Raw genomic sequence first — 113424 nt, forward strand, 5'->3', positions numbered from 1 at the left:
AATGAGCGGAATCTGGTGCACTGATGGTATTTAGGAGACAGGTGTATGGAGACGAAGAATTTTTAAATCAATACAACGCTTAATTCCAGACGAGAAGAACTGGGCTGGGGGATAGCCGCGAAAACTCCAAGGTGTTCCTTGCAAATCACTGATAAATTATGTATCTAATTTATTGGTAATCCGCTTGGAAGTTACCTAAGTTCCCTATCTGTGAAAGAAGCAACAGTAGTAAATAATAAACAGATTGGATGGGCATTTCTTTTGAAGTTCTCGCAACAACCAAACTCCCGCTTTGACAATAAAAACTTTAATGAGAAAATCTACATATTGCTCAACATCACTACAATAAGAATAGAATTGCTTTTTGACAGTCGTAAATTTTGTACCGCCATTGATTGCTTCTAAATAACATGGATAAATTTTGATTCATCTTTTTTGTTCCGAACTTGTATATGAATATATGTGAGCTTTCTGCATCTTTCTTATGATATCCTAAGATTCTTCTCCTCTTCCTTTCCTTACAAATATGTCTACATTTATAAACTTTGTAACCTTCCGTTGAAGGAGGACAATGACAAATATGGATACTTTGTGGCTGCTTTAAATCTGGTTGAAATCTGTTCATGCATTTCGAATTCGTAATTATTATCTTATGGTCTTTTGCTGTAAAAATATCAACCCAATTGTAACTCGTGAGCGGTTTGTAAATATGTAGATGAGTGATGAAACGTTTCATATTAAAAATTGTCAACACTCCAATCTATCGGATAACGCTGGGTAGAATATTTTGGCACGCTTAATATTACTGTAGAATCATTTGTTTAACCTGCATCCACACTTCATAGTGCAGTAGAGGAGGGCAGTATTTAAAACAAACTCCTCCATTCGCTTACTGTAGCGCATTTTCATTACGTCCTCTCATTCTTAGCAGTCTATTTAAACGACATACGCCGAGTTTACGAGCTTCCCGGAGGGAAGCGATAGCCAAATTTAGCAATAAGCAGCTTACTTAAAACTAACAGACCTGGCAAAACACAATCAAACTTTTCGTTTATCACAATCTTAAAACTCACAATAAAACATTACAAACTATGAGCGCAGTATACAATACGAAACATTCAAAAATCATGACTTTTGATAGTTTTGAAGATTGATTCGAAATTCACTAGTGATTGCTTCTCATTTTTTGCTACAAGATCGTAGAAGGTAAGGAAAATAGGATGAGCAAACCCGCACTTACTTGATGTTCAGTTGATGCTCTGGAATCTTACTGGTGGCGGCATTGTTGCACTCCTGATCGCTAGTTGACGGGGACGACCCCTCGGAGGACATTTTAACGTACAAGTTGCTGCTATCCGTACCAGTGGTACAGAGCGGGGGAGGTATCGGGGACGAGTTGGACGAGGATGAACCGTAATCGGTTGCACCGGTTGCTACCGTGGCACCCATCCCGGTAGAAACCAATGGTTGCCGACTGCTCAGACCCGGGGAGGACAGATTGTTGATCGTACCGTTGTCACGAAGGACATTGATCTCCTTCGGCGAGTTGGTTAGTGGATTAGTCATTCGGAAGTAGTGCGTCTTGTGCGAACTTCCCGGCCGGGAGTAGTCCAGGTGGTCGTATTCAGTGTCTGGAATGGAACGAATACATTGAAGGTCGATTGCTGGTGGGACAGTCTTGATGAACGATTCTCAAGACTTACAACTGATTTCTGATCACATCTGAGAGCATGCATTGTAACATATTTGTAAAACTTGTAATAATCTTAAACTATTGCAATACATTTTGTTTTACTTACCGAGGTCTTTGTAACCATCTTTGTGTTTGATTTCATCGTATACATGATCCTTGACGTCATAATTGGGATTCGTCATGTCGGCGTCGAAGTTCTTTTGGCTTTCCGACAAAAATTGGATGGAATAAGCTAAAAAGATTCACAGATTAGATTCCAACCCACCTGAGAGAATCAAACAATTCTTACATCGATCGGTTCCAACCGATTCGTTTTCCGGATAGCGATACTTGTCCAGATTGGACTTAGGATCTCTCAAATTATTTCGAATCAATGAACCATTCGCTACTCCGTTATGCTGTGCGCCAATAGCGCTGCCATTCGGTCCTGCACCTGGTTGGTTTGGGTACGCCGAATAGACGGGATTGTCGAAATGACCCGGTTGCTCCTGGATCATAAAATTGACGACGTGATTGACTTCGGCTTTCAGATTGGCGACCCGCCGACGATAGTATAGAACCAGGGCGACGATGACGCCCACGAACATCACTGCCAGTACGAGACCCCATGCAAGGCCGGCATTGGATGCTGGTGAATTGATTGAAAGATTAAATTGATGTTAGCCGTGTTGAAAATTGGGATATTCTATCAAACATTTTATATGCTATTTTACACTGTGAAATATACTTTATGGCTGAGGGTCATGTGAGTTTCAGGTAGTGTTCTTTTGAGGTCAAACAGGAGAGGTCAGTCATGTCGTATCTGTCGTTCCGCCAAATGTCTAAATACAGTGAGAGGCAAAATAAAGTGCCCACCTTACCAGTTTTCGAATTTCTCTCATTGATTTGGTTCAAATTAAAGTTAACACACTTAAATCTTTTGTGATATTTTATTTTTGATGTTCTTTTAAAGTTGCACTTACGAAATTTTGATAAAAAAAAGAATTTTACTTAAAGAAAAAGAAAATCAATTTGTATTGAAAAAAAAGTAGTGACAAAAATAAGTGCCCACTTCCTTCTTGGCCCCAGAAAAGATGATTTAAGAAAAATAAAAAGCAATTTAATAGTTAATGTGTCCTCCTTTGGCCTTAAGGACTTGCTGGAGGCTCTTCGGCATGCTTTTCACCAGGTTTTGTAGGTGTTGTGGATCTAGTTCTTCCCAGGCGCGCTCCAAGGCTTCAAAATAATTATTTTTGTTGGTAACACCAGTTTTTTCAACCCTGGCATCGAGAATCGCCCACAAATTCTCGATGGGGTTGAGGTCTGGGCTTTGTGGAGGCCATTCCAGCGGTTTAATCCGACAAGACCGGAAAAAAGACTTGGTCTTCTTTCCAGTATGCTTCGGGTCGTTGTTCTAGAGAAATATGAATTTCTCTTCAAGGCCCGTCTGGATCAGCGTAACCTCCAGATTTTCCAGCAAGATGTTAATGTAGGAATCTGCCATCATTATTCCGTCGATTTTCACGAGGTTTTCTACTCCACTCCATGAAAAACACCCCCAGACCATCACATTTCCTCCTCCATGCTTCACCGTTCCTTGGATGTGGTGCTCTGCATCACACACGAGCCCGCCGCTCTCGGTTAGACAGCTCGAGCTTCAGGAGCGCCACATCCAAGGAACGGTGACGCATGGAAGTGTGATGTGATGAAATGTGATGGTCTGGGGGTGTTTTTCATGGAGTGGAGTAGGAAGCGTCGTGAAAATCGACGGAATAATGACGGCAGATTCCTACATTAACATCTTGCTGGAAAATCTGGAGGTTTCGCTGATCCAGACGGGCCTTGAAGAGAAATTCATATTTCTCTAGAACAACGACCCGAAGCATACTGGAAAGAAGACCAAGTCTTTCTTCCGGTCTTGTCGGATTAAACCGCTGGAATGGCCTCCACAAAGCCCAGACCTCAACCCCATCGAGAATTTGTGGGCGATTCTCGATGCTAGGGTTGAAAAAACTGGTGTTACCAACAAAAATAATTATTTTGAAGCCTTGGAGCGCGCCTGGGAAGAACTAGATCCACAACACCTACAAAACCTGGTGAAAAGCATGCCGAAGAGCCTCCAGCAAGTCCTTAAGGCCAAAGGAGGACACATTAACTATTAAATTGCTTTTTATTTTTCTTAAATCATCTTTTCTGGGGCCAAGAAGGAAGTGGGCACTTATTTTTGTCACTACTTTTTTTTCAATACAAATTGATTTTCTTTTTCTTTAAGTAAAATTCTTTTTTTAATCAAAATTTCGTAAGTGCAACTTTAAAAGAACATCAAAAATAAAATATCACAAAAGATTTAGGTGTGTTAACTTTAATTTGAACCAAATCAATGAGAGAAATTCGAAAACTGGTAAGGTGGGCACTTTATTTTGCCTCTCACTGTATAATGAGGGCTAGATACTTGCTATCACCGATTTGCTTCGTTTGTATAAAATATAACAAAATCAAACTGTACAATTCTTACCATTATTGTCATTATTCCAATTATTATTACCCCAATTTCCTGTTAGTATTGCCATTCCATCATTATTGTTACAATTATCAAGTTTCTAATTGGAATTCTTTAGGAATCTTCAAAGCTTAGCTTAGCTTAGCTTAGCTTAGACTGACTACACATATCAATGGTTGCTATTCCGTGATTGACCGAAGTCAGTGAAAATGCACAAAGAATCAACTAGAAGTTCGGCTGGGATTGGCCATAATCTTCTTCAGTGTGCATAATTCAGTGCCTCTATTTATATAGGGTCAATAACGGCGCCGGCCACGTCCTTGCAGTCAGGTGGGATTGGGGGAAGGAATGTTAGTGTGTAACCTTTGCTTTTTGGAGACCGTGTTTGCCTCTGCATCTCCACAAAGGTTACTGGGAGGGATGTTTGTTAATGGGGAGGATCGTTGGGTCATAGGATTCACTTTGATAAGCGATTAGACCATGATAAACAATGATTTGTGAGATATATACATGCTTATACGTAAATATAATATTTTCATTTGATATGAACAATTTCTATGTAGAGGAAAATTATGCCGACACTTGAGGTGACGAACCATTCAAAGTTTGTTGAACAAATACCTAAATTAACATTCCTGATGTCAGGACGAAAGCATGTGTTATTATATTTTACTCATTTGAAAAGAAAAACAAAAAACTCGATTGGTTGGGACATCATAGAACACTGTTATTCTTATGCCGACACTTACAGTGGCGAACCATCCAAAGTTTGTTGAATAAAGTGAACCTTTCGCAAGTCTACACTTGTAATGTCGAACCATTCAAAGTTTTTTTAATTACAAAAATTAAGGTATATAAGAGGTGTTCTGAAAAAAAAATGTTAAACATAAATAAATCATGAATCAGAGTTTGTGTCGACACTCACAGTGACGAACCATCCATAGTTTGTTGAAAAATCATATTTACATCCCACCATTGTAACGATTGAATATGCAGTCATACATATTTTATAGATTAGAAATAGTAGCATGAAACGAGCTCACCAATTGATCCGTTATCCTTGACTGAGCAGCCACAATCCACTTTAGGCTTCACTCGTTTGCTCGGCTATAAAAAAGCACTCAGGAAAAAAAATAGGCGCGCGACCCGAAAAGGAAAAAAAAACTGCTAAGGCTTTCTTGACGCACTGCTTAGGAGCAAGCGTCAAGGTCGAAGGGTCAAACAGAACTCTGGAATTCGTTAGGAATCTTCAAAGTCCTCAAAAATAAATTAGTCAAAAAATTTGTAATCTATATTCTACGGATCCAGGGCAAAGCACGCCAAGAAACTACCGAATATCGTCAGGAATACACTAAACATTCAAACATTATTGTCATATATCAATACGAAGACATGAATCAGGTATAGTCGGCTATCCATTCTCAAAGTATCGCATCGAGAAGTTTGCAAGGTTTCCATTAGGAAAAAGGACAAAATTATAAGAGCTATGTACTAGACCTGTTCATACTTGAAAAAATGTCTGGAAATCTTCCGGTCAAGCTACTGCTACTGCTCCGAATTCTCATGCCAAGAACAATGTCTGGTCAAATTTTCAGCTCATTTGATAGAGCTTTCACTATGCTTCAAGTTGAAAATGTGTTTTTATGCTCATTTTAAGGTTTGAAAAATCATAACTCAATACTCATACATCAAAATCACTTGCTATTACCACCAATTGAGAGCTAATTTTATTCTGTTAAAGTTTGTCGAACACGCCAATAAGATTAAATTAAGTTTAAACATCGTTTGATCGACATTTGTTCTCCACAATACCCAGAAATCACGGTTTTCTGAACATGTATGCTCTAAAAAACATACATTGGCATTATTTTTCCAGGCCCGGGAAACAAACATAATAAATCTATGAAATCATTAACCATTAACAGCTTACATGTTGCTTTAGGAAATAAATTACAAAAAATGTCCAAATATCGAACAACAAATCCCAACCTGATAGTCAAATCGTGCACCGTCGAATGAATGAATTGAACAAGTTAGCATTGCTTTTTGTTTCCGAGTAATGATTGTTTCGATCATATTTCACTGAGTGTTCAGAACGATTTGAAAACAATCATTATCATCGACTGTGAAAATGCAGTGCTAACGTGTTCATTTTTTACATTCCTTGAAGCTCACGATTTTGTTCTTGACTCACACACAGCGGATTTACGAATATGCTTCCTAATTACCTATTTTTTACAATTTATCTTCGTAAGATAAAAGGTATCTTTAAACGAAATTGAGTTTTAGAAAAACATAGTCATCATGTTCTGGAAATTCAAAATTCAAAAGTTTCATACAGGTATGTTTTTTAGAGAGAACACTCCCTAAAAATAGTGATTTTCAAGAACCTTGAAGCACAAACCTCAACCAAACTATGTTTAAACTTGCTCCAATCATAAAACCGTGTTCGACAAAAGTTTATAGAATTAAATAAACTACTATGTAGAGGTATTTTCAATAAGTTTTAATGTTCCGTTCAGTAGTTATGAATTTTCAAAGCTTGAAAATAGTCCAAAAACACATAATTGATTTGAAGCACATCTAAATTTTCTCCAAATTGATTGAAATTTTGACCAGAAGTTCATTTTGACATGAAAAATCGAAATGTTGGTTGACTGAGGAACTTCCAGACATTTGAATAGTATGTACCGAATTAATATATCTGGCAGCATTGGCAATTACTGGGCCTAGATAGAATCCCGGTGGAATTTCCGACAATTTTTTGTACGAACAATGTATGTTGATCAAAAAAGCTGTAATTTCTTAATCATAAAGAAGAAACATAGGGAAGTTATGGTAACTAGTTGCTGTGCTGCTAAATCCTACAAAAATACCTCAAACAAGTGCTATAATAATAAAAACAGTATAAATAAATCATTTGCCACCAAATAATAAAAGACATCTCTACAAATCGAAGGGTGCCTTACTCAAATCACACAAACACTCAAGACTGGTAACACGGTGCCAACAGTGATCGTCAATGTACAATTTCGACTTGAATTTACCGAAAGCTCTTCCAGTATCCTCGGATCCGGAGAAGTTACCCCCAAGTTGAGCCACATCATTTTCCGCAATCGAATCCGTATAGTTTTCAAAGTAGTCTTGACTATTCCCAGTATCCCCGGGCTTCTCAACATGATCGTCGTAATATTCAGGCCCGAGTGTTGTTGTCCTTGTGGTCGGTTTCGATTTGCGGGGTGGATCGTCCATCGTATAACCGAAATCATATTTGGGCCTTTGTGTTGTGGAATTTGGATTCGATTGCGGTTCGTCTGGGAGGTGTATGTAATCGTCCAATGGGTGGCCAAAATCTTCTCCGGCTGGGGATGGTTTCGAAGGTCGAAAACTGTCGTCTTCGGACTGAAGCTTCCAATCGAAACCAGGTGTTGTGTTGACCTGATGTGTGTGCGGTTCATCCGGTAGATGAATATAATCATCCAACGGGTCACCAAAATTTTCTCCACCAGCTTGCGAATCGGTACCCGGAAAATGATCTTCTATTGGAATTTTCCAATCGAATGTTACCGTTGTAGAACGATTAGAGGTTCCTTCGTTAAATTGAGGAGAAATCACAGTTGTCAAAATGAAAATTGATTCCGATTCATTATGAGGTTCATCCTGCAGATGGATGTAATCGTCTATCGGATGACCGAAATTTTCACCTTCGGATTGCGATTCTGTGATCAGAAAACTATCATCTTCAGATTGCATCTTCCAATTAAATTGTTCAGTAGTAGTAGTTTGAGCGATAGACGGACTGGTTGATATTATCTGTATTGATTCTGATTCATTGTGAGGTTCATCCTGCAAGTGAATGTAATCGTCTAAATGATGCCCAAAATCCTCTCCTTCGGATTGTGATTCGGTGATTACATAACTATAATCTTCAGACTGCATTTTCCAATCCAACTCTTCTACAGTTGTATGTTGAGCGATGGACGGACTTGTCGATATTATAAGTATTGATTCTGATTCATTGTGAGGTTCATCCTGCAGGTGAATGTAATCGTCTAACGGATGACCGAAATTTTCGCCTTCGGATTGCGATTCGGTGATCAGTAATTTATCATCTTCAGACTGCATTTTCCAATCAAATTCTTTGGTAGTAGTGGTTTGGGCGATAGTTGTGGCTATTAAAATTGATTCTGATTCATTGTGAGGTTCATCTTGCAAATGAATGTAATCGTCCAACGGATGACCAAAGTTTTCTCCCTCAGATTCAGTGGTCAAGAAAATGCCATCTTGAGATTGCATTTTCCAATTGAATTCTTCGGTAGTAATAGGTTGAACTGAACTAGTTGTAGTTAAGAAAAATGATTCAGATTCGTTGTGAGGTTCATCTTGCAAGTGAATGTAATCGTCTGATGGGTGACCAAAATTTTCACCGTCAGATTGAGATTCGGTGGTCAGAAAACTATCATCTTCTAATTGCATTTTCCAATTGAATTGTTGTGTAGTTGTACGTGGAGCGATAGTTGAGCTAGTTGTCAATATAAAAATTGATTCAGATTCGTTGTGAGGTTCATCCTGAAGATGAATATAATCATCTAACGGGTGGCCAAAATCTTCCCCATTGGGAGTGGTTTCCGAGCCTAGGAAATTACTATTTTCTGATAGCATCTTCCAATCGAAGTCTACCGTAGTAACATGTGGTGGCTTCGCCGTGGTGCTTGTAGTATATGGGGCATCTTGAACCTTATTTAACGGTTCATTTACATAATCGTCCAACGGTTGATCAAAGTTATCCACTGTCTGAGTCGTTTGCAATTCCAGAAAAGCATCATCGTTTGATTGTGCCTTCCAATTGCTGTCAAGCGTAGTTATGTCTGGAGTAACTTCTTCATCGTCAATCAAAAATGTTTCGGTAGTCAGAATGCTATCAGATGGGATCTGAACTGTAGTCACGTGTTGAGCAACTTCTAACTGTACAGTGTTGGCAGAGCTGGTTGTAAGAATAGTGTTAGATTTTGAGCTTTGAGGATCGCCGTGCTGTGTAGAGTATTCGTGAATTTCGTCTGTACTATTTTGGTTATGTGGTTCATCTGACAAGTGTATGTAATCATCCAGCGGAATGCCTAGGTCTTCTACAGTTGAAGTTGGATCTGCATGCAAGAGATCATCATCTTCTGATTCTAGCTTCCAATCGATGTACAAAGTAGTAGTATCAAAATCATTAACACTGTCGTGGTGTGTACTATTGTCGTTAAGTTTGACCCTTCCTAAATATTTACTAAAGGTTAGGAAATGATTTACCATTTATATGAGTACTTACCCTCTTCTGTCGGTTGCACCTTCGCCTCTGCGCGAGATTTATCGCACTTGTCTCCATAAAACCCAACGCTGCACACGCACCCTCTAGCAGCATGGCAAGCAAAGTTGCCCGGAGGACAATTACACGATTCCATACAGTGGTTTCCGTAGAAGCCCTCCGGACAAACTTCGTCGCATCGATTGCCCATCCAGCCGGGATCACATATGCACTGGCCATCGTTCTTCCGGCACTTGGCCTTGTTCTTGCAGTTACACTTTTGATTGCAGTTCACTCCGTAGAATCCATTCGGGCAAACTTCTTCGCAATTGGCACCGGTCCATCCTGGCGGACACTGACACGTTCCGGTTTCATGAGAGCACTCTCCTCCGTTCTTGCAGGTGCAAGTGTGACGACACTCGTTTCCATACGTTCCAGATGGACACGGATGTTCGCAGGTAGTTCCAATATAACCCGGTCTGCAGGAATACTTTCCTGTAATGTGATCGCAAGTTGTATTGGAAACTGGGCACCGTTCCTTGCATCCATGGCCAAAGAATCCATCCGGACAAGGTTCGTTACACGTAGGGCCGGTCCAACCTCGCGAGCAGATGCAATCACCGGTGATCGGATCACAGGACGAGTTGTTGTGGCAGGTGCAGATTTCGTTACACGATTCTCCGTAGTAACCTAGCGGGCAGCGGCTTTCGCAACGAACACCTAGACAAAAGAAAAGATTGTATTAGCGGTGGAGAATTTACAGTCAACGAGCAATGATTCGATGTTTGACCATTAGTGATGTGCATTTTATGATACATGTGTGATTATAATGAAAATGTGCTTCAACCGGAAATGCTTATACCAGATGATTCTTCGTAGACCAAATCCAAACCCCGATTGTTGTTAGTAAAGCGACAGGTGATGGAAAATCGAAGGAAAAGACTCTGGTTAGTAAAAGGGTTCGACAAACACCTGGGAAGACTAGTTCATAAAACCTCAACTCACCGCCCCACTCCGCATTGCAGATACATTTTCCCGTGGTTGCATTACAAGCCAGGGTGTGCTCCAAATTGCAATCACAGGTTTGTGAGCAGTTCTGTCCAAACCGACCCGAATCACACTTCTTATCACACCGCTCTCCGGTCCAACCAGCAGGGCAAGTACACTGACCGTTAACAGGATTACAAACACCATTATTCGAGCAGTTACATCGCTCGGTGCAATCCTTTCCATACCGGTGCGTGTCACAAGGACGGTCACAACGAATTCCTTGCCATCCAGGTGCGCAGAAACATTGACCAGTTTCAGGAGCACACATGGCTCCGTTCATACATTCACATTTTTGACTGCAATTTTGACCATAGGTTCCATTGCTGCACTGCTCTTCGCAGTTCTCTCCGTGATAACCAGCAATACAATTGCAAGTTCCTAGTGAGGAAAAAAGCGATCGGATGTCAAAACTAAATCGATACCGAAACCCACAAAAGCCAGACAAAACAAACAGAAAGAAAGAGTAATAGGAAACTTTCATACCATCGATATGATTGCAAGGCGAGTTGTTCTTGCAGTTGCAGTGAATCAAACAATCCTGTCCATAGCGCAAAAACGGACATGGTCTGTCGCAGAGCGTACTACTCCAACCGGGATTACAGTGACATTTCCCCGTCCATGGATGGCACCTTTTCGATTCAATAAGTAAAACAAATAGAAACACAAAATAAAATCGAACAAAAGCTCTAAACCAAACTGAACCTACATCTTGGTGTTATTCACAGCGCACTCGCACTGCCCCGTGCAGTTCTCTCCGAACCGATCATCTGGACATATCCTCAACCCACAGTCCGCTCCCATCCAACCAGCCGAACATGAGCATTTTCCGGTTGCCGAATCGCACACGGCACCATTCAAGCACCGGCACTCTTCCGAACAGTTGTATCCGTAGGTATTGTGCGGGCACGAATCCAAGCACTTTGCCCCCATAAATCCAGGTGCACAGATACACTCACCGGTCACGTGATTGCAATCCGCACCGTTGAAGCATTCACACCTTTGCTCGCACCGCAGACCGTATCTTTGGCCCTGGCAACGATTAGCACATACCGATCCGGTATAACCGGCCGGACAAATACACTCACCCGTCTGAGAATCGCAGCTTCCACCATTCTGACACCGACAATCGGATCTGCACTGCTCGCCATGCTTACCCTCCGGACACCTCTGAGCACACCTGAAACAAAGAACACACCGTTCCAATTAACACCCAAATCCAACCGAATTAACACCAAAAACCCAAAGTCTAGTCAAACACTTACAATGGTCCAGTGAAGCCGGGTGCGCAATAACATTCTCCGGAAACTGGATCGCACTTGCCCCCGTTCTCACATTGGCACACCTCGGCACAGTCCTGTCCGAAGCGATCCGATGGGCACTGGTACTCGCAGTGGTCCCCTCGGTAACCCTTCTGGCAAGCGCAGCTTCCGTCCTGAGCGTTACACGTTGAGTTGTTCTTGCACTGACACAACTGGTTGCAGTCGGATCCCCAGCGATTCGGAGGACAATCTGGAAGTGTGGAATAATAGTTTCATTATTTGTATGGAATGGTACAATCTTAGTTGACTTTTTGAGCAACGCGACGATATCTTTAGAGATATTTATAAAACAATCATTTTTTTTATGTTGAAAGACTTTTCGTAAAAATCGATACAACAAATCCGCGGGAAAATTCCTGGAAGAATCCTTCGACGAGATGATGGGAATTGGGGTTTCCAAACCCGGGAAGAATTTCTCGGGAAAAAGCTTTCTGTTTCCCGTGAAGTTCTATTTCATCAAAAAAATGAATCAATGTTCTCACTAGATCACTAGTTATATTTCAATGTACATTTATTGTTTTAAGTAATCAATAGTTATTGATGAAATGCACATCTTTACGTCGATGTGTTTCCAAGAAAGATTTTATTCAATATAAATCTCACGAGAGGCTTATAGAAATTGTTCGTTATGCATAGGGTTTGCAATCATCGGATTATCGTTCTTATCCAGGGTCCCGGAATCGGCTCCAGAACATCCCGGGTGTACTTGGTTAATGGCACTTTGTTCAAAAAAATAACTCAATATGTTTCACATCATACTCAGGGCTTGTGATTGATGGGCCGCATGATAGGGTTTGCAATCATAGGATAGATGTCCTTTTCAAGGATCCTGGAATCGACTCCAGAACATCCCGTGAATACTTGGCCTTATGTTACATACAATTAAACAATATGCATTGTATCATCCTTCCGTTGTAAAATCTTGAAGACTGATGTGTCGCATGATATGGTTTGTGCTGATCAAATTCCAAATGGTTCCAAATGAGGTGAAAGAGCCGGAACATACTGATGGTTTATGATCCAATTACAAACAGTGTAGTTTTGTTTGATCCGTTCAAAATAATTATGGAAATGTCTCAAATGACCGTCGGACAGACCCCATGGGACCTCCGTATAAATCCGAAACTGACCGTTTAACTAGTTTGGATTTTTCAAAGCTGGTTTTCAGCATTCGTAATATTGCGTAATGATAAACTTTTTGGATAATTCTTGGACTCCAATCAGACTTCTGCCAAAGATCTTTCCAGTAATCAATCATAGAATTCGACGGCGTCGTTCCTTCATCGTCGATGAAATTTTTCGCAACGGAAATTGATCTTGTGTCTGAATTTCTGAAAATATTTATTCAAAAATTGCGTCCTGATTGATTTTATTCGAGAAATTTTGGAGTTTACTAAAGCACAATTGTCTGCGAAAAATCTTACGAGAAATCATTTGAAGATTTCATCAGCAGTCCAAAATATATGTTATAAGAAATCTGTTAAAATCAATTATGGTTTTTGCCTAAGCTGCCCATATTTACATGGTCTTGATATTTTTAACAATTTCGATGAAATAATCTGTGCATTTGCTGAAGATTGAAACTCAAAAATTAACTGCGAGAGACTTTTTGATTAATTTCATACTTTTGTCATCTGCAAACACATACAACATTTTATCCGAAGAAACAGTGAGTTTGATGAACGATTAAATGGATGAATTGACGTAAACGCCAGGCCTAATAAATAGTAGGCAAAGCGGGTGTTTTTTCGGATAAGTTGGTGTATGTGCTCATACCAATCCATCATTTTCAGAACAAAAAGAAACTTTTTGCATGTGTGTTATCAAGTAAAGAATGCATACCAATGAAAAAGTGCATTTCGGTCATATTGGCGCTTACGTCGACTATGAAAACATGGGCAGTAAGTTCTTCCAAGTAATTTTAAAACGAATTTATCCAGGACTAAGATTATCGTTGATTTTTTCAAGGATTCAACCAGCAGTTTTACTAATTAAATATATCTGCATAAGCCAGGGTTTCTCCAAGAAATACATTTTGGATACTACAAAAAAAAATCTTTTGAAATACCTTTTGAGCTTCTCCAAAAATATGCGAAATACCCCCGGTAACTGGAATTTGTGTAAAAATCTCCCCTGTTTTTTGTGCATTACTTCTCGGATTATTCTATAAATCACTCTAGGTATTGTACAGGGTGTCGACTCAATTGTGAAAATAAAATTCTCACACTTTCCCTGACCTTCCAGTCGTTTTCCAGAAAAAAAATCCAGACCAATGAGTACAATGTACAAAAAGATGAATATTCGCCGATTTGCATAATTTTTATGTCATAGGTCGTATGAATAAACTGGAGTTGTGTTTGATCTTTCGATATTGACGCTTGCTCCTGCGGGGCGGGTGACGAGGGCAGGCAAAAATTGTGCGCGTCGGTCGAGTGAAGTGAAAAACTGCGCGATCGGTTAGTTGTGTTTGATCTTTTGACCTTGACGCTTGCTCCTGCGGGGGCGAGTGACGAGGACAGAATCAAACGTGTCGCGCGTCGGCCGAGTAGTGAAATGAAAAAGCGCCGCGGATCGTTAGTGATGTTTGATCTATTGATCGAGTCGCTTGCTCTTGCGTGGGCGAGTGATGAACACTTTTTCGGGGTGCAATGCGTTTTTCGAGTTATGTCGCGAATCCGATTAGGCGTGATCATATCATGGATCGCATCACCAACCATTGGTGACTCCCAGATCTTTACCTTATCCCACTAACCCAATATCCTATCCATGACAACTGTGGAGATGCAGAGGTATACTCGGTCTCTAGTAACAACGGTTGTCTAACTAACATTCCTGCCCTTCCCCGATGACCGTAAGGACGTGGCCGGCGCCGTTATTGACTTTTAAAATTTGAGCTCTCGATTTGTGCACATTGAAGAATGGTAAGCTAATCCCAAGCCCCATTCATAAATTCCCTGTGCAACTTCGATTGTTCTGGTCAATCACGGAGTAGCAACTACGAATTGTACGGTCATCTATGCTCATGCTCATGCTCATAGGTCGTATGAATAAACTGAGCAAAAGCTGAGATATATGTACCTGTCAGATAACATCGTGGAGCGTTTATTCAAGATGATATGGTAAAACTGAGCAATTGAAAACCTATTTACTTTTCAAACTTGCAAATCCATATGAAAAAAATGTTCTCGGCAAGTAAATTACCTCAAATCTAATTTCACAAATTCCACACATAAACGACAATTTTGGACTCCTTCCTGATCAGTGTTCGGGTTGCTACGGATACATTCTTACTGCAGCCATGAATGTATCACCTGGCATGGATAAGAGTAGCGTGAACGTTATGCTGTCGTGCATGACAGGAGTGCAAAATGAATGTAAAAACAATCACGACGCAGCTTTAATCGCAGCAAGCACTCTTCTCGCGTTTGTTTCTGATCCAAGTTGTCACTTGATCACACACGCTAAAAAAAGTTGCAGTCAAAATTACTATTTTAGGGGGTTAAATTAAGCGCAATGCACCGGCAATTTTCAGCAGACAGTACAATGATGTTACTATAACCACATAGGCTGTCATTTTTACTATTTCAAAATGCTTGTGGTTTTCTGTAGGTTTAACCATGTTTCGGGTATTTTAGTCACCTCACATCGTCATCGACAAGTTTTACTATGAAAGTAGTGAAATCAACAGCTGTCTTGTATTCCTTCATAGTATCTATGATCTCATTTCTGATATTTTCAACAAGAAACTATATTACCAATATGTACACCAAATAAACATATACGCTTTATTTTATCATTAATTGTTTTCATTTTTATGTTTAAATTTTGCATTACATACACTAAAGAATTTGCATAGCCTTCAACGATATAACCCCACAAGAACCGGTCCATTTCCGGTGATTCCGAAACGAAGGATCCCAATGCTGGAGGATTGAACGACCGGTGATACGGAACTGTTCGGCCATGTGACGTTGATTGCCGGTCAGCTGGGGAAACAGCGAGCACCGCAAGGATTTCGCCTCGTGGTCAACAACGGAGAACACGGATGCCAGTCGGTGTCCCACTTGCATTTGAATTTGCGAATTCCTCCGTTGATTTGATTTCCTCACTGATGGGAAATGAGGGATTACCGGCTGGTGCTTCTAAATACAGAAGATTAATCGATCCATTTGGAGTTTGTGGTTGTAGCCCATGTTATTCATATTCTGACGCTTTCTGCAAAAATCACTTGAATTTAAATTTGGCTTTTAATTTCAATTAAAAAGCTTACCGCAAACAGCCGAGGAGCAAAAACGTCGTTCAGCAATCAATCCTTGTAGTAATTACGGATGCGTGGATTTCCTTTAGTGGGTGGTATAGAACAAGCTGTAATATAGTTTTATTTGCAGCTTATATTATTTCACAACTCACCTTGCGTTCGGATATTAAAATATGACACCCAAACAACATTGAAATTAGTTTTATTCTTCACTTTTCACACATAAAATTGACTAAACTCATCAAGAGTCTAAAATTTCTCGAAAACTTATTCATACAGACTCAAGTCAAAAAAGTATACAAACTTACTTTATCGATCCTACGTGTTAAGCAGGCGAAATTCTACACGTACCGCTCTGTACCAACTCAATTTTTCACTTTTAGAACGTTTAATTTCCGGATTTACAAAACGACGAAAGTAACATTTTCAACTTTCGCAACCTAACCACTACTTTCGCCGCCCCGCTGTATGGAGTGACAAAGTGACTTAACCACGAATCAAAACAAAACACTACTTGAGCCGATTTTACACTTGTAGAAAAACGTCGAAAGTAACTGAATGAAACGGCTTATCATTTTATTATAATTATTTTTGTGGGAAATAATAGAAACTACCTAGTTTGTGAACGTGAGCTGAGTGTATGCAAAATTTGAGCGAAGTACACGGCAAAAAAAATGTTAAAAAGGTGTTTCATTTTAAAACAGTTTTAGAAGATAGATTGTGATTTTTCCTAATTAATTTTCTCAAAACCGTATAAAAGTTACTTACGTCGATTTGAAAAAGTAATCGAGATTTGATTTAAACAAAATGGCGCATTGTTATTGCAATGCTGATTGAAAATTACTATGCTTGTAGTATTTTCCATCGCAACAAGTAGTTAGCTGAAAATTGTCGGTTCAACACGCTTGATTTGACCATGTACATGGTAAACATTACGGAATATCTGGTTGGTTTGAGAAACCTAAGCATAGAATGATTAATCAGAGTAAATAGTTAATCTTACTATTAGGTTTCTCCAAGGGACGTAGGGGAGGTTGCATGGCATCACTGTTGAGCAGTCGTGGGCTTGTATCGTGTCCGATTATTTATTAAATTTAACGTGTTTTTGCCATAGTTTAATCACGATTTTCAGTGTTTGTGTTCTCCATGAGTGTTTATTTACGGAAATATGTTGAAAATGAAGCACACGAAGTGATAAAACCACAAAAAAGTGATTTCAAAAGTGATTTGTTTTTCATTCCACCGTGGATGTTTTTTTCTTTTCATGTTGCGTGCGTCGGGTGGTGAAGAGTGTTACATGCATCATTGTGGTGGTGCAGCTGTACTGGTTGACAGTGAACGCATCCATTACGAACACATGATACAAAGCTGAATTTTTCCAAGCGTTTGTTCAAGTGATGGTGTGTCCCGTGAGACAGGGCAGACATGTCAACACAGTGCGAAGGTGTCGCCGAAACCGAAGCTAAGTACCGTTTTCTTCATTTTGCGAGGTTGTAGGTAGCTAGATTATTTTGTGGATTTCGATTTAAGGCCGTGATGCAACTGTATTTATTACACACGTACACGGTTAACTTCGGTTACGCGTTGGATGTGTGGGTCTCTTGCGGCGCCCGGGGGTTTCTTTGCTTTTTGCGTGGTTCTGTGTAGTGGTGGATCGACACATCATCAATGTGTAGATGTACCATTGCGTAGTTCCGTGGGGGGACGTGGGAATTTTCGGGCGTCGTGGCAGGCTTGCTTGTTTGATGCGTGGCCGGGGTTGACAATGTGGGTGTAAAATTTCACTCGCTTGAATGTAGAGCGATATCGTGAGTGTGTAGTACATGAGTTCATTTTTAGTAGGCGCGTTTTGTTTAGTTTTTTACGTATCTTCGGTGCGCGATGAATTGCTTCTATGTGAACGATTTGACAGATTATTCACTAGAGAAACGCGTAAATTTGTTGCTCTCTGCACACGTAGTGTGTGAGCGGTAAATGATTACACATTTTATCGTCAAAACGATGGGACGTAAATTGAGTAGTGTTTGATCCTTCGACCTTGACGCTTGCTTCTGCGGGGGCGGGCGATGGGGGCAGGATCGAACATGTCGCGCGTAGGTAGTACAGTAGTGAAAAAGTGCGCGGTCCGTTAGTAGTGTTTGATCTATTGATCGTGTCGCTTGCTCCTGCGTGGCGAGTGACGAACACTTGTTCGGCGTACAATGCGATTATTGAATTATTTCGCGAATCCGGTTAGGCGTGATTACATCATGGATCGCATCACCAAACATTGGTGACTCCCAGATCTCTACCTTATCCCACTAACCCAATATCCTTTCCATGACAACTGTGGAGACGCAGAGGTGATCTCGGTCTCTAGTAACAACGGTTGTCGAACTTACATTCCTTCCCTTCCCCGATGACCGTAAGGACGTGGCCGGCGCCGTTATTGACTTAAAAAAATTTGAGCTCTCGATTTGTGCACATTGAGAATGGTAAGCTAATCCCAAGCCCCATTCAATAAATCTCTGTGCAACTTCGATTGTTCTAGTCAATCACGGAGTAGCAACTACGAATTGTACGGTCATCTATGCTTATGCTTATGCTTATGCTTATTAGGTTTCTCCAAGGGACGTAGTAATTTTAACTATAATTGAGTTGAATAGATTGTCATTTCAGTCATTTCCAATGTATGCAGCCATGGTAAATTTTAAAATAAGTTTCTTGTAATTTGAACTACAAAATTATTTTGTGTGCAGCTTTGAACTCACATACGCAGCCATTAGGGATCGTTCAAATATTACGGGACGCATCAGAGGTGGGTAGAAGTCTTCCGTAGTATTACGAACCATATAAAAATTTAAAATTTTCCAAACAAAAGCTGTTACGAGCGATCACGATTAACACAATTTTTTGGGATGGACAAAACACCACGAAGGGGATGGATCAAAAAATGAAAAAATAGCCCGTAGGTTATGAACTGCTCTTAAGCTAGTACGGCTGGCTAACACAAGGATAAAAAAAAACATTGTGAGTGGCACATTATGAAAATAAATTTAATAAGAGCAAGATTTATTGGACGATTTTCATGAGAAATTTTTGAACAATTTGCGAAGCTCGTAAAATTACGAAATAAAATCTAAAAAACTTCCCTGATACATTTATACGAGAGGCCAATAATAGAGTTAATTGATGAATACCGATAATATTCCTGAATAACTCTATGATTCATTCGAAGGTTTCTTAAAAGAATCTCTAGAGGAATCCTGGAAACATTACAAGAATAATCATTAAAAATTGTCTGAAAGTCGATTTGAAATAGTATTTTGAAGTTATGGAAAGTTTGTGAAATATTCCATTCGAAGAATTTATAGAGATATTCTTTGAAGAATATCAAGTGGAAACTTTTGGTGGGTATTTTGAAACATGTCATTATCGCAGGTTTATCAACCCGTCCATATTTTAAATCTTCTATATTGAGTCATTTAAGTTATAACCTCATAAACCTCAAAATTATTAAACACAACTAAGTCGTCGTTTTTGGAAAATCTCCGTCAAAATGCGGGCGAAACCTGGAATGCAAATCATTGGAATTATAGACAAACTTACACGAAAACCCACTGAAGGAACGCAGCATTATCAGAATTTTTGAATGAATTAATTTATGAACATTTGGAGTGCATACTTGGAATATTTGATAATTATTATTAAAATTTCTTTTTACCAAAATTCCTGGTAGAATTCTAGTGGGAATTTTTAGCAACAATCACAAGCAAGTTTTGGTGGAACAATTTCTAAAGAATCAAAATTTATAGTATATAAAAAAATTCTGATAGATTTTAGATTAGATAGACGTATGTACCTATTGGAATGTCCGCTATATTAGGCAATAATAATCAGTCATCATGATAAATGTGATACTATCTGGCAAAACAATATTTTAGAGTTTGTTGAAGAGTGATTGTCAGAGTCCAGAAAGAGTTTCATTAGAAATACTGAATGAACATATTGGTAAACATTTTGGATAGATTTCTATGGAATTTATAAAGAAATCTTTGGCAGATTTCATAGAATTAATTACGGAAATCCTCAAAGAATTTCTAAAGATTTTTTTTGCGATGATTCTATAAACTTCCAGAAATTTGGCTCTTCTGATTTTCAGACTTTCTTTTAAAAACTTCGCAATGAATTGCATCACAATTTTTCCATAAATTCCTCCGGAAATTCTTTCAGTGAGGCTACTACAGTCAACTCACCTTTACTTGATATTAAAGGGACTATCGAGTTAGGGAGGTATCGATTTGAAGAACACAAAACCAGTGTAATGCGATCCAAGAAAACATCGAAGAAGCTATAAGAATCAACTTTTAATATGGTTCTCTAGCTCGATATCGAGATACGGAATATCGAGTAAGGGAGAGTTCAATGTAGTTTTTTTATATAAAATACTTTAAACTCTTTGGGATTTTTGTCCGGGTTTCTTTAAAAATTTCCCTACAAATTCCTTGGGAATGTTCACATGGATCCCTATCAGCGACAACAATTTCTGCAATAAATTATTCTTTTTTTCTTGATTGAAGATATTTTTTGAAATTCTTTGAAAGATTAATCCTAAAAATGTCTTTACGTTTTCTATTGGGTCTTATTAATTTGTCTTTGGTCTTATGGCCACCGATCAATTATTTAATTTTAGATTCAGCCCTGCCTCCAAAATTTTCGTTTAAAAAGTATCCTAAAATAGTCGTATTTTAAATCATTATAAGAAATATCAAAGAAGTAATTCAAAATCCTCTCAGTGTTCTGAAAAGAGTTCTCTTAGGATTCAATTCTGAAGAGAATCCTCTTAGGATTCTGAAAAGAATCCTCTTAGGATTCTGGGGAGAATCATCTCAGGTTCTGATAAGAATTCTCTTAGGATTCTGAAGAGAATCCTCTTAGGATTTTATGGGGAAGCCTCGCAGGATTCTTAGGAGATTTTTGTTTGTACCATCATCTACGTCCGCGCCAATAAATAGTACTGATAGAAACTCTTTCTGTGTATTCAAAAGAAAAAAACGGCGTAAACTAGGACAAATATCAGTGAATCAAATTGTGATTGAAAGAGACGCGAAACAAACAACAAAGCAAGCGCGCTCAAAATCGTTTGTCCCAACTTTTGCGGATTGAGATACAATCTAAAGAAAAATTGTCATGACAAACACAGGGGTCAACGTAGTTGCAATCCTTTCAACTAGTTCAACTAAAAAAAGCTACGCGCATTGTGAGCAATCATTGTCACATTCAGTGTTGTGAAAAACTCAAATTATTTCTCATAGCTCACGCTTGAGATTTTTCATGCGTGAGTTGTCAATCACGCAACTCAGCAGGCAGTGTTTTAACTCATTGTCTCGTTTTTCCACGGTTTACTAACACATGGCAATAATTTCTTGTTAGTCTGGTAAAATTATAGTAATCCTTTCTAACGTAAACAACAATATTCGGGTTTCACGAGTTTGTGACGGGTTTTGCGACTGAATCATTTTTAACGGTTTGAGTTGATTGAGTGATTTTGCTTCAAAATCTCCAGCGTGAGATTTGCGAAGCAGATCTCTAATGAGTTCGATTGGTTGAGATTTGAGAGTGAGTCTATCAACACTGGTCACAGTCTGTTCAGGTTGTGACAAACTGCTGTTGCGGAATAAGAATACTGCAACAAAAATAGGTTAGAACAATGTCTTTGTTGCAGCGTGTTGGTTGACAATTCATTCACTGGCAAACATAAAATTCCTGCACACGCATCCTGAATGACCAGCTGGATGCTAAGAGGAGACAGACCAGATAGTCTTGGATAGTAAAGCTGCAGATACACCGAATTCAATTGAACAGAAATTTGAAATTGCGTTCAATATCTCCATTGCAAGAATAATACTCAACAACTTTCAAAGCTCTTCCATTTATACCAGGGGTATTCAGCCTTTTTGGCTCGCGGGGCACTTTTTGAAATGAAATTGTTGCGCGGAGCACCTGGGCGTTTTGCTGGGCAGTGTTTCGGAAAGCCCAAGCAAGACAGTTTGTTCTCGGGACGCCGGGGTTTGTGTTTCGTTTTCGCGCGTTTTGCTGGGGAGTTCTGTTTGATCTTTCGACCTTGACGCTTGCTTTTGCCGGAGCGAGCGACGAGGGCAGGATCAAACATGTCGCGCGTCGATCTCGTAAGTGAAAAAGTGGCGTGATCGGGGAGTTCGGTTGGAGTAAGTTAAAAAGTGCCGCGATCGGTTCGTTCATTTTGATCTTTCGACGACCTTGACGCTTGCTCCTGGGCAGTGCGTCAAGAAAGCCCGAGCTGTCGTCCGTGTTTTTTTTCGGGTCACGCGCCTATTTTTTTTATTTTTTTTTTTCTGAGTGCTAGCCGAGCAAACGAGTGAAGCTGAAAGTGGATTGTGGCTGCTCAGTCAAGGATAACGGATCAATTGGTGAGCTCGTTTCATGCTACTATTTCTAATCTATAAAATGTATGACTGCACATTTAATCGTTACAATGGTGGGATGTAAATATGATGTTTCAACAAACTATGGATGGTTCGTCACTGTGAGTGTCGACACAAACTCTGATTCATGATTTATTTATGTTTAACATTTTTTTGTCAGAACACCCCTTATATACCTTTATTTTTGTAATTAAAAAAACTTTGAATGGTTCGACACTACAAGTGTAGACTTGCGAAAGTTTCACTTTATTCACAAATCTCCCAACTGGTGGGGAACGTGCCTTTGGAGCCGGCCTTCTGATGATGTCCCACCCAATCAAGTTTTTTGTTTCTTTTCAAATGAGTAAAATATAATAACACATGCTTTCGTACTGACAGCTGTAGCAATGTTACATTTAGGTATTTGTCCAACAAACTTTGAATGGTTCGTCACCTCAAGTGTCGGCATAATTTTCCTCTACATAGAAATTATATGAACAATTATATTTACGTATAAGCATGTATATATCTCACAAATCATTGTTTATCATGGTCTAATCGCTTATCAAAGTGAATCCTTTGACCCAACGATCCTCCCCATTGACAAACATCCCTCCCAGTAACCTTTGTGGAGATGCAGAGGCAAACACGGTCTCCAAATAGCAAAGGTTACACACTAACATTCCTTCCCTCAATCCCACCTGACTGCAAGGACGTGGCCGGCGCCGTTATTGACCTTGTATAAATAGAGGCACTGAATTATGCACACTGAAGAAGATTATGGCCAATCCCAGCTGAACTTCTAGTTGATTCTTTGTGCATTTTCACTGACTTCGGTCAATCACGGAATAGCAACCATTGATATGTGTAGTCAGTCTAAGCTAAGCTAAGCTAAGCTGAAATTGTTGCGCGGAGCACCTGATCTTCATCATCATTCCGTTGGAAATCAGGACTTTTTACTTGCCTAAATTGACCCTATAAACCCTTAGAAAATCGTGAGGTAAGGTTTATGTTGGTCAATCTTTTATTAAGGTGAAGAAGGATTGAAGCAGAAGTCTGGGGAACCAAATATTCGTTAAAGGGTTTTTTTTTTCGATTCTTGTTCACCTTGATTATTTCGAAATTCGTGGCTTAGAAACGTCACAATTTCTTTAGCTTGGATATTTTCGATCTTTTGTTTTTTATTTCAAACAAATTAACCAGTTTCTGTAGCGAAATATTTCATTATGAGACCTTTATTAATGTGTTTGGGGCCCTTCCTTAACCGAGTGGTTAGAGTCCACGGCTTCAAAGCAAAGCCATGCTGAAGGTGTCTGGTCTGGGTTCGATTCCTGGTCGGTCCAGGATCTTTTCGTAATGGAAATTTTTTTTGACTTCCCTGGGCATAAAGTATAACCGTACCTGCCACACGATATACGAATGCGAAAATGGCAACTTTGGCAAAGAAAGCTCTCAGTTAATAAATATGGAAGTGCTCATTGAACACTAAGCTGAAAAGCAGGCTCTGTCCTGTCCTCACTGGGACGTAATGTAATGCCAATAAGAAAAGAAAAGAAAAAAATAATGTGTTTAAGTGGAATAACAACAAGTTCAGCACTATCGGATATATTCATAATTTTGATAAAACTCGTGATATCTCAAGTAACATTGGTGATTGAATAACAGCTTATTCTGCTAAAATGCTGCTTATACAGCTTCTTTTCTGCTGAATATACTGTTATCCATCTACCAATGTTACCTGGGATATTCTTAATTTTGTATCTAAGTATGAAAATGTGCGTGAAATTTCATGTTTTCAGTTTTTTTCGACAAGGATAAGTATTCCGACAAAAACTTCATACCCTTAAATTTCCAAAATATTCTATTGGGGGAAATTGGGTTTCTTCAACTTTGAGATATGTTTTTCGTACTAGATTCAAGAAAACCCAATATTTGTAGTTGAAACTGTCCCATAAAAAATACATGGAAAAATTTTCCCCAAGGAATATTTTTAATTTTTCAATTACAAAACCTTTGCCCAAAATGTTGAACGTTTTCGTAAATATATCCAAGGAACAGGGAAGTTCAATAATGATAGAGATTTTGACATCGTGTGTATAAGCCTCGTAAAAACGGTATTTCGTCATCCACCATACGGTCGAAAACATCACAAAGTGAAGATGATTTGAAGCCGACACTAAATTTTCAAGAGCAAAAACCTCTCAAATGCGCATACATTGTTAAACGAAAATTCAATCGAAAGACCGCAACCAACGAGTTACTAATCGATGAAATTTTCAGCGAAGTCTATTTTCTTGTTTTTCTAAATTAGTACTTTTGAAAATTCTAGGTATGACTTGGTTTGGTATAACTAAGAGCATATTTCAATGCAAAAAGTTGAGATATTTCAAGGCATTGGTACAAAGTTTCATAACTGTCGCGGAGCACCTGCAAAGGCTTCGCGGAGCACGATATGAAAACCGCTGATTTATACCATAAAATCATACTCACTTATATTACAAATCTTCCCTGCGTATCCCTCGTTGCACTTGCAGGTCTCCGGTGCGATACACACTCCATGTTTGCACCCGTTACTGCACGCTGGAATGCACCGATCTCCCTGCTGATTCTTCTCGTACCCGGTGCAACACTTTTTCAGTATTCGCTCCTTGGTTACGCTCGAAGTTTCGTTCACGATCTTTGTTTTCACCCGATATGCCGAGCACCGAGGTGGCACCGCAACGCACCACTTTTGATATCGCTCCTGATAGGTCACCTCACGAGGTGCCGTCACAAAGAGTTGATACTGTTCCACCTCCTTGCACACATTGGGACCATCCAGCTGATCGTCAACCACCACTTCGTCCACTTGCACTGCGGCCGTTAACGAGCTGGCCCATAGTATTAATACACTTAAACCTAGTGTCCTAACATCTAGCATCAGTCGTAGCGGTTTCATTTTCACTATTTGATTCGTTTCAATTGAACTCCCGCTGTTGGCGCGCAAAACACTCACAGGGTCAACTGGATTATGTGTTGATATACTTCGTTATTGCTTTAAATTAAATTGGCGAATACTTTTGTTTTACTGGCATTTAAATGCGACTTCATTTGAACTGTAAGTTGATCACTGCTGCAATGTGTAAATAGTGCACACTTCCACTTGAGTCACACTTGCTGCTTCCTTCGTGCTGCATTCCACAGTTTTCCACTGTCCCGGCGATCGTTGCACAATCTCATTCATAGATTTATTACAGGCGCAGGTCGGATTGGCACGGTATAGGCTGTTACGTTTCGCGATGTGAGAACCTGCGTCGATCTGATTGCGTACGATGAATCACTTAGCACTGTTCAAACCGATCAGCAGCAGCGCGCCACTGTAAAACGCCTTTCACGCTTCGTAATCGATCACCGACTGATGATGATCGCTCCTAGCTACAACTGTTACTGTACGATTCGTTGATCGTTCTCTGTTATGAGTCTGATACGGGTTTCCAAGCGAAAGTGAAGCAGGAAGAAGGAACTCCGCCGGACGATGCGTATGGGGTACAAAACAAACCGAGATATCTCGTCATACAACCATACAGCATACCATCAGCGTTGACTGAAGTGGCCACAATTGTTCAATTTGTTTTGCCTCTGCTGCACTTAGAATCACTGCGCTTCCTCGAGAGCTTGTGATAACGGATAACGAGCCAACTCTCACAGATTGGATGGGTATGTGGCGTTTTGCTGTGGTAGTGATTTTACACTGAAAGAACAACTCTAAGGAATGATCACTCAGCAGTAGAGGGGTTCAGAGGCAATTCACTTTCAATATCTCGTCTTCTGCTGAACTGGAGAACTGGGTAATCGCTGGCATTTGTTGAGTTCTCCGGCGTAAGTTTGTTTGTTCTGAGGTGACGTTGTGAGATGATTAGTGTGTAGATAACGGTAGTTGACTCTCACGTCTAGCCTGTTGATTGTCTGCAATAGAGAGGAGATGGAAAATTGGGACAATTAGTGCTTAGCTGTGTTGCATTGTATACACGTAGTCAGTGCAATTGTGAACACATGTACGGTCTGTAAACAGGAAATCGCTAATTAGATAGGCAATGCAAGTGGAAGCGTGGGTGCATATAAATTTTGCACTCAAACCGAAACTAACGTGGAAATTTCGGATAAGTTACGCCTGTAGATTTATATTTTATAATGCGTAAGATTTTTGCAAATAAATGTCTAGGATTTCATGTGTGTATATTATACGGTACTAAATTAACGTTAATCATTGATCAACGTTGACAACCATGGTTAACCCCTATAGGCCTTATTGAAAGAAAAATTACAAACTCTAACCGCTCAGCGAATACTTAACGGGTTTCAACTATTTTTCAGCAGTTTACTCATCTAGTTTCTCAAAGTGGCTGAAGGATCTCGGGCATGTTCATTTAGCCGGAGTTTTGCAGGTGGGTCACTGGGTCGAGTTGGGTGAAAAGGATACTGAGCTTCTGTGCCCCTGGAGGTAGGCAAATTTCAAGTCACATATAATTTCCGGAATCGACTATAATGTGGCCACTATATCGTGTAAGGTACCCCGGGGCAAGTGAGAATCCGGGGTAAGTGGGGCGTTTCGTCATAGCTCAACTAGGAAAAGTTTTTCATGGGGGTATTCTTCTAGAAAGTTGAAGATACAATGACAAGGAATGTATTTAGTACTAAACATATTGTTATTTTTATTACCATGTGGTTCATGTAACAGTTGTCAGTTCAGCGCCATTTTCAACTTGCATGACAAATTGTGACACGTTTCACGTCTTGCATTGACTCGCAAAAAATAGATGTGTTTTAAATCGAATTTCCATTAGTAAGCTATAATTTTTAGTTTTATTATAAGCTGCTAACGATAAACCAGTATTTTGTTTTCATTTCATATGAAATTTTCGATGGTCTATCTTACCCCAAAATATATTTATACCTGGGGTAAGTGGGACCTATCAAAACAAAATCCAGAATCAAAACTTTTCGTACACGTTTCATACATTTTGCTAGAGAGTAGCACTAAAACATTCAAACAAATGATTTTTATCAAAAAAGATCAACCTCAAATTACGTAATTGCATAAGAGGGAGAAGAAAAGTGTTATTATTCTTTATTTTTTAATTATTTTTTTTTGTTTTTGAAATACGACTTCAAAATTTAACAAACACGCAGCTGAAATTTGAAATGGATCATGAGAACGATTACTTTTCTATTTTATTTGAACTTTATTCGTTATTTCTACCAAATTAAATAGTGATGGGAAACAATTCCACCCCATAAGGTGGTTTTCTGCCATGCATATAAATAATAACAAAACATAGTTATAATTTCGTCAATTATTGATTGTTTATGTGCTAAATTTTAATTAACAACTTATAAATGATTTATTTTGAACATGTTCAATTCCTCTTTACGCTTTTATTGAGGAATTTTCAGTTAATATTAAATATGAGGTGACATACTATTAAATAAAGGGTTTCTTCCTTAAACGTAACGTATTTTACGGTTGATCTCTTATGTACATGAAATATGTACTTAAAATTAAAAATCTATGACTCTTCAATCCTATTATTGTAATGATTGACTTACTGATTTGGATTGACGCATGTAACTTGATGTGTCCCACTTGCCCCGTTTAGCGAGGTAACTGCGTCCAATGGCTTAGATGCTAGTATTAGAAAGTCAGCAGAAATTAATAACGCCAAACAATTTTTCGACTGGGCTGTGTCGCAAAAGGTGAAAGATCAATTTAAAAAAGATTGGGAATTTATCTATGCAACTGAAAATGACTATTCAGAGGCTGAAAAATTTCTTCAGGAAAGATTTTCTAACCTTGTTCCAATTCCTGGAACAAAAAATATCATTCATTTATACCAAAGACGAACGAAGCATTTTTGCTAGTGAATTCTCAGATGCACATGAAAACCAAGAAAATACAGCATGCTTTGTCCTTAATAATACAAAGAAACGCAAATCTTTTGGTGTTAGCAACCAAAGACAATCTTCCCGGTTGAAAAAATAGATAGTGTTAAGATGAAAATGTAAGTTATATACTGAATAATTGTATAAATAAAATTAAAATAAAATAATAATAATCTTATTTGTTCCTTAGAAAAGAAAGAATCCCTTTTCAGTGTAATGAAAAATTGAGGCAGAAACAGTTTTTTTTCAGTTTTTCTTAGCGGTGTAATTTTTAATGAAAAATATCATCCATTTCGACTTATACTTCATTAAAACCAATCCCATATCTTTTTTCAGATGTTTTATAAAATTTGCAATTGCTTTGATAAAAAATCTTTGTTTTTCCGATGCTTTGATCGAAATATGGGTTTTCAACGAAAAGGCTTATATGGTCGTTTTCCCCAAAAAAGTACATTTTAAAAATTTCAGCGATTAAAGCTTATGAAATTACCTTCTCAAAAATATATTTTTGAAAGTTTTCCAATTGGAACATAGTTTTTCCGGCTTTTCTTTACGAATTTTCTAAACGGTGGAAAATTTTGTGGAAAACTGTTTCCAGTTAATATTTTTTTTTTTCCTGAGAAAATTTGCTTTTATTTTCATAAAAAAAACTTCGTTTCTACGATGCTTCTTTCTTGAGTTATGATTTTTCAAAGAAAAGGCTCAAATGTGCCATTTGCACATTTTTTACAAAATTGGCCATAACTCAAGAACGAAAAAAAAGTACATTTCAAAAATTTCAGCGATTAAAGCTTATGAAATTATCTTCTCAAAAATATTTTTTTGAAAATTTTTCACGAGTTGGAGCATAGTTTTTCCGGCTTTTCTTTACGAATTTTCTCAACGGTGGAAAATTTTGTGGAAAACTTTTTCCAGTTAATATTTTTTTTATTCCTGAGAAAATTTGCTTTCATATTCATAAAAAAAAAACTTTGTTTCTATGATGCTTCGTTCTTGAGTTATGATTTTTCAAAGTAAGTAGTGTCAGGGGAAAACAAAAAATTTCCAACTGAGTTTTCCGGAAAAATATTATAATATATTCATATATTGATAGCTCTGCCTGTGGAAAAAGTTTCATGAAAATCTGAGACCTTTCGGCCCAAACCCGTACGGAAATAAAAAAAATCCCCTATCAAGCGATTTGGAACATATTTGGGGTTTTGTCCGACCTTTGTATGAAGGCCCGCCACTGTGTGGCGTGTAAATGGGGAAGGTTTATCACAAAAAAATAGGCATCGCTAAATCTTTCACCATTCGAAAATATAGGTTTTAAGCTTTCATTTGATGTGCACTGAGGGATCCTGAAGTTTTTTTTTATTTTAATTTTTTGTTCTCTAGAGTACTTTATTTTTAAATGTAATCATTGTGAAAGACAGTTCCATTGGTCTTAAGCTCGATGAAAGTTTCAATTCCAAATAAAAGTCCATGAAATAAATATACATACATTTATTTTAGGTTTCATTTTGTAAAAAACAAAACTTTCTTATGAGATTTTAAGGATTTAATGAGCCATAGGACACTTATTGGATTGGATATGTTGGAAGTTCGATTGTTGGACACTTATTCGTACTGTGTAAGTATATCGATCCGAGCACTGTTTCTTTCATGGTTAGAATACATTCGATTTCTTATTCTTCTGTCTATCATTACACTTCTGCTGGGATATAGCCTGCTTCCCAGCTTAGAGTTCGTTGAGCACATAGTTATTAATTGAGAGTTTTCTTTGCATATCAACCGTAATTCACTAAATTACTATTCGTATTGGTTTATTATGAGGTTTATAAAAAGTAGAATCGATAAACATAAAAACAGCCAGCGAAAGGGAATGAAACATGCTTAAACCCCAAGCTTCAGCAAAATGATTCAAAAATCCTCATTGAACATATTATTGAGGCACCCCGGAGTAAGTGACAATCCAAAGACTTTTGTAATAGTATTGAAATTATTTTGATGTTCTAAAGATATAATTTCAAAATTTAACAAAAATATAGTGGAAGACATTTCCTGTTGAATCAAACCTTAGAAAATAATTCCACCGTGAAAGTGGTTTTCTGATAAGCATAACAACAATAACACAATTTTCACAATTACTCCAGTAATTGAAAGCAGTTTGAAAACAAGACACTTTTACCATTTTATACTCCTTTTAAATTGATACCATATTCAAATAGGGGAGTGTGGGGCAAGATGAGCACCCGGGGCAATATGGGCACCCATAGTTTGTGGCGTTCCTACCGTTTTTTTTTTCAATAAATTATTTGGGGTTCTGATGAATACTATTAAATTGATTCTTCTTCTTCTTTCTGGCGTTACGTCCCAACTGGGACAAAGCCTGCTTCTCAGATTAGTGTTCTTATGAGCACTTCCACAGTTATTAACTGAGAGCTTTCTTTGCCGATTGACCATTTTTGCATGTGTATATCGTGTGGCAGGTACGATGATACTCTATGCCCCGGGAATCGAGAAAATTTCCTTTACGAAAAGATCCTCGACCAGCGGGATTCGAACCCACGACCCTCAGCATGGTCATGCTGAATAGCTGCGCGTTTACCGCTACGGCTATCTGAGCCCCTTGATATGATGGCCATAAATTTCAGCTGAAAAATCAACAGCACAACATAAATCTGGTCAAAAATACATAGAAGTCCAAAAATTTACCTTTTCATATAAGATTTGTTCATTTAAAAGTAATATTTTTGTTGGGTAAACAAATTAACTCATACGTTTTTGGCCGTATAGTTATAGAATAATCTTCTGTGGATAATCAGGAGCAAAACTTTTATCAAATTTAAAAAAATATTTCAATTGTTTTGATTATATTAATAAAATTACACCCTTGAAAACAAACAACAAATTTAATCTTGTTTTAAGTAAAATCATAGCAATTTATGAAAAGTTATTTATTTTTTGATAAAAGTTTTAAAAACTAAGCTAGTTGAAGATAAATACCATCAGATATTAAAGATAATGTCTTGGGATATTCCCAGCATTGAAAAATAATAGTTTTCTTTAGTAAATTGCATCTTTTTATGGGGGTGCCCATCTTGCCCCGCAGTTTTTTTTTGATCGATGATAAAAAAGCTATTTTTTAACGTGTTATTTGGAAAACTTTTTAAAACTTTTAATGATTGGAGGTCAAAGTAATAATGTAAAAGATAAGGATGGTTATTGGTCGTTGCAAAATGAGCTCCTTTTGCTGCATTTTTCATTACCTTTTTGAGCTTTTTGATATCTGCACAAGGGACTGCCTTAAGCTCGTCAATAGTCTAAGATTTTCTAGCATATATTTTACGATTTAAATGGCTTCATAAACTTCAGTCAGGAGGAGTCAAATAAGGATCTCCAAAATCAAATCATAGGTCACTTTTTTATATCAGATGTTCATTGGATTTCCGTTGCAGAAACTGAAAAAAATGATTTGCAGTGAGACATAGAGCGCCGTCTTACTGAAGGCAACAGCCAAGACCTTTTTCACGCATTTGCGGACAGACATAATGAGCAAACTTCCAAAGATATTGAATTCCATCGACCGTTTCGTACTGTATAAAAAAAATGACTCAATGGTTTTTTTTTTGGCGCCAACGTTGGTCCAAACTGTAACTACTTGGTCATGGAATGGCTGAATCTCGAATAGATTTTCTGTTCTCAAGTGTGGCATTTTTGCTTATTTATGAATCCATATGGTGCCTGTTGACCACGATATTTTCAAGGATATAAAAGTTGAGTTAACACAACTGCAAGACTGTTTTCAATTCAAAGAATCACTATTTCGGCATGTTGTTTCGGTGTAAAATTATTCATGGTTAAAAATATACTGAATTGACGGTTCCAAAACATGTCAAACAAGACATGTCAAACCAAATCAATCGATTAATAAATGTCAAAGTTATTCAATGTTAATACACCGACATAAAAGATTTTGCACCCTGTATACTATCACAAGGTGACTAATCCATTAGATTTTAACAAATATTTGGAACAAAGCATTTTATTGGAATATTTACTGATGCAGTTAGATAATGCCTATTACCACTCTGCATTATTCAGTGCAGGAAAGTAGGTCGTTTCATGACAGATTGGCGTGATGAAAAACAGCCTATTTTGATGAGAAATTGCAAAAAACGTTTTTTTTTTTGCAATTTCTCATTGTGATAGACTTTTTTTCATCACGCCAATCTGTCATGAAACGGCCTACTTTCCTGCACTGAAGTATGCAGTGCGGGAATTGTCATTACGCAACTAAAACCAGTGCTGTAATGATTCATTACGCAACGCTTTCTCATTACGCAACTGTTTTGAGTTGCGTAATGAATCATAACACAATATTTTTTCAGAAAATGTAAAATAATGGTGAATGCATTCCGATATAATATACGATTCGTGCTGTAAAATCATCATTCTGCAACTTGTTTCGTAAACTACTATTTTAGGTCATTTGAGGGTATACGAAATCATTTGGGATGCATTCATCATAATATCTGAAAATTATTGTGTAATGATCAAACACTTACGTAATGAAAAAGTGTTGTGTAATACACCCGATTCTGTTTTTGCACGGGGGATGCGTACCGTGCAAAAAAAGCTTTCAGTTCAAAATTTCAAAAACCGTGCAAAAAAGTAACACCATTTCTCGACGTTTCATGCAAAAATAAGGTTTTGACGGAAAAAAATGTATGGAAAGTTTTTTTTCACGGCCGTTTAAAAAAAATCCGTGCAAAAACAGAATCGGGTGTATTCGACTTATTTTGGACATAAAACAGAAATATCCCCAGTGAGACCCTGGCGGAACCTGTTTTTGGAGCACTGGAGGGGCCAAATCAGTTGTTATTAAGTACTTCCTTCTTTTATTGACATGTCCTTTCAATTTCACAAAGATTGAAACGTCACACAGCAGGTTTAGGATAAACAACTGAAATGTCCTAAAAGAGGCCCTCGTGGAACCTATGCCAAGAGCTCTGTTCGTACCGATTTTTTTTTTCAGTATTTTTCATTCATTGGCCAGTTCTCTGGAATTCACGAAGATTGTGGGGTCGCTCGGTATGTTTTGGACAAAAAAGGAAGTGTCCCCAAAGAGACCCTGGCAGAACCTGTGTCAGGTGCTCTGGAGTGGCCAAATCTGTTGATAATTAGTTTATTCTTCCTTTATTGGCATGTTTTTTTTTTCGAATTCACGAAGATTGGAGATTTTGCACAGTATGTTTTGGACATAAAACGGAAATGTCCATGGAACTGGCTACGATTTTCCGGAACGGTCCACTAATTCAAATCATGTTTAAATAACGACAACCTGATATACAGAATAAGTACTCTTTTCTTGTTTAGTAATTTTCGATCAAACTTCCTCCGTAAACTCCTCATTCGAAGTCATTAGCATTGTCAGCATGGGCCATCCTTAGCCGAGTGGTTACAGTCCGCGGGTACAAAGCAAAGCCATGCTGAAGGTGTCTGGTCTCGATTCCCAGTCGGTCCAGGTTCTTTTCGTAATGGAAATTTCCTTGACTTCCCAGGGCATAGAGTATCATGGTACCTGCCACACGATATACTAATGCGAACATGGCAACCTTGGCAAAAAAGCTCTCAGTTAATAACTGTGGAAGTGCTCATAAGAACACTAAGCAGAGAGGTAGACTCTGTCCCAATGGGGACGTAATGCCAAGAAGTAAAAGAATAAGAAGCATTGTCAGCAAAGCCATATATTTGCTTAATCTATCTATATAAATGAAAATGGAATGGTGTTTGTATGTCACGAAATGCCTTACGAAACGGGCCAACGGATTCGATTGATTCTTTCTCAGTTTTGTTCGTCAAGGGTTCCGACGTGTTTGTGTGTATAAAAATCCCAGGATATTCACCGGGAAAGTAGAAAAAAACGAGCGCGAAAAAAAAATTGTCATTTTATATGGGACGATCAAAAGCGTTATTCAACAGCCTACTTGATGGCAAGACGAAGTTTGCCGGGACCACTAGTGAATGATAATTTATTACGTATAAACATTTTAAACGAATAATAATGTCACGAAATCATTTTGTCCACACCTTTGAATAAAAAAATACTGGCTGAACAATTTTTCAACAAATGGTTTTATTTAAAAAAATATATGTAAATTCACTAAAACTAAATAGTTTAGTCAATGTGCAAAAACGACTTCAACAAAGTTTTAAATAACCATCAAAATTCTGAGAGTTTGCATAGCTTCAGGGGCACGTTCCCCCGCCTGTTGGGAAAATTTGGCTTGAAAACACTTTTGATCAAATATAATAATGTTTAAACCGTGCATTTCGTTGTGCAAAAGCTGCATTTCGGCCATATGTAGTTTCTTTCAAATTATCTTTCAATAAACTATTTCTAAAAAAAAAGCTTGCGGCCAAATTTCCGTTCAACCAAACTTTATTCGACCAAATACCGAATTGTTGTTAAGATTTCCGACCAAATGTCCATTTGAAGAAATGTCCCTTCGACTAAATGTACTTTCGATCAAATGTCATTCGACCAAGTGTTCTACAGCCCTACTTTTCATAACAAAAGAAACAGTACTGAAAAATGATATATAATGTGTTTGTTTGAGTTTGAGTGGAATTGAACTATATTTATCTTAATATAGCAATTAGTTTATAACTCCTAGGTTATCAAATTTTACTTGTGTATATAGTAGTTAGGTTATCAAATTTTCAAAATCACCAGCGCTCCAAACGAGCCATTAGAATAATCAAATCTAAATCCAACACTCAAAATCATAAATACTACCAAGATTAAAAGGCCTTTGGCCGACTATATGAGTTGGAAAAATTTGTAAGAACATAACAAGATAATGAACATGGATTCAATGCAAAAATTAGTTTAGAAAATTAACTCATAATAACTATTCAACATTTCGAAGAATTTGAAAAACATGTTCCTTATTTTATGGTTTTTTAATCTGCGATGCATGTTCTCCATCTCTGGAATTTTTTAGCGATTTTTTAATCAACAAGGATACAACTAACTTACAGGAATTTATAAAATACTTATTTGTGGGTTATTTTAGTTGTTATCATTGTCACCTGAATCACATCGACTGCACAAAACATCTTTCGGGAACCAGCGAATATTAAAAGACGTGATATTCAAACGAAACGATTCCCCTCAATTGACACAGCTTTAGAACATCCTAGTGCGGCCCATAAGTTTTTATTCATGAATACCCCCCAACGGCCTTGACAGTATTCCATTACATTGATGTAACTATTTTACTGGACGAGTTGTGTCAACAAAACAATTCAATCAAATTGCATCACATTTACTTTTCCCACAGCTGTACATTGGCGTAGGTACATATATAACCCAACCGACACAGAACTGGATTACCAAATCGATCATGGGGAAATTATCTGCATGCAAGCTCGCGCCCAACATTCATCATATCACGACATCAGGAACGTTCAGTGGAGAAGAATAATGACAAATGTGGTCCAAGCACTGATATTGCCCGCGTTGCAATATTCAGCGATGCCATCGGAGGAAATTCGCGCATCGATCGCTTCGCAAGCAAGCACCCCTTAATTACCATTTCCGCGATGCACTCTAACGGACCTCCATCCCGCAGGCGTTTGACGAACCAATCGACCGTAGGCCCACATCTGGCCATTGCAACAACGTCCACTCTTCATGGTCGTGCTTACAATTGTAAGCATAGGTGGCTGGTTTCAGCTTACAAACCTCTATGCTACTACACTGCAACGAACTCAGAACGTGGGGTTCTATGCTCGAAGAGGGCAAATTTTGCTCAACCTCACTCGTTGTCGACGGTGATCAACGATGTTTGTATGTTGTCACCCTCCACGTTCCGCAAAGTTGTCGACAACTACCGGCTCGATATGAAAAGTTTTGTAATGCCATGCTCATGTGGGCTGATGTTTCCGTTGCGAAATTCCAACGCGATTTCTAGTACGAAGATACCCCGAGGCAAATGAGACCTAAAGAATGGCAGTTTAGAAAAAAATGTTCAATATAATTTCCAGATACGAACATTTCTCAAATCTAATCAAACAAACATTGCACAAATGGGAAGTGGTGTTTGAAAACTTAGGAAGAAAATCTGAAAATTGGGCTATAAGACGCTTTGAGGGACAAGTAAAGAAAAAAACGTGATTCGATTCTAGGAAAAGGTAGATATGAGTATTGTAAATTCTCATCCAAATGGTGACACCATTTCATACTTCCATTTGGATCAAAATGTGCTAACCAGCAGTTAATTGCTTTTGAGTTTCGTGGACCTATAACGTGAGACTTGAGAATGCCAATATCGTGTTATATACCACCCGCAAATACCCCCTACTGTTACTAGACGCACATTTGAAAAGCTTAACTTTCATCGTTTGCCAGTGTAAATAACACCTGTTAGTAGCAGCCGTCCGGTGTGTTCATCTGATCAAACTTTCAATTTTGTAGGTTTTCGCTTTTGTAGGTGTGTTGTGTAGTGTTCGGTTGGAACTTCGCGATGATTTCGAATTTTCGTTGAGGATCGTATGATCTCTTGTGTATGCAATGATCAGTGATCACCAATAATCCGTACATAGTATATATTATTTTTTTCATCTATCGAAATTTTGAATCGGTTGTTCAAACCCATCATAACAATCTTCCACCTACGAAAGCCGTTTGAATTCAAGTCCATCATAACATTACTAATGCAATATTTTGTTACATCAGCTCCCATAGCTGATACTCCGAATTCGTCGAATTCGATTGCTTACAATGTGTGCTGGTGAAGTGTTACTTGTCACTCGATGTTGAACATCGCCCACCGATCGTGTCACAAGTTCCTAGAAGATATGTTCAAGCCGCGGTAGCAATTGTTTCTCCTCAACAGCGCACTCATATGGTGCAATAAAGTGGAACAAGTTATGAGGAAATGTTTTATTTTTCTTTCCTTTTCCCGATAAATGCGAAACATTTCTTAGCAAATACAAATTGGACACTTGTAGGTTGGAATGTGCTACATTGATGCTGATATAGGTTCGCTAATAGGAATAATCGTGGCGCACTAGAGTGAACGACACCACACCACAATTGGCACAATAAGGGCCCTATTTTATAAGTCGAGTCGACCAAAAACTACTCGACTGGAGTCACAATCGACCAAAAATTTTGCTCGACTCGGCTCTGTCACTCGAGCTTATCGACAGTTGTCACTCTATGTGACTGGATTACTATGGTAGTCGAGGGGTGACATCTGAAATATGCATGCTTACTTTGATCGACAATGACTACAGACGAGTCACATGAATCCACTCAATGTACAAAATACACCCCTAAGTCTACGTTTTATTAGTTTCTATAATATTTTACACTTCAATGTATATGTGACGTTTAATACAGCGTGAGATATTTTTAAACGCATTCATTCATTACATGTAGTCATTAAAAATGTCTACACCAATGTAATAGTAAAAAGGCAATTCTATATACAACAAACAGTGACTATTAGTGCTTTTTACAATTATGAATATATTTCAGTTCAAAGAAGATTTGTCAGAATTCTCAAATAAATTCGTGAAAAATATTGGGCGTAGCTATGGGCTGTATTTTGAATGAAATTCTAACGAAGTTCGATCATGGGCACAATTTTGAATTGCATTCATAATAAACTTGAATTCAAGTAAATCCAACCATTCTCACTAACATATTTATGTTCAATTATGTTTCGAAAAACAGATAAAAATAGACCAAGAGAGAAAAACACATTTGAATTCCATCACCAAACGGTCCATTCGAGTACCATATCAACTAAACTGGTGGAACATGGAGATAACTTCAAATCGGCAAGCTAAAAAATGTCTGAAGTGAAAATGAATGGACACTTCTTTAACAACCCTATGCAACAATATACGCCAACGAATTTGATGACATAAAGGATGAGTTATATGCGAGCTTAGATAAGGCCAATCTACGCGTAGCTACGGAAATGTGCAGATTACGGAAGAAAACTTCCATGTGTTTGGGTGTGTTAAGCAACGTATAATTGCTAGTTTAAATTATAAGTCGTTCAAATCGTTACGTAAGGTTAAAGTAGTTGTCGAACTCAAAATTTGATAGTTGTTCCACCTACGAGCTACCCACCGAAAACTTGTTTTGCAATTCAAATACAAACAATAATGGCCTGCAACTTGCGACCTTTGCAGCTGCTAGAGGGGTAAAATAAGTAATACATATCAAACTTAACACACATGATAATATCCCGAACACATATTACAACACCCGAGTGACCTGCTTCCAAAACACCACGTGCTGGTTGATGGTTATATTTATCAGATGTCAGGATGTTTCGAAACCCGACTCTTATCATTATCTCGTTGTAGCTCAAATTTAGGCGCTAGATAACGCCACGGGTCCTAGAAATAACATAACGAAACGGTTCAGTTCAGTAATTTCCCAGAGCCGCCATCAACTAGATGAGCATCCACGTTTCAAGAGGTGTCAACGGCAAGATGTGGGATTTGATGCTCAACGACGAAGACGAAATGGCTGAATCGATGAAGAGTGCCAGAGAGTGACAGAGGTGAAGAATGCTACCAGGCGGCGTATGCTAGTGGCCGGTAATGGACTGAGCAAAGAGCGATACACTGTAACGGCTAGCGAGAGCTGAAGACCACCGAATGCAGCACAGAAAAAAAAGGTAGCACGAAGAAAGTGAAATTTCAATCTGTGCTACCAGGTGGCGTAGTGGCCGGTAATAGACTGAGCAAAGAGCGATACACTTGTGCTTATTCTGCGCGGCGTGTGAGGTGACACGAGTCGAATGAGGTGACAATTGTCGACTCGCTCCCATTTGATTAACATTAGTCGTCTCACGTCACTCGCGGTGAGAGCGACACGTCTCGACTCACACGCCGCGCAGAATAAGCACAACTGTAACGGCTAGCGAGAGCTGAAGACCACCGAATGCAGCACAGAAAATAAGATAGCATGAAGAAAGTGAAATTCCCATCTATAAAAAAGCTTAAAAGGCCGAAAAAAACAGTGAGATTACTAAGGAGGACAAGATCCCAGTTGAGCACAGAGAGCAGCTTCGTGAATTGATATATCGTGTATGAGAAGATGAAGAAATGTTCACCGGTTAGTTGGATGGCCTCAATCTACTAGAAGGGTTATAGACTGGAGTGCTAATCACAGAAGAATGAAGTATCGAGCAAGGTTGATGATTTATTAGCTCTACAATACACCCGACTATTATTATTGTTATTTATTTATTCATTTCAATTGGAAGTGATCTATTGATGATCTTATTTATTTAAGACACCGACACGATTATGCTTCCAGTGGATTATTTGCACCACACTAGACAACGGACTAGCATGCAAAGCCCAGTGGCACAGTCGAATTACGTTTTTGACGAAAAGTTTTTCTTACTGAATCGAGGATCGAACTCACACTCTTTGACTTGATGCGGTTAAATGCTTGGTAGCGCTAACCGCGCACGGCTACGGAGTCCACGATCTTATTGAAAGTATTACTCAAAGCTAAGGATCTACAATCTACTTGCACACAACACAGGTACTATGGCTCATACAAGGCTTAAATAAGCTGTTGCGGTGGTTGCCAAACATTGTCCCGGAATTCATCGAAAACATATGCCAGCTGGCTATGTAGTCGACAGAAAAGCTTTGTCTTCAAGACGAACATTGATCCCAACTTTGAACGATATGTACGGCATTTTAAAAGTAACCTTCTAAGCGGGAACCAGCCATCTCACTATCACGGTATCATACCACTTTGCACATATCTTGTTCAGTGACGTTGTTTTTGATTCTTGTAAGAAGTAACCAGAAGAGCTCATCAATAGCGCAAGCATCAGCTGTAATATTCCGATGGCCCACATTCTTCGTAGCAAATCATATTGCTCGTATTGACAATGGAGACGACTCTGCTAAAGGAGGTATTCCATCTAATGAACTCAGGTTTGATTCGGAGCGTAACATCATGATACTTGCAAGAGTTGGATACATCTCGGAGATTTGTTTTACTATGACGTGAAACCACGCCGTAACTAGTTGTGATTGTGATGGCCTTATATTTAAACGACTTCACACATTTGGAAAAGTTTACAAAATGTCCTCGGAAGATCCAAGAAGTTTTGTTTCTCTCCAAGAAAATTGCTCTCTGGACTCCTCAAACATCCATGTTTCTTTTTGCTCGGGTGCTGTCAAATCAATCGAAGATGGCGTCGAAACACCAAGCACTCCATAAGCGTGTTGTACCTACGGTTTTACGATTTTGTGCCAAAAGGAACCTGACCAACTTGTCCCAGTGCCGTCCCATTGAGGATTTTTCTGCTCCCTCAGTGCTCTAGTGTACAAAAACAATTGGCGGGCCAAGGAAGCAGTTGACCACGAGGATCCGGAAGATGGACTTCAGTGCCGTCCAGCGGTCTTGTGAGAGCATCGACTAAGTTGCGTTCTACGGCTGCTCAGGGCCCCTTCTCCAATATTCATCGACGTTTTTTGATGAATAAAAATTTTGTTTTTAATAAAAAAAAATATTGAATTCGTTGAAAGAACTTTTCATTTACTCTATGACTGAAAAAAAATCTCATTTTTTATTGAACACCCGTTAGTAGAGCATCAAAAGCTCCGAGGAGCACGTTCTGAAAATTTCTGTATTAGGACAAATACCAGAAAGAATCATAGCTTGGAAACGATTTATTTTGTTATAAGTAGTAGTTGCTTGCAAAGTCTTGGTAGAAGTCTGTAAAGATTCATATCGAATTTGTAACAGAATCTTTGAAAGATGGCAGGACCATGCCCGGATTTGGGGGGGTGCCAAAGGGGCAAATGCCCCGGGCCCCCCGATTGAGGGGGCCCCCGAGGAAGCAAACTCAAGAACAAAAAAGTCTAAAAAATTCCTTTCCATATTTTCTCTTTAGACATTTGAGCATATAATTCAAACGTTTAAGACAACTTTTCAATATTTGAGTTAATTGTTTTTCTTCACATAATATCTGAATCGCACAGTATATTACAAGAAAACATGAATGTTAAGCCAAATCCTTCAACATTCTTGTTGGCGAAACCACTGGGCCCCAACATTCTTGTTGGCGAAACCACTAACCCGTTGAAGTGAGTTCCTTAGTACGCCCTTCGCTTTAATTGTCCGTCATGCGTTGACAGAAGATCGGTTCATGCACGTTCAAAACAAGTATTCGAATAAAAAAAGTACAAGCTAAAAGGTCGATTATCTAAAGCTAAAGCTAATTCTAAGATTAAATAATCGAATTCTTATCCTAATTGAAATTTTGTACAATTTGTGCACTAGCCAGGTAGATATTAATCTCAAATTATAAACACTCTACTCTAAACTTATAAACTATTATATCACAGATTGAATTCAGTACGGAGAAAACAGTGAGGACAAATATAACCTAAAATTAATAAAGAACACCAAATGTAAGTAACACTTAAACAACTATGAATTTGCCTAAAACTAACATGCAAAATAAAATTGTAGCTTGAAGCTGTTTCTAACGGACTCGCTATCAGGATTGTTTATTTCCGTTCGAACTGAAAGTTCTCCCCAACAATTCTTCACTAATTAATTTAAAAAAATATTGGGATTAAAAATGCGCTTAACGTTTTTGCAGAATCTTAAAAAATACGGCTGAACCTGTAAATTACTGTTAAATTCAAAAAGTTTATTGGGTTCCTACCAGAACTTCAAAATTTAAACATATTTGCAATTCTATCAGAGACCTGAAATGTATGGGAAATTCTTTTGTGACGCGGTGATCAGTATTTTTAAATACTTTTCTATTTTGTATGCCAGAGTGGATGAAGTTTTCTTTGAAATCAGTATAGGCTTAGTTTTGCTTTAGTAAAGGTTTAGCTTTGAATATAATCCATTGAATATACAATACCGGTAGAAAAACAGTACATAAAGACCGATTTCCATACAAATTGTTCAAGTATAGGGAACTTTATAACAGCTTCTGACGAACCGATTGACCTGAAATTTGAATTTCATCTAATAAATAACTTGAAATTTGATTTATGGGAAATTCTATTCAAGGAAATGGAAGGCATTTAAAAAACACTATTTAAAAAAATACGCCACAAATTTCAAATTGGATTTTTATAATGTGAATATTTCGAAGTAGGCATGCTTCTGCAAATTTGTTCACTTCGATGAAATGCCAAACTTTGTAAAAGGTTATACTTATCGTAAATTGTTTGTTTTCAAAATATCTTAGTATCAAAATTTGAACATTTTTGTCAAAATGGGCGAATTGTAAGAACTTAGACACCTTAGCCTAGAATTTGATGGATTCACAGATCTAATTTGAAGTTATTTTCAACATGCGGTTCAAATTTCAGGTCAATTGGTTTGTAAGAAGCAGATGTGCAGATTTCCAAACTTGACCGTTTTATATGAAAATTATCCTTTGTGAACTTTTTCTTGCCAGTATTGTAAATCTTTTTTTACCAGAGATAAACTGGAAACTTGTAGTAAGTAAAACCAAAAGGAGTTTGGAGAAAAACGGCTTTGAACATTTTCAACAATTTTTCACTCCATACAAATAATATGATAGATGTTCAGACAGACAGGACTAGACGATATTTTGGCGTTCTAAATATACATTGAGGAAAACATCAATTCAAATTTTTCCAATGCTATTATTATCCAGATTCCCATTGGACGGAAAAATCACCTGAAAATACTATTGGAAAGTTTGGAAACATATAAATTTTTCAGTGTATATAGCTCACAATCGTAAAATGTCATTTACACCACTTTGCATTTGGGCCCCTCATATCTTTGGACCGACCATCTCGTTCAAAACTCACGTTGATTTGTGGAATCTCAAAACGTGCTGAATTTTGTATAAAAGGGCCCCCTTTATGAGATCTGATCCGGGCACCCCGAAGCCCAAATCCGGCACTGGGCAGGACTGCCATGGTGGAATCCCTACAAAATCTTTTTTACTAGTTCCGAGATGAGCCAGCCTCGGGCTGCAAATCTCGTTAATAAAGATAATAATAATAATAATCTTTTTACTAATAGAGATGTTACGTAATATCAGAATAGACTTAAAGATAATTTCAAAAACAACATTTTTGGTCAATATTCTGGTTAAGGATCTTATTATAAGCAATCAGTTTGAAACGGCTTTAAAACCTTCATCATTGTAACTTGGGTTCAGAATACTGCTACAGTGAGAATAATCCACAACTAGTTTCTATGTACCGCAAACACACATTTTTGTTATCAAGTTTTTGTGATTTAATATGTACATCAGCTTGCGCGTTTGGTGTTAAAGAAGTTGAAATCGTTTTGTAGCTGCTCAGTCAAAAAGTGAGCTCGTTTCATGCTTTTTCTTTCATTCTTTTTTTTCTTTCAAATCAGTAACATATGATAACACATGCTTTCGTCCTGACAACGGTAAAAATGTTGCTTTTATGTAAGCAGTTGTTCAATAAACTTTGAATGGTTCGTCACTCCAAGTGTCGGCAATTAAATTTTAATACTCTTTCATTTGATTTTATTTCGTATTTACTACAAATATTATATTTACTAGCATGTTTATATTTCACAAATGTTTTTTTAACTTATCATGCTCTAATCACTTATCAAAGTGAATCCTGCAGTTACATGTGACCCAACTATCCTCCCCATTGGTAACTGATATTTCATGACATAACATTTAATAGTTTATAGAATAGACACACTTAGAGGAGGTTGATTACCATATATAACACGTTAAAACAAAAAAAAAACCTTTATTCACTAAATGTCGGTCTCCTGAATAAAATATTATTCTTGGCATTTATGTTCTCACAGAGCCTGCTTCTCAGCGTAGTGTTCTTATGAGCACTTCCACAGTTATTAACTGAGAGCTTTCTTTGCTAAAGTTGCCATTTTCGCATTCGTATATCGCGTGGCAGGATGATACTCTATGCCCAGTAGACCTGTTCACTTTTTGGAAAAGTTATCCGACTCTCTGTGCCACATCAAATTCTGAACTTATTTATCAAAACAAGTTATCTGTCCAAAAATGAGCCAATTTGGTAAAATTTAAGAGGTGTATCAAACCGATTTTGTGGTTTTTTGGACTTTTTCCCCACAATGCGTTCCTGGAACCCAGAAAAATCATTGAAAATGGTTCGAAAATACCACCAGCCTTTTGCTAACACAATAGTCTATCACTTTGCCGAAGACACTAGGGTGTTTTGACCGCTTCTTCATTATTCTTTTAACGTAATTAGTCAAAAAGTTTCGAAAAACGCAATATATTTTTCCAATTTGCCTTATAAATTCCGATAAAAATCTTATTATATTTTGTATCGAATTCAACTATCTATTTGATCTAAGTGTTACGTACATATCGTTTATACATCATTTTCATGTGAGAATTGATTTTCGCTGCGAAATAAATGAAAGTGTATCACTCTATACCCTAAAATCTCATAGGGTTGCCAACACAAATACACTCTATGAAAACGCCATCGGCTTAATGTAGAGTCGATGGTAAGGTTTAGGCCTGACGATCAGAAGATTCAAGGTTCAAGTACAAGTGATAATCTTTTTTGCTTTTTTTACACCAATCAAGCTAAGATTTGTAACTATTTGACCTAATTTGGAACATTTTCATGCTCAAATTTCACTCACACGGGATGAAATATGTTGTTCCTTAATACAGTACCATTCTAAAAAAGCACGTTACATGAAGAACTACCTCTTGATATATAAAGGCAACTACAAGTGATGACTCAAGTTAAATCAGCGTAGCAGCAGCCTTGAGAACTAGAGCTCTAATGAGTCTTCCAGTATTTGAAGAGTAAACCAACATCGTACCACAACATAACCTAAATAATGCTAATAGTTATAATGTATCAAGCATAGCATCAATGATCGAATTGCACGGGCTTATTCACAAATTCCATGACACTGAAAAGGGGGCTTCGGTGACTCCATGATATTACGGCTCATACAAAACTTGTACAATGTTCACACAAAAATCTTTACGATGGAGGGGTGTTGTTAACCGAAGATTGTGATGATAAGCTACGATTACTATTGATTATGGAAAAAAAGATTATTCCTTGCACTTGGACCGTGGATCTTCTGATCCTTAGACCCAAACCTTACCATCAACTCTATTTTGAGCCGATGATGATGGACAGTAGGGTTCAAAGACATGACGTCTAAATCATGGGTAACTGTGGTTTTCATGGAGTGTATTTGTGTTGGCAACCCTATGAGATTTTAGGGTATAGAGTGATACACTTTCAATTATTTCGAAGTGAAATTCAATTCTCACATGAAAATTATGTATGAACGATATGTTCGTAACACTTAGATCAAATAGATAGTTGAATTCGATACAAAATATAATAAGATTTTTATCGAAATTGATTTGGCAAACTGGAAAAATATATTGCGTTTTTCGAGATTTTTTGACTAATTACGTTAAAAGCATAATGAAGAAGCGGTCAAAACACCCTAGCGTCTTGGGCAAAGTGATAGACTATTGTGTTAGCAAAAGGCTAGTGGTATTTTCGAATCATTTTCAATGATTTTTCTGGGTATCAGGAACGCATTTCGGAGAAAAAGTCCAAAAGTCTCTTTTTGACATTATTAAAAATATCTTTTGAATTGTTCGACATTGTGAATGTTGACGTATTTTTAAAAACTTCTACCATCTCGAGACAAAAAATACACATAACCCAAGTAACCAGTAAGCACGATAATGCGGCACGGTAACAGCATTATATGCGCATATAGGGTAATCATTTGATCCATGTCAGTTTTATATACGCATATAATGCTATTATAATGCCAGAAAAGGCGAAATAGCGTGCCATTATAGTGCCAAGATATAACCGTGCTTCTCTGCACCACTAATGCTGATATAAGACCACGTGAGAAACGTCAGTTGTTTTCGCCAGGTTTTTAGGGCGAATATTTTGTGCTTTCGCGTACGCAGCCAGAGAGCTTTCGCGTATGCGGCCAAGCAACTGGTACACGAGGTAAATAAATGAATGAATGAAAACGGAAACCTCTAAAAGTATGCAAAAAATGTAATAAAATGATACAGATAGTACTTCTCCGTATCAGACATATTCGTTTTGATAGTTTTCAATCCTTTTGAGGACTTGCAATTGCCACATTTTGATCCTCGTTTTATGATGATGAAATTCTTCATTTTGCGTCTCGAACCTGCGACACCCGTATTGTTGAGTTGTTGTCCTGCTCCTTTGCTCCTACGGCTACATAAGATGAATAGTATTGGAAAGAAAAGTGACCAATTTAAACCATCACTTTTCCCCGTCATAAAACCTGCAATTGTAGTAGTGAGAAGATTTATGTTTGTCTCCCTCTTACCACTATATGCAAACACAAAGCACGTGGTATATCTGTCAAAACACTGGATGACAATACAGGGCATATTCGAATATAAAGCCAATAGAATGCTTATTTAATGCCTGTATGCATCAGGCTTAGAAGCATTAATGATGCTGTAATAGGGTTTCTATGCAGCGGAAGTGCTGTTATAAGGTGTGTAAGCATTTGATGCATGTTAAGGGCTTATTATTAGTGCTTATGGTTACTTGGGTAATACTCATATGTAATGTTTTTGTCCATGGATCGCATCACCGACCAAAGGTGACTCCCAGATCTTTTCCTCCCTCACTAATGAACACTTTTCCCGTGGTGATTGTGGAGATGCAGAGGTATTCTCGGACTCTAGAAGCAACAATCATTACACCCTAACATTCCTTCCCCATCCCAACTGACTGTAAGGACTTAGATCTGCTAAAATTGCACTTCGAGAGTAAGCGGAAACTCCCATCCCTTATTCATTTGGATCGTAGTGCAATTCTTATCAATTCCGATCAATCACGGAGTAGCAACCATTGACATGTACAGTCAGTCTATGCTATGCTATGAGGATGGTAAGGAAGACATGAGAGATGAGATTATCAAGCTTTTTTAAATTTGGACAGAGATTCAATAAGTGGGGCTTTCGATTAGATTATCATTCTCAGAGTGCACTAATCGAGAGCTCATAATTTAAAAGTCAATAACGGCGCCGGCCATTCCTCACGGTCATCGGAGAAGGGAATGAATGTTAGTAGGACAACCATCGTTACTAGAGACCGAATATACCTCTGCATCTCTGCAGTAGTCATGAAAAGGATATTGGGTTAGTGGGATAAGGTAAAGATCTGAGCGTCACCCATGTTAAGTGATTTTACTAGATAAACGCATTGTACGACGAATAAGTTGTTCACCGCTCGACCCTACAGGAGCAAGCGATGCGATCAAATGATCAAACACTACTAACGATTCGCGACACTCATTCTTTTTACTATGCAAACGTCGCACGACAAGTTTGATCCTGATCGCATCGCTCGCCCTCGCAGGAGTAAGTGACAAGGTCAAATGATCAAACACTACTCCGGAAGAATACCGTTCAAAATTTCAGGAGTCTGACCGAGGTCTACGTTTCATGCAAATTCATACAAAACGTAAAATGGGAGATAAGGGCTAGAATATTTTAAAGCATACGTAGTTTAAGTTAATCAAAACCGAATTCAATGAAAAACCGTAGTTTAAGTTAATGAAAACCGAAATACAGTCATCTCTCCCTTACTCGATATTGAAGGGACCATCGAGTTAGGGAGGTATCGAGTTTCAGAACACAAAAGCAGTGCAACTGCGTTCCAAGGGACCATCGAGTTAGCCATGAAAACCAACTTTTACTATGGTTCTCTAACTCGATATCGAGATACGGAATATCGAGTAAGGGAGAGTTAACTGTAATACCATTTAATTCCACAACAGTTGGTATCCTGTGACAGATACGCGTATTTCGACTTTAAATGTAAAACCCGTCTTTAGTGTAAAGACTAAATTCTATTTCATTCATTAATAAGTAGTCCACTAAACTGCCGCTCTACACATATTTGTCCCGCTTTACATTGAGCATTGGACAAGTAGGGGTAGAAGGGCAGTAAACAGCTCTTCTTAATCTAGGTAAACAGCTTTTCTTAGCCAAGGTAGTAATTTTTGCATCGGTATATAGTAGGTCATATATCCAGGGCAGTCTTATAAGAATTGAATCACTCAGACACTTACTATACAGCTTACATAATAACTCATCCTCTATCCATTTGTGTTCTACAGACTTCATAACCGCAAATAAACAAACGCTTCATTTCTATATAGACAACCAATTGTGGTGCTGGTGATGACACGATACAAACCACACACCTCCTCCACATCAAGTGGATCAACTAGCAACTGGTATATGCAAATGGATACAAGTAGGGGAGACCTCAGTCATCAATACGTTTAGTAAGTTCATTTTCGAACCAATAAACATGCACAGGACCACCCTCATTAAATCATTAAGAACTTCTCGTTGACGTCACTATTTCCGCAACCTGCGTGAAATGTAATTCATCTTCATGCCACATGTTTGACTCGCGTGCTAATCTTCTCAATCTGCTGCCGGCGTCGCCAACAAAATGAGGAAAATCTACTTGATTATAGTGAGATTTTCTTCTGAATCATCATCACACGTTTTTCTCGGCGTCTTTTCGTTTTTATCCTGAACCAGACCAGACGACTTGTGGCCGGCGTTAACAAATTGACTCACTTCTTAGAATTCTATTTCCTGATCGATGCGCGCTGAAGACGTACTCCACGGTCACGATGTACAAGGCCACCAGCCACAGGGGGATGCTCAAGAGAACGATCAAAGCCTGGCCACAGAACGATAGGAATTGTAACGGGCAGCTGATGATGGCGGAAAAGTTGAAAATGTTTTTCCAACCGAGCTGCGCCGAATGGAGTTTGGTCTTGGTGGATCGCCTAAAGTTTGGCACGAGATGCTGCACGGGATGATTGAGTCGGGTGGTTCCAAACAGGTGAGCGTCTGACTCGGATTCTAGCAAGTGCCGAATGCATGATCTGTTCACTCCAGAGGCGGACGAATAATTGCATGCCAGTGACGGATTTAACAGCGTACGTCGTTGGAGAGGGCGTTTGAATCTAACATTGGCTCCGCGGTGGTTTAGAGGCGTTGATGTAGCTTGCGCTATTCAAAAGTAGATTAAATATTTACACATTAGTAGTGCATTGCGGCATCATTTCATATTATGTGAAAAACAATTTGCGTGCAACTGTCCTGGGAAAAGAGTTCGTGCTATGATTCATCGTGTAGCGAACAGTAGCCGGTGTTTCGTTTGCCTTTTGTTTGATAATGGACCTCTTATTCACAGTTCGACTAACCTGTAAATTTAGGGCGGGGATTGAGCATTGTAACAGATTATCACAGTGACTGACAAAGAAGGGCGCTTAATTAGTCATCTAATAGCTGGCATGCTTGGATCCTAGATCTTATTCTTTCTGGCGAAACGTCTTTACTGGCACAGAGCATGTACCTATTTCAGCTTAGTGTTCTTATTAGAACCTCCCAAGGCACTTTCACAGTTGTAAACTGAGAGCTTTCTCCGCCAATTGGCCATTTCTGCATGTGTATGTCGCATGGCATTGAGTAGGATATCTTAAGGCTAAGTATTGCGGGGAAATTTTAAAATTAGGATTGCTTCGCGGAAATAACGCGCAGCGAGCAATCCGTGCACAGAGTAAATGAACCACAGTAAGCATTGCAGTTTTAAGTATGATCCAACTCGTTGACAGTCTACAGCAAAACGGAAAAGTTGTTAAGGCCGCACGGGATGTCATCATAATCACCCTATCCATTTCAAGAAGCAAATCCCAAGAACCACTCCATGTATCGATGCGAAAAAGTATCACTATGATTCTATATATGTAGTGCACAACCCGATAAATTTTCAGCTTCATCGGTTCACTAAAACTCGAGATTTGCTTCCACAAAGTTTTGATGATTATTGTTAGAGTGAGACGAAAGATAGGGAAAATAACACGGTCTCCCGTGTCCCCTTAAACCAATATTTTTCTACAGCATTTTCTCCGAAAATCCGCAAAATTAAAACTTATGATGGAGACGAATGGATCGTTGATACTTGGATCTCGAAAATTACGGACCTCTATGTATACGGATTAACCACGTTCGAGATCAATTTAGTTCGAAACCGCACTTTACTTGGGGGATTGTCGCTGATGCTTTTGAAAAGCGATTTCCAATGGTCTCGCGTCCATCTAGGCGTGTCACATGTAGATAGTTATTGCGATTTTAGAGATAACTTTCCGTTCTACGGTTGAACAGAAAGCTACCGCAGAAGTCACATTGCTGATTTTCTCAAGGCATCATCCATCGGCTGCGATGATACCTTGGAAACCACGCTAATGACTGTTGTTTTCTGCTGTTTTCCAAAGTTTTGGACTCTACCAGCATACTTTGATTAGATGGTTTCATTTAATGATACAATGATTTTCAAGCCTGCGGTAGAACTTTTACAGCTGCGGTAGAACTTGGCGGCTACCGCAGAATGGAAAATTTTCAGAAGAACCGTAATATATTCACGAATTAGAAATTTCTAACGAAGACAGACAACTTATAAATTGATGAAGCTGCATTTGAACTGCGTTGCGTAGTGATGCAATTTATTCATGAGTACTGAAGCTGTGGCATTTACATGGCTTAGTATTTTTCGATAAGATTCATAAGAAACCCGATAGATTCAACCACAGAATCATAGAATACGCGGTGACATTGATTACAAAATAAACAGCAATAATCAGCTTCAAAATCATAGGTGACTATGATAATTTTTGTGGGAAATTTTAGAGATCAGTACCTCTGAATTTTCCAGCTATTACAATTTTTCGTGCAACGCGTAATAACCTGTCATTCGTATTGGCAGCCATGTTGACTTTGCAGTTCGCAATGGCAAAGTGATAAAAGTCAGTCGTCATAGCTATTTTTTTTGTTCAAAAAGGTATCACTATGCGCGCTTAGATGCAGTATGCTGATACTTTTTCAGACATGTTAGGTTTTCATTGATTTGCAATTGTGAGATGACGTATACTAACTTCAATGACGGCCTGCTTCGCCTTAAAACAAAAATTGCTCTATTTTACTCTATGCAATTTGTGAATCAGCCTAAAGAGCCATGTGGCCTTCTTAAGGCATTCACTACGCAACGCAATATGCCACGGCTACCACAAAAACTTCATCCTGCTACTTCGCACACGGTAGCCCCGAATAAGTACTCCCATTACATTTGATTACCCATCAAAAATGATACTCATAAGGCGTAAAACACATTGTAAATTGTCACCAGCCGTACGCTGCACGACTTTGAACCGGTACGCAAGAAAACACACGAAGTGCTAATTGAAGATAAATTCAATGTACAAAATTTGAACGCCTGTCTTCTCCGATTCGGTTTCGTTCGTTCGCAGTTAGATCCCAAGGCATGCCGTCATGGTCCGTTTGCAACGTTCTCAATTGTTACGTTTTTTGTCGGCTGATCAGGCCACGGTTCGTTTTGTTGCAACCCATGTGTGTGTGTGTTTCTTTGAATATACACAAACAACAATTCACACGGGCTAACAGTCGCTAAGAATTCGGCGGGTTCGTGACTTTCAAAACAATGATATTTGATCGTTCGGTTTACATATGGCCAAATTATTACCGGCACAAAATTTGACGAATCATCATTTCAACCGAATAATTAGCGAATACACGAGCGCGATATACTTTATTGACTTAGCCGTTCATATATGAATTGTCTTTCTATAGCAGCTATATACAGTCAATTCTCCCTAACTCGATATTGTAGGGACCATCGAGTTAGGGAAGTATCGAGTTACAGAATACAAAACCAGTGCAATTGCGATCCAAGGGACCATCGAGTAAGCCATGAAAACCAAGTTTTACTGTGGTTTGCTAACTCGACATCGAGATACGGAATATCGAGTAAGGGAGAGTTTACTGTAAAATATTGCAAACATACTACGTTTCTTAGTATTGTGATAAGCTTCAATTCAACATCGATTAGCATTGTTCAATTAGCGAACACTGGATTTGACCCCAAGATTCGTCCCATTATTTCTTCAAATGAAGCATTACTTATTTACACTACCCGTCATAAATACGGACTCACTGAAATAAGTATTGCAACTCTCAGCTGAATATTGAATCACCCTGAAAAGTTTAGCATCACCTCAAAACAGGTAATTTCACATTGCTATATCTCGAGATCCTTACGACTTGCAAAGAAGCGATCTTCAGCAAAGTTGTTCAGGGGATCAAGGACATCCGGAAAGCGAACAGTTTAGTTCGCAATTTTGCCGCTAGGTGGCGCTAGTGAGCATGCAAAATTGAGCATTTTGAACTAGTTCTAGCTTGTGATCCATAAGAGATAGAAAGTTCGGGTGTTCGGAAAAGTTGCTCAGGGGTTCAAGGACATCCGGAAAAGGAACAGTTTAGTTCGCGATTTTGCCGCTAGGTGGCGCTAGTGAGCATGCAAAATTGAACATTTTGAACTAGTTCTAGCTTGTGATCCATAAGAGATAGAAAGTTCGGGTCTTCGGCAAAGTTGCTCAGGGGTTCAAGGACATCCGGAAAGCGAACAGTTTAGTTCGCGATTTTGCCGCTTGGTGGCGCTAGTGACCTGTCTTCCGAATGTCCTTGATTTTCTGAGCAACTTTGCCGAAGACCCGAAAGTTCGGGTATCTCTTATGGATCACAAACTAGAACTACTTTAAAATGCTCAATTTTACATGCTCACTAGCGCCACCAAGCGGCAAAATCGCGAACTAAACTTTTCCTTCTCCGGATGTCCTTGAACCCCTGAGCAACTTTGCCGAACACCCGAACTTTCTATCTCTTATGGATCACAAGCTAGAACTACTTTAAAATGCTCAATTTTACATGCTCACTAGCGCCACCTAGCGGCAAAATCGCGAACTAAACTTTTCCTTTTCCGGATGTCCTTGAACCCCTGAGCAACTTTGCCGAAGACCCGAATATTCTATCTCTTATGGATCACAAGCTAGAACTAGTTCAAAATGCTTAATTTTTCATGCTCACTAGCGCCACCTAGCGGCAAAATCGCGAACTAAACTGTTCGCTTTCCAGATGTCCTTGATCTCCTGAACAACTTTGCTGAAGATCGCTTCTTTGCAAGTCGTAAGGATCTCGAGATATAACAATGTGCATTAACCTGTTTTGAGGTGATGCTAAACTTTTTGGGGGTGATTCATTATTCAGCTGAGTGCTGCAAAACTTATTTCAGTGAGTCCGTATTTATGACGGGTAGTGTACATACAAATTGAGCATTTTCTGATTCTGGTGACACCTCCATTATCGCCATGGAGCATTGACACCATAAACGCATCAGTATCAATTTTCACGTCATTGCTAGTCGGTGCTTATACGCGTGCTGACAAGAGGCGAAGTGCAATAATATACATATTAGGTATCAGACGAATCGCGATGATAAGCAGGAAGTAATATGAAATTTGAATGATTCAAACAACAGATGTTTTGAACCGAAGAGAGGAGGATGCCTCATTTTTCTCAACGAGCGTAGTCCATTTTGGATGAGTCATGCAATCAAATTATCGTTCATTTGTATTATTGTATGTGCAAAACAATGAGACGGGAGGAGAACCTGAAAACTTCTCTCGGATGAAAGAGTTCAAGTGATTGTGCTGTTATACTTAGAACGTGGTATTATTTGGCATCTTTTTTTGTATTTTTTAAGGTTCAGGAAACTATAACACAGCGCAACAAAAATGACATTTTTGCGTGTCTCAAGAATCATGTGTCTCTAGTAGATTTGGGATGGCTGAATCTGATGCCGTTCTCAGAAATTTCCCAGCACGTCACAATTTTTAGCTACAGGTCGCCAAAGTTGTATAAAACATTGGTTTTATTGATGTGTACCTAAAATTTGAAGTATATTTTATCAAACTTTTTTGTGATCTTATCCACCAAACATGCAGAAGAAGACTTAAACTCTCGTTTTAGATATATTTTGGTTGGAATTTCACGATTAAATTTATATTAAACCGATCTTTTCCAACATGCTTGCAGTCTCCATACCTCTTACATGGCAAAATACAATATTTTTCTAAACCATCAAAAAATAACTTTTCCGCATCAAAAATATTATAAACTTTGATGATAAGTGTTGTTATACACATAAAGTTTGAATTCTGTGGCAAATTAAGAAAATAAATTGCTTTATAAGCTGGTAAACATGCATGTAAGTTGGCTGAAATAGTCAATTTTGCATTTTCAACAAGCAATATCTGAAAAACTAGATGTGCTATGATACTTCTGTAAACGTAAATGGATTCAGCAACTCTTAATTAAGTAAATAGAGGTAGGGTAAGTAAGTTATGGACATAATGCTTCCCTATTTCGCCATATATGTTAATTTTATAGTTTTCAAAATGTTTGATCATTTGTTGTATTTTATTAGTGAGATATCAATTATGTCAATTATGTTAAACTATTCAAAGAAATTCTAAATGTGAATATTTTTTAAATAGAATAATATCTTACAGTTGTGAATCTAAGAAGATATTCAGTTGTATATTGATGGTTTTGATAATGGTATAGACTTAATAGAGGAGTATTAATGATGTTCTGGTTCTTCAAAGACTCCATCGATTATAGGCCTCAGAATCTATAAGTGTAACCAGTGGTTTATTGATGGTTTTTGATTATAACAGAACCTTCGCCATTCACATAAGTAAACGGAATACTATTTTGATTTATATCTATGTCCTTGATCCTCAAAAGATCTTAAGATCGTTATTCCAGAATAGACTGGCCCAGCTCAGTATGGGAGAAAAATAAAGTTGTATGATTCCACGGGGCACCCCCCAGGATTATTCCTTGGGGTTAGAGGAAGCCTTTCTGAAAAATTCAGCTCATTTGGTCGTTCCATGAGCTGGCGCATTTGAATTGAAGTTAATATGGGATTTTCAACTCAAATATATGAGCAAAAGCACATCATCTACTGTTTGGTTCAGGAAAATTGGTGATCGCGTTCAATTGGACCCAGAATGTCAAAAACACTACTTGATGTAATAGCGAAGAATATTGTAGAAGATTGTACCATGATCAAAATTAATAAAGTTGGTGTTTTAACCATCTGAAGTATATCATGCAATACTGCTTGTATTTCTTCAACATAGCTTGGAGGTAGCCACTAAGCGCATCATAGCCACCTATGACGCTGGGCGAGCTGAAGCACATGTCGCATGCATATAAGTGACTGTACGGGAGTGCTGATCTAAGCCTATCTTTCAACAACTGAAAGAGTAATGAAAACGAGATTAAATCCAGATACAACCTTCTGCAATTATGTTCATTAGGGTATCAACTAGTGTGTTTGTCATTCTGGGCTTAATTGAACGCGATCAATTAGTATACGGAACGAAACAGTGACATATGGTCAATTTTCAATATATATGAGACGAATATTCCATACAAACTTCAAATCGAATGCGCCAGCTGGTGGAGTAATCAATTGAGTTGAAATTTTGAGAGTGCGTTTTTCTTACCCTAAAGCTTATATCTAGGGGGTGCCCCGTTAAGTTTTACAACTTTTTTGTTTACGGGCCAGTCTATTCCAGAATGTTCTTGAAAAACTCACAACATTTCTCACAACGAGTGTTACACAACAGTAAAAATAAAGAAAAAGACAATTCACACCATCTTCAGCCCAAGGCTGCACAGACTGAACATAACTAACATTAGACACGGAACGACCAGTGGACCAGTGAAGAATTTTTCGTTTGACGAAAAGTTTTCTACGACTGGGGCGAGAACCGCACGGCTACGAAGCCTAATCAATGAAATGAAAACAAATTGCTCTGAACTTCTATGCATATAAAAGAATTACAAATTTCAATAGATCACGCTTGTATAATTGGAAACTTAATTCCAGAGTATTCTTAAGTTTATGACACGCATGACCAATAATATGTTCTAATTTTGTCTTAAATTTCGAACAGACTCATATTCCGAACACTCGTTTTTTGTATGGCGATTTTCGTTGAAATATTTCATCAAATTATCTGAAAATGGCATCGATTGTAATTGAATTTTACGTCTTCCAATTTGTCGGGAGTAATGTTGATTCTCTAGTTAGAGGTTAGTAAAACTAACTCAGATAAATTAGTTTGCGAAATTATTCATTTGAATACGATTTATTCGTGCTGTACGGAGTTTGAATCAAGGTATTCGGACTATGAATCAGAATGAACACAGTGTTCGGCATTTGAATCAAAATGTTGTTCCTTACTTTTACGTAAAAACAACACTAAAATAAATTTAATCAACATTTTCAACGGCACACTCAACAGCAAAAAGTTAGACTTAGCCAAAAAATCACTAACATCAGATGCATTTAAATTCAATGTTGGCCTTAAGTGTTCGGAATATGAGTCAAAACGGTATAATATTTCCTAGGTTGAACACGTACAGAGCATAACTTGGAAAGAAATCATTCCAATACACAATTTCCCATTTATTCATCTCAAATCCTGCAGCAATTATGTTCTGCTCGTGTAGCACTGAAACCCTATTCCAGTGTTGTAAGCAATCACAACACAGTGAGACAGCAATGTGTCACATTCGACATAACAAGCAAGATCAAACTATTCGTGATGAGTATGATTTGTTTGAATTCTATGCAAATCCTATTATTTATACAAATGTCATCTTATCAGACGACATTCAATAGACAATTTTTTTTTGTTTCTCGATGTTCATTCTACCGCTCGTGCTGATGGCAGCGGTGAATGCAGCATGATAAAATGACTGCTGACCATGGCAACAAAACGAAAGTCGCACAATGTGTGCCCTGTTCAAACTATTCTAAGTGCTATGAAATTTTAAGACATCATCGATCTTTGTTTCAGGGATTGGATACATATCTCTATGATTATATTTTTTCTCTCTGATACCATTCGTAGAATCCGTAAAAAAAGAACGACAATTTACTTCCCATGTCATATGTGTATTTTTTTTCTGAAAAATAAATCTCGACTTTTCACGGCATAGAGTATCTTTGTGCTAGTCACACGATAAACAAATGTAAAAACGTTAATTTGGTAAAGGATGTTCTCAATTCATATCTGAATAATAACTGCGATTCATAACTGCTAAATGATAACTGTGATTTAAGTTGTGATAGAATCATAAATTTTGAATGACATTCCATGATTGAAATGCAAGTATTGTGGCACTTGAGTAAAAAGATATGCAGAAATTGAGAAGGAATTACAATGAGATTATGGTTGAAATTTCAGTCAGTGTTGCAAGAATTTTGGTGGAATTACTTTTGATGTTCTGGATCAAATTTTAGTAGCATTTGAGTGAAAATTGAGGTACTTTAATAAAGATCCAGATTTACGCGTAGGAATTTTTTTCTAGGCTTTTTAATCAGCAAAAAAAAGCCTACCAATAGAGATTATTAAAATACGCAAACTTAAAGCCACGATACAATTGAGTCCATTTTAATGTATGTTTTAAAAAAGATTATGTATTTTAACTCGGTTTTTCATAATTCCAACCCTTCCTCATCAGAATCTCATCGAATTTCTGTATCTGGTTAATCCCCATTAAATTATCTCTAAAGTTTTCGCCAAAATATTTTTAAAATTCCTTGCGTGATCAGATTTTTTTTTTAAATTACTTGTTTCTTTTGGAACACCTTGGAAGTTATTATATTGATTATTGTATAAAGTATTGGGCGAAACATTTGCAATTTTTTCGATTTTCCATACAAAATAACCAATTTTGGTAGGCTAGATCTCAGTTGTTACTTACAATAACTTCAACAATCGACATTGCTCGAAATTGAAGAAATAGCTCCATGACATCTTAAGCTAAATTGCGGATTCATACAATATTAACAAGTTTGCTGAAGAGAGTTTTTGTTTTAAACTTTTATATTCTTAGAAAAATTGTGTATAATTTTTCGTTAAAAATTTCGCTTTAATCAAATTGTTTTTACTTCTGAGCACGTGATTGGAAATATTATTCAAAGATATATGTTAAAAATCAAGTTATGTCTGAGGTGCTGTAAAAATTTCATTCAAATCGGTCCATAAGCAACTGAGATATATCCTACCACAGTCGAAAAATTTGAAGATATATCCTACGAAAGTCTAAAATGTTTTGTCCAATACTGTAAATTCTATCTCCAGCTAATTCTTACCAAATTTCTCAGCATGACATCTACCAGAATTTTATCAAAATCGCCACCGTAACTAAAATTCTCACAAAAATAGCAAAGGTAACGACATCAATGCTCTTACTGGTCATCTAGGGTCGATGTACCAATAGCCGCATAGCTAAGAACAAATATTGGTATAAAATCGAAAAATAACGCTAGCGTCATTATGTTTACATCATCTGAAAGTTTATCTTGGTTTTGTAGGAAAAATATGAAAACTTCGAAAACTCATATGTTTGTATTTCCCAAGTAACCAAATCCGAAAGAGGTGCACTTTGCGAAAGAGGACCACGTGATTATTGAGCTGAAATCGAATTCAGGTTAACTTCTGCGTTCATGGGTCCTCTCATGGCGTAGTGGTAATGCGCCCTAACTAGAGATCAGGGAGTCGTGAGTTCGATTCTCACTGAGAAGACGTGTAACTTTTTCACAAAACTTCACATCAATTCGTCCATTAAATCCAATTGCAAAATATATGTAATGTTTAGCTTTCGGTAGTTGTTAAACTTCCACTCGGCTGGTTAGCCATAAACCCGGATTTATAATTAAAAACAAGTATTTTAAAACGATTTATAGCGAAACGGCCGTAAAAAGCCACTAGTGCGACTATAGGGTACTGTCTACTAAGGGATCACTGACCCTACCAGAATCTTGAGTTTTTTAGTCTTGAAACTGTTTTTTTTTATGATTGAGTTGAAAGAAATTGAGATAAGAACGGCAATGAAACATTTTTTCTATTTATTTGCTTCAAACCCATAATAATTTAGTAATAAGCAGAAAGAACCTGCCTCTTTTATCAAAGAAACAACACACAAACAACATTTGTTCACGACGGATACTTGAGTCGAAGCTCAAGATGAAGTCACTACAGATTAAAAGAACGTATTTTTACCCAACCGTCGACGTCAGCAGGATTCCCATCGCCAGTCATACATTGCTGATATCGACTTTTAAGGGGTTCATAAACAGCACACTTGGGAAACCAATCGTCCCGTATGAAACGTTTCCGATGTGTTTCAAACTGTGGGCCCTTTCACAGTGCAGGGGTTGACCACATTTTGGTGTGCATTTTCTTTGGTTGCATTTCGGAGGAAGTGCTTGAGGTTCATTAAAATTTCTCTTGATTTGAAATGGGTGAGATAGAACCGAGATAGTGGCCCTTTATGTGCTGATGCTCTTTCTATATGGGATACGATCGTCTGCAATCAGTGATTCTCATGCGGGTACATTATGATCATTGGACACGAGCAGCAGACAAAGCCCAATAGTTCAATCATGATTCATTATGGTTATTCATTCTAAACATGACTACTCATTCAATGTCAACGTATTGGACGATAAACTGTAGCAGTCGCAGAGTCTAGTTAAGTTTTTATTGTGGAGGAATATCATTAGTTGCCATTTAACCACGAAAAACAGTGTATACATAATTTATCTAGACAAACTGTTTGTTCGAATGACGCCAGAATACTGGAACAGTAGTATCGAACATGTGTCAGACACGTGTTGTCGCTCAATCCTATCAGATATCTCTGATGAACGGGCCAAGGGCAAAGCTTTGGCAAACGCGCTCTGAAAATAGGTCGATTGACAGGACTTGTCTTGCGAACCTGGCGACATGTTTGCATCGATAACTCGTCATATGGAAAACCCCATACAATAGTCCAATGATTACACGTTGCTAGAGAATAACTGTACGTCAGTCAGATCATTAATAATGCAACCTTGGCAGTGAATGTGAGAGAATGTGTTTCCATTCAGCGTGCGGACAACAGTTATATTGATAAGAGCTACATATGAAAATCAAATGAAGCGTCACCGAAATTACACATTCATGTGGTAACAAACCACTGCAGCAAATATAGACAAGGAGAACAATGAAATTTGTATTTGTTTCCCAGATTTGAAATTAACGATTCATTCAGAAAATTATTATTCATACACAGCCACTCGTGATATAATGCACCCGGCCGATCACAACAAACTGTACATTTTTCTATGAGATGAAAGACTCGCGATAAGCTCTCTAAAGCTTGCGGTTGTTGCAGTCGTGCCTTATGATATGGCTGGTGGCTGACGTTCGAATACAATATGATTCGGTTGCATGCATCATTCGCAATGTCGTCAAATCGTCAGCCTGGACAGACTCCATTGAGTTACTTATATATGTGTGCTGCGATAATAATGTTTAGCCTGTACCGTAATCACTGTCTGCTGGAGTTCTTTGTCTCACTGTTGAATAGACTGTTCTGTTCTTCGTTTGAGCTTTGTTCCTTATGGAACGGTATACACTGTCAATTTGTATGATTTGCGATCCATTATGTATATAATTAGTAAAATTATCATTTCTTCTGCATATAAGTATTTTCAACTCAGTTAACTCTTTGATACCATATTTTTGTTTTAAATCTAAAAACAATATTTTCCAGTATCTATAATCTGTATAAGTACGTTTCGTGAATTGCTTTTTTCTTATTCTTGTTTTAAAACATAAATATTCAAATCCATTTTAATTTAGAACATTTTTCTAAAAATAGGATAAGGTGATGATGAATCGAAGCCAAAATTTAAAAATGCCCACATCTTACACTAGAAGTTATGACAGAGGCGTAAACTTAATACTTTTGAGATATTGAGGTTTAAGGACTATGAACACTACAAATCTCGTTCAAAGTAAAATTTGGGATCAACAAATTTAGCCGGCAAATTAATTGAAACAGATACACCTCAGTTCCAAATTAGATTACTTATGTAAGTAAGATTTCTTACACCAATAATGGGCTTCTGCAAATTAGATCATGAAAAAATATATTTTTTGATAGTATATTTCTAATATCAGTCCTTATATCAGTCCTAAATTTGGTCATACCAAACTCAACAAAGTTTTCCTTCAGGTGTGCTAATTAATTGAATTAATTGATACACCACGATGACCGATCAGAAATCGATGTAACATTGATTGGGCATGACATTATTACTATTATTATTGAGTGTTATTTTCTTTTGTGTCCTTTTTCAGTTAATGTACTACACTGAAGTAGAAAATGCATAACAAAATACATTATCATCAGCATGCCTTCAATAAGAAACAATTTATCACACTTAATTGTTGGAATATTGATCATGCAAATTTTTGAAGAACTCCCAAAATGTCAGGTTGAGCACCGTATGTGGAACCACTCGCATATACAGCGGAGCAATGCCCTTGTACATCCCATGAATGCCTTCCGATCGGTAGATTTTCACAAAACAATCAAAGATGTTTTTGTACAACAACCCTTTTCCGGAAGACGAAACGCCTGCAATGATAAAGATAAAAGAAAAGTATAACATTTCTTCCACCTGTTCAAGCAATCCTAGACACGAACCTTGGTTGGTCATCCTGGTGGTGACGACATCAACTGGAGACATCAGAACACACATGAAGAATCCGGCAACCGAACTGGCAGCTAAGGCATTCAGTACAACCGACTGCTGGAACATCTCATACTGTGCGAAGAAATCCTTGCTCATGGCAAACGACGTCATCTGAACGGATGATCCCAAGGATACCCGCGTTAGGTGAGCAGTGTAGCCTCTGTACAATCCTCTGATTCCTGCCTCGCGGTACATATTTCGAAATGCATCGATCATTCCATCATGTTGATGTTGAAACTTGGCCGTATATTTTCCACTACTGAATGCTTGCAATTGTGTCTTCACGACAGCAACAGGACAAGATGCCGTCGCACCTACTATTCCAGCGACACCTCCCCAAAACACAGCTAGGAACGGGGTTAGCACGGCATTCTCGCTACGAGTCCATCCGAGATTGTCCACCGTCTGATAGGTGCCCAAACGAACGCTGTTCATCGAAAACTGATACAAAATTCCGGCTGGTAGACCCTTGTACAAGCCAAACACACCATCGGATTTGATCACCGACACGATCGACTGTCGCAGGCCACGGTATGCGCTTTGGTGTGTGCTATTCTTAGACAACAATTCATGCTCCAGCTGTTGACGAGTCTTCAGCACGTCGAAGGGAAATGTGAACAGGACTGCACTGCAGGACGAGAAGCCTCCCAGGATGAACTCCATTTCTCAAGGCTGGTGAACGTTTTCCGGCGATGGAATGGCGGCAAACAGAGAGAAAGGTGATATAGCGAGCGCATTTTATTAGTCTGTCAACAAACACATCTTATCTTATTGTACTACCAAGATTGACATATGAATCTGTATATTCTAAGATGTGTTCTCTAATACGAGATAATACAGTCCACGAAGCTTGATGCGTAGAATGTCTGCTTCAATATTTTTTAGGGGTCTTAATAAATAACAGACATTTCTGTGGAAACACTGTACGATTTTCTCTGGACACCAAATAACGCGCTTTCTATAGCACTTCATTGAAATTTCATACTCAGTTTGTATGGACCACCCTATGTTTCATTGGGGAAAATGCTGTAAATCGGCAATTTACAGAGCAAGAGCTAGAGAAAAAGTTGAGGCTTCCTAGAGGAATTCCATCAGACTTTATTCCAGGATTTCCTCAACAATTTTTTTCAGAGACTCCTTCAAGAAATGATTCTTGCAATTTCTCCAAGAATTCCACCAGGTTGATGACCAGGAACTCTTACCAAAAAGAATTTCTCCAGAATTTTCTTTGGGGATTTCTCCTGTAATTTCATCATGAACCCTATCACAGAAAATTGGAAGAATCCCTCTTGGCATTTCTTCGAAGTGTAAATAAATTCTACAATCAATCCTCGAGTAATTTTTCCTCCTCCGAATTTTGTCCATGATTCCACCAGGATTGTTTCCAGAGATATATTCTTACTTTTTTTTTCAGTGGTCCTTCTATGGATTCATCCAGTGATCCGTTTAGAAAATAATCCAGTATTTTTCAGTAGGAATTCTGCAGGGACTTCTCACAGAAGTCAGGCTGTTCAAAAAATCAAAGAGTTTTCTTCATATGTTTCAACTACTTTAGGAATTTCTGCAGGACGTTTTCAAGGATTTCCCCAAGAATATTCAGGATGTTTGCAAGAGTTTATCCAAATATTTCATCGAGGATTTTCGTATGGATTCATCAGGAGACTCCTTGAGGATTTTTTTCAAAGAAGTATCCGCTAACCACTCCAAGAAGTTCTTCAGGTATTACTAGTTCGTTGATATATTTTTCCATGGATTCCTACAAGATTGTCCTACAGGGATTCTTTCAGTAATGAGCCATGAGTTTTGTCGAGGAATTTACAGAGGTTATTCAAAATTTATTTCAGGAATTCATCCAATAAATTGGAAGAATGTCAGCAGATTAATCTTCAGGAATTCCATCCCCGATTTTTTTTCGTGATTTTTTGGCGTTTCGCCAGCAATTGCTTCGTGAAATCTTTCCCAAAAGATTGGAAGTAATCCTCTGGGCGTTTCTCGAAAATGTATAGGGACTTAATTACGAGTTTTGCGAGAAATACCTCCACCTTTAAAATATTACTAGGAAGCCAGTAAGATGTTTTTACAGAGTGCTCTTCCTACAACGTTTCCGGTATTAATGGGCTCCTCCAAGAATTTTTTAATGTTTTTTTTTAACGAATTTAGTCTTTTTTTGAACCAATTTCGCGTTTTTTACATGAACTTTTCCAAGAAATTCCTCAATGTAGTCTTGTAGATATACTTGCAAGAGCTTATTCGAGTATTATACGAATAAATAATTCTGCCATTGATTCAATCAGATGATTTCTTAAGAGATTTCTCTTAGAATTTCATCAAGGATTTATCTAAAAACTACTCATTTTCCCCCATGGACGACTTCACACGGTCTTCTACTCATTCACAAAAATGAGTTTCTCAGGTTTTCCCAGGTGTAAAGTAATTCCAGGTTCAAAAAAATTTGCAAAATTTGCACAATGATTGACGAACAGAGAATTCCAGATGACTAAACAATTATTTTCAAAAATAGGTAGTTTGGCATCGAAACACTTAACAAAAAAAATCTAACGATAAATTTCAAAGCATTTTACACTTCAATGAAAAAAAAATCTCTTTGTTCTAAATGTGTAAACTACAAAAATAAATAATAAATGGATATTTTTACTGTACTTCCATGGTATCATATTATCTCAAAGTGCCTTTATTCATTAAAATCGAATATGAAAAATAAACAATCTATTCGATCTCAGGAATAAATAGCTCTTTTCTGAAAATGAAATTCAAATTTTTTTTTATATCAGTTCAGGAATCCAGACAATGTTGGTTTCTGGTGTTTTGTATTTTTTTCCTAGTTGATATAGGGTGTCCCAGAAAGTATGGGCACGACTTTGATGATGAAAATCACAGTACTTTCCCAAACAAAAAAAAATATATATATGTTTGTATTTTTCTATAGGCTATTTCAACCACCCTCTATGATAATTTTTTTTGATTAAATAATCATTCACATTGAAAACTTTGATTTAGAAAAATCAATTCTTCAAGTACATTGTAATAAGGATTTTTCACATAAATTTTTGTTTAAAATTTTATTTGGCCTTGTTGGAGAACACTTGAAAAAATGGTTAAATTCGTAAAATTTCAGATTTACGAAAGGTTAATTCCTATTCTCTTGGATAGGTAACTTTAGTTTTTGATTTATTCATGTTTGTATGTAAATATTAGGATTTGTTTTTCGATCATTTTCAAATCGACCACGGCTGGAATCGGATTTTTGGTTCCAATACAATTTTCTCATGCTTAAGCTTAAAATTTCAATTTGAATAAGTGATATTCTGATCAATTATCATATCGTTTCTGATAGATATATTTTTTCAGATTTTTATTATAGGCACTTTCTGACATAGAAAAAATTTTGTAAAACAAAGTCGCTCAATAATAACGCGATTTGTGCAAGACTGATAAGAGATACTTCTAAGACATGTTACTTAATCAACACATTAATAATTAAATTATTCATTAAAAAAATCGCAATCTACTCTTGTTGGGTACAGTAATAAAATGTGAAAAAATCAGATATTTATCTTCACTAGTCTTGAAATGGCAGTATGATGAAGTCGTGCCCATACTTTCTGGAACACCCTCTATCTAAAGGAAATGGTTGGGACTGATCGTCTTGAAATAAGAACTTTAGAGATCTTTTGCCTGAAAAAAAAGAGACCAAAAAGAACCATACGTGAATTGTGTATGCAAAAAGAAAATAGGAGACACGACATGCGATTTTGATTCATCATTTGAACCATATTGAAGAACATTTCTAAGATTTTTTTTTTAATTTCTCGTCATGTCATAATGTTGACAAGTATTACCGCTCGTTTTACTGTATATATTATATTACTCCGAAGTACTTTTCAGTACATTGTCTTATAATTTTCATGATACCTTCAAGAAGTCAATCTGGATTTTTTCTTATAACCACAGCAATTACTTCTGAGATTCCGCTTGGAATAACTCCAGAGATATTTTTTGACATTTTACAAGGAAGACCCAAGTTCTACAGAAATTTATCCGTTGATTCCCCTATCATTTTCTCCAACTTTTCCGTTAAGAATATCTTCAAGAATTGAAAATTACTTCAAAAAAATTTCATTTTTTTTTAATTTACCAGATAAGTCTTCAAAGAAGGTTTCATTCATTCATTTAGAAATGTCTCCAGGGAAAAATCAAGATTTTTTTCTGAAGAATGTTTTTGGAAACATATGCGAGGATGAGGAATTTCTAAAGAAAATTCTAGAGTAATCTTCAATGAAACTTGTGAGAATTCTAAGTATGACTTGATGAATGCCTACGGAGATCTCTGGATTCTCGATGACATGTGTCTTAGGATTTTCATGATAAATTGCTAATAACTGAAAGAAAACATTCGAATCTCTGAATATTGTCCTACAACACTTTTTGAAGAAATTCCTTGAGAAATCCCTTAAGAAATGTATGATCAGAGCAACGATTGTAATAATTGTTGTAATATTTTGATGAAATGCTGGAGAAAAACCAAGAAAATTTTCTGGATGAACTTAATGAGGAATCCCAGGTCGAGTTTATTGAGGAATACTTGGAAAAGTTAATAGATTTCATAGAATAATGCCCGAAGAGATTTTTGAAGTAATTCATGAGAGTAAGCGATTGTTGTACGATTTCTCGGAAAACCATCGAAAACATTTTTTTTTTTTTTTGTCAAAAACACAGTTTGTGGAAGAAGTTCTGCAGGATCTGTGGGAATTCTCCTTAAAAAATAACTGGAGAAATCGGTGAAAAATCAATGGAAAAACATCTGGAAGAAATCCTGGGCCATTCGCTAGGATTTTTCCAAAGTAATCTATGTGCAAATTACTGGAGGTAGTAGCGTTGGAGTGCTCAAAGATTTTGTGCAACAAATTCTTTTCTCTAAGCATCCCTTAAACATCGTTTTTAGCATCCCAGTAAATGTTTTGGAAAGTATTCCAGAAGAAATATCTAGAAAATATCACAAGAATTCCTGTAGTATTCCTCGGGATCTGAGAAAAAATATTAAAAACTTGTGGAATAGTTGCGCTATACTCTCTGACGATTTTTCTGGAACCTCTGAAATTATGCACCAGTATTAACTGTAAGTATATTAAGGTAAATAAGTGACTTAAGATTAAGTGACTTAAGAGACCATTTTGATTTAAAAAGAGACATTAGGAACCTTAATGAAAAATAGAGACTTGCATTCCCTTGTGGTGGCCAAAATTCCCTGAGAATTCCAGGTTTTCTCCAGGTTGAATAAAATTTCCTTTTAATTCCAAGTTTTCCAGGTTTTTTTCTAGGTAGTGTAGTGAATGGGCTGTGTATTGATTTAAATTTGAGTGTTTATAGATTTTGGTATGATTGTAAAATAGTCTAGGTGACTAAAAGTTTGTTAGAGTGTAGAAAATCGATGAACGGAATCGGCAATGATGATGATGGTGTGAGTGTATCTGGTTCCGCACGCGGGTGGTCTCGTGAACGAGATGAAGTGAATGAAGGAAAGGGAATGGATGACCTGATAGAAAAGAAAGAGAAAGCAGATTGTTAAATCGGTTTCGGGCTTGTAGCCTTGGCGATAGGTTTTCATTCTAGAAAGTATCGTTGTGACGAGCAGTGGACTTGTAGATGAGAATCGAAAAGTTGAGCTTGATTCGAATTTTCATTGAAAATGTTTCGTTTACCACATGGCGCAGTCGGTAGAAATAGCTGTGCTTCATCGTTATCCGATAAGCGAATGAAAATAATTGAAAGGTGTTTCGAAGTGAGTAAGTGAAATTTGCAGCTCTTGCAATTTCCATGTGAAAAATCGTAATTCCCAAGATTGGGTGACAAGAATCATAATTCCCATGCTTGGGTGGAAAAATCGTAATTCCCATGTTTGGGTGGAAATATTGTAATTCCCAAGATTGGGTGGAAGAAAAATCGTAATTCCTATTTTTAGGTGGATAATAATCGTAATTCCCATTTTGGGTGCAAAAGTCGTAATTCCCTTTCATGGGTGGAAAAAAAAGCTTAAGTGGAAAAATCGCAAATACCACACGTGGGTGAAAATAATTTCAATTTTCATTTAAAGATTAAAAAAAAAGTATTGTTTTTTTTTTTGGTGTGAAAAAAAAGTCCCATGATGAAGGTGAGTGGGATTTCATATCTCAATTTGAGATATGTAAATCTTCTCACACAAATAAATAGACGCTAGCCACATCCATTAAGGTTTGCGTAGATTTTGTGAAGAACTGATTTTAACAATGATGTGGAAGATACTAACATTTGGAAAGTGAAGAACATTTTATGTAGTAGATTGTTGTATTTGGGGATTTGATAAAAGTTAGTTTAGATTTGAATGATTCCTAGACGGAAAGTGTGAATTTAATTAGATCTTATTGAATTTGGAGACGATATGTGATGGTTTTGAATTTGAATTCAGATTGGATGGAATTTGAATTTTGATTTAGCGTGGATTAGGATTGATTCGGGTATTGTATTTGATAGGATGGAATCAGATTTGGATGGGATTGATATTGAATTTGGATTGGATTTTATATTTAATAAAGTTAAGTTTATTAAGTAAAGCTTGATAAATAATTCATACTAAAAGAGTAGACAAGGAGAAGGATGTAGTGAATGGGCTGTGTATTGATTTAAATTTGAGCGTGTTTATAGATTTTGGTATGATTGTAAAATAGTCTAGGTGACTAGAAGTTTGTTAGAGTGTAGAAAATCGATGAACGGAATCGGCAATGATGATGATGGTGTGAGTGTATCTGGTTCCGCACGCGGGTGGTCTCGTGAACGAGATGAAGTGAATGAAGGAAAGGGAATGGATGACCTGATAGGAAAGAAAGAGAAAGCAGATTGTTAAATCGGTTTCGGGCTTGTAGCCTTGGCGATAGGTTTTCATTCTAGAAAGTATCGTTGTGACGAGCAGTGGACTTGTAGATGAGAATCGAAAAGTTGAGCTTGATTCGAATTTTCATTGAAAATGTTTCGTTTACTACAGGTAGTAGACACTCTGTACTACGAATCCTTCAAGATTTTTTCTAAGGTACCCTTCAGGGATCCATTCTTCAGACACAGTGAATAAAGTAAAAGGTTTCCAGAGAGTTCTTCTGTAATTGTTCAGGGTTTGAACCCGAGGCGTCTATTCCACCTGTTCTACCTGTTCTTGGAACAGGTACGTATTTCAAATTAAATTCTAATTCAAGCATGATTTTTCAAATCGGCGTATCTAACACTCGGATGGTTTCGAGAAAATTGCGATGCAAAATATTGTAAAGCATTTTAAATCCTGTTTAAAATGTTTTGCATTTTTTCTATTGCGATGTCTACTATAAGTTGAAAAAAAGAACACTGTTTCTAACCACTATTAAACAAATCCGATTTGTTTTGAATTTAATTGAAAAACAGGTAAAATTAGAGAATAAACCCTTTTGCTTTGTGCTGCTCACATACACCATGGATGATTCGTCGATACCATACCTTGATTGATACATACACCTTGCTTGATGCGTCGGTTTGACAGTTCGTTTTGCACATCCGTCACGTCATATACACCAGTATTGTTTTGAAGTTGCACATACACCGGTTTGCAAATTCCCATAAAACTTATTAAACTTAGTCAATTCGTCAGTTTCAACTTTCAACGACAACGAATATTAGTTTCCGAATGTTTCCAATTTCAACTCGACTAAGAGGAGCACCGGACGGAGCCGTAAATAACAAAAGCAGGAGGAGAACAGTTCTTGTGCGAAATTTGGTGAGAAATATTGTCTTAAACCGAATACTGATGATGTTCCACATCAGTTTGCCGACCCGTCAGCTCGCTCAACTGTGGAAATCCAATTCTCTCGATTTCCAACATGTTTAGTGATTTGGAAACAGTATGACGTATCTGGTGTTCGAAATTTTATGTTTTGATTCTACATATAGGTCGCTTTACTATGAGCATATGTACGGTGTATGTGCTAGCATGAAAAATGTTGACAGTTGAGTCGCTTTGCAAACGAAGGGTGTATGTAGCCAAATTAAAAACACTGAGTAAAATGCACATAGGGCATAATTTTAATTTATTTCTAAAAATCAAAAAATGGATGTAGGAATACTTTTATAGACACAATAGGTAGATTATGCGTTTGTCAAGCCCATGCAAAGCAAATCTCGATTTGTTTATTTTTGCAGATACGTCGGATTGAAAAGTTTGGCTTGAATTATATGGATTATAAACAATAAACACTGATAAGTATTTAATCTCAGTGTACAGCGGAATCATACACCTACAAATCTCCTAAAATTGACCGCTTGTTGTATCCCCGCCCGTTCCATGTTCATGGAGAACGATATAAAACGAACATCCCAAGAAGCCACCTTTAAGGACATATAAGGAAGGAATCCCTGTCATGGCAGTGAAAATGGCTTCCTCACATATACAAACACATTTCTGGAAGTGCTCATTATTTCTCAAAATATTTCACTTACCTACACTAAGTTCACTCCCAAATTGCTAACGAGACATCAGAACACTATTACCTTACGATTTCCGTAGTTTAAACACTAGTATCTGGTGGAAATTCCATGAACCGTGAATTTTCAACACGGACGTTTAACTTTGCTACAATTGTTTACACTTATCCACAAGCGAACGAAGAACACTTTCCGCCGAGATTTACCACTTTCGCTAAACGCAGAACCTCCCTCACAGTTTACTGTCACTACTTGTTAATTAAAGAACAATTACTGATGGATTTCAGATTAAAACAACTTAAAATTTCACCAAACCGTGCTAAAAACAATCACTTGATCACAGCAATTCGCTTTTTTTATTTTTCTATTTTTACGCCGGCTGCTCGCTTGCAGAGCTGTCAGAAACGTTGATGGTTATGTACGACATCAAGCAATCTTATTGAGTCTGAGGAGAAAAGACTTAAATTGAAGTAGCGATTTCTGGCAACAACGTCTTATTAATTAATATTTCACTATTACCAACAAATAGGAGAATATTTTTTGTGTACCACTACTTTTATACAGTTATTAGTGGATTCAAAGGAGTTTCACCTTAAAAATCAATCAATCTACCACGAGCACTACATGCATATGAAACAAAAGCGTGCGATGTGTTGCGTGTCGGTACGGTACCTACGGTACTCCATAGCTCTTCTTTCTTCTCTACCTTTATTTCTATAGCAATTCGCGTTCAACCCGTTCGACAGTTCATCAGAACAACAGGAAAGGTTGCCAAAAACCAGATTGTGCTGGCATTTGCACCGCCAAATTGAGCATTCATCCGAGTTCATTTCACTCTAGTTTATCTTCCATACGTTCTCCTCGAATGTAGAACCAACAGCAGTGATGTAAGCATTTTACTGGTTGTTCTGCCTCTCTTTCGTATTCTCGACACGCGTCGACGCTAAGGATAGATGACACAAGTATGCATTAATTGCAGTGTAAAACAAAATAGATTGTAAAATATTTAGCAGTTATAAAGCAGTTGGGAAAAAAATTAAAACAAACACACAAATTTTGATAAATTGTAATTTTAGAGTAAACTGTGTATCAATGTTTTCTATGCTAAATATCAAACATTAAATACCCCAAAGAAAAGTTGGGTTTGTGTGAGCGATTTTGAGCACTTCGTAGCAAAGCTACACATGTACACGAAAAGGTGTCTTCAATGGATAGCTTGCATGTGTGCAGAAATGTTCAACTGAATTTAGAATGAATGAATGGAAGCTTGAAGTGTGGCTTACGCACGTTATATCGCATATGCGCACATTGATTGATGTGGTTTGTTTTTTGGGAACTCATAGACTAAGCTTTCGATGACACGAGGAACAGGAAGGATCCATCAACCGTGGGAATTATGAAGATTTATGCTCCTTCATGGCATCTAATGTTCCTGCTTTTGAAGAATTGTTCAATGGTCATGTTTTCACTGGAACATCTGGTACTATTCAGAATTAGCTTATCGAGTGCGTCGGGGAAATGATTATTCGTGAAATTCAACAAGAAGTAGCGGAAGCTGATTTCGTTGCCATTCTTTTTAGATGAAACCACTGATTCCGCTAGGCTAGCTCAACTATCTTGTGCGATGCGATACGTCAAAAGGATAATATAATTGATATGCTTGGCAATCGTATTCGAAGGCGCATTCCACTATTGTATAAATAAACATAAGAAATAAATGTTGAGTGAATATAAAATACATGACTTTTTTATTACAATGAAACCGAATCATTTTTGTTGTTTAATTTTATAACTTTCATGAGTCGGTGATATTTTCAATATCCACTCATGAAAGTTTAACTGTAGGCATTGGTGTAAAGAACAGGTAGAGCTGAAGACCACGAGACGCCTCTGGTTTGAACAAAGATTTCTATGTAAATTTTCGCTACATTTTTTTCAAATTCTACTTTATTTTTTTTTTTTGTTTTTTGCAAAGTTTGGTAATTTCCATTAGGAAAAGATCCTGGAACGACCGGCAATCGATCTCAGATACCGTCAACAAGGCTTTGCTTTTGTAGCCAATAGCATAAGAAAAATATAGTCTATGAAACTCTATGTAAAATTGGGTAAAATACTCATAATGTAGTAAAGGATTCATGGATAACTCAAAATGTATTCGTCAAGAAATGCATGGAAGCAACACTGTATACGCATTTTTCGAAAAGCACTTCCAAGTAGTCCACTAGGTAATGACGTGAGGAACACTGCTAGTAATTCCGATGGGTCTTTTCTCCATAGGTTCTCGACCTTCTGCTAACTAGACAGTTCAAAGTAACAAGCTACAAGATATTGAGAATTCTGTATTTATAAAATTTTAACAATTTCATCAAAATCACACAATCTACATGCAATCTCCTCTACCCGCACTCGTAAATGCAATGCCATCAGATCTCCATGGGTGAACTTTGTTCCTAATTATCTTCTATAGAAATTTCTCGCTGTCGTTTTTCGTGTACTGGTCGTGTAACTTTTTGAAGAATTCCCAAAACGTCAGATTCAGAACGGTGTGCGGAGCTACTCGTACATATAGTGGGATGAATCCCTTATACATTCCGTGGATGCCTTCCGCTCGGTAGATCTTCACGAAACAATCGAAGATATTTTTGTACAGCAAACCTTTCCCGGTCGATGAAACACCTGTAACAGAATGGTCATGGTTTATAGGAGGTTCTATTTGCGGTATCGTCTCACAAACCTTGGTTGGTCATCCGAGTAGTAACTACATCACATGGCGACATGAGAACAGACGTGAAGAATCCAGCAACGGAACTGGAGGCTATCGCCGTCAAAACCACCGACTCCCGAAATATCTCGTACTGGGTGAAGAAATCCTTGCAAGCAGCAAAGGACGCCATCTGAGTGGACGATCCCATAGCTACTCTCGCCAAATTGGCTGTGTAGCCTCGGTACAGCCCTCTGATTCCAGCTTCACGGTACATAGTTCGGAATGCATCGACAACTCCACTGTGTCTATGTTGAAACTTGGCCGTATAACTTCCACAACTCACGGCTTGCATTTGCGTCTTAATGACGTAAACGGGGCAGGAGACTGTCGCGCTGATCATCCCAGCGCAACCTCCCCAAAACACCGATAAGAATGGCGTCAGCAGGGCATTCTCACTGCGGGTCCAACCGAGATTATCTACCGTCTGATAAGTGCCCAATCGAACGCTATTCATCGAAAGCTGATACAGTGCTGCAGCCGGCAATCCCTTCTGCAATCCACGCAATCCATCCGACTTGACAACCGTCACGATCGACTGCCAAAGGCCTCGATAAGCGTGCTGTTTAACGCTGCTCTTCGCCAGTAGTTCACCCTCCAACTGTTGACGAGTCTTCAGCACATCGAACGGATTGGTGAACAGGACGGCGCAACAGGACGAGAGACCTCCCAGCGCGAACTCCATTACGGTCTGGACGGGTGTTCCGGGTGATTCCACGAGATTTCACAAACTGGCGATGGACGGGAAGAAGACGATTGCGAGCAAATAATTTGCTTGGAAGGAGTTTCTTATCTTATCGTTATGGTTAGTTGCTAATTATCTGAGCCTACACAGGCACGCAGAAGTTGAATGAATCGTGATAAGCGTCCGAAGGAGTGTTAGTAAGCTTGTTTGATGCATGATTTGTTTGGAATCGATCAGTGAAGGTGTTTCCTCGAAAGTAAAAAATAAGATAACATGTCGACTTAGGGTTGATATGTGACACAGACGAAAAGGGCAAGCCATCTGCTTAGAATGTTGTGGAATTCCCATAAACGAGTCAACACAAAGAATGAGGTTGAATGGATATTGAGAAAGGCAACAAACTCCCAACGCCCAGTTCGTCGAATGAACCCACAGAAAAGAATGTTAATGCGTTTTTTCTGTGTTCTTTCTGTTTCTATTTACGATCCACTTTTTTCAAATTGGACTGCATTCAGTCAAAACCTGTTGGATTTTTTTTTTATATTCTTTGTTCTATTGTGCTGCTCATTCCTGCGTAGACGACAGTTGAACCTGTTGTGTAGGTCAAGGAAAGTGGGGTTTTTTAATATAAATAAATATTTAAAGTTGTGGATTGTGATCAAATAGAAATTCATATAAAGACGGGACTGTACACAATAAAAATTTATCGGTACCGACGATATAATTTCGGTATCAACAATAGATCAAATATACCAATATCCATGATATGATACGATGCTCCGTACGCAGCATTTTGGGACCAATATTATACAATATTTTCACATCTGACTTACCTGAGTTACTTCAGGGATGTCAAAAATCCTTGTTTGCGGATGACACAGGCCTCTCCGCCAAATGACGAAGTCTGCGTGTCATCTGTAGTCGATTGCAAAAAAGTTTGGATATTTTTTCTTCAAACTTGCAAAAATGGAAGATTTCTCCTAATGCTTCCAAAACTCAACTAATAATATTCCCACATAAACCAAAAGCTCTTTATTTGAAACCTTCAAATAGACATGTTGTCACGATGAGAGGGATTCCAATAAATTGGTCAGATGAAGTTAAGTATCTAGGGCTCATGCTAGATAAGAATTTAACTTTCAAAAATCACATTGAGGGCATTCAAGCCAAATGTAACAAATATGTAAAATGTCTCTATCCCCTTATTAATAGAAAATCAAAACTTTGTCTTAAGAACAAGCTTTTGATAATCAAACAAAGTTTCAGGCCAGCCATGTTGTATGCTGTACCAATATGGACTAGCTGTTGTAATACCAGGAAGAAAGCTCTACAGAGAATTCAAAATAACATTTTGAAAATGATTTTGAAGCTTCCTCCCTGGTATAGTACCAATGAGTTACATAGAATATCCAATGTTGAAACATTGGAACAAATGTCAAATAAAATAATTAATAATTTCAGGCAAAAATCGTTACAATCTACCGTTTTGACTCATATTCCGAACACTTAAGGCCAACAGTGACTTCAAACACATCTGATGTGCATAAATTACCTGATATTTGCGAAAATTGTTATTTCTTCGCAAAGTCTAACTGTTAGCTGTTGGGTGTGCTGATAAAAATGTTAATTTGAACTTGTTTAGTATTGTTTTTACGTAACAGTAGGGAACAACATTTTGATTCAAATGCCGAACACTATGTTCATTCTGTCTCATATTCCGAACACCTTGATTCAAATTCCGAACAGCACGAATAAATCGTATTCAAACGAATAATTTTGTAATTAAATTTATCTCAGCTAGTCTTACTAACAACGAACTAGAGAATCATCACTACTCCCGAGGTCAAAAAAAGATTGAAATATGTTTAAATTGAATTACAATTTACTGCCATTTCCTTTCGATTCGATGACATATTTCAGCGAAACATTTCAACTAAATCGCCATACAAAAACAGAGTGTTCGGAATATGAATCTGTACGGAATTTAAGACAAAACGGTACTATTGCCACGATTAATGCGTTATATGTTTAGGTTAAGTTAGGTTAACCCTCTAATACCCAACCCCACCTTTAGACGGGGTACACTTTGGAATTTTGTGTATTTTTTCGTAGCTCGGAAATCAAAATGATTTTATTTTTGGCTTATACCTTGACTCATAACACGCATATAAGAAAAGTTTTTTATGACTTTTGAAACTTTTTTGTATTTTTAGAAATTGTTTTAAAAATTGCATTCTTATATAACCTACAAATGCCTGGGCTTCATTTAAAGTGTAATATAAAAAATCGTACCTTTTATATTTTTCTACGATTAACCTATCACAAAAGAAGAGCATGGTGGTATTAAAATCATTTCAAACCTGTTTTTCCGTTAATTACACGGAAAATAAAATACGCTCCGAAAAAAATTAAAAATTTAATATTTTTAAAAATACCGTAACAATTTAAATTTTTATTATTGCCAAAAATCAACAACTAGAAAAGGCTTCAAGAAAAAATGAAAAAAGCTAGGGATGTTCAAAAATAAAAGTTATAAAAATCAAAAACCAAAATTCAAAAATTTGGTAATAAAAATAAATAAATGCCCAAAACGTGTTTAGTACGATTTTAGATAACGAAAAATAATACTTAAATCGAAAATAAAAATGTGGGTATTAGAGGGTTAAGTATATTCAAAGCGTTTCTCAAATTCAATATTCAAGGTAACATTGAAAAAATATATCAGATATTCATCGGGTAGGCTTTCAACAAGCATGACGTTTATATGGAGAAAAACTACCAAATGTATCAATGAATGAAAATCGAATTTAGTACTGTACCATTTAATTCCACTAGAGTTTATATCGTTTGACAGATACGCGTACAGTCGACTTTCCACAACTCGATATTCTATAACTCGATATACTCTATAACTCGATGGATTTTTCGGTCCCTTCCATGCATCGTGCTCTCCATAAGCCTATATTTCTAAAAATATCTCCACTAGTCGATGTCACGTAAGAGGTGAATTTCTCTTCATAACTTGTTCATTTTATTTTTTTTTCTTTTTGGTGGGAGCCACGACTAATTCTTGAATAAATACTTGTAATAAAAGTTGAAAAACATTAAAATGAAAAAAAAATATTGTCAGCAAAAATAACATGATTTTTCGAGCATTGCGAAAAAAGTAGTCAAATAATAATTTGTAAAATACAGAAATTTGTTCCTTCGATTTTAGGATTTTTTCACGTTGGTATATTCTATAACTCGATAATTATATAAGCCGCTGGTCCCTTGAATATCGAGTTATGGAGAGTCGACTGTAGTACGTATTTCTTCAGTGTTGTGTATTAGACTCGACTCGACAAGTCGAGATACGCGTTGATGTCAATTACGTTTGCGGTCGTAGGTGGTTGTGTAGTCGATAAATTTCTGCCGGTTTAACTTGAAGATTTTGTAATCATTTAATATGTATTTGACTGCAAAAAACTAAAAGTAAATTTTTCTTATGTAAATTTTCTAAAGAATAAGTTTTTCAAAGTTGTTAGTTACTCGCATGAACACTGAAGAAGAATGCAGGTGGTAATCTGTCAAAAGATAAGAGATTAGAGCGGAATAAGAAGGTACAACACTCAAATCTACTTTATAATTTCCTTTATTGAAAAATCTACTCAGAATAAAATCTGTTGTAAAACGATGACGGTTATAGCAGTTTAAAACTGAGTTATAGGAACTAGTCTTTACCCAGAAAATCAGCTGTGAAAGTTATTAGGGATATTGTATCTTATTCTATAGTATTAAAAATATTTATGGGAAGAAGGCCACACATTTGTAAATTCTGCGCTGGTTCCCATAGTCGATGGTCGACTGATAGAATCTGGAAATGTTTGTATTTAGTATCTAATCGAAAAGCAAATACTCACGCCAATTTGGTGCATGATGTCAGATATTTGCATACATACATAGTATGCCTCAAGCATACAAGATCTTCATTTCATTACGTAATTTGATCTTAATTGTTTAAAAAAAAGTTCAACGTTTGAATACAACGGTATGTTATTATGTCAATATGTAAGAATCAATTGATTTCCTTGCCAGAATTTCAATAGCACTGAGAACAAAACTATTTAGCATAATGTTTTGCTCGATTTTTCAAGTAAAATACATTTAAACATGTTTTTCATTGCAATTAACGTTTTGTGGTGTCTAATAGGATTAAAATCCTTTACAATCATCATTCGATCATGATTGAATGAAGCAGATGTTGACCAGTTTCAAAGTTACCTCAGATCTTTCAACTACAATCGATAATTGAGATATGAGCACCGTAAAATAGGGAAACTTCGATAGTATTTCACAAGAGGATGTTGATTCCAACTCAGTTTTTATGATTCCAGCATAAACTTTAAGAATTGCAATAAAAGCTTTTACAGATTTCAATGTGCACATGTCCTACACTACCCATCATAAGTATGGAATCGCGTATTGCAACACTCATACTGAATATTGTAGCACCCTGAAAAGTTTAGCATCACCTAAAATGAATATTATCTCATGATTCTGAGGTGCTAGATCACTATTTTTGAGATCATCTCTATAGATACGTCTTTGATGATGATGATGATGTGATTTTTCATTAGTGTTGAAAAAACTTTTACCGCTGAATTTTATTGCCCATAACTGCATATTTGTAACATTCGACAAAAGTAGGCATTGAGTAAATGGAATACCAAGTGCGCATTTTATGGCAGTATGGGAGAAAACTAAAATTAATTTCTATAAATTACCAGAAACTCAAAAGTGCTTATTTAAGGCTGATATTTTGTATAACTCATATCGCAAACTAGGTGAATAGTCAGAAAATAATTCTGATAGAAATTTCATTGCTATTACATTATGAGACTCATTTATAATCTCAGTGTGACTGTTATGCGGTTATAATTACCAATGTGACAAAACAACTTGGTATTTTTTCGAATTTTCTTGAACAATCTCAAAGATTTTAGTAAGTTGACCGAAAGTATTTATCATTTAATGACTCTCCATGGTATTAACTCCAATTTGTCAAAAATGTCGAATGTGACTGTTATGCAGTTATGGGCAGTTTAGGTGATGCTAAACTTAAAAGTGCTGCAATACTCGGTATTGCAACGATTCCACACTTTTGGTGGGTAGTGTAAGTTCGGACCTACTTGATGCTAGAATGATACAAATTAAGCTTGAAAGTAGATACATTCAAAGATATTGATACAGTCAACTCTCCATAACTTGATATTGAAGGGACCATCGAGTTAGGGAGGTATCGAGTAAGAGGATACAGAACCAATGCAAAGGCGATTCAAGGGACCATCGAGCCATGAAAACCAATTGTTACTAAGGTTCTCTAACTCGATATCGAGATACCGAATTTCGAGTAAGGGAGAGTTGACTGTATGTCATAGATTATTTGCATTCAACCTGGTAAAACCGAGACTCACCAAAACTGTTTATAGAAAATGCTTATCTCTATTTTGGCGCACCGGACTTCCTGTTCTTAATCTGGGTCAATCCCAAATGAATCATGTTCACGCTCGTTCTTCAGTCCGAATGTAGAATGAAGCTGTGCATTTAAGAAAAATGAAAGTAGTTTAGATTTCTTTCTTCTATCGGTGCGCTACCTGACATCAAGCAAGACTACCCGAATGATCTTCCGTATAGGAAACTGCTACCTCATTATTTTTAGAGCAATCGAAGACGATAAGATATGTAAACGGAAATGTTGTAAACAGTAAACATAAGGAAATTCCGTTCACTGCACAATACAAAATGAGAAAATCGGCTCAAAGCGGAACACCTTATCTACGCATCTTCTGCGATTGGGTTATCAATATCAGATCATCATACCAAAGACAAATTAAAGACCTCCATGTCCCTTGCAGTTGCCTAAAATTTTATGGCTCACATGGTAATCTAGAATGCCGTGAAAAGTGTACTGCGATCTGTCAAACGTGGGTACCTTTTGCACTACCGAGGGACCAAATGCAGTACTAGAAGTGGTACTCAAGCTGAGCCCGAGTGCGACGGACCTGATCATACTCTTATGGGAGAGGCATCAAACCAAGACCCATGAAGATGGCTTAATTACATCTAATGTTGTTTATCGTCTTTTCAACGGGCATCGGTCCCACCTTTCGTATAGGAATAAGGATTGGCGGTTGTCCTCAGACCGATTGGAATTCGCCCACGTTGTGCAACATCTACCTTCCAGTCGAATGCACCCCACCGGTAAATGGAATAACCTGAACCTGAAGTCAAAGATCCGGTTCTTGCATCACGAAGGAACGACCGCGAGCAAAAGCATAGGTAGATGGTAGAATCGAGCAAGCATCGAATACATAAAAGAGGTTCAACAGAATCGGAATGGAGTGCATCGTTCGACTCAGTCTGGCGCTCTTCGAAGCTCACGGTAAACATGTTTCACACATTTGCGGGAGATTGCAGAGCCGAACTCTTTCTAGACACAAGTTCGAAATCGTCTAGCGATTACCTTGGGAAGCTTTTTACTTCCTTCGGTTTCTCAGCAAGTCTAGTATCATTTTTAGCTAGAAAAGTTGATGTTTGTCTATGTGTGAAACATACTTAGCGTGTCACCTCGATTATATTGTACTGTTTTCTTTTGTGACTTCGTCCGGAGCATTGGAAGTTGCGCCGGCAGTTCATAAATTAGGTAGCTGTATGCATCCAGTGAGCCCGGACTATATATCGGTCGTTCGTCTTCCACCGCGTCGTGGCATTGCCTTTTGTTATCGAGTTTATTTTCGTTTCACCACAATCTGTTTGGCCTTGTTGTTGCTTGCTTGCTTGCTAATGCTGCCTGAGACTTGGAACATTTCAAATGTTTACGCACTGCGCATAGATCTATCGAAGAATATCAGTCTTTTAGAAAGATGCATAATTCAAAGCTTGTCCAAAATACTCCATTAGGGTGATGTGCTAGTGTCCATCGTATTAGGCATTGATCAGTGAGAACTGCAATTTTCCTAGTATTGCAGTGAATTATGCTGATACAAACCGATGCCAAACAATTCTTTCTCAAAACGGCTTTAGCATTGTAAAATAAGATATGAGATAAATCTTGATCTGTTTTTGGAAATAATGCAAAAAAAATGCATCTTGCCGTATTCTCAATCCGTCGTATCATTTTTATTTCTGTCGCAATAAGTTTCCTGATTCGTCTCACAACTTACGGCTTACTGTGATATATTGAGTGGTCAAAACACAACATATCAACGCTATATTAAAATGTTTTACTAGAGAATATAGATCTACGGGCATCTCTCTCCATTCCTTCAGCATGATGGAATATACTAATTTCCTTTAAAATTCATTGTTCGTCATCAAAATTCAGCCGTATGAACACAATTTCTTTTGACCGTACAATTATGGCATTTGCTCACAGTGCAGCGAAAACAACACAATCAAAGGAACCGTATTTTTACGTCGAGCATCGCGCACAAGCTTTTTTTCTCAGTACGACGGATTGAACTTTGTTTACATTCTCAATTTTGCGCGGTCGTTGAGGAAATTTCATAAAATTTTGTGAATTATAGAACTTTTACGGCGTGTGATTGGAATGAAATCCTTCAGCTTCACTGTAGTACGAAGTACGAAGGTTCTCCATAGTGAAAATAAGTGCCTGGCAAAGTAAGTCACATAGGGGGGCGGGAAGAAACTTATATCATAAAGTGGTGTGACTGGTGTCTATCGTTAAGCATTTCTTTCGAATCGTGTTCGTCCATCCGATTTCGGTGAAGAAGTGTAAAGTGAATAATTGAACTGAAGTTATTTATCGAAATACAGTAGTTTTATTGCATTTTTGGTGTACAAGTGTACACACCATGACAGCATTCACAAAAATACACTTGGAAACTAAAACTTTGCTGCAGGTAAGTTGGAATACCCGCCGTAGTGGAACATTTTCAATTTGATACGACGAATAATAGCGCTTACGACGAAGTAGAACGAACCCCTAGTTACTTAAAATATTTTGAGCATACATATAAGTGTGTCCTGTAATGAGTACCGTAATTATGTACAAGATTGAGCTGAATTTCGATATGTTCTGAGTATTATGATCATTTCAATTCAATGTTGTTGCCTACAAAACTTATAGAAATTCAAATCATTTTTTAGTAAATATTGAACGTAGAATATAGGGAGACTTACGGCTTCGGCACCATTAGACTATTATCGGCAATCAAATTTCAAACACCAAATACACAGTATTTTTCTATCGAAACACACCAGCGAAAATATTCAGATGATACTTTGCTCGGTCAGCTTCCCGCTGACGAGATTTCCGAGACGGAACGAACAATGTTGCTAGAGATGTCCTCAATTCAAACGAACAAGCCTCAAATGCGACTGGTTTGGAGCTGACGAACAGATTCGCTTGCAGCGCTTATGGGAAAGTTGCCGAAGAGAATGAAGCTGCCGACAATAGTCACACTGACAAGAGATGTTCGCAGCATTGTAAAAGAATTTCCAGAGAGATTTCAACAAGAGTCTGTTGGTGTCAATCGATAGATGATTGAGCAGTGCATGAATGTAAACAAACAAACACGTAATTTGGCTGCTGATGTCAGAGAAAATTACAAAAGAAGCGCGCCATCGGCTTAGACTGCCGAGAATACGTTAGTTTCCCTATGTACCGATTTTTTATTTCAAAACTTGAAACCTCTATCCGATGAATTCATAAAGAACCAATCCAAAAAAAATGAAACTATATTGTCATAGGTCTGATATTTCCGTTCGAGTAAATGAGAAAAATGTCATATTTAAAGGATTATTTCTCTAGTGGTGGTAAGCTCCATCGAAGTTAATAAGCCAATCGCGTATTATCCTCGATTTTACTATAATACGCGATTGGCGTATTAACTTCGATGGAGCTTACCACCATAGTTGTGAATACATCATTAAAGAGACGCTGTTGCGGGAACAAAGAGGGGGGCTTTCGACCGAATTCTATTGAGCAGCTCGCAAACTCCGTGATGTGGGTGCGAATCAGCTGTAAGGTGGAATAGTTCATTTTATTAATTAATTCAGTTCACTATAGTGAAATTCAACTTACAAATTTCGGTGTTGAGGTTCAAATATCTTATGAAATAGCCCATTGCCTCGATGATCGTACAGTATACAAATCTGTGATGTAATTTTAGGTTAGCTTTAAGAAAACTAGATTTAACGAAACTAACTGTGATAACTTACTGTGATACAATAGTTGATAAAGTTTAGATGTAATGATCGTGTTACATATTTAACCATTCGCAAAGATTTTAGATAATTAGGGGAAATTCAATAATTTAACTAAGCTTCTTATAGCACATTCACGCTCTAGGTTCCATGAGTTTCAAATGTCCAAGTGAGAGATCGTTTAGCTCCGTTGGAACAATCAATATAATACGAAGACAATACGGCGAGGCAGTGTTGGCAGCAACCAGGCTTGATAATTCTCCTCAACATCATCAGAGTTCGGTGACATACTCTAGAGCAGCGTGCTGCCAGTGCCTCTTTGCGAGGGAGCCAAAATATGCTAAGCAGCGAGGCAACGAAAAATGAGCGAGGAAGATGCAGCACAAAAAAAAAGCCGAGTTAAATTCCATCAAAAAAGGGTGCTCTCAAAACTCCCCGAGGACTGTCTGTTCGGGCGGCAGACTCGAGAGTTCGTTTGAAGTGTGAGTGATGGTGAGCATCGCAACGAGAGAGAGAGAGTGTCTGAAAAAATCCTCGCATTTTTCTGCACTCTCACTCGAATCGCTTGAGGATCTGTGTTAAAAATTTTGAGTTTATTTTTTTCTCCTCAGAAAAACGGCAAAATCGCCTCCTCTTTGCATCGCAGAGGAGTTTCTATCAAGCCTGGCAGCAACAGACGCATTATTACACGCATTAGTTCGAAATTAGGAATTACGACATTTTTAATTTTTCGACTTGATTTTCCCTTAATACGGCTTTATGTATTTCGAAACTATTGGCAATTTCTCAATGCATCCTCTAGACGAAATGTTCCTCACACAAAAAAGCACGACTTTTGTGTGAGAAACATTTTTTTAACGTTTTAAGGTTAAAGGCATTTTTTACATTTGTTGGTTGTCTGTTTCACACAAAAATATTCACCTAACCAACACATGCACAAAAATGTTCACCTAACCATTGCTGAACATGTAGATAAGCAAAAAACGGTATTTCTTCTTGTTTTGGTCATAGGTAACACTTCAAACACTGGGCTGACACGAAAAGTGAGAGTTGAGCACCTGTTTTGTGTACAAAATACAAGAGCACGAACACTAAAGTTTCAATAGCCAAAAGAGAAAAAAAGAACCGTTTGTAGTTTATCAACATGTTCAGCAAAGTTGCTTGTGTTGGTTAGGTGAATATTTTTGTGTGAAACAGACAACCAACAAATGTAAAAAATGCCTTTTTTGGAGTTTTCGTATTTCTGATGAAGACTATCATGCCAAAATATAAATTGTTTTGAATTATTACCAAAAAATGTGAAAAGCTGCCAATTTTTCGGAGTTTACATTTTTTCACATGTTCACGAGAAATGTGCCCCTTTTTGTGAAGAACATATCGTCCAAAGATTGTATTGAGGAATTCACAATAGTTTATGAAATATATGCCTAATAAGGAAAAATTGAAAACGGCGTAACTTTAAATTTTGAAATATTCTTTTAAACCCTAAGAAATAAGGATTTCTTTGCTAGTATGAGTGTGTACTTTCAAGAACTGCAGTCAGTATTTGGTTTGCATACTAAAAAAATACTAAAATTTGAATAATAGAGATTAAATTTCGAATTGAATATGTACCAACAATACAGTACAAAAAAAATTAACAACAGACATTATCGCTTCTAATCTTTCCAATTTCTTGATTTTTGCCGCATACAAAAACAATTAAAACCGGCTGACATCATTATCCTTCGCCTTTGATTTGACTTTTGAAATATTCTGATTTTCTCTTTCTACTATAAAAAATATGTAACATTAGAATACTTTTTCACATTTATTGATATTTAATGTCAAATATTTAAAAATACTATCAATACCATTGCATTTGCATTAATAGACGTATTCGAATCTAACCATTAAGGGGATTTGTGAATTATCTTGCATTTGGATGGTAAATATTGAGTACAGAATTAATCAAAACATTTGCAACTTTATCGTTTTTACACAGAATGTTCGAATTGGATCTAAGTTATTTAAACATTATTTTGATGACATTTTTAAAATACCGTTCAAAATACAACGGTTTGAGTTTTGATAGTGTTTGAGACGAAAACATATAAGGTGACTTGTTGTGTTTACGGCAGCTTTGTCTTGACTTTTGAGTGTTTTCAAACCTAATGGGCTCAAAGTTTGCACCAATACTTTTAGTATATAAGCGCATCTTACTGCCGAATATCAGAGGATTTGGTCGACTAAAATTCTTCATGATGAAGAGAACAAATCGGTCGAAAATACTTAAACTTCCTTGAAAGACAAAATTTCAATAAAATCTTAATGACCAACACTAAAACTAAATCTTTTAAGCAATATTTTATGAAATTATAGAACAGAAAGTTTACTCAAGTAACCAGAACTTGTTTTTTTATTAATATATGAATACAAGTTGGTTGTAAGAAGCACATATAGCTTTCGGATCCGCTTGGAATCCAACCTCCAAGAATACAATAAAACTTCAAGAGCACTAATCTTATGAAGGAAGCATCCAACAGAAGTGTACTTATTATTTTGGGTTCGTGCACTAGTAGAAAGCTTAAAATAAGAAGATCAGCATCGTTTGTCCACTATTTTTTTCAGACTACAGTGAGGACCCGATTTTTTCAGCCCCTCGATGAATTTTAGGCTGACAAAATGGGAACCTGACAAAATCGGGTAATTTTATTTTGTTCCTGTTTTTTATTTTTTATTTTGATGTGTTAATAATTGCTTGTAAACCACGTCAAGAACCTACATGAACTTTAAAGGGGGCGATGGACATGGGCGTAGCCAGGATTTTTATCAGGGTGGGGAAAATAACGATTCTTAACATATCATTAACGATTTTCACCCCAAAACGATCATTATACACTACCTCTGCACCCTTTTTGTATGAAACATACCAGATATAAATTCTATTTTATTATAGTGAATTCTAAACGCTTTTCAGTCTTGAATGACGGGTCCATTTAAGGGGGCAGAAACCGTCATTGATTTCAGAATTTTCGAAAGCAGTTTTTTCCTTCGAAATCAAGAAAATTTTCATGAAAATGTGTTCAGTGTATTCTTTTCTCCCCCTGAACCACAGTGAACACATTTTCACCGAATAATTTTCAGTTTTGAACAGAAAAACTGCTTTTGTAGTTTCGATGACATCCTGCCCCTTAAAGTCTTGGAGATTTACCCACTGGAAAAAAACTGAAGAATCGGTTCGTTGTGGTCCCTTTGGTCGGCAATTTTGCTCTGGCCAGTAAGACAAACGGAATCAACCTGAGTTCCTAGTTATACATGATCGTTGAATTATCGAAGAATGTCTCTTAGAAAACCAAAATTTTTCACATTAAAATTTCTCTAATGTTTGTAGAAACTCCTTCGAAATATCATAAATAATTGCTTCGAAGCCCTCTTGGAATTCTTTCAAGCATAATTCAAAAATGTTTCATCCGGAGATTTAGAGATACATTATCCCAAACATTATTTTAAAACTCATCTCATGATGATCTCATGAAATGTGCATATCTCGTTCAATATAAGCCGAGATTTGGCAAACTAAATTAAGTTTTTATGGAAGAATTCTATGATGCATTCAATTTAAAATTTGGTTGAGGAATCTCTGGAGAAATTAGATGTACTCTCAGAAACAATTTATGGAAACACGTTTAAGAAATATCTAAGGAGTAAAATTAAATCCCGAAAAGAATTCCTTACGAAAAAAGAGGAGTTTTCCCTAATAACTTTAACCTTAGTAAGGACCTTGGGTCTTTTTCGACCCATTTCAAAATTCAAATCAATGTAACTTTTGATTGAAATAACCTAGCAATTTGAAACTTTCTGACAATTATTTTTTTGTGGGAAATTTTGTTTTTGCGGAAACAAAAGTTTTGAATGACCCCTAGGGGAACTTCCATAAAAAAAGTTACAAATTGTGACTTAGGGTCGTTTTCGACCCGAAAATTCAAACAGCTCGCAAAAATCAGTGTGTTGACCGAATTTAGTTCTGTTGGGCTTAAATGAAGGGCACACATGTCTAGTTTCTGAAACCCTCCCGGAGATCCGGATTTGGTCACTGTGGCCACCGGGAACCTGCTACATATGAAAAAAGTCCCTTTAGAGACCCTTACTTTGACGACCTGTAGTTTCGTAACTAAACAAGTGATCTGAACCGTCCTCATATTGTTGAACAGGTATTCACGTGGACTGTGAATAGAGATTCTCAAATCACTTAGTTATTCATACCCGGTTCCGGAAACCCGGAACATCCGAAAAGTAAGTTTCCATCGCAGTTCTGTATATGTAATTCACATCGGCACTATTCGGTTGATGGATATTTTGGCATAATTTTTTTCTGTAATAAGGAACCAATAACCGGCGCACATTCCCTGAGAAATTAGGTCCAGTATGGTCCATGCGGAACCGGTTCCTGGAGTCCCGGAAGGTGGCCAATTTGGACAATTCGATTAAATTACTCAGATTTGAACCCCAAAACCAAATTAATTGTGTCCAATTCTTTACGATTTTTTATGTTTGGATGTATTTTGCCAAAAGAATGAATGGATGGTTATTCTGGTCCTTTTGGAGCACCGGAATGGCCACCGGGAAACCCGTAATATGGGACCACAAAGTTTTAGCACCAAAAGTAGGCATGCGACGGCTCAATCTTCATGATTTTGCATTCCTGTGACTCTGCTAGTTCAATTATTGTTGAATGACCACTTTGGTTCTACTAGCCCACCGAAATAACCCAGGAATGGCCACCGGAAATACCCGTATTATGGGACATTTCAGTTTTTGCACCAAAGCTAGGCATGCGACGGCTCATTCTTCATGATTTTGATTACCTGTGACTTTGCTAGTTCAATTATTGGTGAATGACCACTTCGGTTTTCTGGCCCGCCCACATAACCCAGGAATGGCCACCGGAGATACCCGTATTGTGAGACATTTCAGTTTTTCTACCACAACCAGGCATGCGACGGCTCAATTTTCATGGTTTCGAATACCTGTGATTCTGCTAGTTCAATAATTGTTGAATGACCACTTTGGTTCTTTTGGCCCATCGAAAAAACCCAGGAATGACCACCGGAAAAGTTTTGTACCAAAACTAGGCATGCGACGGCTCAATCTTAATGATTTTGAATACCTGTGACTTTGCTAGTTCAATTATTGATATATGACCACTTTGGTTCTTCTGGCCCACCGAAATAACCCAGGAATGGCCACCGGAGATACCCGTATTGTGAGACATTTTAGTTTTTGTACCAAAACTAGGCATGCAACGGCTCAATCTTCATGATTTTGAATACCTGTGACTTTGCTAGTTCAATCATTGATGAATGACCACTTTGGTTCTTCTGGCCTACCCAAATAACCCAAGAATGGCCACCAGAGATACCCATATTGTGAGACATTTCAGTTTTTGTACCAAAACTAGGCATGCGACGGCTTAATCTTTATTGTTTTGAATACCTTTGTGGAATTTACGGCTACGCAGTCTTGGTGGAATGGTTAAAACGAGTTTTATTTCAACCCAACGTTTCGACACGGGGATTGTGTCTTCCTCAGGGGACAAATTAATCTCCCCTGAGGAAGTCACAATCCCCGTATCGAAACGTTTGGTTGAAATAAAACTCGTTTTAATCATTCCAAGACTGCGTAGCCGTAAATTCCACAATTAAAATATACAGTCGATTGCTCCACAAAGTTTTGAATACCTGTGCCTTTTCTAGTTCAATTATAGATGTATGATCATTCTGCCTAATTGTGACCGAAAATAAAACCTGAAGTTCGCAGACACAAAAGTCAATTTGGACATATTGAGATATAAAATTTGTGAAAAACAATGAAATCGTTTTGGTGAGCTTCGATCCCACGACCCCCAATACGCTAGACTGGGCGCGTTAATCAACTACGCCACAGAACGGGTAACGATTCTACAGCAGAGGCGTCGCGTCCACATGTGCAACATGTGCACTGCACAGGTGGCAAATCGTTCATCATAACTACCTACAATTTCTACTATTATTGAAGTACGATTCTTTAATTCTCTCAATAAAATTTAGCCTATTTCAATTATCTTTATCATTGATCATCGCAATTTTCACCTTTCAAAATATTTGTTGTTATTCAAATTAAATGCAAAAGCTGTTTGGTGCGGCGCGAGATCTGTGCCCTAATTTTCCCTACGCGCTCAGTGCGATGCATGCTACGCAACACTTTGTTCCACGCTACACGTTGCTGCTGTGACGATGAAACCCAACGTGTGCACTCTCATCGGGAGACGCGTTACCTTTCGTCGTACACACAATCCTGTGTATGTGGTAGAATGTTTTTTGCACTACAAATGCCAGTGTGTAAGTAGCCAAAGCGTTAACTTTGGCCGGTGCACAGTCTTGCCACATCAATCTGTGCGAGCGTGCGGTGGGAAGACAAGAGACAAAATCAATCCACGAGAGAGATCCATTTTGCTTGCTCTCTTTTTTCCTTCGCGCTTTCAACATCACCACGCTTGTGGTGTGAAGTACTGGCGTGATTTTTTAGACGGCTGACAGTAAGAAGTTTCTGTAAGTTTGAGACTCGAGGCCCGCGCGTTTTTTTTTGTACAATACTGGTTAAGAACCTCGCTTCCAGCATACAGTATTACGGTGCGGCCATAGTAACGCGTCCGCGTCCGCGAACGCGATGCGATCAAAGGATTTCCTGTTGTTGATATTCTGCTTTGCGGGCTCGCACACGCGCACGCGTCGCTCGACGCGTTTACTATGGCAGCGCCCTTAGCGCGGTGGTACTTGTGATGGTCAATCAGAAGACAATCAGAAAATGAATTCAAAAGCGGTCATGCCCTCCGTACCGTCGTCGTCAGTATAACGCTTGTGGTGTGGTTTAAAAGCGAGCAATTTTCTTGATGCGTGCACCAAGTACACGAAGCGAACGATCTTGTATTAATTCTATGTAAAAATATGTGGGTTATGATCACTAACTCTATATTGCAATATTAGTTAGAATCCAATGCTTTATAAATCGAAACTGATGACCCGTATAATTTGAATTATTTTCATATGCAATTTTACAATTTCCCCATAATGATGACTAATTGTTAAAATTGAAAAAGTGAAACAATAAAACTAAACAACCCGATTAGCATCTGCAATCATAAATATTTTTAATCAACTGAAAGACTAGAAAAAAATTATATTTGAAAACGAATGTTAGTAAAGATTGATTATACATTTTATTACCTTAGAAAAAAAAAAATGGTTTGAATCCAAGGTGTACCTAATAATAACATATATAAAATAACACTAATGTTGTTTCCGTTTTTAGGAACTGGGTCGGTTATCAGCACATAAATAAACCAACGTCAAGCAAATTGTAGTTCGGTCGAACTTGAATCGGGTTGGGGTTGAAACTGTGGTTCAGAACAAGTTGCGCCAGTTTCAACCCAGGTTCAAAAACAAATTCGACATAAATTAGAAGTGCACAGGTTGATAATTAGGCCACGCGACGCCTCTGTTCTACAGCGTAGTTGCCCAACCTGAAACCTGAGGAAATGATTGGATTTATACTTATTATTGTGTGAGAAAAGTCACATGCCCTAAAAACAAGGAAGATTGAGCCGTCGCATGCCTAGCTATGGTACAAAAACTAATGTACCCCACGACATGGGTTTCTTCGATGGACATTCCTGGGTTATTCCAGTGACAGCATAGGACCAGACTAGCCATCCATTCATTATTATGTGAGATGGATGACGTGCTCAGAAAATTTGGGAAATTGAGCCGTCACATGTCTAGTTTTGGAACTAAATCTGAAATGTCCCACAATAGAGATAAGACCGGTGGTCATTCCTGGGGGTTTTCGGTGGTAACAATTATCCAGAGTGGTCATTCACTTATAATTGAACTAGAAGAGTCACAAGTATTGTTAATCATGAAGAATGAGCCATCGCATGCCTAGTTTCGATACAACAACTTAAATATAGCACAGTACGGGTATCTAAGATGTAGTTCTTGGGTTATTTTGGTAGTGAAGAAGAATCAAAGCGGTAATTTATCTATAATTGAACTTGAAAAGTCACAGGTAATCAAAATCATGAAAATTGAGCTGAAGTATACCTAGTTTTGGTAAAAACCTGAAATGTCCCACAATACGGGTATCTCCATTGGTCATTCCTGAATTAGTTCGGTGGTCCCGAAGAGCCAGTGCACAATGGTCCGAATCAACAATTTGACCGGAAAAAAATGTTTGCTCTGTTCTCATCGATTTTAGACGTTCGATGTCTTCAGAGAAGTTATTCGTACCGTCGGACGGGGCTACTTTGGACACTCACCTTTTGTATTTATTAGCAGCGTAAATATTAATCTGAGCAATTTTGTGTCTTCTGCACTTTTATTAACCAATATATGCTCTACCACTAGGCATGATTTTTTCTTGGAACAACATCAACAATAACAGGATAAACAAGAAAACATTTCAAAAAAGCCCGAATAAATATTCACAAGGTATAAAACATTGGATATACAAACATTGTTTGAATTTTACCCATGTCGTGGAAACTTATTGGGAGCATCACAAAACTATCGAATCGTCATGTTTCATGAAAATCTTGTGATTTGTTTTGCTTAAAATTGTTGTTTTATTAAAATAATTGATCAAAGGTCTTATTTTTGCGACTTTTATCATATTATAATGTTTTGGTTTGTGTATTTTACAACATAAAAAAATAAAATAAATGTTTGAAAAAGTGAATAGACATAAAACACACATATTTCAATACGTACCAATGCCAAATTTACAACATAATCTCAAAAAAACTATTTTTCGTCATATTTTACATGAATTTGTAGTACAGAACAGTTGCATCCTTCAAATGCTTAAATTAAACTACTCTTAAGCCAGCTCTAAACTGCTAAGAAGCTAAAAGCATATTACAAAAGCAAACTTACTTCTTTACGATCTTGATAAACTTTAATTCATAGTTGCGTTTTTAATGAAAATTACTTACTGGTATTAAATTAGTTACCGGTATTAATGTGATCCTTCAACATATCGTTCATATAGCAGTAAGAATAGAAAAAAAAGAGTTTTTGTACATAACTCATTTATCATCACAGTACCTAGTAGTTACGTCGTTCGTTTATGTCAACTTGAAAATCGAGCATTCTAGCTTTGCAATTTTCTACATTAAGTTTATCAATGAAAAACGTTCAATAACATCACAGTGGACGACAATCTATTGAATCAGTTTGAAAGTTATAAGGAAAAATCATTTCATTTGCAAATTGTGAAAATGTCCAAAGTAGCCCCTTTTTTGTCTTGAAGGACACACTTTTTTCGCTGTTCAAGCATTTTTGTTATTTCTTGATGGATTTGCCTTATATTTTGCACATTTGTTAGGTACATATACAACTTAAATATAGGCAAAAATTATCAACATCTATCCATAATTCTAAGAGTTACAAATCCTCAAAGTTAAAGAATGTGGAAATAATATCAAAAGAAGCCCCGTTTGACGGTAATTGAGTTTTGCATCTTCTAAGAGAAAAGATGAATAGGGTGGCCCTCAGTCAAATTTAAAATCACAAACTTGCGATGTTCAGCAAAAATGTGTATCATTACTTCCTCTGCAACTCTTCTGAAGACCGCATTCACGTAGAACTGCAAATAAAGAAGATAGACCAAAATAACTGATTTTTCGGGTCCACCCTTCGTTAAAACTTTCAAAATCAATTGACTTAGCTAAAATAAAGAGTTAGATCAAAAGTGTCTTCGACAAAGTTGTTCAAAATAACATTTTTTAAAAGTTTGGCGGAAGAGCGCAGCCATAAATTTCATCAAACAAAATAGATTGAGTCAAAATTTAAACTTAATTGAGGGACACACTATTCGACATTTTTCTTAAAAGATGCAAAACTCAATTACGAATAACTTCTCTGAAGACAACGAACGTCTAAAAGTGAATAGAACAGAGAAAACACTTTTTTCCGGCTAGATTGTCGATTCGGACCATTCAGTTATAATTGAACTAGTAAAGTCATAGGTATTTAAAATCATAAAGAATAAACCGTCGCATGCCTAGTTTTTGCACAACAAATTATATATCCCACAATACAGGTATCTCCAGTGGTCATTCCTGGGTTATTTCGGTGGTCCAGAAGAACCAAAGTCATCAATAATTGAAATATCAAAGTCACAGGTATTCAAAATCATGAAGAATGAGCCGTCGCATGCCTAGTTTTGGTACAAAAACTGAAATGTCTCACAATACGGGTATCTCCGGTGGCCATTCCTGGGTTATTTAGGTGGGCCAGAAGAACCAAAGTGGTCATTCATCAATAATTGAACTAGCAAAGTCACAGGTATTCAAAATCATAAAGAATAAACCGTTGCATGCCTAGTTTTTGCACAACAAATTAACTATCCCACAATACGGGTATCTCCAGTGGTCATTCCTGGGTTATTTCGGTGGTCCAGAAGAACCAAAGTCATCAATAATTGAAATATCAAAGTCACAGGTATTCAAAATCATGAAGAATGAGCCGTCGCATGCCTAGCTTTGGTATAAAAACTGGAATGTCCCACAATACGGGTATCTCTGGTGGTCATTCCTGGGTTATTTCGGTGGGCAAAAAGAACCAAAGTGGTCATTCAACAATAATTGAACTAGTAGAATCACAGGTATTCGAAACCATGAAAATTGAGCCGTCGCATGCCTATGTTGGTATAAAAACTGAAATGTCCCACAATAAGGGTATCTCCGGTGGTCACTCCTGGGTTATTTCGTGGTAACAATGAGCCAGAGTGGTCATTCATCTAAAATTGAACTAGCAAAGTCACAGGTAATCAAAATCATGAAGAATGAGCCGTCGCATGCCTAGCTTTGGTGCAAAAACTGAAATGTCCCATAATACGGGTATTTCCGGTGGCCATTCCTGAGTTATTTCGGTGGGCTAGTAGAACCAGAGGCGTCGCGTGGCCTAATTATCAACCTGTGCACTTCTAATTTATGTCGAATTTGTTTTTGAACCTGGGTTGAAACTGGCGCAACTTGTTCTGAACCACAGTTTCAACCCCAACCCGATTCAAGTTCGACCGAACTACAATTTGCTTGACGTTGGTTTATTTATGTGCTGATAACCGACCCAGTTCCTAAAAACGGAAACAACATTAGTGTTATTTTATATATGTTATTATTAGGTACACCTTGGATTCAAACCATTTTTTTTTTCTAAGGTAATAAAATGTATAATCAATCTTTACTAACATTCGTTTTCAAATATAATTTTTTTCTAGTCTTTCAGTTGATTAAAAATATTTATGATTGCAGATGCTAATCGGGTTGTTTAGTTTTATTGTTTCACTTTTTCAATTTTAACAATTAGTCATCATTATGGGGAAATTGTAAAATTGCATATGAAAATAATTCAAATTATACGGGTCATCAGTTTCGATTTATAAAGCATTGGATTCTAACTAATATTGCAATATAGAGTTAGTGATCATAACCCACATATTTTTACATAGAATTAATACAAGATCGTTCGCTTCGTGTACTTGGTGCACGCATCAAGAAAATTGCTCGCTTTTAAACCACACCACAAGCGTTATACTGACGACGACGGTACGGAGGGCATGACCGCTTTTGAATTCATTTTCTGATTGTCTTCTGATTGACCATCACAAGTACCACCGCGCTAAGGGCGCTGCCATAGTAAACGCGTCGAGCGACGCGTGCGCGTGTGCGAGCCCGCAAAGCAGAATATCAACAACAGGAAATCCTTTGATCGCATCGCGTTCGCGGACGCGGACGCGTTACTATGGCCGCACCGTAATACTGTATGCTGGAAGCGAGGTTCTTAACCAGTATTGTACAAAAAAAAACGCGCGGGCCTCGAGTCTCAAACTTACAGAAACTTCTTACTGTCAGCCGTCTAAAAAATCACGCCAGTACTTCACACCACAAGCGTGGTGATGTTGAAAGCGCGAAGGAAAAAAGAGAGCAAGCAAAATGGATCTCTCTCGTGGATTGATTTTGTCTCTTGTCTTCCCACCGCACGCTCGCACAGATTGATGTGGCAAGACTGTGCACCGGCCAAAGTTAACGCTTTGGCTACTTACACACTGGCATTTGTAGTGCAAAAAACATTCTACCACATACACAGGATTGTGTGTACGACGAAAGGTAACGCGTCTCCCGATGAGAGTGCACACGTTGGGTTTCATCGTCACAGCAGCAACGTGTAGCGTGGAACAAAGTGTTGCGTAGCATGCATCGCACTGAGCGCGTAGGGAAAATTAGGGCACAGATCTCGCGCCGCACCAAACAGCTTTTGCATTTAATTTGAATAACAACAAATATTTTGAAAGGTGAAAATTGCGATGATCAATGATAAAGATAATTGAAATAGGCTAAATTTTATTGAGAGAATTAAAGAATCGTACTTCAATAATAGTAGAAATTGTAGGTAGTTATGATGAACGATTTGCCACCTGTGCAGTGCACATGTTGCACATGTGGACGCGACGCCTCTGAGTAGAACCAAAGTGGTCATTCAACAATAATTGAACTAGCAGAGTCACAGGGATGCAAAATCATGAAGATTGAGCCGTCGCATGCCTACTTTTGGTGCTAAAACTTTGTGGTCCCATATTACGGGTTTCCCGGTGGCCATTCCGGTGCTCCAAAAGGACCAGAATAACCATCCATTCATTCTTTTGGCAAAATACATCCAAACATAAAAAATCGTAAAGAATTGGACACAATTAATTTGGTTTTGGGGTTCAAATCTGAGTAATTTAATCGAATTGTCCAAATTGGCCACCTTCCGGGACTCCAGGAACCGGTTCCGCATGGACCATACTGGACCTAATTTCTCAGGGAATGTGCGCCGGTTATTGGTTCCTTATAACAGAAAAAAAATTATGCCAAAATATCCATCAACCGAATAGTGCCGATGTGAATTACATATACAGAACTGCGATGGAAACTTACTTTTCGGATGTTCCGGGTTTCCGGAACCGGGTATGAATAACTAAGTGATTTGAGAATCTCTATTCACAGTCCACGTGAATACCTGTTCAACAATATGAGGACGGTTCAGATTACTTGTTTAGTTACGAAACTACAGGTCGTCAAAGTAAGGGTCTCTAAAGGGACTTTTTTTATATGTAGCAGGATCCCGGTGGCCAAAGTGACCAAATCCGGATCTCCGGGAGGGTTTCAGAAACTAGACATGTGTGCCCTTCATTTAAGCCCAACAGAACTAAATTCGGTCAACACACTGATTTTTGCGAGCTGTTTGAATTTTCGGGTCGAAAACGACCGTAAGTCACAATTTGTAACTTTTTGTTAGGGACTAAGGAAGGTTAATGATAATATTTTGCTGACAATATGTCAAACATCATCATCAATTTTAATGTAAACGTGGTAAAACATGACGAAAACAGTTCTTCAAACAACTTCAAAATAGGCTGACAAAATCGGGTATAAAAGCTGACAAAATCGGCGGCAAACAAAATCGGGGGCTGACAAAATCGGGTCATTACTGTATCAACATTTCTATACAACCAATTGTCAGTTGCTGCGAAATAGGCTGATGAAATTTCTAATGTTACCTAAATTTACAGCTTACAAGTCACGTTCGCTTTTTTACTGTTACGAAACTCTTTGAAAAATCTGGATTCACAGGTTTAATTTCATTAAAAATTCTTCTCAATGAAAATGATGTACAGAAGCTTCAAAATATTATGCCCGAAGACTATCTTGGAATGTGTTGTAGGTCAGCTCAGAACTTCTGTGAGAATTATGTTTCGTACACTGTAGAGGATTATGCGAGTACCAAGCACAAGATTTCACAAGTTATACAGTATGACTAACAGGCTAACGTAATCAATAAAACAATAAATTACAATTACAATTACAAGAATCCTACTCAAAGGTGTGTGAAAATCTGGCAAAAGTTTTTTTAAGGATGTTTAAAAAATCAAAATAATGCTTTTAGAAATTGTGACTAAGGATAAAATCTTATTTAAAATGTCTACCATTTTTTGCAAGTGCGTAGTGAATTTTGGCGCCTTTTCAAATTTTTGATTCATGCATTGAAATTTACGGTGATGGTTTTGGTCTTCAGTCCAAATTTGTTGGGGTAGCTAGGACATGTCGGAATGGAAAAGATGTGGAAATTCAAGAAACATTATCAATAATTTTATAAAATTATTGTTAAATTGATCTGCTTGGCAGAATATATCAACTCTTTGGAGTTTGGAGAATATGGCATACATATACACAAATGGTAAATTTGCAAAGAAAATAGGAAACATAAGAGAAAATTTGTATTCAATTATGTGCGAAAAAACATGTTATCAACGACAACTGCACAAGAGGTCACAAAGTGGCCCCTTGAATCCCTATCGGAACCTATCACCGAAAGTCCGAAAATGATCAGAACAACTTCATAACTCACGACAGGACATTTATTCATTTCTGGATAGAAAATCATTAGTTTTGAGCAGTCGAAAGGTATCAGTGCATGATGCTTTGGAAAAGTCCCTGGTTCCTACCGAAACCGATACCGGTGATAGCTGATTCATTAGGTCAAGTAAATCAATGTTACACTGATTTTTTTTTAAATTTTCGACAAGGTTTCTTGCATTTCTCTCAAAATTTTCTAACAAAATAATCTAGGTACCCCATCAAACTTGAATTCCACTAAAGTTTGTATCCTTCATCAGATACGCGTATTTCGATTACAACTATAAGGCCGTCTTCAGTATCGTGTGCAAGTCGAGTCTAGCACACGACACAACACTGAAGACGGCCTTACAGTTGAGGTCGAAATACGCGTGTCTGACAAAGGATACAAACTTTAGTGGAATTAAATGGTATAGTACTACATTCGGTTTTCTTTTACTTAAAAGTATTTTTTCACGACCGTTTCCAATTAGTGCACTCCTTAAGTTCAATCGTAAATGAATGCGTACAAATTTCGAACTTATCAGATTCCCAGATGCGATGCGAAAGAGTCTCAAATGAGAGCTAATTTCATTACCGCGAGTTGGTTTTTTATAAGTCGGCCACAGGTCGACTGGGGTGAACCGCTTTTGTGCGGCCAAGCACTGGATTAAGTGGAACTGTGCACAGTTGGTCGGTAGAATATTTAATGCACATGTGGTGCATGTATGTTTTCGTGAAGATTCGTCGCATAATTGAAGTGAAAGGTCGACGATATCGTTTCGAACCCAACCAATTAAAAATGAGCTGTTGAAACTTTCAATATCGTTGCGTTAGCTTTTGTACAGGCCGCGCAGCAATACTTAACTGCGCGCTATAGCAAGAGATAGAAAGAGAGGGGAAATAAAAAACAAACTTACCAGCTCAGCGTTAATATTTCGGTGGCCCTCGAAACGGAATCGCGTTGAGTGGCGTAGCTCCAAAACCCGGCGACTTCGTGGAATGTTATTTCGGCTTCTCTTCCTGCTGCCTCCCTGTTGCTTCAATTCTCGTCTTGGCTAGACTGCGGTATTCAGCAGCGCATCAAACTGCACATACAGTGTTCCAACACACGTTATTTTCTTGATTTCTGCTCGACGAACTGCGATGACGAAACGATTGAATAATTTCGCTCGAGCACACTTCTATACACTCAGCGAAATAAAAATGGCACCACCCTGTTTAAGTATCTGCTGATTTACGAAAACAATTTCATTTATCTTTGTTCTGTCCACTGTAAAATACGCGTACAATAATATATGTTAGATTGAATTGTAGTTGAGTATGATTTTGAAAACAATGTACATTTCAGCACAGATTCCCGAGTTAAAGAAAACCGAATTTAGTACTATATCATTTTATTCCACTACAGTGTTTGTATCCTTTGACAGATACGCATCAATCGCATTCTGTAAGGCCGTCTTCAATGTCGTGTACTAGACTCAAACGAAATACATACACGTATCTGTCAGAGGATACAGATTCTAGTGGAATTTAATGGTATAGTACTAAAATCGGTCTTCTTTTACTTATAGGTAAACACACGAAGATTTATTAAAAGTTTCATGTAAATATGCGTGCAATATAAAAATAGCATCCCTCGGATTTCAATTCAAGAATAATCGTCTGAATTTGATACATTAAATTGAACTTGAACAATCAAATCCTAAGAAAGAATCGTGTGATATAAACTACCATTTATCAGTAGTATCATATCAAATGAAGATAGAACAAAAAATTATAATAATTGTGATTTTCAACTAAAAGGCAAATTTTTTAAAGGTTCGATGAGATTCTGATCGCATTGGACGCCTAAATAGTAATAATTAGTTTCACGAAAAGCTTATTACATTACGATAGATTATTTTTACAAGGTCATTTTCCAGGAATTTCTCCGAGGTTCCTCAAGCAACCATCTTAGAGTTTCAACAGGAGCTCGTCTAGGATTTTTACGAGATAAATTCCAGGAATTCATTAGGATTTTTACGAGATATCCTCCAGGAATTCATTCAGTTACTCCGGGAAGCCCTTCAGAGCTCCTCATAGTTCCCTCAGATTTTATCATGATTCCTCCATCAATAGGGTCCTAAAGCCCTGTCTCAATTTTATTACCAAACGCTTAAGTTTAGGGCAGAAACACATGTTTACTCAATTTTTAAATGATTTTCATTGGTTTAAGTACAAAAAACATTTTTTTTATGATTTTTGAGATTTTGTCACACCCCTTGGTTTAAACTCGAATTTTGGGTATATTTTGTTTTCCGTGTCCCTTCCGAAATGTCAGATAGGAACAACCCCAGTGTTAAAACTATATGCCCTGTGGCATTTTTGTCGAAAAAGTGAATGTCAAACAAGATCACAAGTGTCAAGGTTGATATTTGGAACCATTTTTAAAATTGAAGTTAAAAAATGATATAGCCGTTATTTGAGCGGGAAAATTTACTAAAGTAGTTGCAAGAACATGCTCTTTCGTATTATTGAATAAAAACGAGAATTCATTAAACATTTTAGGACCCAATTCCTCGGAAGTCTCTCCAGTAATTCCTTTGAAGTTCCTCAGGAATTTGTTCGGAGTTCCTCCAGGAATTCCTTCGGAATTCATCCAGGAATACATCAGGAGTTTCTCTAAGAACCCCTTCAGACTTCCTCCACAGTTCCTACGGAAAATCCTCCAGAGTTTATCTGAGAATTCCTCCAGAGATCTTCTAAGAATTCTTTCGGAATTCCTTTACGCATTCCTTCGATATTCGATGAGAATTTTCCAGCAAAAAAAATCTTCGTAGCTTCACCAAGAATTTCTTCAGAGTTCCATTGCTGGTAGTTTCACCTGGGATTCTATCGGAGTTGCTCCAGGTATGCTCCTGGAAATTCCCCTGGAATCCCCCGGGAGTTCCTCCATGAATTCCGTTTGGATATCCTCCAAGTATTTTTGAGGATTTCGTTTCCGAGAGTTCGTTCAAAATTTTCATCGGAAGTTATTCCAAGAATTCCTTAAGATTTCCTCCAAGAATTCCTAAGTCCGTCACCTAATTCGTTAAGTCCTAAATTTTCAAAAGAACCTCAAGTACTAAGTTTTCCAAAAAAAACACAAACAAACAGCAGCAGCTTTTCCACCTATCAGTAAATACAAGATGAACAAATATAGCTTTCGGCAATAAACTTTAGAATTCTGCTGGATCAATCCACTATTTCTTGGTTTTTGTTGATCACATTCGAAGCGGATCGACAAAAATACAACATCCGATGCATGCTCGTGCGGTTTGGTTTATTTTTAGTGGTCTATCTATTTTTGACAGATTCATTTTTGGTATAAATTTCGACCGAAAAATGGATCACTAGTGAAGTTTATAGTAAAGTTTCCCTAATGACGAATTCCATGTCAAATCGGTCAGTCACAGAACTCGACCGTCTACGATTTGCAGTATATTTTGCACATGTTTCAGTATGGTAGAATGAATGTTTTCCATAGATAAATCGATCATTTTGACTCAAGAATTACTTTTGAAAATGGCTCAAGAGCATGCAATTCATCTGAGAAAATCTAGTTCCGAAACTGTTGATTTTTGAGGAAAATTCTCTTTGGAGAAGTTGTAATGAACCGTTTGGGCTACAAGAAAAACATATACACTAACAAAAAAATATTTTTTAGCAACCCCCGTTTGTAATATTTAAAAAAAAAAAATAACACAGAATTTTGATAGGAACCAGATGTTTACAAGTTTCTTGATGAAGAAATAAAAAAAAAATCTTTTAAGAGATGCTATGCCAAATATGTAGTTTTTAAGGAGCAGTGGAAAACAGGGTGGTGCTATTTGGATTTCGCTGGGTGTAGCGATTCGCTGTCAAGAGCTCGGTTCCACACAACCAGAAGCTTGCTGCTTCCACAAATCTTACCCGGACCCTCTCACTCTCAACTTCCCCACAAGGCAAACTCGATTCTCTTGGCCAATACACGGAACGAACGGCAAAAACCTACACACACCGAAGTGCCTTCTCTTCTCGCTGTAGCAAAATAAATATTTCACGTATATTTGCTTCACTCGCGCTTTTCGCAATAACAACTTTCTTTCTCCGCCTTTGGTGTGGTGACACTGCTGCTAAATCAGCACTTTCACAAGCTGTTTGATTCAACGGGACGAGAATTTCAAATTACGAATCACGGATCGCATCAAAGTTTTGAATTGCTGGCTGTTCCAGAAATCAAAATACAAACAAACTGCTGTCAGCACTTTTCTTTTGTTCCACAGGTCTTTGTTTATTCTTCATCCAGCCATTTTCGCCTTCTGATGGAAGGATATTTGAAAATGATGCTAGCCCTCGAAGAGTTGAACAAATTTACAATCAAAACCACACTCAAGAAACTGATTCAATCACCACTTGATTTGTTTCATCACGATTAAATTCCAAATAAAGCGAATCAGCCGTCGGACCGCCAAAAACTACTCGCACGACTAAACAACGACACAACCATTTCGTTCGGTTTCTCGAAACGAACTGATGCAGAAAGCAGGCAGTGGAGGAGACAAAAAACTGGTTTGCGTTTTTTGCTTTCTGTTTTGCTTCGCGCCGCGCCGCAGTTTGACACTGTAGTGTTACCGGAGCTGAATGTGAACCGGTTACACATAGTGGCTTAATAAATAAATGAAAAGTGGACACAATTCGGGTGAGATATTAATAATTAAGATGAATCGAAGCCAACATCAAATTTTCAAGAGCACAAATCTGGAGAACCAAACATGGCTTCGATTCATATTCACCTTAAAATAATAAGGGTTTATTCACAAATTTCATAACGTCAAAAATGGTAATTTTTGACACCCACCCACCCCTCCGTAACGCGTTTTGTTTGAACATTGTCCAGACTTTGTATGAGCTGTACTGTAACATTTCAAAGACACCCACCCACCCCCTATCTATAGCATAACACACTTAAATTATTTCACCGACCTCAGTAATTTTTTTCGCCGAGAACCCAACAGCTGAGAATTCGGTAATTTTTAACACCGAATCTCGTTACTTATTTTACCGAGATTTCGGCAATCCGAATTTTTTGCCGAGATCTCCGCTAACGTTACCGAGATTCGGTAAATGTTTACCGAGATCTCGGTAAAAGTTTTACCGAGAATCGTCAAATTATTACCGAGATAAGGCGAGGCGAAACCGTATAAGGGTGTATGAAATTTGCGAATGAGCCCTAAAATATTATTAATAAACTATTTCTCGCCTAATTCATGAGCGCTCCCTAAAAGCCATTGGTAGCAAAGTGTGTAGCTTGCTTTTACTTAGAAAACTAATAAATTTACACATTATTTAACAATGCTAAGATAAAGAGAAGATCCTCCTCTATCTCTCAGTGAAAATAGCTTTTATCTTAACCCGTATAGGCATGAGAGAAAAATACTAAAACCCTTACCGCTCAGTGAATTCTCAATGGATTCAGTTTAGTTTTTGGCAGATTACTGGTCCACATATCTAGTTTCTAGAAATGGCCAGAGGAACTCGGAAATATTCCTGTAGCCGGAGTTATTCCGGTGGGCCACTGAGTCAAATCGGGTAAAAATAGGCTATTTTTTGGGACATGCCAAGTAATTTTTATTTATTTGCAATAACAATCATTTTAATTTGCATAAATCATTAAGATCTGATATTTAACAAACTCTTCATTTATGTTTTACACCAGGTCTGCCCAACGTACGCCATGTTGTGCGGCCCGCGAAGAGCTTGAAGTTTCGCCACATATCTGGCCCGCAGAAATTAGAACATATTAAGGATGATTATTGAAAGTTTCGTTTAAATTTCACGCTAATATTTCAGCTAATATTATGATCTAATAAGTTTTTGAATCTATTAAACTGACTTGATATCAATAATGATTCAAATTATGCAATGTCGTGTTTTGCTTATACTCAGTATCAAATTCAATCAAATTGTTACCGAAACCAGCGCGAAACTAGCACTCTCATAACCGTTTGTTCCAACGTTTGCGGATTAGGATACATTCTCAAGAATAATTGTCATGACAAACACAAGGGGCAGCATTGTTGAAACTTTTTCAACTCGTGATTAACAATAAATACTAAAAAAAATTGGTAGCACTCTTGAGAGAATTAATCAACTTATTTTAATTTGAGGTTCATAATGAGAAGTCATATTTTTTAATAATTACAACAATTTAATTAAGATTTTAACAACACTATGCCATGACTATTTGATAGGAGAGACTGAACTTCAATCAAACTTAAATAAATATGATGGGAAATGGTTAAATTATTCGAACAGAATATCACCGCAAAGGCTTGATTCTAACAAAATACTTACAAAACCATTAGCAGAATTCTTCAGAATCTTCTGAACAAAATTTTTACAAAATACTGGGCAGTGTTTCCACATAATTCTGTATGGATTTCTGACCGAATTTTCAATAGGATTCATATTCACCCCTGGAAAAATATCTCGCAGATTCCATAACAGGATTATAGAATAGATATTCTGAGCATCTGTGTTAGATTTTTGCCAAATATCAAGCTGAATTTCTTCACAGCCCTAGGCATTATTTTTTAAATAATGATGGGCGGAATTGTGACAAAATACGATGAGTACGATTTTTATTTTTAACATGATTCTAATATAAAATTAAGTTCTGGATTTTTAGCAATTCCTTAACTAAATACTGACATAATTTTAACTCAACTCCTTCGCAAGATAACTATAGAATACTGAGTGAAATTCTTATTGAATTATTAGTATGATAATCAAAAACAATTATCTCGTATTTTTTTACAAAAGAATTTTGATAAAAAAATTGGACATGTTTTGGCCCGCCCGCTATACTATTACTGAAATGTGGCCCGCGGTACAAAAAGGTTGGGCAGGCTTGTTATACACCGTTTAAAACATACCGGATGTGGCCATTCGGACTTAACGCCCGGAAGAACCGGCTATCCAGCTTTTTACGCTGGCTATAAAACTGCGAGGATTCATTCGATTTTGACATGTATTGCCAACACATTTTATAGCATGATCTTAGTAGGCAACGTTTTTAAATTGTTGATTGAGCTGTCAATAATTTTCACTCAATTTGTTTTGAAGTTCAACTTTTTGTATTTCTAATAAACTAAATTAAAATTAATCATATGATTCTAATAACTTCATTCTTTGGGATGGTACACAAATTATGTCACGTCAAATTTCAACTTTTTCGACCCCCTCCCCCCACCCCTCCTTTGTCACACTTTTTGTATGAGTCCTCCAAAAATTTTGTAAGGCTTGTCACGCTCGGCTCGACCCCCTCCCCCCTCGGAGCGTGACGTAATTTGTGCATGACCCCTTTCTACCGTACACCCCCGTTAATTTGAACGGTACCTCATGCAAACCATCGGGGTTCATTTTTAATTTGAACATCTAGTCACCCTAGAAACGTGTTTCTGATTACCTTTTTCACTGTTGATTCTGCGTTCCGTTCGACAACGTTCCATGAGCTAAATGACGTTCGAACCATTTTTAATCTGAACGATGTGCAAATTAGCGGGGTACAAATTAAAAAGTGTTCAGATTAAAAGTGGTCAAACCAACGGGGGTACCCGGTATACCATTTTAGGCACCAGGCACCGAAGAACCTCCCACTCTTCAAGAGGAAACATTTACTACTGCCAATAAAAAGGAATTGAAGTTTAATTCAATAAAAAGTTGTGACATATATTATTTTCCTCTTCGTTTTTTGCTCAATTATTTGGAACGAAGTCTAGACAGTTCCGGTCGAGTTATGTTTTCTTTGAAACCGCATAAATATCAAGTGATTTCTAGACAAACGCGCTCACCGATTCGCGCTAATTTTCTCTACATAGTGAGCATTATGCCGCATGAGAACATAGGGCCACAGACAAACAGACGTCACACTCTCATCATTGTCCATCGACCACCTTTTTAACGGTCGAATCAAAAATATAGTAGGTGGTCAATCGACCACCCGCAGCGCTCGCATCGTTTTTGTTTGCGTTTGACGTTTACACACTACCACCATCTGTTGGCCTGTCGGCCAAACACACTAATTTTAGCATTGGGCGTACATGTCCTCGTGACTATGATTTTGATCGAGATTTGTTCCAAGTGTTACGTCTGTTTGTCTGTGATAGGGCCATTTTGGTAAGAGAGTCAGAATGAGATATCTAAAGAATGCAAGAGGAAAATAATCTTTAATGTTTGAAATTTTGTTTAATCTATGTTGATTATGTAGTAAGTAATACATATTATGCGTGGCGCGAAAAATTATCGCGCCGGTGATCTTAAAAAACGCTTGTAGATCGTCACTGTTACTTCTAATCGTTTTGGTGTCTTCTGCGCAATCATGCCTTGGACAATCAGGAATAATCGCGCAGAAAACACAAACACGATATGAAGTAGCTACGACGATCTACAAGCATTTTAAGAAGTTTTCAAGATTACTGTCGCGATAAATAATCGATATAAGTTTATCACAGTACCGCACACCCCCGTTAATTTGAACGGTACCCAAAATTGAGTTGGGCTTGTTCACAAATTGCATAAGGGCTTATTCACAAATTTCATAACGCTGAAGGGGGTGGGTGGGTGTCCTCACGATGTTACGGCTCATACAAAACTTGTAGAATATTCATATAAAAAGCGTTACAAAGGGGTGGGTGGGTGTCAAAAATGGCCATTTTCAGCGTTATGAAATAAATGAATTAGCCCTAACGCTAATGGAGGTGGGTGGGTGTCCTCATGATGTTACGGCGTATACAAAATTTGTAAAATATTCATACAAAAAGTGTTACAAAGGGGTGGGTGGGTGTCAAAAATGGTCATTTTCAGCGTTATGAAATAAATGAATGAGCCCAGTTGAATCAGGGGACTGACACGACTGTCATCCTGCATACATTTCGGCTCTTCCTCACATTGTTTTGGTACTTCGCGTTTTGGTACCCACTTTCTGGTCGGTTTGCCCTAACTTTGCTCCTGATTTTCGAGTATACGGCTCATACGCTGCAAGTGCTAGATTCTTTCAATTAAACATATCGCATTGAATCGTTGTAATTGATGCGCTTTTCATTTGTTCATCATTTTGTTTAATGTTTTACGCATCAGCGAGATATTATTGATGTGTCCTACCCATAAAAACATATGTTTTGTCCCTCCCAAAACAATCAAAACAAGAACACTGGACGCCATGTTGAATTGATGTTGGGTTGGTAAATATTGGATCAAGCCAATGAGAATATATACCGAGGTGAGGAAGACGACATTTAGTGTGCGTGACATCCGTGTACGGTGCAAAATGTTTCACAACTACAAGCGGGCGAGCTCCCATAAGAAGCCGTGTAAATTAGTGACGTAGTTATTTTTGTTTACGTTTTTTCTCTTTACTAATACATAGCCATTGCTTCTTCTTCCACACCTTAGTATATATTCTCATTGAAGCCACCCCCCTGAGTTGAATCCCGTCTCCGTGTGGTAAATGTTTTTGTGGTTCTTAAGTTCGGCCCTTATCGCAAAGTGCTCCGAAAGTGTTTCTTGCGCTGAACACATCCGCGAAACGGTTAGTCGAACCCTGAGAGTTGAACCGATTCGTGGCTTGAGCTGTCATTTTTGAATCGGTCACTCATCGCGAGCATGTTGTTTTGATTTGCGAATCGCCTTCCAGTAAACACGTGCATTGAAATTCCCTGTTAAAGTTCTGCTTATTTTTCGTCTAAATAGTGCTAAAACCGCGACAAAACCATGAAAATCAAAGCATCGAAGAAGGTGCAACCCACGGAAGCTAAATTGCACCAGCTGAAGAAATCCAAAAGTGACATCGTGAAACCGAAGGAGAAGAAATCCGCCGGTTTGATGGCAGCTGCCGTGACTCCCCACACGTTTGCCGAAAAGAAGGTGCTGGCGGTCAAAAAGAAAAATAAAAAAGACAAACTAGCAGAATTGGGCAAGACCAAATCGCAGATCTCGACCGGTCAGGTTCCACCGAAGAAACATGAATCGAAGCCGGAAAAGGGGTTGGGTAAACAGCAAAAAGCTCCAAAGGCAGATGCTTCTAAAAAGAATAAGGTAAAATTCAAATTTTCTGTTTGATAGTTTAATACAGTGGTGCTCAAGCAATGCTCTAAAGGCGAGATCCAAGATTCCAAACTTAACTATTTTGTCATTATTCTGTTGATTACTGATTCATTCATTTCAATTTTATTTTCATCTGATTAAAAAATTTACGCTTACCACATTCTTGAACTTCGAGCCGCAGGATGAGCACCACCTTGTTAGAGGATAAGGAAATTTTTTAAATTTAACTTTTCATGCACAGGGCACCAAAGTGGCAAAATCCGAACCAAAACCAGAAGCACAGAAGGAAAACGATGCCACTGAAACACTGGTCAGCAGGAAGGCCATCAAAACTGCACTGAAGGCGTGCAAGAAAGCATTGGACGAAGGCTTTGACCAGAAGAAGAATCTGTTCGGAGAAGATTTGAAATACGGTCTGCAGATTGCCTGTGTCAAAATTCCGGATGTGCCAAGCAGAAACTGCAGGGTGTAGGTTTTTAAAACGCTTATTTGTGTTTTGGCGCAATGACATTGTATTTCTTTTTCAGACAACTTCCCAATGCCATTTACAAGAAAGGTGATGATATCTGCCTGATTGTGAAGGATTTGGAACGTGGCCGGAAACAAGAACACGAAGAGACCCTTAGCTTTTGGAACGATAAACTGCGTGAACTGGACATTGACTTCATTACACAGGTGATTCCATTCCGGCAGCTCAAACAGGATTATCGTGAATACGAAATGAAGTTGAAGCTGGTCCATCGGTTTGACCGATTCCTGGTGGATGCCCGGATAAATGGCCATGTGTACAATTTCCTCGGAAACAATTTCATCAGGCGGTGCAAAAATCCGACCCCTGTTATTTTGGACAAGGACGAAAAGATCGTCAAAAGCCTCAACAAGACCCTGGGTAGAGTCACGTACAAACAAACCAACACGGGAAGGATAACCGAAATTCAGTTTGCCACCCACAAAATGCCCCTGGAGAAGGCAGTTGAGAATGCTGAGTCTCTTCTACAGACCATGAAAACACAATACCCAGGAGGATGGCGAAACATCCGGACCGTCTATCTGAAACCGATGACGGACATCCAGCTTACGTTCCCACTGTATGTGAGCAAGGAAGATCCCAACTTGGTTCCGGTGCCGAAGATTACCGGCCCGAGAGAGCGCTTCGAGAAGAGTATGAACGAAAAATTGCAGGAAGCCACAATGAACAAGTACAAGTTCCAAGAAGGCAATTTGGTTCGTGTTGATTTTGAAAAACGCAAGACGAAGAAGGATAAACGAACGGTGGTGCAGGAGCAAAGCGAAGAGCAAGCAGAAACGAAGGAGGAAGATGAACTGGAAGCAGACAGTGGCGAGGAGATGGAGCTGGATCAGGCTAGCGATACTGAAGAGAGTGATCTTGGCGATAGCGATGATGAAAATTGAACTACCTGTAGAAAGAGGTAAGTATGACCCGGATGAGTTATCTCTGTTTTCACGTTTATGCGGAATTGGAGAGATTTATATCTTAATATTTTTTTTTCGAAAATATAGATTTAAGAGAAATGACACCTGAAGGTAAATTTGTCCGAACGTCCAATTGAGCACTTTTTTTATTTAGCTTAGCTTAGCTTAGACTGACTACACATATCAATGGTAGCTATTCCGTGATTGAGCGAAGTCAGTGAAAATGCACAAAGAATCAACTAGAAGTTCGGCTGGGATTGGCCATAATCTTCTTCAGTGTGCATAATTCAGTGCCTCTATTTATACAGGGTCAATAACGGCGCCGGCCACGTCCTTGCAGTCAGGTGGGATTGGGGGAAGGAATGTTAGATTACAGGATTCACTTTGATAAGCAATTAGACAATGATAAACAATTATTTGTGATATATAAACATGCTTGTAAATATAATATATTCATTTCATATGGAACATTTCTAAGTAGAAGAAAATAATGTCGACACTTGACGTGACGATTCAAAGTTAATATCAGAACGCAACATTCCTACAGCTGTACCGACGTGTTATCATATTTGACACATATGAAAAGAAAAAAGCTTGATTGGCTGGACCTTCACAGAACACCCTTATGCCGACACTTATAGTGGCGAACCATTCAAAGTTTGTTGAATAAAGTGAAACTTTTGCAAGTCTATACTTATAAGGTTGATTTGCTGCTGACAATAAAAGTAATCGCCTATCTCGATGCGTGGAAAATTACTTGCACGAAAGAATGGCCAAGAAAATCACATTTCTTTGATTGCAGTACGGGGTTGAAAAGAAATGTCATTTTAAATAGAACTCTCTGTAGGAAATTTCTTGACCCTTTCCGTCAAGCATACTTAGCTATAGTGTCGAATAATTCAGTTTTTTTAATTACAAAAATAAAGTTAACCTTCCTAATGCATTAAGAAAAAGTTACACATTATGCATTAAGGGTCAAAAATGACCCATGACTTTGCAACGCTCTTAAAAATCCATTTTTGAACCGATTTTGGTTCTTTTAGCTTTATATGAAAGATATGGAACTCAAGAATGGAACCCTGGAAATTGTTTGGCCATTCTGGGCACAAGGGAACCTGGAACCTGTTTCAGAAGGAACTGGCGTATATCATATTCAGCAGTTCATACACATGTATATAACGATGGTTCAAATTTCATGGTTTTTCATTCCAATTTACAAGAGCACCAAGAGGACCAACATTTAGATTTGGCCGGTATTTCGGAGTATTCCGGAACCGGTTGCGCTAGGGTGTGATGTGGACATTTTCAGACCATCATATAGTACCATCATGCGACGGCTCCAAATACATGATTTTTCATCCTGATGTAAATGGACACCATGCCATATACCTGACGTTACGCACCTAGTGGAACAGTGCCTGCTTCTCAGCATTTATAAACGGATAGGTTTGCCATCTGACTATTTTTGCCTATGTATATATGCCAAGGCATGATGATATTGTATACCTGGGAAGTCGAAAAAAATTCCAACCCGAAAGGATCCTCGACCGGTGGGAATCGAACCCATTAGTTTGATCTTACTGAAAAGCTGCGCATTTACCGCTGAGGCTATATGGGTCTCTTAAACATAAAGTTATCATACATTAATTGTATTTCCGTTATTACCAAATTAGTAAAAAAAATGTAATATAAGGAATCTAAATCATTCGACATAATTCTAACTTATAACTATTATAACTTTTGACATCAATGGCAATTTTGAGACCTGCTCAAATAGGGCACCAGACATCCTTTTAGGAAAACCTTCAGATATTCCTTCAAGAATCACTCTCTAAATATCTCCAGAGGTTCTTCCAGAGAATTCTCCAGGAATTATTTCGAAAATTCTTTCACGAATAATCTCTACCGTAATTCTTACAGCAATTTCTTCACTAGGGCTTTTGCCAGAGATTGCTCCAGGATGAAATATTGTTTTCCATGATACATTTTAGACTAGTTTTGATAGGGCTCTTGATAGGCTGAATATCTTAGCAATTCCTCCTGGAGTTTCTCCAGGGATTCGATAAGCAATTCGTCCTAGGATTCCTGCAAACAATATTTACAGGCATTTAATTTGGTTACCGACATATCGGTCTATTTTACTTGAAGTAAGAGGTAGCATGGAGAAGAAAGCAATGAATACTAGATGGATAGATACCGTAAGGGAACGGCGAGAGAAATTGGATTAGATGTTGAAGAGGGCATACCATATAGAACAGTATTACTTGAAACGTCCTTCTTTTTGGCTAACGTCCCCTATGGGAACGGCTTGACGTGTTGTTCGAATAACACTAGAATTGGGAAGAATCCCAATTCCGAGTTGGGTTGAATATGACTGAAAATCCCACTGTTTTTGATTGTATGAGGACGATGCTTAAGCAATTTTCCCAGTTTTCCCAGGTCACCCATGTTTTGGACAGCATAAATACAGCATATACACTGTTCTGGAATTTATCCATTAAAAATATACACGAAATGATAAACGATGAATGCCAGCGCTGACCCATTTCTTGTTATAAATAAAACAAATTACCATCTCAAATCTTTGATGCAAGTTGATCGCAGACAATTTCAAGTGCAATTTAATGAGCACGCTTGATTTTAAAAATACTTGAAATTCAGATAGATTGAGCTGAAATTTTGCATAGAGGCTTTGAAATTTATGAGGATACCATTTATTTAGGGGGAGGCAAAATCTGCGATGGTCGAGGAAAAATGGGACACCCTAGTCTCTAGTGATTACTAAAGTAAATTTTTTACTGGGATTCTTCCAGGAGTTTCTCCCAGAAATTCTCCAAGATCTGTCCCAGGAATTCTTTCAGGAAAGCTGCGGAATTTTTTCTGGTATTCTTTCAGAGATTCCTCTAGAAAATCAAGGATTCCTGCAGAGAATCTTCAAGGCAACAGTTTTTTTTTATGAAGGGATTGTTAGAGTATGTTGATGTTCATATCTTCAAGGTTTCCCCCAGGAATTTCTCAAGGAGTTACACTAGGACATTTTGTTTTAATGGTTACTCAATATATTTATCTAGTGATTTCTTCAGAATTTTCTTTGATGATTCCTTTACGGAAACATACAAAGATATGTCCAAGTAGTCCTCTCAAGATGCTTCCAGGAATTATTCCGAAAATTTCTCCCGAAATTACTCCAGGGATTCTACCAGGAATTTTTACAGGTGTTTCTCAACTTACAAATTCCTCAAGAATTTCTTGGAGGAATTCTCCAAGAGTTACCACAAGGAAAATCGCGACATGAATTATTTTAATAATTTCTCCAGACTGACTGGGACTCGTTATGAACCACCAACAGGGATTCCTCTAAGAGTTCTTCTTGAAATTCCTTCAGTGATTCTCCTATGAATTCCTGCAGGAATTAAGTCATACATTATGCTAAGAACTACTTCAGGGATTATTTTACAAAAATCTCTACAAATATTCTCCCATTAAATGCTTAACATTGATTTTTTTTGTTAAATCTCTTCATGGAATCATTGATTTCTCAAGTAAAACCTCTACAGCGATTCCTGCAGGGATTTCTTCAGCTTTTTCATCAGGAATATCACAAAGGATTGCTTTAAAAAAAATCTTAATCATTTCCTCAAGAAATTGGCCAAGGATGGGCTGGTAGGCAATCAACTGCACATTTTAATAAAATATGCTTTTCGTCTACGCAGTCTTTATTATAAAAAAGCCGGTAAAAAAATAAACAGCGGAGCCAAAAGACATATTTTATGTTCCAGGGATTTGTTCATGAATTCCTTACTTACTTACTTACTTATTTGGCTTTACATCAATTATCTTGATAAAGCCTCGCCAACAATATTTCGCCAATTCCCTCGGTTCATGGCCGCTTCTCTCCATCCTCGACTGTGACCCACGCTCTCCAGGTCCTGGTGTACCTGGTCAATCCATCTAGCTCGCTGCGCCCCACGCCTTCTTGTTCCGACCGGATTCGTGGTGAACACCATCTTTACAGGGTTGTTGTCCGGCATTCTTGCAACATGCCCTGCCCAGCGTATCCTTCCAGCTTTAGCTACCTTCACGATACTGGGTTCGCCGTAGAGTTGAGCGAGCTCGTGGTTCATCCTTCGCCGCCACACGCCGTTCTCCTGCACGCCGCCGAAGATCGTCCTTAGCACTCGGCGTTCGAAAACCCCAAGAGCTTGCAAGTCCTCCT

At 37.6% G+C, this 113424-nt stretch overlaps 4 protein-coding genes across 6 annotated transcripts; 1 reads left to right on the forward strand and 3 right to left on the reverse strand.

The window, feature by feature from the left end:
* Positions 1–291: 291 nt before the first annotated feature.
* On the reverse strand, positions 292–102218 carry LOC5570275 (protein draper). Of its 3 annotated transcripts, none has more exons than XM_021839804.1 (13): positions 102081–102217; positions 101601–101824; positions 98588–98808; positions 25002–26456; positions 11775–12021; positions 11219–11689; positions 10996–11141; positions 10468–10890; positions 9487–10182; positions 7220–9433; positions 1983–2321; positions 1800–1925; positions 292–1631 (listed from the first exon to the last, which is right to left on the reverse strand). In XM_021839804.1, the coding sequence occupies exons 4-13, from the start codon at positions 25447–25449 to the stop codon at positions 1237–1239; spliced, it is 5505 nt and encodes a 1834-aa protein (XP_021695496.1). In that variant the 5' UTR covers positions 25450–26456; positions 98588–98808; positions 101601–101824; positions 102081–102217; the 3' UTR covers positions 292–1236. The 3 variants fall into 3 exon arrangements, with proteins under 3 accessions (XP_021695496.1, XP_021695498.1, XP_021695497.1); XM_021839805.1 differs by adding an exon at positions 1704–1722 and having other exon boundaries at positions 1492–1631; positions 101601–102218; XM_021839806.1 differs by lacking the exon at positions 7220–9433 and having other exon boundaries at positions 101601–102214.
* On the reverse strand, positions 61746–62723 carry LOC5570256 (solute carrier family 25 member 35). The gene is made up of 2 exons (XM_001658987.2): positions 62012–62723; positions 61746–61942 (listed from the first exon to the last, which is right to left on the reverse strand). Exons 1-2 carry the CDS (start codon positions 62721–62723, stop codon positions 61746–61748), a joined length of 909 nt encoding a protein of 302 aa, XP_001659037.2.
* Positions 73018–74002, reverse strand: LOC5570257 (solute carrier family 25 member 35). The gene is made up of 2 exons (XM_001658988.2): positions 73291–74002; positions 73018–73232 (listed from the first exon to the last, which is right to left on the reverse strand). Exons 1-2 carry the CDS (start codon positions 74000–74002, stop codon positions 73018–73020), a joined length of 927 nt encoding a protein of 308 aa, XP_001659038.2.
* A 5092-nt stretch (positions 102219–107310) lies between the features above and the next one.
* Positions 107311–109308, forward strand: LOC5570258 (ribosomal L1 domain-containing protein CG13096). The gene is made up of 3 exons (XM_001658989.2): positions 107311–107765; positions 108016–108242; positions 108302–109308. Exons 1-3 carry the CDS (start codon positions 107442–107444, stop codon positions 109185–109187), a joined length of 1437 nt encoding a protein of 478 aa, XP_001659039.2. The 5' UTR covers positions 107311–107441; the 3' UTR covers positions 109188–109308.
* Positions 109309–113424: the final 4116 nt, after the last annotated feature.

Source organism: Aedes aegypti, chromosome 2 (genome assembly GCF_002204515.2).
Source record: "Aedes aegypti strain LVP_AGWG chromosome 2, AaegL5.0 Primary Assembly, whole genome shotgun sequence".
NCBI lineage: Eukaryota > Metazoa > Arthropoda > Insecta > Diptera > Culicidae > Aedes > Aedes aegypti.

Bases quoted from the DNA above. Each gene is read 5' to 3' on its own strand.
- LOC5570275 (XM_021839804.1), bottom strand. From the start codon at position 25,449: ATGAAACCGCTACGACTGATGCTAGATGTTAGGACACTAGGTTTAAGT. The intron at 12,022-25,001 runs GTGAGTATGATT...CCACACTTCCAG, and splicing joins AGGGAAGATTTGTAATATAA to ATTGTCCTCCGAATCGCTGG. The intron at 10,183-10,467 runs GTGAGTTGAGGT...TCTTTTGTCTAG, and splicing joins CTGCAATGCGGAGTGGGGCG to GTGTTCGTTGCGAAAGCCGC.
- LOC5570258 (XM_001658989.2), top strand. From the start codon at position 107,442: ATGAAAATCAAAGCATCGAAGAAGGTGCAACCCACGGAAGCTAAATTG. The intron at 107,766-108,015 runs GTAAAATTCAAA...TTTCATGCACAG, and splicing joins ATGCTTCTAAAAAGAATAAG to GGCACCAAAGTGGCAAAATC. The intron at 108,243-108,301 runs GTAGGTTTTTAA...TTTCTTTTTCAG, and splicing joins CCAAGCAGAAACTGCAGGGT to ACAACTTCCCAATGCCATTT.
- LOC5570256 (XM_001658987.2), bottom strand. From the start codon at position 62,723: ATGGAGTTCATCCTGGGAGGCTTCTCGTCCTGCAGTGCAGTCCTGTTC. The intron at 61,943-62,011 runs GTTCGTGTCTAG...TTATCATTGCAG, and splicing joins CACCAGGATGACCAACCAAG to GCGTTTCGTCTTCCGGAAAA.
- LOC5570257 (XM_001658988.2), bottom strand. From the start codon at position 74,002: ATGGAGTTCGCGCTGGGAGGTCTCTCGTCCTGTTGCGCCGTCCTGTTC. The intron at 73,233-73,290 runs GTTTGTGAGACG...ATTCTGTTACAG, and splicing joins TACTCGGATGACCAACCAAG to GTGTTTCATCGACCGGGAAA.